Raw genomic sequence first — 144,179 nt, forward strand, 5'->3', positions numbered from 1 at the left:
TGTTTTAGTACTGATGTTTTAGTGGTGGTGTTTTAGTGGTGGTGTTTTAGTGGTGATGTTTTAGTGGTGGTGTTTTAGTGGTGGTATTTTAGTACTGGTATTTTACTGGTGACGTTTTAGTGGTGGTGTTTTAGTGGTGATGTTTTAGTGGTGGTGTTTTTTTTGCTGGTGTTTTAGTGCTGGTGTTTTAGTGCCTGTGTTTTAGTGGTGGTATTTTAGTACTGGTATTTTACTGGTGATGTTTTAGTGGTGGTGTTTTAGTGGTGATGTTTTAGTGGTGGTGGTTTTTTTGCTGGTGTTTTAGTGCTGGTGATTTAGTGCTGGTGTTTTAGTGGTGGTCTTTTAGTACTGGTGTTTTAGTGGTGATGTTTTAGTGGTGGTGTTTTAGGTGTGTTGTTTTAGTGTTGGTTTTTTAGTACTGGTGTTTTAGTGGTGGTGTTTTAGTACTGATGTTTTAGTGGCGGTGTTATAGTGGTGGTGTTATAGTGGTTGTGTTTTAGTGGTGGTTTTTTAGTACTGGTGTTTTAGTGGTGGTGTTTTAGTACTGATGTTTTAGTGGTGGTGTTTTAGTGGTGGTGTTTTAGAACTGATGTTTTAGTGGTGGTGCTTTAGTGGTGGTGTTTTAGTGGTGATGTTTTAGTGGTGATGTTTTAGTGGTGGTATTTTAGTACTGGTATTTTAGTGGTGATGTTTGAGTGGTGGTGTTTTAGTGGTGATGTTTTAGTGGTGGTTTTTTAGTACTGGTGTTTTAGTGGTGGTGTTTTAGTACTGATGTTTTAGTGGTGGTGTTTTAGTGGTGGTGTTTTAGTACTGATGTTTTAGTGGTGGTGTTTTAGTGGTGATGTTTTAGTGGTAATGTTTTAGTGGTGGTATTTTAGTACTGGTATTTTAGTGGTGATGTTTTAGTGGTGGTGTTTTAGTGGTGATGTTTTAGTGGTGGTGTTTTATTGCTGGTGTTTTAGTGATGGTGTTTTAGTGCTGGTGTTTTAGTGCTGGTGTTTTAGTGGTGGTGTTTTAGTGATGGTGTTTTAGTGCTGGTCTTTTAGTGCTGGTGTTTTAGTGCTGGTGTTTTAGTGCTGGTATTCTAGTTGTCGTGTTTTACTACTGGTGTTTTAGTGGGGTGTTTTAGTGGTGGTTTTTGGTGATTGTGTTTAGGTGGTGAGGTTTTTAGTGGTGGTGTTTTTGTTCTGTTTTTAGTGGTGGTGTTTTTAGTGGTGGTGTTTTAGTGCTGGTGTTTTAGTACTGGTGTTTTAGTGGTGTGGTTTTAGTGGTAGTGTTTTAGTGCTGGTGTTTTAGTGCTGGTGTTTTAGTGCTGGTGTTTTAGTGGTGGTGTTTTAGTGGTGGTGTTTTAGTGCTGGTGTTTTAGTGGTGGTGTTTTTAGTGGTGGTGTTTTAGTGCTGGTGTTTTAGTGGTGGTGTTTTTAGTGGTGGTGTTTTTAGTGGTGGTGTTTTAGTGCTGGTGTTTTAGTGGTGGTGTTTTTAGTGGTGGTGTTTTAGTGGTGGTGTTTTTAGTGGTGGTCTTTTAGTACTGGTGTTTTAGTGGTGATGTTTTAGTGGTGGTGTTTTAGTGCTGGTGTTTTAGTGTTGGTGTTTTAGTACTGGTGTTTTTAGTGGTGGTGTTTTAGTGCTGGTGTTTTTAGTGCTGGTGTTTTAGTGGTGTTGTTTAGTGGTGGTGTTTTTAGTGGTGGTTTTTTTAGTGCTGGTGTTTTAGTGGTGGTGTTTTAGTGGTGGTGTTTTAGTGGTGATGTTTTAGTGGTGGTGTTTTAGTGGTGGTGTTTTAGTGCTGGTGTTTTAGTGGTGGTGTTTTAGTGGTGGTGTTTTAGTGCTGGTGTTTTAGTGCTGGTGTTTTAGTGCTGGTGTTTTAGTGGTGGTGTTTTAGTGGTGGTGTTTTAGTGCTGGTGTTTTAGTGCTGGTGTTTTAGTGCTGGTGTTTTAGTGCTGGTGTTTTAGTGGTGGTGTTTTAGTGATGGTGTTTTAGTGCTGGTCTTTTAGTGCTGGTGTTTTAGTGCTGGTGTTTTAGTGCTGGTATTCTAGTTGTCGTGTTTTACTACTGGTGTTTTAGTGGGGGTGTTTTAGTGGTGGTTTTTTGGTGATTGTGTTTTGGTGGTGAGGTTTTAGTGGTGGGGTTTTAGTTCTGTTTTTTTAGTGGTGGTGTTTTAGTGGTGGTGTTTTAGTACTGGTGTTTTAGTACTGGTGTTTTAGTGGTGTGGTTTTAGTGGTAGTGTTTTATTGCTGGTGTTTTAGTGCTGGTGTTTTAGTGCTGTTTTTTTAGTGCTGGTGTTTTAGTGGTGGTGTTTTAGTGGTGGTGTTTTAGTGGTGGTGTTTTAGTGCTGGTGTTTTAGTGCTGGTGTTTTAGTGGGGGTGTTTTAGTGGTGGTGTTTTAGTGGTTGTGTTTTATTGCTGGTGTTTTAGTGGTAGGGTTTTAGTGGTGGTGTTTTAGTGGTGGTGTTTAAGTGGTGGTGTTTTAGTGCTGTTTTTTGAATGGTCGTGTTTTAGTGATGGTGTTTTAGTGGTGGGGTTTTAGTGGTGGGGTTTTATTGTAGGTGTTTTAGTGGTTGTGTTTTAGTGCTGGTATTTTAGTGCTCGTGTTTTAGTGCTGGTGTTTTAGTGGTGGGGTTTTAGTGGTGGGGTTTTAGTGGAGGTGTTTTAGTGGTGGTGTTTTAGTGGTGGTGTTTTAGTGGTGGTGTTTCAGTGGTGGTGTTTCAGTGGTGGTGTTTTAGTGGTGGTGTTTTAGTGGTGGTGTTTTAGTACTGATGTTTTAGTGCTGATTTTTAGTGCTGGTGTTTTAGTGGTGGGGTTTCAGTGGGGGTGTTTTAGTACTGGTGTTTTAGTGGTGGTTTTTTAGTGCTGGTGTTTTAGTGGGGGTGTTTTAGTGGTGGTGTTTTAGTGGTGTTTTATTGCTGGTGTTTTAGTGGTAGGGTTTTAGTGGTACGGTTTTAGTGGTGGTGTTTTAGTGGTGGTGTTTAAGTGGTGGTGTTTTAGTGCTGTTTTTTGAATGGTCGTGTTTTAGTGATGGTGTTTTAGTGGTGGGGTTTTAGTGGTGGGGTTTTAGTGTTGGTGTTTTAGTGGTTGTGTTTTAGTGCTGGTATTTTAGTGCTCGTGTTTTAGTGCTGGTGTTTTTAGTGGTGGGGTTTTAGTGGTGGTGTTTTAGTGGTGGTGTTTTAGTGGTGGTGTTTTAGTGGTGGTGTTTTAGTGGTGGTGTTTTAGTGGTGGGGTTTCAGTGGTGGTGTTTCAGTGGTGGTGTTTTAGTGGTGGTGTTTTAGTGGTGGTGTTTTAGTGGTGGGTTTTTAGTGGTGGTGTTTTAGTGGTGGGTTTTAGTGGTAGTATTTTAGTGGGGGTGTTTTAGTACTGGTGTTTTAGTGGTGGGGTTTTAGTGGTGGTATTTTAGTGGTGGTGTTTTAGTACTGTTGTTTTAGTGTCGGTGTTTTAGTGCTGGTGTTTTAGTGGTGGTGTTTTAGTGCTGGTGTTTTAGTGCTGGTGTTTTAGTGGTGGGTTTTCAGTGCTGGTGTTTTAGTGGTGTGGTTTTAGTGGTGGGGTTTTAGTGGTGGTGTTTTGTGGTGTTAGTGGTGGTGTTTTAGTGGTGGTGTTTTAGTGGTGGTTGTCGGTGTTTTAGTGGTGATGTTTTAGTGGTGGTGTTTTAGTGGTGGTGTTTTAGTGGTGTTTTAGTGGTGGTTTTTTAGTACTGATGTTTTAGTGGTGGTGTTTTTTTTAGTGGTGGTGTTTTAGTGGTTATGTTTTAGTGGTGGTGTTTTATTGCTGGTGTTTTAGTGGTGGTATTTTAGTCGAGGTGTTTTAGTACTGTTGTTTTAGTGCTTGTGTTTTAGTGCTTGTGTTTTAGTGGTGGTGTTTTAGTGGTGGTGTTTTAGTGCTGGTGTTTTAGTGGTGGTGTTTTAGTGGTGGTTTTTTAGTGGTGGTGTTTTAGTGGTGATGTTTTAGTGGTGGTGTTTTTAGTGGTGTTGTTTTTAGTACTGATGTTTTAGTGGTGGTGTTTTAGTGGTGGTCTTTTGTACTGTTGTTTTAGTGCTGGTGTTTTAGTGGTGGGTTTTTAGTGCTGGTGTTTTAGTGGTGTGGTTTTAGTGGTGGTGTTTTAGTGGTGGTGTTTTAGTGGTGTTGTTTTAGTGGTGGTGTTTTAGTGGTGGTGTTTTAGTGGTGGTCTTTTAGTGCTGGTGTTTTAGTGGTGATGTTTTAGTGGTGGTGTTTTAGTGGTGGTGTTTTAGTGGTGGTGTTTTAGTGGTGGTTTTTTAGTACTGGTGTTTTATTGGTGGTGTTTTAGTACTGATGTTTTAGTGGTGGTGTTTTAGTGGTGTGTTTTAGTGGTGGTATTTTAGTACTGGTGTTTTAGTGGTGGTGTTTTAGTACTGATGTTTTAGTGGTGGTGTTTTGTGGTGGTGTTTTAGTGGTTTGTTTTAGTGGTGGTGTTTTATTGCTGGTGTTTTAGTGGTGGTTGCGGTGTTTTAGTACTGTTGTTTTGTGCTGTGTTTTAGTGCTTGTGTTTTAGTGGTGGTGTTTTAGTGGTGGTGTTTTAGTGGTGGTTTTTTAGTGGTGGTGTTTTAGTGGTGGTGTTTTAGTGGTGGTGTTTTAGTGGTGGTTTAGTGCTGGTGTTTTAGTGGTGATGTTTTAGTGGTGGTGTTTTAGTGGTGGTGTTTTAGTGGTGGTTTTTAGTACTGGTGTTTTAGTAGTGGTGTTTTAGTACTGATGTTTTAGTGGTGATGTCTTAGTGGTGTTGTTTTAGTACTGGTGTTTTAGTGCTGGTGTTTTAGTGCTGGTGTTTTAGTGGTGGTGTTTTAGTGATGGTGTTTTAGTGCTGGTCTTTTAGTGCTGGTGTTTTAGTGCTGGTGTTTTAGTGCTGGTATTCTAGTTGTCGTGTTTTACTACTGGTGTTTTAGTGGGGGTGTTTTAGTGGTGGTTTTTTGGTGATTGTGTTTAGGTGGTGAGGTTTTAGTGGTGGGGTTTTAGTTCTGTTTTTTTAGTGGTGGTGTTTTAGTGGTGGTGTTTTAGTACTGGTGTTTTAGTACTGGTGTTTTAGTGGTGTGGTTTTAGTGGTAGTGTTTTATTGCTGGTGTTTTAGTGCTGGTGTTTTAGTGCTGTTTTTTTAGTGCTGGTGTTTTAGTAGTGGTGTTTTAGTGGTGGTGTTTTAGTGGTGGTGTTTTAGTGCTGGTGTTTTAGTGCTGGTGTTTTAGTGGGGGTGTTTTAGTGGGGGTGTTTTAGTGGTTGTGTTTTATTGCTGGTGTTTTAGTGGTAGGGTTTTAGTGGTAGGGTTTTAGTGGTGGTGTTTTAGTGCTGTTTTTTGAATGGTCGTGTTTTAGTGATGGTGTTTTAGTGGTGGGGTTTTAGTGGTGGGGTTTTATTGTAGGTGTTTTAGTGGTTGTGTTTTAGTGCTGGTATTTTAGTGCTCGTGTTTTAGTGCTGGTGTTTTAGTGGTGGGGTTTTAGTGGAGGGGTTTTAGTGGAGGTGTTTTAGTGGTGGTGTTTTAGTGGTGGTGTTTTTTTGTGGTGGTGTTTTAGTGGTGGGGTTTCAGTGGTGGTGTTTTAGTGGTGGTGTTTTAGTGGTGTTGTTTTAGTACTGATGTTTTAGTGCTGATTTTTAGTGCTGGTGTTTTAGTGGTGGGGTTTTAGTGGGGGTGTTTTAGTACTGGTGTTTTAGTGGTGGTTTTTTAGTGCTGGTGTTTTAGTGGGGGTGTTTTAGTGGTGGTGTTTTAGTGGTGTTTTATTGCTGGTGTTTTAGTGGTAGGGTTTTAGTGGAACGGTTTTAGTGGTGGTGTTTTAGTGGTGGTGTTTAAGTGGTGGTGTTTTAGTGCTGTTTTTTGAATGGTCGTGTTTTAGTGATGGTGTTTTAGTGGTGGGGTTTTAGTGGTGGGGTTTTAGTGTAGGTGTTTTAGTGGTTGTGTTTTAGTGCTGGTATTTTAGTGCTCGTGTTTTAGTGCTGGGGTTTTAGTGGTGGGGTTTTAGTGGTGGGGTTTTAGTGGTGGGGTTTTAGTGGAGGTGTTTTAGTGGGGGTGTTTTAGTGGTGGTGTTTTAGTGGTGGGGTTTCAGTGGTGGGGTTTCAGTGGTGGTGTTTTAGTGGTGGTGTTTTAGTGGTGGTGTTTTAGTACTGATGTTTTAGTGCTGATTTTTAGTGCTGGTGTTTTAGTGGTGGGTTTTAGTGGTAGTATTTTAGTGGGGGTGTTTTAGTACTGGTGTTTTAGTGGTGGGGTTTTAGTGGTGGTATTTTAGTGGTGGTGTTTTAGTACTGTTGTTTTAGTGTCGGTGTTTTAGTGCTGGTGTTTTAGTGGTGGTGTTTTAGTGCTGTTGTTTTAGTGCTGGTGTTTTAGTGGTGGGTTTTCAGTGCTGGTGTTTTAGTGGTGTGGTTTTAGTGGTGGGGTTTTAGTGGTGGGGTTTTAGTGGTGTTTTTTTAGTGGTGGTGTTTTAGTGGTGGTGTTTTAGTGGTGGTCTTTTAGTACTGGTGTTTTAGTGGTGATGTTTTAGTGGTGATGTTTTAGTGGTGGTGTTTTAGTGGAGTGTTTTAGTGGTGGTATTTTAGTACTGGTGTTTTAGTGGTGGTGTTTTAGTACTGATGTTTTAGTGGTGGTGTTTTAGTGGTTATGTTTTAGTGGTGGTGTTTTATTGCTGGTGTTTTAGTGGTGGTATTTTAGTCGAGTTGTTTTAGTACTGTTGTTTTAGTGCATGTGTTTTAGTGCTTGTGTTTTAGTGGTGGTGTTTTAGTGGTGGGGTTTTAGTGGTGGGGTTTTAGTGGTGGGGTTTTAGTGGTGGTTTTTTAGTGGTGGTGTTTTAGTGGTGATGTCTTAGTGGTGATGTCTTAGTGGTGTTGTTTTAGTACTGATGTTTTAGTGGTGGTGTTTTAGTGGTGGTCTTTTAGTACTGTTGTTTTAGTGCTGGTGTTTTAGTGGTGGGTTTTCAGTGCTGGTGTTTTAGTGGTGTGGTTTTAGTGGTGGGGTTTTAGTGGTGGGGTTTTAGTGGTATTTTTTTAGTGGTGGTGTTTTAGTGGTGGTGTTTTAGTGGTGGTCTTTTAGTACTGGTGTTTTAGTGGTGATGTTTTAGTGGTGATGTTTTAGTGGTGGTGTTTTAGTGGAGTGTTTTAGTGGTGGTATTTTAGTACTGGTGTTTTAGTGGTGGTGTTTTAGTACTGATGTTTTAGTGGTGGTGTTTTAGTGGAGTGTTTTAGTGGTGGTATTTTAGTACTGGTGTTTTAGTGGTGGTGTTTTAGTGCTGATGTTTTAGTGGTGGTGTTTTAGTGGTGGTGTTTTAGTGGTTATGTTTTAGTGGTGGTGTTTTATTGCTGGTGTTTTAGTGGTGGTATTTTAGTCGAGGTGTTTTAGTACTGTTGTTTTAGTGCATGTGTTTTAGTGCTTGTGTTTTAGTGGTGGTGTTTTAGTGGTGGGGTTTTAGTGCTGGTGATTTAGTGGTGGGGTTTTAGTGGTGGGGTTTTAGTGGTGGGGTTTTAGTGCTGGTGTTTTAGTGCTGGTGTTTTAGTGGTGGCGTTTTAGTGGTGGGGTTTTAGTGGTGGGGTTTTAGTGGTGGTTTTTTAGTGGTGGTGTTTTAGTGGGGGTGTTTTAGTGGTGGTGTTTTAGTGGTGGTCTTTAGTACTGGTGTTTTAGTGGTGATGTTTTAGTGGTGGTGTTTTAGTGGTGGTGTTTTAGTGGTGGTGTTTTAGTGGTGGTTTTTAGTACTGGTGTTTTAGTAGTGGTGTTTTAGTACTGATGTTTTAGTGGTGATGTCTTAGTGGTGTTGTTTTAGTACTGATGTTTTAGTGGTTGCGTTTTAGTGGTGGGGTTTTAGTGGTGGGGTTTTAGTGGTGGTGTTTTAGTGGTGGTGTTTTAGTGGTGGTTTTTAGTAGTGGTGTTTTTAGTACTGATGTTTTTAGTGGTGATGTCTTAGTGGTGTTGTTTTAGTACTGATGTTTTAGTGGTGGCGTTTTAGTGGTGGGGTTTTAGTGGTGGGGTTTTAGTGGTGGTGTTTTAGTGGTGGTGTTTTAGTGGTGGTTTTTAGTACTGGTGTTTTAGTAGTGGTGTTTTAGTACTGATGTTTTAGTGGTGATGTCTTAGTGGTGTTGTTTTTGTACTGATGTTTTAGTGGTGGTGTTTTAGTGGTGGTCTTTTAGTACTGTTGTTTTAGTGGTGGTGTTTTAGTGGTGGTGTTTTCGTGGTGGTTTTTTAGTACAGGTGTTTTAGTGGTGGTGATTTAGTACTGATGTTTTAGTGGTGGTGTTTTAGTGGTGGTCTTTTAGTGGTGGTGTTTTAGTACTGATGTTTTACTGGTGTTTTTTTAGTGGTGATGTTTTAGTGGTGATGTTTTAGTGGTGATGTTTTAGTGGTGATGTTTTAGTGGTGGTGTTTTAGTGGAGTGTTTTAGTGGTGGTATTTTATTGGTGGTATTTTAGTCGAGGTGTTTTAGTACTGTTGTTTTAGTGCATGTGTTTTAGTGCTTGTGTTTTAGTGGTGGTGTTTTAGTGGTGGGGTTTTAGTGCTGGTGATTTAGTGGTGGGGTTTTAGTGGTGGGGTTTTAGTGGTGGGGTTTTAGTGCTGGTATTTTAGTGCTGGTGTTTTAGTGGTGGCGTTTTAGTGGTGGGGTTTTAGTGGTGGGGTTTTAGTGGTGGTTTTTTAGTGGTGGTGTTTTAGTACTGATGTTTTAGTGGTGATGTCTTAGTGGTGTTGTTTTAGTACTGATGTTTTAGTGGTGGTGTTTTAGTGGTGGTCTTTTAGTACTGTTGTTTTAGTGCTGGTGTTTTAGTGGTGGGTTTTCAGTGCTGGTGTTTTAGTGGTGTGGTTTTAGTGGTGGGGTTTTAGTGGTGGGGTTTTAGTGGTGTTTTTTTAGTGGTGGTGTTTTAGTGGTGGTGTTTTAGTGGTGGTCTTTTAGTACTGGTGTTTTAGTGGTGACGTTTTAGTGGTGATGTTTTAGTGGTGGTGTTTTAGTGGAGTGTTTTAGTGGTGGTATTTTAGTACTGGTGTTTTAGTGGTGGTGTTTTAGTACTGATGTTTTAGTGGTGGTGTTTTAGTGGAGTGTTTTAGTGGTGGTATTTTAGTACTGGTGTTTTAGTGGTGGTGTTTTAGTACTGATGTTTTAGTGGTGGTGTTTTAGTGGTGGTGTTTTAGTGGTTATGTTTTAGTGGTGGTGTTTTATTGCTGGTGTTTTAGTGGTGGTATTTTAGTCGAGGTGTTTTAGTACTGTTGTTTTAGTGCATGTGTTTTAGTGCTTGTGTTTTAGTGGTGGTGTTTTAGTGGTGGGGTTTTAGTGCTGGTGATTTAGTGGTGGGGTTTTAGTGGTGGGGTTTTAGTGGTGGGGTTTTAGTGCTGGTATTTTAGTGCTGGTGTTTTAGTGGTGGCGTTTTAGTGGTGGGGTTTTAGTGGTGGGGTTTTAGTGGTGGTTTTTTAGTGGTGGTGTTTTAGTGGGGGTGTTTTAGTGGTGGTGTTTTAGTGGTGGTCTTTAGTACTGGTGTTTTAGTGGTGATGTTTTAGTGGTGGTGTTTTAGTGGTGGTGTTTTAGTGGTGGTTTTTAGTACTGGTGTTTTAGTAGTGGTGTTTTAGTACTGATGTTTTAGTGGTGATGTCTTAGTGGTGTTGTTTTAGTACTGATGTTTTAGTGGTTGCGTTTTAGTGGTGGGGTTTTAGTGGTGGGGTTTTAGTGGTGGTGTTTTAGTGGTGGTTTTTAGTACTGGTGTTTTAGTAGTGGTGTTTTAGTACTGATGTTTTAGTGGTGATGTCTTAGTGGTGTTGTTTTAGTACTGATGTTTTAGTGGTGGTGTTTTAGTGGTGGTCTTTTAGTACTGTTGTTTTAGTGGTGGTGTTTTAGTGGTGGTGTTTTCGTGGTGGTTTTTTAGTACAGGTGTTTTAGTGGTGGTGATTTAGTACTGATGTTTTAGTGGTGGTGTTTTAGTGGTGGTCTTTTAGTGGTGGTGTTTTAGTACTGATGTTTTACTGGTGTTTTTTTAGTGGTGATGTTTTAGTGGTGATGTTTTAGTGGTGATGTTTTAGGTGTGATATTTTAGTGGTGGTGTTTTAGTGATGGTGTTTTAGTGGTGGGGTTTTAGTGGTGGGGTTTTATTGTAGGTGTTTTAGTGGTTGTGTTTTAGTGCTGGTATTTTAGTGCTCGTGTTTTAGTGCTGGTGTTTTAGTGGTGGTGTTTTAGTGGAGGGGTTTTAGTGGAGGTGTTTTAGTGGGGGTGTTTTAGTGGTGGTGTTTTAGTGGTGGTGTTTTAGTGGTGGTGTTTCAGTGGTGGGGTTTCAGTGGTGATGTTTTAGTGGTGGTGTTTTAGTGGTGGTGTTTTAGTACTGATGTTTTAGTGCTGATTTTTAGTGCTGGTGTTTTAGTGGTGGGGTTTTAGTGGGGGTGTTTTAGTACTGGTGTTTTAGTGGTTGTGTTTTAGTGCTGGTGTTTTAGTGGGGGTGTTTTAGTGGTGGTGTTTTAGTGCTGTTTTTGAATGGTTGTGTTTTAGTGATGGTGTTTTAGTGGTGTTTTATTGCTGGTGTTTTAGTGGTAGGGTTTTAGTGGTAGGGTTTTAGTGGTGTTTTTTTAGTGGTGGTGTTTTAGTGGTGGTGTTTTAGTGGTGGTCTTTTAGTACTGGTGTTTTAGTGGTGATGTTTTAGTGGTGATGTTTTAGTGGTGGTGTTTTAGTGGAGTGTTTTAGTGGTGGTATTTTAGTACTGGTGTTTTAGTGGTGGTGTTTTAGTACTGATGTTTTAGTGGTGGTGTTTTAGTGGAGTGTTTTAGTGGTGGTATTTTAGTACTGGTGTTTTAGTGGTGGTGTTTTAGTACTGATGTTTTTTAGTGGTGGTGTTTTAGTGGTGGTGTTTTAGTGGTTATGTTTTAGTGGTGGTGTTTTATTGCTGGTGTTTTAGTGGTGGTGTTTTAGTGGTGGTATTTTAGTCGAGGTGTTTTAGTACTGTTGTTTTAGTGCATGTGTTTTAGTGCTTGTGTTTTAGTGGTGGTGTTTTAGTGGTGGGGTTTTAGTGGTGGGGTTTTAGTGGTGGGGTTTTAGTGGTGGGGTTTTAGTGCTGGTATTTTAGTGCTGGTGTTTTAGTGGTGGCGTTTTAGTGGTGGGGTTTTAGTGGTGGGGTTTTAGTGGTGTTTTTTTAGTGGTGGTGTTTTAGTGGGGGTGTTTTAGTGGTGGTGTTTTAGTGGTGGTCTTTAGTACTGGTGTTTTAGTGGTGATGTTTTATTGGTGGTGTTTTAGTGGTGGTGTTTTAGTGGTGGCGTTTTAGTGGTGGGGTTTTAGTGGTGGGGTTTTAGTGGTGTTTTTTTAGTGGTGGTGTTTTAGTGGGGGTGTTTTAGTGGTGGTGTTTTAGTGGTGGTCTTTAGTACTGGTGTTTTAGTGGTGATGTTTTATTGGTGGTGTTTTAGTGGTGGTGTTTTAGTGGTGGTGTTTTAGTGGTGGTTTTTAGTACTGGTGTTTTAGTAGTGGTGTTTTAGTTCTGATGTTTTAGTGGTGATGTCTTAGTGGTGTTGTTTTAGTACTGATGTTTTAGTGGTGGTGTTTTAGTGGTGGTCTTTTAGTGGTGGTCTTTTAGTACTGTTGTTTTAGTGGTGGTGTTTTAGTGGTGGTGTTTTCGTGGTGGTTGTTTAGTACAGGTGTTTTAGTGGTGGTGATTTAGTACTGATGTTTTAGTGGTGGTGTTTTAGTGGTGGTGTTTTAGTGGTGGTGTTTTAGTACTGATGATTTACTGGTGTTTTTTTAGTGGTGATGTTTTAGTGGTGATGTTTTAGTGGTGATGTTTTAGGTGTGATATTTTAGTGGTGGTGTTTTAGTGGTGGTATTTTAGTACTGGTGTTTTAGTGGTGGTGTTTTAGTGGTGGTGTTTTAGTGGTGATGTTTTAGTGCTGGTGTTTTAGTGCTGGTGTTTTAGTGCTGGTGTTTTAGTGCTGGTGTTTTAGTGCTGGTGTTTTAGTTCTGGTGTTTTAGTGATGGTGTTTTTGTGGTGGTGTTTTAGTGGTGGTGTTTTAGTGGTTGGGTTTTAGTGGTTTTGTTTTAGTGCTATTTTTTACTGGTAGTGTGATGGACTGCATTTCACTGGGATTCTTTGCTGTGCTATCTCTGTTCATGGTAATATTTTTCCATCGATCAGCTGTGACTGAGTGATTATAATGTTATAGAGACATGCCACGAGACCTTTTCATTCAGCACCATGTACCCCAAACTGTGTCCCACACAAGGGTTTCCCATACTCCGTCCACATTTTTTGTTTTGACACTAATCACTACATAGATGCTTCAAATAATCAAAGCTTGATGATGAGTTCCTTATTTGAATCAGCTTTGTAGTGCTTGGGTGACAACCCAAACGTGTACCCAAGGGTTTCATGCAACGCTCCATTCAGCTGAATTGTTTGTGTTGTGTGCATGCCCAAAGAATGTTGTTGTCTGAGACTCTGAGTTTATGTCTGATAGGAAGAATGAGAGAGAGAGAGAGAAGTGCCAGGCAGGGCCGAGGGTAAAGTTTGTGTTTATAAACCCCAGCTCAGGGTAACCTTCATGTTTATAAACCCGAGCTCAGGGTAACCTTTGTGTTTATAAACCCCAGCTCAGGGTAACCTTTGTGTTTATAAACCCCAGCTCAGTGTACCGCTCGTGTTTATAAACCCAAGCTCTCAGGTCGTGGGCGGGGACACCATTTGGAGAGAGTCAGAGGGAGTGAGAAGACCAGACAGAAATAGGGAAAGAGAGAGAGAGAGAGAAACAGAAAGAGAAGACCAGGAGAGAGAGAGAGAGGACAAAGAGAGAGAGAGAGAGAGAGCGAGAGAGAGATAGAGGAGGAGGTTGAGAAGACTAGACAAAGAGAGAGAGAGAGAGAGAGAGAGAGAGAGAGAGAGAGAAGGATGAGAATCCATGGTGGTGTCAGGTTAACTAGGGCTCGCAGAGGGGGTGCAGCTGGTGCCCTTGCACACATCTCCATCTCAATATGTCCATGGACGACCACCTCAGCCTCCTTCAATCCCCACCTCATTCTATTACCAAGACCCACTGGGACCATCCCGACCTGCGGAACTGCGACACGGAGACAGACATCGATGTGAAGATGGTCGTGGCGTGCGGCGGAGACAACATGCTGGAGGAGTCGGCAGCTTTACCAGGTCACCACTCTCTGGACCGCTATCAACAAAACCAACCGGACCACGAGTGCTGCGAGCGCGTAGTCGTCAACATCTCCGGGCTGCGCTTCGAGACGCAGCTGAAAACCCTCTCCCAGTTCCCTGAGACACTGCTGGGGGACCCCAAGAAGAGGATGAGGTAACTATACCACTTATATAGGTTGCTATCCTGTATTGATGATAACCCTAACTCTAACCCCAACAAGAGGATAAGGTAACTATACCACTTATATAGGTTATTATCCTGTATTGATGATAACCCTAACTCTAACCCCAACAAGAGGATAAGGTAACTATACCCCTTATATAGGTTATTATCCTGTATTGATGATAACCCTAACTCTAACCCCAACAAGAGGATAAGGTAACTATACCACTTATATAGGTTATTATCCTGTATTGATGATAACCCTAACTCTAACCCCAACAAGAGGATAAGGTAACTATACCACTTATATAGGTTGTTATCCTGTATCGATGATAACCCTAACTCTAACCCCAACAAGAGGTTAAAAGGTAGGGAAGGACTTAGTATTTACTCTACTAGTTACTGGTTACGGTTTACTATGTTTTGTGTTGTCTTAACGTGTGTCGAGTTTACTGCTGACAATTAATCAATTATGTAGTAATATATAAATGTATTTATGTCTATTTATGTGTGTGCCTCTCTCTCTATGTCTCTCTTTCTTTGTCTCTTTTGTTGCCTCTGCCTGTCTGTTTGTCAATAAAGTATTACTTCATTTGTATGTCTCTCTCCCTCTCTCCCTCTGTTCCCCTCTCTCTTTCTCTATCCCCCCTCTCTCTTTCTCTATCCCCCCTCTCTCTTTCTCTATCCCCCTCTCTCTTTCTCTGTCCCCCCTCTCTCTTTCTCTATCCCCCCTCTCTCTTTCTCTGTCCTCCCTCTCTCCAGGTACTTTGACCCACTGAGGAACGAGTATTTCTTTGACAGGAACCGCCCCAGTTTCGATGCCATCTTGTATTACTACCAGTCAGGCGGGCGTATCAGGAGACCCGTCAACGTGCCCATAGACATCTTCTCTGAGGAGATCCGTTTCTACGAGCTGGGAGAAGAGGCCATGGAGAAGTTCAGAGAAGATGAGGGTTTTATTAAGGAAGAGGAGAGACCACTACCTGACAATGAGCTGCAGAGAAAGGTGTGTGTTGTACGTATTTTGTATCTTGAATGTCGTTTTTTTCTTTTCCCAAGCTTTCTCTTTAGTTCATCAATTACATATGGTAATTGATTGAGTCACTTCCTGTGAGAGTTGTGAATAACCTGTCTATCCACCATTCTCTGTCACCCTCACAAAGGTCTTTGAAGCCACAACAAGTCAGGACGTTTTTTATGCTCATTTTTTAAGCTGTAAAAAAAAATAAAGGCTTTTTAATTTTTCCATGCATGACTGCCTTGATAACTACTTGAGGTTTTTTTGCACAAAGGCTTTTGTTGTTTGTTTGCTATCCAGCATGAACTTTTGTTTGTGCTCCATCTTGTGTAAACTAATACAGTATATCTCCTCTTATCTTCAAGGTGTGGTTAACACAGTATGTCTTCTCTTATCTTAATTTTATTTATTTTATTTTTATTTCACCTTTATTTAACCAGGTAGGCCAGTTGAGAACAAGTTCTCATTTACAACTGCGACCTGGCCAAGATAAAGCAACGCAGTGCGACAAAAACAACAACACAAAGTTACACATAAACAAACGTACAGTCAATAACACAGAAGAAAAATTGAAAAATCTTTGTACAGTGTGTGCAAATGTAGAAGAGTAGGGAAGTAGGCAATAAATTGGCCCTAGAGGCAAAAATAATTCAAATTTAGCATTAATACTGGAGTGATAGATGTGCAGATGATGAATGTGCAAGTAGAGATACTGGGGTGCAAAAGAGCAAGAGGGTAAGTAATAATATGGGGATGAGGTAGTTGGATGGGCTATTTACAGATTGGCTGTGTACAGCTGCAGCGATCAGTAAGCTGCTCTGACAGCTGATGCTTAAAGTTAGAGAGGGAGATATAAGTCTTCAGCTTCAGTGATTTTTGCAATTCGTTCCAGTCATTGGCAGCAGAGAACTGGAAGGAAAGGTGGCCGAAGGAAGTGTTGGCTTTGGGGATGACCCGTGAGATATACCGGCTGGAGCGAGTGCTACGGGTGGATGTTGCTATGGTGACCAGTGAGCTGAGATAAGGCGGGGCTTTACCTAGCACAGACTTGTAGATGAAAACCACACCTTAAAGGTGTAGTTAATACAGTATGTCTTCTCTTATCTTCAAGGTGTGGTTAATACAGTATATCTCATCTTAAAGGTGTGGTTAATACAGTATGTCTTCTCTTAAAGGTGTGGTTAATACAGTATATCTCATCTTAAAGGTGTAGTTAAAACAGTATGTCTTCTCTTATGTTCAATGTGTGGTTAATACAGTATGTCTTATCTTCAAGGAGTGGTTAATATGGTATTTCTTATCTTAAAGGTGTGGTTAATACAGTATATATTATCTTAAAGGTGTGGTTGATACAGTATTTCTTATCTTATCTTAAAGGTGTGGTTAATACAGTATGTCTTATCTTCAAGGTGTGGTTAACCTCTTACATCTAGATGTTCCGCTAGCGGAACACCTGCTCCAATATCCAATGATGAGCGTGGCGCGAAATACAAATTCCTCTAAAATCCGAAAACTTAAATTTTTCAAACATATGACTATTTTACAGCATTTTAAAGACAAGACTCTCGTTAATCTAACCACACTGTCCGATTTCAAAAAGGCTTTACAGCGAAAGCAAAACATTGGATTATGTCAGCAGAGTACCCAGCCAGAAATAATCAGACTACCCATTTTTCAAGCTAGCATATAATGTCACAAAAAACAAAACCACAGCTAAATGCAGCACTAACCATTGATGATCTTCATCAGATGACAACCCTAGGACATTATGTTATACAATACATGCATGTTTTGTTCAATGAAGTTCATATTTATATCAAAAACTAGCTTTTTTACATTAGCATGTGACGTTCAGAACTAGCATACCCCCCGCAAACCTCCGGTGAATTTACTAAATTACTCACGATAAACGTTCACAAAAAACATAACAATTATTTTAAGAATTATAGATACAGAACTCCTCTATGCACTCGATATGTCCGATTTTAAAATAGTTTTTCGGTGAAAGCATTTTACAATATTCTCAGTAGATAGCCCGGCATCACAGGGCTAGCTATTTAGACACCCACCAAGTTTAGCACTCACCAATATCAGATTTACTATTAGAAAAGTTTGATTACCTTTCCTGTTCTTAGTCAGAATGCACTCCCAGGACTTCTACTTCAATAACAAATGTTGATTTGGTCCAAAATAATCCATCGTTATATCCAAATAGCGGTGTTTTGTTCGTGCGTTCTAGACACTATCCGAATGGTAAATAAGGGTCGTGCGCATGGCGCATTTCGTGACAAAAGATTTCTAAATATTTCATTACCGTACTTCGAAGCATGTCAACCGCTGTTTAAAATCAATATTTATGCCATTTTTCTCGTAAAAAAGCGATAATATTCCGACCGGGAATCTGTGTTTCGGCAAATAGATGGAAAAACACAAAGACGGGGGCGGCCAGTGCACGAGCCTAAGCCCTTTGTCCTCTGATAGACCACTTAGCAAAAGCGCTCGTGTGTTTCAGCCAGGGCTTTGAATTACGTCATTCAGCTTTTTCCCAAACGTTCACAAAAAACATAACAATTATTTTAAGAATTATAGATACAGAACTCCTTTGTGCAATCGAGGTGTCCGATTTTAAAATAGCTTTTCGGTGAAAGCACATTTTGCAATATTCTCAGTAGATAGCCCAGCCATCACGGCTAGCCATTTAGACACCGACCAAGTTTAGCCATGACCAAAGACAGATTTACTATTACAAAAGTTTGATTACCTTTGTTGTCTTGTCAGAATGCACTCCCAGGACTGCTACTTCAATAAGAAATGTTGGTTTGGTCCAAAATAATCCATCGTTATATCCAAATAGCGGCGTTTTGTTCGTGCGTTCCAGACACTATCCGAAATAGTAAATCAGGGTTACGAGCATGGCGCAATTCGTGACAAAAAAATTCAAAATATTCCATTACCGTACTTCGAAGCATGTCAAGCGCTGTTTAAAAGCAATTTTTATGCCATTTTTCTCGTAAAAAAGCGATAATATTCAGACCGGGAATCTCCGTTTAGGTAAACAGAGGAAAGAAAACAAAGCTTTCGGTCGACGCGGGCACGAGCCTGAGTCTCACAGTACTGTAACCAGCCACTACCCAAACGCGCTACTTTTTTTCAGCCAGAGCCTGCAAAGCCACGATTCAGCTTTTTGCCGCCTTCTGAGAGCCTATGGCAGCCGTAGGAAGTGTCACATAACAGCAGAGATCCTTTGTAATGGATAGAGATGGCAAAGAAGGCCAAGAAATGGTCAGACAGGGTACTTCGTGTACAGAATCTTCTCAGGTTTTGACCTGCCATTTGAGTTCTGTTATACTCACAGACACCATTCAAACAGTTTTAGCAACTTTGGAGTGTTTTCTATCCAAAGCCAATAATTATATGCATATTCTAGTTACTGGGCAGGAGTAGTAACCAGATGAAATCGGGTACGTTTTTTATCCAGCCGTGTCAATACTGCCCCCTAGCCCTAACAGGTTAAAGGTGTGGTTAATACAGTATATCTTATCTTAAAGGTGTGGTTTGTACAGTATTTCTTATCTTAACCTCTATGGGCTAGGTGGGACGCTAGCGTGCCACCCGTGGTGCACTCCATCAACAGCAGGTGCATTTCAAGAGCGGCAAATTTGAATCCAAATAAATGTCAAAATTCAAATTTTTCAAACATACAACTATTTTACACCCTTTGAAAGATAAACATCTCCTTAATCTAACCACGTTTTACGATTTCAAAAAGGTTTTACGGCGAAAGCATAAATTTAGAGTATGTTAGGACAGTACATTTACAAGAGTTGTGTGTAATGTTTTGTCAATTCAAAGACAGGGTAACCAAAACCATAAAACCAGCTAAAATGATGCACTAACCTTTTACAATCTCCATCAGATGACACTCCTAGGACATTATGTTAGACAATGCATGCATTTTTAGTTCTATCAAGTTCATATTTATATCCAAAAACAGCGTTTTACTATGGCATTGATGTTGAGGAAATCGTTTCCCTCCAATAACCGGCAGTCAAGTCAGCGTCACAAATTAAATAATTAAAATTAGAAAACATTGGTAAAATATTATATTGTCATTTAAAGAATTATAGATTTACATCTCTTGAACGCAATCAACTTGCCAGATTTAAAAATAACCTTACTGGGAAATCACACTTTGCAATAATCTGAGCATTGCGCCCAGAAAAATACGCGTTGCGATACAGACTAGACGTCATGTTGGGGAGATCTAAAATCGAAAATACTATGTAAATAATCCATTACCTTTGATTCTCTTCATCAGATGTCACTTCCAGGTATCACAGGTCCATAACGAATGTAGTTTTGTTCAAAAAAGCTCATCATTTATGTCCAAAAATCTCCGTCTTGTTAGCACATGATCTAAGCCAGCCGGAGTTCTCGTCATGAACGAGGGGAAAAAATATATTTCCGTTCGTTCAAACATGTCAAACGTTGTATAGCATAAATCATTAGGGCCTTTTTTAACCAGAACATGAATAATATTCAAGGTGGACGAATGCATACTCTTTTATAACGTATTGGAACGAGGGTACCCAACATGAACTCGCGCACCAGGTGTCTAATGGGCCATCATCGTTCCATGGCTCTTGTTCGGTCAGATCTCCCTCCAGAAGACTCAAAGCACTTTGTAAAGGCTGGTGACATCTAGTGGAAGCAATAGGAAGTGCCAAAATATTCCTCAGCCCCTGTGTTTTTCAATGGGATAGGTTTAAAGGTAATACAACACATCAGGTATCCACTTCCTGTCAGAAAATGTCTCAGGGTTTTGCCTGCCAAATGAGTTCTGTTATACTCACAGACACCATTCAAACAGTTTTAGAAACTTTAGAGTGTTTTCTATCCATATATAATAAGTATATGCATATTCTAGTTACTGGGTAGGATTAGTAACCAGATTAAATCGGGTACATTTTTTTTATCCAGACGTGCAAATGCTGCCCCCTAGCCCTAACAGGTTAATGCAGAGAAACTTAAATCAGTTTTAACAAATTTTCTAACAGCATGATAAATGTGCAACCAGAGGGAAAAAAATCTCTAGACCACCTTTACTCCACACACAGAGATGCGTACAAAGCTCTCCCTCGCCCTCCACTTGGCAAATCTGACCATAATTCCATCCTCCTGATTCCTGCTTACAAGCAACAATTATAGCAGGAAGCACCAAAGACTCAGTCAATAAAAAAGGGGTCAGATGAAGCAGATGCTAAACTACAGGACTGTTTTGCTCAGACTGGAATAATTTCCGGGATTCTTCCGATGGCACTGAAGGAGTACACCACATCAGTCACTGGTTTCATCAATAAGTGCATCAATGATGTCATCCCTACAGTGACTGTACGTACATACCCCAACCAGAAGCCATGGATTAAAGGCAGCATTCGCACTGAGCTAAAGGGTAGAGCTGCCGCTTATAAGAAATCCCGCTATGCCCTCTGCCGAACCATCGGACATGCAAAGTGTCAATACAGGACTAAGATCAAATCGTATTACACCGACTCCAATGCTCGTCGGATGTGGCAGGGCTTCCAAACCATTACAGACCACAAAGGGAAGCAAAGCTGTGAGCTGCCCAGTGACACAAGCCTACCAGATGAGCTAAATAACTTCTGTTCTCGCTTCAAGGAAAGCAACACTGAAACATGCATGAGAGCATCAGCTGTTCCGGATGACTGTGTGATCAGCTCTCGGCAGCCAATGTGAGCAAGATCTTTAATATACAGGTTAATTAATAACCTCTTGAGGATACCCTAGGATAGGGGGCGCCACAGCGCATTTTGAAAAAAAATCGTTCCCATTTTCAACGGCCTACTAATCAAACTCAGAAGATAGGGCATGCATATACTTATTATATATGGATAGAAAACACTCTAAAGTTTCTAAAACTGTTTGAATGGTGTCTGTGAGTATAACAGAACTCAAATGGCAGTCAAAACCCCGAGACCGATTGAAACAAGAAGTGGAATTCTGAATTGTGGACTTGACTTCTCATCTTTCCTTATTAATCACACCGTTAACCATGGTTCAGTGAGCACTTCCTATTGCTTCCACTAGATGTCGCCAGTCCTTTCACAGTGGTTTGAGCCTTATAGAGTCAAAACTCAGTGAATGACACGAGTTTGAAATTGGTCACAGGGGATGGGCCATCACCATTATGACGCCGGCGGCCATGTCTGCCCCCACCTTTGGAAACGGTTTTAAAGGCCATGACATCATCCCCCTCGAATCTTATTGGCTCTCTTGGTGTTAGAGGCCCTGAAGATTTATTTTATACAACGTTTGACATGTTTGAACGAACCTACATGCGCGAGGATTGCTTTTATTCTGAACTTCAGAGCTGCGCTTGGAGAGAGCCATAGGACGCGCTACCAACATCAGGCTAATGGAACGTGAAGTATGGACTTTTTGACCGAAAATACATCTGTTGTGGACCTGGGATGCTTTCTGATGAAGACAACTAAAGGTAGGCGATTATTGACAATATTATACAAGATGAGATGGTTCATACTGTTGCGTCCAAGATGGCGCCGAGCTCTGTATATTAGCTCATTTTCTGAGTATCGCATCTCCTTTTATCGCAAAGTGTGATTACCCAGTAAAGTTAATTTAAAATCTGGTATGACGGGTGTTCTCAAGAGATATTCATCTATAAATGTTAGATTGACAATATACATTTAAAAAATCGTTATAGTATAGCAATTTATTGAAATGTAGCATTGTTTACCGGGACGCTTTTGAGGGGAAATTAGGTAGTCAACGTCAGACAGAGATGTAAAATGCTGTTTTTATATATAAATATGACCTTTATTGAACAAAAGAATGCATGCATTGTATAACATGATGTCCTAGGGGTGCCATCTGATGAAGTTTGTAAAAGGTTAGTGCTGCATTTAGCTGTTTATTGATTATATGTGATGCAAGTGGTTGGTCGGAAAATGGCTATGAAGCTGCTTTTTACGATGGACTGATCTAATATAATCTAATGATTTGCTTTTCCTGTAAAACCTTTTTGAAATCGGACGACGTGGGTCGATTCAGGAGAGGTGTATCTATAAAAAAAAAAAAAAAAAGTATTTTTTTTTTTTTTAAATTATGATATTTTTTTAATGCTAATTGGCGATATGATTTTTCGCTGGATTTTGATCCCGCTAACGGGATCAGATGCTGAATTAACATTCACAAGGCCGCAGGGCAAGATGGATTACCAGGACGTGTATTGCGAGCATGCGCTGAACAACTGGCTAATGTCTTCACTGACATTTTCAACCTCTCCCTGTCCGAGTCCGTAAAACCAACATGTTTCAAGCAGACCACCATAGTCCCTGTGCCCAAGAACACTAAGGTAACCTGCCTAAATGACTACCGACCCATAGCACTCACGTCTGTAGCCATGAAGTGCTTTGAACGGCTGGTCATAGCTCACATCAACACCATTTTCCCAGAAACCCCTAGACCCACTCCAATTTGCATAGCGACCCAACAGATCCACAGATGATGCAATCTCTATTGCACTCCACACTGCCCTTACCCACCTGGACAAAGCAACACCTATGTTAGAATGACGCAGGGTACCGTACTAAACCACAAATTACATCTAAGCTATGCGGCGTAAGCTCAAAACTTTTAAAGGAGGAACCACTGTATATATAGCCTCGCAGTTGTTGTTTTACTGCTACACTTTAATTATTTCTTACTTTTATTTTATTTTTATTTTTTAAATGTCTTAAAACTGCATTGTTGGTTAAGGGCTTGTAATTAAGCATTTCACTGTAAGGTCTACACATGTTGTATTCGGCACATGTGACAAATAAAATGTGATTTGATTTCATTAAAAATGTTCTGTCACCTGTTCTATTCGGCGCATGAAACAAATACAGTTTGGTTTGATTTGATCATTAAAGGTGTGGTTAATACAGTATATCTCATCTTAAAGGTGTGGTTAATACAGTGTATCTTATATTTAAGGTGTGGTTAATACAGTATAGCTTATCTTTAAGGTGTGGTTAATACAGTATATTGTGGGAGATGTCTGGAAGAGGTGAGGGAATTGGTTATTGAGGAGCGATACATTGCAGCCCGCTGGCTCCACCCCCGAGCCTTATATGAACTTCCTGCCCCAACGAGGCGAGGTTGTGGGTCTTTAAGCCAGGGAGTGCTTGGGGATAAAGGAGGAAGCAGCCTTCACAAAGGGGTAGAGTATCGATAGAGAGTCCATCGTTATGAAGAGTGGGAGAAGAGAGAACAATATCTGTGAGATTACCCGTTGTGACCTGCACTGTCGGATTACCCCCCTTGTGTACCGAACCAAATTTGCTGAGGACCAGAGATTTAGGACTACCCCTGGAGAATGGAACAGACAACGAGAACGGCTTGTGGACTGTGAAGTAACTGGTGAATTCCCCCCTCTTCCCCAGTGTACCAGATTCCCTAATAAACTCCCAATTTGCATTCTAGTTGTGCTACTAGTGCATGTTTTGTTATTGAACTTGGTGACGTGGAAACCTCACACCCTTGAGCCTGCTACAATATACTACCTTAAAGGTGTGGTTAATACAGTATATCTCATCTCATCTTAAAGGTGTGTTTAATACAGTATATTTCATCTTATTTAAAGGTTTGGTTAATACAGTATATCTCCTCTCATCTTAAAGGTGTGGTTAATACAGTATATCTCATCTTAAAGGTGTGGTTAATACAGTATATGTCATCTTAAAGGTGTGGTTAATACAGTATATCTCCTCTCCTCTTAAAGGTGTGGTTAATACAGTATATCTCATCTCATCTTAAAGGTGTGGTTAATACAGTATATTTCATCTTATTTAAAGGTTTGGTTAATACAGTATATCTCCTCTCATCTTAAAGGTGTGGTTAATACAGTATATCTCATCTTAAAGGTGTGGTTAATACAGTATATTTAATCTTAAAGGTGTGGTTAATACAGTATATCTTATCTTAAAGGCGTGGTTAATACAGTATATCTCATCTTAAAGGTGTGGTTAATACAGTATATATTATCTTAAAGGCGTGGTTAATACAGTATATCTCATCTTAAAAGTGTGGTTAATACAGTATATCTCCTCTTAAAGGTGTGGTTAATACCGTATATCTCCTCTCATCTTAAAGGTGTGGTTAATACAGTATATCTGCTCTTAAAGGTGTGGTTAATACAGTATATCTCATCTTATCTTAAAGGTGTGGTTAATACAGTATTTCTCATCTTAAAGGTGTGGTTAAGACAGTATATCTCATCTTAAAGGTGTGGTTAATACAGTATATCTCCTCTCATCTTAAAGGTGTGGTTAATACAGTATATCTCATCTTAAAGGTGTGGTTAATACAGTATATCTCATCTTAAAGGTGTGGTTAATACAGTATATCTCCTCTTAAAGGTGTGGTTAATACAGTATATCTCATCTTAAAGGTGTAATTAATACAGTATTTATCATCTTAAAGGTGTGGTTAATACAGTATATCTCTTCTTAAAGTTGTGGTTAATACAGTATATCTCCTCTTAAAGTTGTGGTTAATACAGTATATCTCCTCTTAAAGGTGTTGTTAATACAGTATATCTAATCTTAAGGTGTCATTACAACGGTATATCTCCTCTCATCTTAAAGGTGTGGTTAATACAGTATATCTCATCTTAAAGGTGTAATTAATACAGTATTTATCATCTTAAAGGTGTGGTTAATACAGTATATCTCCTCTTAAAGGTGTGGTTAATACAGTATATCTCATCTTAAAGGTGTGGTTAATTCAGTATATATCCTCTCATCTTAAAGGTGTGGTTAATACAGTATATCTCATCTTAAAAGTGTGGTTAATACAGTATATCTCCTCTTAAAGGTGTGGTTAATACAGTATTTCTCATCTTAAAGGTGTGGTTAATTCAGTATATATCCTCTCATCTTAAAGGTGTGGTTAATACAGTATATCTCATCTTAAAGGTGTGGTTAATACAGTATATCTCCTCTCATCTTAAAGGTGTGGTTAATACAGTATATCTCCTCTCATCTAAAAGGTGTGGTTAATATAGTATATCTCATCTCATTTTAAAAGTGTGGTTAATACAGTATTTCTCATCTTAAAGGTGTGGCTAATACAGTATATCTAATCTCATCTTAAAGGTGTGGTTAATACAGTATATCTCCTCTTAAAGGTGTGGTTAATACAGTATATCTCTTCTTAAAGGTGTGGTTAATACAGTATATCTCCTCTCCTCTTAAAGGTGTGGTTAATACAGTATATCTCATCTCATCTTAATGGTGTGGTTAATACAGTATATCTCCTCTCATCTTAAAGGTGTGGTTAATACAGTATATATCATCTTGAAGGTGTGGTTAATACAGTATTTCTTATTTTAAAGGTGTGGTTAATACAGTATATCTCATCTTAAAGGTGTGGTTAATACAGTATTTGTCCTCTCATCTTAAAGGTGTGGTTAATATAGTATATCTCATCTTAAAGGTGTGGTTAATATAGTATATCTCCTCTTAAAGGTGTGATTAATACAGTATATCTCATCTCATCTTAAAGGTGTGGTTAAGACAGTATATCTCATCTCATCTTAAAGGTGTGGTTAATACAGTATATCTCATCTCATCTTAAAGGTGTGGTTAATACAGTATATCTCCTCTCATCTTAAAGGTGTGGTTAATACAGTATATCTCATCTCATCTTAAAGGTGTGGTTAATTCAGTATATATCCTCTTAAGGGTGTGGTTAATACAGTATATATCCTCTTAAAGGTGTGGTTAATACAGTATATTTCTTCTTAAAGGTGTGGTTAATACAGTATATCTCATCTTAAAGGTGTGGTTAATACAGTATATCTCATCTTAAAGGTGTGGTTAATACAGTATTGCTCATCTTAAAGGTGTGGTTAATACAGTATTTCTCCTCTCATCTTAAAGGTGTGGTTGATATAGTATATCTCATCTTAAAGGTGTGGTTAATACAGTATATATCATCTTAAAGGTGTGGTTAATACAGTATTGCTCATCTTAAAGGTGTGGTTAATACAGTATATCTCCTCTCATCTTAAAGGTGTGGTTAATACAGTATATCTCATCTTAAAGGTGTGGTTAATACAGTATATCTCATCTTAAAGGTGTGGTTAATACAGTATATCTCCTCTTAAAGGTGTGGTTAATACAGTATATCTCATCTTAAAGGTGTAATTAATACAGTATTTATCATCTTAAAGGTGTGGTTAATACAGTATATCTCTTCTTAAAGTTGTGGTTAATACAGTATATCTCCTCTTAAAGTTGTGGTTAATACAGTATATCTCCTCTTAAAGGTGTTGTTAATACAGTATATCTAATCTTAAGGTGTCATTACAACGGTATATCTCCTCTCATCTTAAAGGTGTGGTTAATACAGTATATCTCATCTTAAAGGTGTAATTAATACAGTATTTATCATCTTAAAGGTGTGGTTAATACAGTATATCTCCTCTTAAAGGTGTGGTTAATACAGTATATCTCATCTTAAAGGTGTGGTTAATTCAGTATATATCCTCTCATCTTAAAGGTGTGGTTAATACAGTATATCTCATCTTAAAAGTGTGGTTAATACAGTATATCTCCTCTTAAAGGTGTGGTTAATACAGTATTTCTCATCTTAAAGGTGTGGTTAATTCAGTATATATCCTCTCATCTTAAAGGTGTGGTTAATACAGTATATCTCATCTTAAAGGTGTGGTTAATACAGTATATCTCCTCTCATCTTAAAGGTGTGGTTAATACAGTATATCTCCTCTCATCTAAAAGGTGTGGTTAATATAGTATATCTCATCTCATTTTAAAAGTGTGGTTAATACAGTATTTCTCATCTTAAAGGTGTGGCTAATACAGTATATCTAATCTCATCTTAAAGGTGTGGTTAATACAGTATATCTCCTCTTAAAGGTGTGGTTAATACAGTATATCTCTTCTTAAAGGTGTGGTTAATACAGTATATCTCCTCTCCTCTTAAAGGTGTGGTTAATACAGTATATCTCATCTCATCTTAATGGTGTGGTTAATACAGTATATCTCCTCTCATCTTAAAGGTGTGGTTAATACAGTATATATCATCTTGAAGGTGTGGTTAATACAGTATTTCTTATTTTAAAGGTGTGGTTAATACAGTATATCTCATCTTAAAGGTGTGGTTAATACAGTATTTGTCCTCTCATCTTAAAGGTGTGGTTAATATAGTATATCTCATCTTAAAGGTGTGGTTAATATAGTATATCTCCTCTTAAAGGTGTGATTAATACAGTATATCTCATCTCATCTTAAAGGTGTGGTTAAGACAGTATATCTCATCTCATCTTAAAGGTGTGGTTAATACAGTATATCTCATCTCATCTTAAAGGTGTGGTTAATACAGTATATCTCCTCTCATCTTAAAGGTGTGGTTAATACAGTATATCTCATCTCATCTTAAAGGTGTGGTTAATTCAGTATATATCCTCTTAAGGGTGTGGTTAATACAGTATATATCCTCTTAAAGGTGTGGTTAATACAGTATATATCTTCTTAAAGGTGTGGTTAATACAGTATATCTCATCTTAAAGGTGTGGTTAATACAGTATATCTCATCTTAAAGGTGTGGTTAATACAGTATTGCTCATCTTAAAGGTGTGGTTAATACAGTATTTCTCCTCTCATCTTAAAGGTGTGGTTAATACAGTATATCTCATCTTAAAGGTGTGGTTAATACAGTATTGCTCATCTTAAAGGTGTGGTTAATACAGTATATCTCCTCTCATCTTAAAGGTGTGGTTAATACAGTATATCTCATCTTAAAGGTGTGGTTAATACAGTATATCTCATCTTAAAGGTGTGGTTAATACAGTATATCTCCTCTTAAAGGTGTGGTTAATACAGTATATCTCATCTTAAAGGTGTAATTAATACAGTATTTATCATCTTAAAGGTGTGGTTAATACAGTATATCTCTTCTTAAAGTTGTGGTTAATACAGTATATCTCCTCTTAAAGTTGTGGTTAATACAGTATATCTCCTCTTAAAGGTGTTGTTAATACAGTATAACTCATCTTAAGGTGTCATTAAAACGGTATATCTCCTCTCATCGTGAAGGTGTGGTTAATACAGTATATCTCATCTTAAAGGTGTAATTAATACAGTATTTATCATCTTAAAGGTGTGGTTAATAGAGTATATCTCCTCTTAAAGGTGTGGTTAATACAGTATATCTCATCTTAAAGGTGTGGTTAATTCAGTATATATCCTCTCATCTTAAAGGTGTGGTTAATACAGTATATCTCCTCTCATCTAAAAGGTGTGTTTAATATAGTATATCTCATCTCATTTTAAAGGTGTGGTTAATACAGTATTTCTCATCTTAAAGGTGTGGTTAATACAGTATATCTCATCTTAAAGGTGTGGTTAATACAGTATATCTCATCTCATCTTAAAGGTGTGGTTAATACAGTATATCTCATCTTAAAGGTGTGGTTAATACAGTATATCTCCTCTCATCTTAAAGGTGTGGTTAATACAGTATATCTCCTCTCATCTAAAAGGTGTGGTTAATATAGTATATCTCATCTCATTTTAAAGGTGTGGTTAATACAGTATTTCTCATCTTAAAGGTGTGGTTAATACAGTATATCTCATCTCATCTTAAAGGTGTGGTTAATACAGTATATCTCCTCTTAAAGGTGTGGATAATACAGTATATCTCTTCTTAAAGGTGTGGTTAATACAGTATATCTCCTCTCCTCTTAAAGGTGTGGTTAATACAGTATATCTCATCTGATCTTAAAGGTGTGGTTAATACAGTATATCTCCTCTCATCTTAAAGGTGTGGTTAATACAGTATATATCATCTTGAAGGTGTGGTTAATACAATATTTCTTATTTTAAAGGTGTCGTTAATACAGTATATCTCATCTTAAAGGTGTGGTTAATACAGTATATCTCCTCTCATCTAAAAGGTGTGGTTAATATAGTATATCTCATCTCATTTTAAAGGTGTGGTTAATACAGTATTTCTCATCTTAAAGGTGTGGTTAATACAGTATATCTCATCTTAAAGGTGTGGTTAATACAGTATATCTCATCTCATCTTAAAGGTGTGGTTAATACAGTATATCTCATCTTAAAGGTGTGGTTAATACAGTATATCTCCTCTCATCTTAAAGGTGTGGTTAATACAGTATTTCTTATTTTAAAGGTGTCGTTAATACAGTATATCTCATCTTAAAGGTGTGGTTAATACAGTATTTCTCCTCTCATCTTAAAGGTGTGGTTAATATAGTATATCTCATCTTAAAGGTGTGGTTAATATAGTATATCTCCTCTTAAATGTGTGGTTAATACAATATATCTCATCTCATCTTAAAGGTGTGGTTAAGACAGTATATCTCATCTCATCTTAAAGGTGTGGTTAATACAGTATATCTCATCTCATCTTAAAGGTGTGGTTAATACAGTATATCTCCTCTCATCTTAAAGGTGTGGTTAATACAGTATATCTCATCTCATCTTAAAGGTGTGGTTAATTCAGTATATATCCTCTTAAGGGTGTGGTTAATACAGTATATATCCTCTTAAAGGTGTGGTTAATACAGTATATATCTTCTTAAAGGTGTGGTTAATACAGTATATCTCATCTTAAAGGTGTGGTTAATACAGTATATCTCATCTTAAAGGTGTGGTTAATACAGTATTGCTCATCTTAAAGGTGTGGTTAATACAGTATTTCTCCTCTCATCTTAAAGGTGTGGTTAATATAGTATATCTCATCTTAAAGGTGTGGTTAATACAGTATATCTCATCTTAAAGGTGTGGTTAATACAGTATATCTCATCTCATCTTAAAGGTGTGGTTAATATAGTATATCTCCTCTTAAAGGTGTGGTTAATACAGTATATCTCATCGTAAAGGTGTGGTTAATACAGTATATCTCATCAAAAAGGTGTGGTTAATACAGTTTATCTCCTCTCATCTTAAAGGTGTGGTTAATACAGTATATCTCATCTTAAAGGTGTGGTTAATACAGTATATATTATCTTAAAGGTGTGGTTAATACAGTATTGCTCTTCTTAAAGTTGTGGTTAATACAGTATTTCTCCTCTCATCTTAAAGTTGTGGTTAATACAGTATATCTCATCTTAAAGGTGTGGTTAATATAGTATATCTCCTCTTAAAGGTGTGGTTAAAACAGTATATCTCATCTTAAAGGTGTGGTTAATACAGTATATCTCATCTTATAGGTGTGGTTAATACAGTATTTCTCCTCTCATCTTAAAGGTGTGGTTAATATAGTATATCTCATCTTAAAGGTGTGGTTAATATAGTAAATCTCCTTCTAAAGGTGTGGTTAATACAGTATATCTCATCTCATCTTAAAGGTGTGGTTAATACAGTATATCTCATCTTAAAGGTGTGGTTAAGACAGTATATCTCATCTCATCTTAAAGGTGTGGTTAATATAGTATATCTCCTCTTAAAGGTGTGGTTAATACAGTATATCTCATCTCCTCTTAAAGGTGTGGTTAATACAGTATTTCTCCTCTCATCTTAAAGGTGTGGTTAAGACAGTATATCTCATCTCATCTTAAAGGTGTGGTTAATATAGTATATCTCCTCTTAAAGGTGTGGTTAATACAGTATATCTCATCTCATCTTAAAGGTGTGGTTAATACAGTATATCTCCTCTCATCTAAAAGGTGTGGTTAATATAGTATATCTCATCTCATTTTAAAGGTGTGGTTAATACAGTATTTCTCATCTTAAAGATGTGGTTAATACAGTATATCTCATCTCATCTTAAAGGTGTGGTTAATACAGTATATCACATCTTAAAGGTGTGGTTAATACAGTATTTCTCCTCTCATCTTAAAGGTGTGGTTAATATAGTATATCTCATCTTAAAGGTGTGGTTAATACAGTATATCTCATCTCATCTTAAAGGTGTGGTTAATACAGGATATCTCATCTTAAAGGTGTGGTTAAGACAGTATATCTCATCTCATCTTAAAGGTGTGGTTAATATAGTATATCTCCTCTTAAAGGTGTGGTTAATACAGTATATCTCATCTCATCTTAAAGGTGTGGTTAATACAGTATATCTCATCTTAAAGGTGTGGTTAATACAGTATATCTCCTCTCATCTTAAAGGTGTGGTTAATACAGTATATCTCCTCTCATCTAAAAGGTGTGGTTAATATAGTATAACTCATCTCATTTTAAAGGTGTGGTTAATACAGTATTTTTCATCTTAAAGGTGTGGTTAATACAGTATATCTCATCTCATCTTAAAGGTGTGGTTAATACAGTATATCTCCTCTTAAATGTGTGGTTAATACAGTATATCTCTTCTTAAAGGTGTGGTTAATACAGTATATCTCCTCTCCTATTAAAGGTGTGGTTAATACAGTATATCTCATCTCATCTTAAAGGTGTGGTTAATACAGTATATCTCCTCTCATCTTAAAGGTGTGGTTAATACAGAATATATCATCTTGAAGGTGTGGTTAATACAATATTTCTTATTTTAAAGGTGTGGTTAATACAGTATATCTCATCTTAAAGGTGTGGTTAATACAGTATTTCTCCTCTCATCTTAAAGGTGTGGTTAATATAGTATATCTCATCTTAAAGGTGTGGTTAATATAGTATATCTCCTCTTAAAGGTGTGGTTAATACAGTATATATCATCTCATCTTAAAGGTGTGGTTAAGACAATATATCTCATCTCATCTTAAAGGTGTGGTTAATACAGTATATCTCATCTCATCTTAAAGGTGTGGTTAATACAGTATATCTCATCTCATCTTAAAGGTGTGGTTAATACAGTATATCTCATCTCATCTTAAAGGTGTGGTTAATTCAGTATATATCCTCTTAAGGGTGTGGTTAATACAGTATATATCCTCTTAAAGGTTTGGTTAATACAGTATATCTCATCTCATCTTAAAGGTGTGGTTAATTCAGTATATATCCTCTTAAGGGTGTGGTTAATACAGTATATATCCTCTTAAAGGTGTGGTTAATACAGTATATCTCTTCTTAAAGGTGTGGTTAATACAGTATACCTCATCTTAAAGGTGTGGTTAATACAGTATATATCATCTTAAAGGTGTGGTTAATACAGTATTGCTCATCTTAAAGGTGTGGTTAATACAGTATTTCTCCTCTCATCTTAAAGGTGTGGTTAAGACAGTATATCTCATCTCATCTTAAAGGTGTGGTTAATATAGTATATCTCCTCTTAAAGGTGTGGTTAATACAGTATATCTCATCTCATCTTAAAGGTGTGGTTAATACAGTATATCTCCTCTCATCTAAAAGGTGTGGTTAATATAGTATATCTCATCTCATTTTAAAGGTGTGGTTAATACAGTATTTCTCATCTTAAAGGTGTGGTTAATACAGTATATCTCATCTCATCTTAAAGGTGTGGTTAATACAGTATATCTTCTCTTAAAGGTGTGGTTAATACAGTATATCTCTTCTTAAAGGTGTGGTTAATACAGTATATCTCATCTTAAAGGTGTGGTTAATACAGTATTTCTCATCTTAAAGGTGTGGTTAATATATTATTTCTCATCTTAAAGTTGTTGTTAATACAGTATATCTCCTCTTAAAGGTGTGGTTAATACAGTATATCTCATCTTAAAGGTGTGGTTAGTACAGTATTTCTCCTCTCATCTTAAAGGTGTGGTTAATTCAGTATATCTCCTCTCAACTTAAAGGTGTTGTTAACACAGTATATATCATCTTAAAGGTGTGGTTAATACAGTATATCTCCTCTCCTCTTAAAGGTGTGATTAATACAGTATATCTCATCGTAAAGGTGAGGTTAATACAGTATATCTCATCAAAAAGGTGTGGTTAATACAGTATATCTCATCTTAAAGGTGTGGTTAATACAGTATATATCATCTTAAAGGTGTGGTTAATACAGTATTGCTCATCTTAAAGGTGTAGTTAATACAGTATTTCTCATCTCATCTTAAAGGTGTGGTTAATATAGTATATCTCATCTTAAAGGTGTGGTTAATACAGTATATATCATCTTAAAGGTGTGGTTAATACAGTATTGCTCATCTTAAAGGTGTGGTTAATACAGTATTTCTCTTCTCATCTTAAAGGTGTGGTTAATATAGTATATCTCATCTTAAAGGGGTGGTTAATATAGTATATCTCCTCTTAACGGTGTGGTTAATACAGTATTGCTCATCTTAAAGGTGTGGTTAATACAGTATATCTCCTCTCATCTTAAAGGTGTGGTTAATACAGTATATCTCCTCTCATCTAAAAGGTGTGGTTAATATAGTATATCTCATCTCATTTTAAAGGTGTGGTTAATACAGTATTTCTCATCTTAAAGGTGTGGTTAATACAGTATATCTCATCTCATCTTAAAGGTGTGGTTAATACCGTATATCTCCTCTTAAAGGTGTGGTTAATACAGTATATCTCTTCTTAAAGGTGTGGTTAATACAGTATATCTCCTCTCCTCTTAAAGGTGTGGTTAATACAGTATATCTCCTCTCATCTTAAAGGTGTGGTTAATAAAGTATATCTCATCTCATCTTAAAGGTGTGGTTAATTCAGTATATATCCTCTTAAGGGTGTGGTTAATACAGTATATATCCTCTTAAAGGTGTGGTTAATACAGTATATCTCTTCTTAAAGGTGTGGTTAATACAGTATATCTCATCTTAAAGGTGTGGTTAATACAGTATATATCATCTTAAAGGTGTGGTTAATACAGTATTGCTCAACTTAAAGGTGTGGTTAATACAGTATTTCTCCTCTCATCTTAAAGGTGTGGTTAAGACAGTATATCTCATCTCATCTTAAAGGTGTGGTTAATATAGTATATCTCCTCTTAAAGGTGTGGTTAATACAGTATATCTCATCTCATCTTAAAGGTGTGGTTAAGACAGTATATCTCATCTCATCTTAAAGGTGTGGTTAATACAGTATATCTCATCTCATCTTAAAGGTGTGGTTAATACAGTATATCTCCTCTCATCTTAAAGTTGTGGTTAATACAGTATATCTCATCTCATCTTAAAGGTGTGGTTAATTCAGTATATATCCTCTTAAGGGTATGGTTAATACAGTATATATCTTCTTAAAGGTGTGGTTAATACAATATATCTCATCTTAAAGGTGTGGTTAATACAGTATATCTCATCTTAAAGGTGTGGTTAATACAGTATATCTCATCTTAAAGGTGTGGTTAATACAGTATTTCTCATCTTAAAGGTGTGGTTAATATATTATTTCTCATCTTAAAGTTGTTGTTAATACAGTATATCTCCTCTTAAAGGTGTGGTTAATACAGTATATCTCATCTTAAAGGTGTGGTTAGTACAGTATTTCTCCTCTCATCTTAAAGGTGTGGTTAATTCAGTATATCTCCTCTCATCTTAAAGGTGTTGTTAACACAGTATATATCATCTTAAAGGTGTGGTTAATACAGTATATCTCCTCTCCTCTTAAAGGTGTGATTAATACAGTATATCTCATCGTAAAGGTGAGGTTAATACAGTATATCTCATCAAAAAGGTGTGGTTAATACAGTTTATCTCCTCTCATCTTAAAGGTGTGGTTAATACAGTATATCTCATCTTAAAGGTGTGGTTAATACAGTATATATCATCTTAAAGGTGTGGTTAATACAGTATTGCTCATCTTAAAGGTGTAGTTAATACAGTATTTCTCCTCTCATCTTAAAGGTGTGGTTAATATAGTATATCTCATCTTAAAGGTGTGGTTAATATACTATATCTCCTCTTAAAGGTGTGGTTAATACAGTATATATCATCTTAAAGGTGTGGTTAATACACTATATATCATCTTAAAGGTGTGGTTAATACAGTATTGCTCATCTTAAAGGTGTGGTTAATACAGTATTTCTCCTCTCATCTTAAAGGTGTGGTTAATATAGTATATCTCATCTTAAAGGTGTGGTTAATATAGTATATCTCCTCTTAAAGGTGTGGTTAATACATTATATCTCATCTTAAAGGTGTGGTTAATACAGTATATCTCATCTCATCTTAAAGGTGTGGTTAATATAGTATATATCCTCTTAAAGGTGTGGTTAATATAGTATATCTCTTCTTAAAGGTGTGGTTAATACAGTATATCTCATCTTAAAGGTGTGGTTAATACAGTATATATCATCTTAAAGGTGTGGTTAATACAGTATTGCTCATCTTAAAGGTGTGGTTAATACAGTATTTCTCCTCTCATCTTAAAGGTGTGGTTAAGACAGTAAATCTCATCTCATCTTAAAGGTGTGGTAAATATAGTATATCTCCTCTTAAAGGTGTGGTTAATACAGTATATCTCATCTCATCTTAAAGGTGTGGTTAATACAGTATATCTCATCTTAAAGGTGTGATTAATACAGTATATCTCCTCTCATCTTAAAGGTGTGGTTAATACAGTATATCTCCTCTCATCTAAAAGGTGTGGTTAATATAGTATATCTCATCTCATTTTAAAGGTGTGGTTAATACAGTATTTCTCATCTTAAAGGTGTGGTTAATACAGTATATCTCATCTCATCTTAAAGGTGTGGTTAATACAGTATATCTCCTCTTAAAGGTGTGGTTAATACAGTATATCTCCTCTCCTCTTAAAGGTGTGGTTAATACAGTATATCTCATCTCATCTTAAAGGTGTGGTTAATACAGTATATCTCCTCTCATCTTAAAGGTGTGGTTAATACAATATATCTCATCTCATCTTAAAGGTGTGGTTAATTCAGTATATATCCTCTTAAGGGTGTGGTTAATACAGTATATATCCTCTTAAAGGTGTGGTTAATACAGTATATCTCTTCTTAAAGGTGTGGTTAATACAGTATATCTCATCTTAAAGGTGTGGTTAATACAGTATATATCATCTTAAAGGTGTGGTTAATACAGTATATCTCATCTTAAAGGTGTGGTTAATACAGTATATCTCCTCTCATCTTAAAGGTGTGGTTAATACAGTATATCTCATCTCATCTTAAAGGTGTGGTTAATACAGTATATCTCCTCTTAAAGGTGTGGTTAATACAGTATATCTCTTCTTAAAGGTGTGGTTAATACAGTATATCTCCTCTCCTCTTAAAGGTGTGGTTAATACAGTATATCTCATCTCATTTTAAAGGTGTGGTTAATACAGTATATCTCCTCTCATCTTAAAGGTGTGGTTAATACAGTATATATCATCTTGAAGGTGTGGTTAATACAGTATTTCTTATTTTAAAGGTGTGGTTAATACAGTATATCTCATCTTAAAGGTGTGGTTAATACAGTATTTCTACTCTCATCTTAAAGGTGTGGTTAATATAGTATATCTCATCTTAAAGGTGTGGTTAATACAGTATATCTCCTCTCCTCTTAAAGGTGTGGTTAATACAGTATATCTCATCTCATCTTAAAGGTGTGGTTAATACAGTATATCTCCTCTCATCTTAAAGGTGTGGTTAATACAATATATCTCATCTCATCTTAAAGGTGTGGTTAATTCAGTATATATCCTCTTAAGGGTGTGGTTAATACAGTATATATCCTCTTAAAGGTGTGGTTAATACAGTATATCTCTTCTTAAAGGTGTGGTTAATACAGTATATCTCATCTTAAAGGTGTGGTTAATACAGTATATATCATCTTAAAGGTGTGGTTAATACAGTATTGCTCATCTTAAAGGTGTGGTTAATACAGTATTTCTCCTCTCATCTTAAAGGTGTGGTTAAGACAGTATTTCTCATCTCATCTTAAAGGTGTGGTTAATATAGTATATCTCCTCTTAAAGGTGTGGTTAATACAGTATATCTCATCTCATCTTAAAGGTGTGGTTAATACAGTATATCTCATCTTAAAGGTGTGGTTAATACAGTATATCTCCTCTCATCTTAAAGGTGTGGTTAATACAGTATATCTCATCTCATCTTAAAGGTGTGGTTAATACAGTATATCTCCTCTTAAAGGTGTGGTTAATACAGTATATCTCTTCTTAAAGGTGTGGTTAATACAGTATATCTCCTCTCCTCTTAAAGGTGTGGTTAATACAGTATATCTCATCTCATTTTAAAGGTGTGGTTAATACAGTATATCTCCTCTCATCTTAAAGGTGTGGTTAATACAGTATATATCATCTTGAAGGTGTGGTTAATACAGTATTTCTTATTTTAAAGGTGTGGTTAATACAGTATATCTCATCTTAAAGGTGTGGTTAATACAGTATTTCTCCTCTCATCTTAAAGGTGTGGTTAATATAGTATATCTCATCTTAAAGGTGTGGTTAATATAGTATATCTCCTCTTAAAGGTGTGGTTAATACAGTATATCTCATCTCATCTTAAAGGTGTGGTTAAGACAGTATATCTCATCTCATTTTAAAGGTGTGGTTAATACAGTATATCTCATCTCATCTTAAAGGTGTGGTTAATACAGTATATCTCCTCTCATCTTAAAGTTGTGGTTAATACAGTATATCTCATCTCATCTTAAAGGTGTGGTTAATTCAGTATATATCCTCTTAAGGGTGTGGTTAATACAGTATATATCCTCTTAAAGGTGTGGTTAATACAATATATCTCATCTTAAAGGTGTGGTTAATACAGTATATCTCATCTTAAAGGTGTGGTTAATACAGTATATCTCATCTTAAAGGTGTGGTTAATACAGTATTTCTCATCTTAAAGGTGTGGTTAATATATTATTTCTCATCTTAAAGTTGTTGTTAATACAGTATATCTCCTCTTAAAGGTGTGGTTAATACAGTATATCTCATCTTAAAGGTGTGGTTAGTACAGTATTTCTCCTCTCATCTTAAAGGTGTGGTTAATTCAGTATATCTCCTCTCATCTTAAAGGTGTTGTTAACACAGTATATATCATCTTAAAGGTGTGGTTAATACAGTATATCTCCTCTCCTCTTAAAGGTGTGATTAATACAGTATATCTCATCGTAAAGGTGAGGTTAATACAGTATATCTCACCAAAAAGGTGTGGTTAATACAGTTTATCTCCTCTCATCTTAAAGGTGTGGTTAATACAGTATATCTCATCTTAAAGGTGTGGTTAATACAGTATATATCATCTTAAAGGTGTGGTTAATACAGTATTGCTCATCTTAAAGGTGTAGTTAATACAGTATTTCTCCTCTCATCTTAAAGGTGTGGTTAATATAGTATATCTCATCTTAAAGGTGTGGTTAATATAGTATATCTCCTCTTAAAGGTGTGGTTAATACAGTATATCTCATCTTAAAGGTGTGGTTAATACAGTATATCTCATCTCATCTTAAAGGTGTGGTTAATGTAGTATATCTCATCTTAAAGGTGTGGTTAATACAGTATATATCATCTTAACGGTGTGGTTAATACAGTATTGCTCATCTTAAAGGTGTGGTTAATACAGTATTTCTCCTCTCATCTTAAAGGTGTGGTTAATACAGTATATCTCATCTCATCTTAAAGGTGTGGTTAATTCAGTATATATCCTCTTAAGGGTGTGGTTAATACAGTATATATCCTCTTAAAGGTGTGGTTAATACAGTATATCTCTTCTTAAAGGTGTGGTTAATACAGTATATCTCATCTTAAAGGTGTGGTTAATACAGTATATATCATCTTAAAGGTGTGGTTAATACAGTATTTCTCCTCTCATCTTAAAGGTGTGGTTAATATAGTATATCTCATCTTAAAGGTGTGGTTAATATAGTATATCTCCTCTTAAAGGTGTGGTTAATACAGTATATCTCATCTTAAAGGTGTGGTTAATACAGTATATCTCATCTCATCTTAAAGGTGTGGTTAATATAGTATATATCCTCTTAAAGGTGTGGTTAATACAATATATCTCATCTTAAAGGTGTGGTTAATACAGTATATCTCATCTTAAAGGTGTGGTTAATACAGTATATCTCATCTTAAAGGTGTGGTTAATACAGTATTTATCGTCTTAAAGGTGTGGTTAGTACAGTATTTCTCCTCTCATCTTAAAGGTGTGGTTAATTCAGTATATCTCCTCTCATCTTAAAGGTGTTGTTAACACATTATATATCATCTTAAAGGTGCGGTTAATACAGTATATCTCCTCTCCTCTTAAAGGTGTGATTAATACAGTATATCTCATCGTAACGGTGTGGTTAATACAGTATATCTCCTCAAAAAGGTGTGGTTAATACCGTTTATCTCCTCTCATCTTAAAGGTGTGGTTAATACAGTATATATCATCTTAAAGGTGTGGTTAATACAGTATATATCATCTTAAAGGTGTGGTTAATACAGTATTGCTCATCTTAAAGGTGTGGTTAATACAGTATTTCTCCTCTCATCTTAAAGGTGTGGTTAATATAGTATATCTCATCTTAAAGGTGTGGTTAATATACTATATCTCCTCTTAAAGGTGTGGTTAATACAGTATATATCATCTTAAAGGTGTGGTTAATACAGTATATATCATCTTAAAGGTGTGGTTAATACAGTATTGCTCATCTTAAAGGTGTGGTTAATACAGTATTTCTCCTCTCATCTTAAAGGTGTGGTTAATATAGTATTTATCATCTTAAAGGTGTGGTTAATACAGTATATCTCATCTCATCTTAAAGGTGTTGTTAATTCAGTATATATCCTCTTAAGGGTGTGGTTAATACAGTATATATCCTCTTAAAGGTGTGGTTAATACAATATATCTCATCTTAAAGGTGTGGTTAATACAGTATATCTCATCTTAAAGGTGTGGTTAATACAGTATATCTCATCTTAAAGGTGTGGTTAATACAGTATTTCTCATCTTAAAGGTGTGGTTAATACAGTATATCTCATCTTAAAGGTGTGGTTAATACAGTATATCTCATCTTAAAGGTGTGGTTAATACAGTATTTCTCATCTTAAAGGTGTGGTTAATATATTATTTCTCATCTTAAAGTTGTTGTTAATACAGTTTATGTACTCTTAAAGGTGTGGTTAATACAGTATATCTCATCTTAAAGGTGTGGTTAGTACAGTATTTCTCCTCTCATCTTAATGGTGTGGTTAATTCAGTATATCTCCTCTCATCTTAAAGGTGTTGTTAACACAGTATATATCATCTTAAAGGTGTGGTTAATACAGTATATCTCCTCTCCTCTTAAAGGTGTGATTAATACAGTATATCTCATCGTAAAGGTGTGGTTAATACAGTATATCTCATCAAAAAGGTGTGGTTAATACAGTTTATCTCCTCTCATCTTAAAGGTGTGGTTAATACAGTAGATTTCATCTTAAAGGTGTGGTTAATACAGTATATATCATCTTAAAGGTGTGGTTAATACAGTATTTCTCCTCTCATCTTAAAGGTGTGGTTAATATAGTATATCTCATCTTAAAGGTGTGGTTAATATAGTATATCTCCTCTTAAAGGTGTGGTTAATACAGTATATCTCATCTTAAAGGTGTGGTTAATACAGTATATCTCATCTCATCTTAAAGGTGTGGTTAATACAATATATCTCATCTTAAAGGTGTGGTTAATACAGTATATCTCCTCTCATCTTAAAGGTGTGGTTAATACAGTATTTGTCCTCTCATCTTAAAGGTGTGGTTAATATAGTATATCTCATCTCATTTTAAAGGTGTGGTTAATACAGTATTTCTCGTCTTAAATGTGTGGTTAATACAGTATATCTCATCTCATCTTAAAGGTGTGGTTAATTCAGTATATATCCTCTTAAGGGTGTGGTTAATACAGTATATGTCCTCTTAAAGGTGTGGTTAATACAATATATCTCATCTTAAAGGTGTGGTTAATACAGTATATCTCCTCTTAACGGTGTGGTTAATACAGTATTGCTCATCTTAAAGGTGTGGTTAATACAGTATTTCTCCTCTCATCTTAAAGGTGTGGTTAATATAGTATAACTCATCTTAAAGGTGTGGTTAATGCAGTATATCTAATCTCATCTTAAAGGTGTGGTTAATTCAGTATATATCCTCTTAAGGGTGTGGTTAATACAGTATATACCCTCTTAAAGGTGTGGTTAATACAGTATATCTCTTCTTAAAGGTGTGGTTAATACAGTATATCTCATTTTAAAGGTGTGGTTAATACAGTATATATCATCTTAAAGGTGTGGTTAATACAGTATTGCTCATCTTAAAGGCGTGGTTAATACAGTATTTCTCCTCTCATCTTAAAGGTGTGGTTAATATAGTATATATCATCTTAAAGGTGTGGTTAATATAGTATATCTCCTCTTAAAGGTGTGGTTAATACAGTATATCTCATCTTAAAGGTGTGGTTAATACAGTATATCTCATCTCATCTTAAAGGTGTGGTTAATACAGTATATCTCCTCTCATCTTAAAGGTGTGGTTAATACAGTATATATCATCTTGAAGGTGTGGTTAATACAGTATTTCTTATTTTAAAGGTGTGGTTAATACAGTATATCTCATCTTAAAGGTGTGGTTAATACAGTATTTCTCCTCTCATCTTAAAGGTGTGGTTAATATAGTATATCTCATCTTAAAGGTGTGGTTAATATAGTATATCTCCTCTTAAAGGTGTGGTTAATACAGTATATCTCATCTTAAAGGTGTGGTTAAGACAGTATATCTCATCTCATCTTAAAGGTGTGGTTAATACAGTATATCTCATCTCATCTTAAAGGTGTGGTTAATACAGTATATCTCCTCTCATCTTAAAGGTGTGGTTAATACAGTATATCTCATCTCATCTTAAAGGTGTGATTAATTCAGTATATATCCTCTTAAGGGTGTGGTTAATAAAGTATATATCCTCTTAAAGGTGTGGTTAATACAGTATATCTCTTCTTAAAGGTGTGGTTAATACAGTATATCTCTTCTTAAAGGTGTGGTTAATACAGTATATCTCATCTTACAGGTGTGGTTAATACAGTATTGCTCATCTTACAGGTGTGGTTAATACAGTATTTCTCCTCTCATCTTAAAGGTGTGGTTAATATAGTATATATCATCTTAAAGGTATGGTTAATATAGTATATATCCTCTTAAAGGTGTGGTTAATACAGTATATCTCATCTTAAAGGTGTGGTTAATACAGTATATCTCATCTCATCTTAAAGGTGTTGTTAATATAGTATATCTCATCTCATTTTAAAGGTGTGGTTAATACAGTATTTCTCGTCTTAAAGGTGTGGTTAATACAGTATATCTCATCTTAAAGGTGGTGTTAATACAGTATATATCATCTTAAAGGTGTGGTTAATACAGTATATCTCCTCTCATCTTAAAGGTGTGGTTAATATAGTATATCTCATCTCATTTTAAAGGTGTGGTTAATATTGTATTTCTCGTCTTAAAGGTGTGGTTAATACAGTATATCTCATCTCATCTTAAAGGTGTGGTTAATTCAGTATATATCCTCTTAAGGGTGTGGTTAATACAGTATATATCCTCTTAAAGGTGTGGTTAATACAATATATCTCATCTTAAAGGTGTGGTTAATACAGTATATCTCATCTTAAAGGTGTGGTTAATACAGTATATCTCATCTTAAAGGTGTGGTTAATACAGTATTTCTCATCTTAAAGTTGTTGTTAATACAGTATATCTCATCTTAAAGGTGTGGTTAATACAGTATATCTCATCTCATCTTAAAGGTGTGGTTAATACAGTATATCTCCTCTCATCTTAAAGGTGTGGTTAATACAGTATATATCATCTTGAAGGTGTGGTTAATACAGTATTTCTTATTTTAAAGGTGTGGTTAATACAGTATATCTCATCTTAAAGGTGTGGTTAATACAGTATTTCTCCTTTCATCTTAAAGGTGTGGTTAATATAGTATATCTCATCTTAAAGGTGTGGTTAATATAGTATATCTCCTCTTAAAGGTGTGGTTAATACAGTATATCTCATCTTAAAGGTGTGGTTAAGACAGTATATCTCATCTCATCTTAAAGGTGTGGTTAATACAGTATATCTCATCTCATCTTAAAGGTGTGGTTAATACAGTATATCTCCTCTCATCTTAAAGGTGTGGTTAATACAGTATATCTCATCTCATCTTAAAGGTGTGATTAATTCAGTATATATCCTCTTAAGGGTGTGGTTAATACAGTATATATCCTCTTAAAGGTGTGGTTAATACAGTATATCTCTTCTTAAAGGTGTGGTTAATACAGTATATCTCATCTTAAAGGTGTGGTTAATACAGTATATATCATCTTACAGGTGTGGTTAATACAGTATTGCTCATCTTAAAGGTGTGGTTAATACAGTATTTCTCCTCTCATCTTAAAGGTGTGGTTAATATAGTATATATCATCTTAAAGGTGTGGTTAATATAGTATATATCCTCTTAAAGGTGTGGTTAATACAGTATATCTCATCTTAAAGGTGTGGTTAATACAGTATATCTCATCTCATCTTAAAGGTGTTGTTAATATAGTATATCTCATCTCATTTTAAAGGTGTGGTTAATACAGTATTTCTCGTCTTAAAGGTGTGGTTAATACAGTATCTCATCTTAAAGGTGTGGTTAATACAGTATATATCATCTTAAAGGTGTGGTTAATACAGTATATCTCCTCTCATCTTAAAGGTGTGGTTAATATAGTATATCTCATCTCATTTTAAAGGTGTGGTTAATATAGTATTTCTCGTCTTAAAGGTGTGGTTAATACAGTATATCTCATCTCATCTTAAAGGTGTGGTTAATTCAGTATATATCCTCTTAAGGGTGTGGTTAATACAGTATATATCCTCTTAAAGGTGTGGTTAATACAATATATCTCATCTTAAAGGTGTGGTTAATACAGTATATCTCATCTTAAAGGTGTGGTTAATACAGTATATCTCATCTTAAAGGTGTGGTTAATACAGTATTTCTCATCTTAAAGTTGTTGTTAATACAGTATATCTCCTCTAAAAAGGTGTGGTTAATACAGTATATCTCATCTTAAAGGTGTGGTTAGTACAGTATTTCTCCTCTCATCTTAAAGGTGTGGTTAATTCAGTATATCTCCTCTCATCTTAAAGGTGTTGTTAACACAGTATATATCATCTTAAAGGTGTGGTTAATACAGTATATATCATCTTACAGGTGTGGTTAATACAGTATTGCTCATCTTAAAGGTGTGGTTAATACAGTATTTCTCCTCTCATCTTAAAGGTGTGGTTAATATAGTATATATCATCTTAAAGGTGTGGTTAATATAGTATATATCCTCTTAAAGGTGTGGTTAATACAGTATATCTCATCTTAAAGGTGTGGTTAATACAGCATATCTCATCTCATCTTAAAGGTGTTGTTAATATAGTATATCTCATCTCATTTTAAAGGTGTGGTTAATACAGTATTTCTCGTCTTAAAGGTGTGGTTAATACAGTATCTCATCTTAAAGGTGTGGTTAATACAGTATATATCATCTTAAAGGTGTGGTTAATACAGTATATCTCCTCTCATCTTAAAGGTGTGGTTAATATAGTATATCTCATCTCATTTTAAAGGTGTGGTTAATATAGTATTTCTCGTCTTAAAGGTGTGGTTAATACAGTATATCTCATCTCATCTTAAAGGTGTGGTTAATTCACTATATCCTCTTAAGGGTGTGGTTAATACAGTATATATCCTCTTAAAGGTGTGGTTAATACAATATATCTCATCTTAAAGGTGTGGTTAATACAGTATATCTCATCTTAAAGGTGTGGTTAATACAGTATTTCTCATCTTAAAGTTGTTGTTAATACAGTATATCTCATCTTAAAGGTGTGGTTAGTACAGTATTTCTCCTCTCATCTTAAAGGTGTGGTTAATTCAGTATATCTCCTCTCATCTTAAAGGTGTTGTTAACACAGTATATATCATCTTAAAGGTGTGGTTAATACAGTATATCTCCTCTCCTCTTAAAGGTGTGATTAATACAGTATATCTCATCGTAAAGGTGAGGTTAATACAGTATATCTCATCAAAAAGGTGTGGTTAATACAGTTTATCTCCTCTCATCTTAAAGGTGTGGTTAATACAGTATATCTCATCTTAAAGGTGTGGTTAATACAGTATATATCATCTTAAAGGTGTGGTTAATACAGTATTGCTCATCTTAAAGGTGTGGTTAATACAGTATTTCTCCTCTCACCTTAAAGGTGTGGTTAATATAGTATATCTCGTCTTAAAGGTGTGGTTAATATAGTATATCTCCTCTTAAAGGTGTGGTTAATACAGTATATCTCATCTTAAAGGTGTGGTTAATACAGTATATCTCATCTCATCTTAAAGGTGTGGTTAATATAGTATATCTCATCTTAAAGGTGTGGTTAATACAGTATATATCATCTTAAAGCTGTGGTTAATACAGTATTGCTCATCTTAAAGGTGTGGTTAATAAAGTATTTCTCTTCTCATCTTAAAGGTGTGGTTAATATAGTATATCTCATCTTAAAGGTGTGGTTAATATAGTATATCTCCTCTTAACGGTGTGGTTAATACAGTATTGCTCATCTTAAAGGTGTGGTTAATACAGTATTTCTCCTCTCATCTTAAAGGTGTGGTTAATATAGTATATCTCATCTTAAAGGTGTGGTTAATACAGTATATCTCATCTCATCATAAAGGTGTGGTTAATTCAGTATATATCCTCTTAAGGGTGTGGTTAATACAGTATATATCCTCTTAAAGGTGTGGTTAATACAGTATATCTCTTCTTAAAGGTGTGGTTAATACAGTATATCTCATCTTAAAGGTGTGGTTAATACAGTATATATCATCTTAAAGGTGTGGTTAATACAGTATTGCTCATCTTAAAGGTGTGGTTAATACAGTATTTCTCCTCTCATCTTAAAGGTGTGGTTAATATAATATATCTCATCTTAAAGGTGTGGTTAATATAGTATATCTCCTCTTAAAGGTGTGGTTAATACAGTATATCTCATCTTAAAGGTGTGGTTAATACAGTATATATCATCTCATCTTAAAGGTGTGGTTAATATAGTATATATCCTCTTAAAGGTGTGGTTAATACAATATATCTCATCTTAAAGGTGTGGTTAATACAGTATATCTCATCTTAAAGGTGTGGTTAATACAGTATATCTCATTTAAAGGTGTGGTTAATACAGTATTTCTCGTCTTAAAGGTGTGGTTAGTACAGTATTTCTCCTCTCATCTTAAAGGTGTGGTTAATTCAGTATATCTCCTCTCCTCTTAAAGGTGTGGTTAATACAGTATATCTCATCTCATCTTAAAGGTGTGGTTAATACAGTATATCTCCTCTCATTTTAAAGGTGTGGTTAATACAGTATTTCTCATCTTAAAGGTGTGGTTAATACAGTATATCTCATCTCATCTTAAAGGTGTTGTTAATTCAGTATATATCCTCTTAAGGGTGTGGTTAATACAGTATATATCCTCTTAAAGGTGTGGTTAATACAATATATCTCATCTTAAAGGTGTGGTTAATACAGTATATCTCATCTTAAAGGTGTGGTTAATACAGTATATCTCATCTTAAACGGTGTGGTTAATACAGTATTTCTCATCTTAAAGGTGTGGTTAATACAGTATATATCATCTTAAAGGTGTGGTTAATACAGTATATCTCATCTTAAAGGTGTGGTTAATACAGTATTTCTCATCTTAAAGGTGTGGTTAATATATTATTTCTCATCTTAAAGTTGTTGTTAATACAGTATATCTACTCTTAAAGGTGTGGTTAATACAGTATATCTCATCTTAAAGGTGTGGTTAGTACAGTATTTCTCCTCTCATCTTAAAGGTGTGGTTAATTCAGTATATCTCCTCTCATCTTAAAGGTGTTGTTAACACAGTATATATCATCTTAAAGGTGTGGTTAATACAGTATATCTCCTCTCCTCTTAAAGGTGTGATTAATACAGTATATCTCATCGTAAAGGTGTGGTTAATACAGTATATCTCATCAAAAAGGTGTGGTTAATACAGTTTATCTCCTCTCATCTTAAAGGTGTGGTTAACACAGTAGGTTTCATCTTAAAGGTGTGGTTAATACAGTTTATATCATCTTAAAGGTGTGGTTAATACAGTATTGCTCATCTTAAAGGTGTGGTTAATACAGTATTTCTCCTCTCATCTTAAAGGTGTGGTTAATATAGTATATCTCATCTTAAAGGTGTGGTTAATATAGTATATCTCCTCTTAAAGGTGTGGTTAATACAGTATATCTCATCTTAAAGGTGTGGTTAATACAGTATTTCTCGTCTTAAAGGTGTGGTTAGTACAGTATTTCTCCTCTCATCTTAAAGGTGTGGTTAATTCAGTATATCTCCTCTCCTCTTAAAGGTGTGGTTAATACAGTATATCTCATCTCATCTTAAAGGTGTGGTTAATACAGTATATCTCCTCTCATCTTAAAGGTGTGGTTAATACAGTATATATCATCTTTAAGGTGTGGTTAATACAGTATTTCTTATTTTAAAGGTGTGGTTAATAAAGTATATCTCATCTTAAAGGTGTGGTTAATACAGTATTTCTCCTCTCATCTTAAAGGTGTTGTTAATATAGTATATCTCATCTTAAAGGTGTGGTTAAGACAGTATATCTCATCTCATCTTAAAGGTGTGGTTAATACAGTATATCTCATCTCATCTTAAAGGTGTGGTTAATACAGTATATCTCCTCTCATCTTAAAGGTGTGGTTAATACAGTATATCTCATCTCATCTTAAAGGTGTGGTTAATTCAGTATATATCCTCTTAAGGGTGTGGTTAATAAAGTATATATCCTCTTAAAGGTGTGGTTAATACAATATATCTCATCTTAAAGGTGTGGTTAATACAGTATATCTCATCTTAAAGGTGTGGTTAATACAGTATATCTCATCTTAAAGGTGTGGTTAATACAGTATTTCTCATCTTAAAGGTGTGGTTAATATATTATTTCTCATCTTAAAGTTGTTGTTAATACAGTATATCTCCTCTTAAAGGTGTGGTTAATACAGTATATCTCATCTTAAAGGTGTGGTTAGTACAGTATTTCTCCTCTCATCTTAAAGGTGTGGTTAATTCAGTATATCTCCTCTCATCTTAAAGGTGTTGTTAACACAGTATATATCATCTTAAAGGTGTGGTTAATACAGTATATCTCCTCTCCTCTTAAAGGTGTGATTAATACAGTATATCTCATCGTAAAGGTGAGGTTAATACAGTATATCTCATCGTAAAGGTGTGGTTAATACAGTATATCTCATCAAAAAGGTGTGGTTAATACAGTTTATCTCCTCTCATCTTAAAGGTGTGGTTAACACAGTAGGTTTCATCTTAAAGGTGTGGTTAATACAGTTTATATCATCTTAAAGGTGTGGTTAATACAGTATTGCTCATCTTAAAGGTGTGGTTAATACAGTATTTCTCCTCTCATCTTAAAGGTGTGGTTAATATAGTATATCTCATCTTAAAGGTGTGGTTAATATAGTATATCTCCTCTTAAAGGTGTGGTTAATACAGTATATCTCATCTTAAAGGTGTGGTTAATACAGTATTTCTCGTCTTAAAGGTGTGGTTAGTACAGTATTTCTCCTCTCATCTTAAAGGTGTGGTTAATTCAGTATATCTCCTCTCCTCTTAAAGGTGTGGTTAATACAGTATATCTCATCTCATCTTAAAGGTGTGGTTAATACAGTATATCTCCTCTCATCTTAAAGGTGTGGTTAATACAGTATATATCATCTTTAAGGTGTGGTTAATACAGTATTTCTTATTTTAAAGGTGTGGTTAATAAAGTATATCTCATCTTAAAGGTGTGGTTAATACAGTATTTCTCCTCTCATCTTAAAGGTGTTGTTAATATAGTATATCTCATCTTAAAGGTGTGGTTAAGACAGTATATCTCATCTCATCTTAAAGGTGTGGTTAATACAGTATATCTCATCTCATCTTAAAGGTGTGGTTAATACAGTATATCTCCTCTCATCTTAAAGGTGTGGTTAATACAGTATATCTCATCTCATCTTAAAGGTGTGGTTAATTCAGTATATATCCTCTTAAGGGTGTGGTTAATAAAGTATATATCCTCTTAAAGGTGTGGTTAATACAATATATCTCATCTTAAAGGTGTGGTTAATACAGTATATCTCATCTTAAAGGTGTGGTTAATACAGTATATCTCATCTTAAAGGTGTGGTTAATACAGTATTTCTCATCTTAAAGGTGTGGTTAATATATTATTTCTCATCTTAAAGTTGTTGTTAATACAGTATATCTCCTCTTAAAGGTGTGGTTAATACAGTATATCTCATCTTAAAGGTGTGGTTAGTACAGTATTTCTCCTCTCATCTTAAAGGTGTGGTTAATTCAGTATATCTCCTCTCATCTTAAAGGTGTTGTTAACACAGTATATATCATCTTAAAGGTGTGGTTAATACAGTATATCTCCTCTCCTCTTAAAGGTGTGATTAATACAGTATATCTCATCGTAAAGGTGAGGTTAATACAGTATATCTCATCAAAAAGGTGTGGTTAATACAGTTTATCTCCTCTCATCTTAAAGGTGTGGTTAATACAGTATACTCATCTTAAAGGTGTGGTTAATACAGTATATATCATCTTAAACGTGTGGTTAATACAGTATTGCTCATCTTAAAGGTGTGGTTAATACAGTATTTCTCCTCTCATCTTAAAGGTGTGGTTAATATAGTATATCTCATCTTAAAGGTGTGGTTAATATAGTATATCTCCTCTTAAAGGTGTGGTTAATACAGTATATCTCATCTTAAAGGTGTGGTTAATACAGTATATCTCATCTCATCTTAAAGGTGTGGTTAATATAGTATATCTCATCTTAAAGGTGTGGTTAATACAGTATATATCATCTTAAAGGTGTGGTTAATACAGTATTGCTCATCTTAAAGGTGTGGTTAATACAGTATTTCTCCTCTCATCTTAAAGGTGTGGTTAATATAGTATATCTCATCTTAAAGGTGTGGTTAATATAGTATATCTCCTCTTAAAGGTGTGGTTAATACAGTATATCTCATCTTAAAGGTGTGGTTAATACAGTATATCTCATCTCATCTTAAAGGTGTGGTTAATATAGTATATATCCTCTTAAAGGTGTGGTTAATACAATATATCTCATCTTAAAGGTGTGGTTAATACAGTATATCTCATCTTAAAGGTGTGGTTAATACAGTATATCTCATCTTAAAGGTGTGGTTAATACAGTATTTCTCGTCTTAAAGGTGTGGTTAGTACAGTATTTCTCCTCTCATCTTAAAGGTGTGGTTAATTCAGTATATCTCCTCTCATCTTAAAGGTGTTGTTAACACAGTATATATCATCTTAAAGGTGCGGTTAATACAGTATATCTCCTCTCCTCTTAAAGGTGTGATTAATACAGTATATCTCATCTTAAAGGTGTGGTTAATACAGTATATATCATCTTAAAGGTGTGGTTAATACAGTATATATCATCTTAAAGGTGTGGTTAATTCAGTATTGCTCATCTTAAAGGTGTGGTTAATACAGTATTTCTCCTCTCATCTTAAAGGTGTGGTTAATATAGTATATCTCATCTTAAAGCTGTGGTTAATATACTATATATCCTCTTAAAGGTGTGGTTAATACAGTATATCTCATCTTAAAGGTGTGGTTAATACAGTATATCTCATCTCATCTTAAAGGTGTGGTTAATACAGTATATCTCATCTCATCTTAAAGGTGTGGTTAATACAGTATATCTCCTCTCATCTTAAAGGTGTGGTTAATATAGTATATCTCATCTCATTTTAAAGGTGTGGTTAATACAGTATTTCTCATCTTAAAGGTGTGGTTAATACAGTATATCTCATCTCATCTTAAAGGTGTTGTTAATTCAGTATATATCCTCTTAAGGGTGTGGTTAATACAGTATATATCCTCTTAAAGGTGTGGTTAATACAATATATCTCATCTTAAAGGTGTGGTTAATACAGTATATCTCATCTTAAAGGTGTGGTTAATACAGTATATCTCATCTTAAAGGTGTGGTTAATACAGTATTTCTCATCTTAAAGGTGTGGTTAATACAGTATATCTCCTCTCCTCTTAAAGGTGTGATTAATACAGTATATCTCATCGTAACGGTGTGGTTAATACAGTATATCTCCTCAAAAAGGTGTGGTTAATACCGTTTATCTCCTCTCATCTTAAAGGTGTGGTTAATACAGTATTTCTCCTCTCATCTTAAAGGTGTGGTTAATATAGTATATCTCATCTTAAAGGTGTGGTTAATATACTATATCTCCTCTTAAAGGTGTGGTTAATACAGTATATCTCATCTTAAAGGTGTGGTTAATACAGTATATCTCATATCATCTTAAAGGTATGGTTAATACAGTATATCTCATCTCATCTTAAAGGTGTGGTTAATACAGTATATCTCCTCTCATCTTAAAGGTGTGGTTAATATAGTATATCTCATCACATTTTAAAGGTGTGGTTAATACAGTATTTCTCATCTTAAAGGTGTGGTTAATACAGTATATCTCATCTCATCTTAAAGGTGTTGTTAATTCAGTATATATCCTCTTAAGGGTGTGGTTAATACAATATGTATCCTCTTAAAGGTGTGGTTAATACAATATATCTCATCTTAAAGGTGTGGTTAATACAGTATATCTCATCTTAAAGGTGTGGTTAATACAGTATATCTCATCTTAAAGGTGTGGTTAATACAGTATTTCTCATCTTAAAGGTGTGGTTAATACACTATATCTCATCTTAAAGGTGTGGTTAATACAGTATATCTCATCTTAAAGGTGTGGTTAATACAGTATTTCTCATCTTAAAGGTGTGGTTAATATATTATTTCTCATCTTAAAGTTGTTGTTAATACAGTATATCTACTCTTAAAGGTGTGGTTAATACAATATATCTCATCTTAAAGGTGCGGTTAGTACAGTATTTCTCCTCTCATCTTAAAGGTGTGGTTAATTCAGTATATCTCCTCTCATCTTAAAGGTGTTGTTAACACAGTATATATCATCTTAAAGGTGTGGTTAATACAGTATATCTCCTCACCTCTTAAAGGTGTGAATAATACAGTATATCTCATCGTAAAGGTGTGGTTAATACAGTATATCTCATCAAAAAGGTGTGGTTAATACAGTTTATCTCCTCTCATCTTAAAGGTGTGGTTAATACAGTAGATTTCATCTTAAAGGTGTGGTTAATACAGTATATATCATCTTAAAGGTGTGGTTAATACAGTATTGCTCATCTTAAAGGTGTGGTTAATACAGTATTTCTCCTCTCATCTTAAAGGTGTGGTTAATATAGTATATCTCATCTTAAAGGTGTGGTTAATATAGTATATCTCCTCTTAAAGGTGTGGTTAATACAGTATATCTCATCTTAAAGGTGTGGTTAATACAGTATATCTCATCTCATCTTAAAGGTGTGGTTAATATAGTATATCTCCTCTTAAAGGTGTGGTTAATACAGTATATCTCATCTCATCTTAAAGGTGTGGTTAATACAATATATCTCATCTTAAAGGTGTCGTTAATACAGTATTTCTCATCTTAAAGGTGTGGTTAATATATTATTTCTCATCTTAAAGTTGTTGTTAATACAGTATATCTCCTCTTAAAGGTGTGGTTAATACAGTATATCTCATCTTAAAGGTGTGGTTAGTACAGTATTTCTCCTCTCATCTTAAAGGTGTGGTTAATTCAGTATATCTCCTCTCCTCTTAAAGGTGTGATTAATACAGTATATCTCATCTTAAAGGTGTGGTTAGTACAGTATTTCTCCTCTCATCTTAAAGGTGTTGTTAACACAGTATATATCATCTTAAAGGTGTGGTTAATACAGTATATCTCCTCTCCTCTTAAAGGTGTGATTAATACAGTATATCTCATCGTAAAGGTGAGGTTAATACAGTATATCTCATCAAAAAGGTGTGGTTAATACAGTATATCTCATCTCATCTTAAAGGTGTCGTTAATATAGTATATCTCATCTTAAAGGTGTGGTTAATACAGTATATATCATCTTAAAGGTGTGGTTAATACAGCATTGCTCATATTAAAGGTGTGGTTAATACAGTATTTCTCTTCTCATCTTAAAGGTGTGGTTAATATAGTATATCTCATCTTAAAGGTGTGGTTAATATAGTATATCTCCTCTTAACGGTGTGGTTAATACAGTATTGCTCATCTTAAAGGTGTGGTTAATACAGTATTTCTCCTCTCATCTTAAAGGTGTGGTTAATATAGTATATCTCATCTTAAAGGTGTGGTTAATACAGTATATCTCATCTCATCTTAAAGGTGTGGTTAATTCAGTATATATCCTCTTAAGGGTGTGGTTAATACAGTATATATCCTCTTAAAGGTGTGGTTAATACAGTATATCTCTTCTTAAAGGTGTGGTTAATACAGTATATCTCATCCTTAAAGGTGTGGTTAATACAGTATATCTCATCTTAAAGGTGTGGTTACTACAGTATATATCATCTTAAAGGTGTGGTTAATACAGTATTTCTCATCTTAAAGGTGTGGTTAATATATTATTTCTCATCTTAAAGTTGTTGTTAATACAGTATATCTCCTCTTAAAGGTGTGGTTAATACAGTATATCTCATCTTAAGGTGTGGTTTACAGTATTTCTCCTCTCATCTTAAAGGTGTGGTTAATTCAGTATATCTCCTCTCATCTTAAAGGTGTTGTTAACACAGTATATATCATCTTAAAGGTGTGGTTAATACAGTATATCTCCTCTCCTCTTAAAGGTGTGATTAATACAGTATATCTCATCGTAAAGGTGAGGTTAATACAGTATATCTCATCAAAAAGGTGTGGTTAATACAGTTTATCTCCTCTCATCTTAAAGGTGTGGTTAATACAGTATACTCATCTTAAAGGTGTGGTTAATACAGTATATATCATCTTAAACGTGTGGTTAATACAGTATTGCTCATCTTAAAGGTGTGGTTAATACAGTATTTCTCCTCTCATCTTAAAGGTGTGGTTAATATAGTATATCTCATCTTAAAGGTGTGGTTAATATAGTATATCTCCTCTTAAAGGTGTGGTTAATACAGTATATCTCATCTTAAAGGTGTGGTTAATACAGTATATCTCATCTCATCTTAAAGGTGTGGTTAATATAGTATATCTCATCTTAAAGGTGTGGTTAATACAGTATATATCATCTTAAAGGTGTGGTTAATACAGTATTGCTCATCTTAAAGGTGTGGTTAATACAGTATTTCTCCTCTCATCTTAAAGGTGTGGTTAATATAGTATATCTCATCTTAAAGGTGTGGTTAATATAGTATATCTCCTCTTAAAGGTGTGGTTAATACAGTATATCTCATCTTAAAGGTGTGGTTAATACAGTATATCTCATCTCATCTTAAAGGTGTGGTTAATATAGTATATATCCTCTTAAAGGTGTGGTTAATACAATATATCTCATCTTAAAGGTGTGGTTAATACAGTATATCTCATCTTAAAGGTGTGGTTAATACAGTATATCTCATCTTAAAGGTGTGGTTAATACAGTATTTCTCATCTTAAAGGTGTGGTTAATACAGTATATCTCATCTCATCTTAAAGGTGTTGTTAATATAGTATATCTCATCTCATTTTAAAGGTGTGGTTAATACAGTATTTCTCGTCTTAAAGGTGTGGTTAATACAGTATCTCATCTTAAAGGTGTGGTTAATACAGTATATATCATCTTAAAGGTGTGGTTAATACAGTATATCTCCTCTCATCTTAAAGGTGTGGTTAATATAGTATATCTCATCTCATTTTAAAGGTGTGGTTAATATAGTATTTCTCGTCTTAAAGGTGTGGTTAATACAGTATATCTCATCTCATCTTAAAGGTGTGGTTAATTCAGTATATATCCTCTTAAGGGTGTGGTTAATACAGTATATATCCTCTTAAAGGTGTGGTTAATACAATATATCTCATCTTAAAGGTGTGGTTAATACAGTATATCTCATCTTAAAGGTGTGGTTAATACAGTATTTCTCATCTTAAAGTTGTTGTTAATACAGTATATCTCATCTTAAAGGTGTGGTTAGTACAGTATTTCTCCTCTCATCTTAAAGGTGTGGTTAATTCAGTATATCTCCTCTCATCTTAAAGGTGTTGTTAACACAGTATATATCATCTTAAAGGTGTGGTTAATACAGTATATCTCCTCTCCTCTTAAAGGTGTGATTAATACAGTATATCTCATCGTAAAGGTGAGGTTAATACAGTATATCTCATCAAAAAGGTGTGGTTAATACAGTTTATCTCCTCTCATCTTAAAGGTGTGGTTAATACAGTATATCTCATCTTAAAGGTGTGGTTAATACAGTATATATCATCTTAAAGGTGTGGTTAATACAGTATTGCTCATCTTAAAGGTGTGGTTAATACAGTATTTCTCCTCTCACCTTAAAGGTGTGGTTAATATAGTATATCTCGTCTTAAAGGTGTGGTTAATATAGTATATCTCCTCTTAAAGGTGTGGTTAATACAGTATATCTCATCTTAAAGGTGTGGTTAATACAGTATATCTCATCTCATCTTAAAGGTGTGGTTAATATAGTATATCTCATCTTAAAGGTGTGGTTAATACAGTATATATCATCTTAAAGCTGTGGTTAATACAGTATTGCTCATCTTAAAGGTGTGGTTAATAAAGTATTTCTCTTCTCATCTTAAAGGTGTGGTTAATATAGTATATCTCATCTTAAAGGTGTGGTTAATATAGTATATCTCCTCTTAACGGTGTGGTTAATACAGTATTGCTCATCTTAAAGGTGTGGTTAATACAGTATTTCTCCTCTCATCTTAAAGGTGTGGTTAATATAGTATATCTCATCTTAAAGGTGTGGTTAATACAGTATATCTCATCTCATCATAAAGGTGTGGTTAATTCAGTATATATCCTCTTAAGGGTGTGGTTAATACAGTATATATCCTCTTAAAGGTGTGGTTAATACAGTATATCTCTTCTTAAAGGTGTGGTTAATACAGTATATCTCATCTTAAAGGTGTGGTTAATACAGTATATATCATCTTAAAGGTGTGGTTAATACAGTATTGCTCATCTTAAAGGTGTGGTTAATACAGTATTTCTCCTCTCATCTTAAAGGTGTGGTTAATATAATATATCTCATCTTAAAGGTGTGGTTAATATAGTATATCTCCTCTTAAAGGTGTGGTTAATACAGTATATCTCATCTTAAAGGTGTGGTTAATACAGTATATATCATCTCATCTTAAAGGTGTGGTTAATATAGTATATATCCTCTTAAAGGTGTGGTTAATACAATATATCTCATCTTAAAGGTGTGGTTAATACAGTATATCTCATCTTAAAGGTGTGGTTAATACAGTATATCTCATTTAAAGGTGTGGTTAATACAGTATTTCTCGTCTTAAAGGTGTGGTTAGTACAGTATTTCTCCTCTCATCTTAAAGGTGTGGTTAATTCAGTATATCTCCTCTCCTCTTAAAGGTGTGGTTAATACAGTATATCTCATCTCATCTTAAAGGTGTGGTTAATACAGTATATCTCCTCTCATTTTAAAGGTGTGGTTAATACAGTATTTCTCATCTTAAAGGTGTGGTTAATACAGTATATCTCATCTCATCTTAAAGGTGTTGTTAATTCAGTATATATCCTCTTAAAGGTGTGGTTAATACAATATATCTCATCTTAAAGGTGTGGTTAATACAGTATATCTCATCTTAAAGGTGTGGTTAATACAGTATATCTCATCTTAAACGGTGTGGTTAATACAGTATTTCTCATCTTAAAGGTGTGGTTAATACAGTATATATCATCTTAAAGGTGTGGTTAATACAGTATATCTCATCTTAAAGGTGTGGTTAATACAGTATTTCTCATCTTAAAGGTGTGGTTAATATATTATTTCTCATCTTAAAGTTGTTGTTAATACAGTATATCTACTCTTAAAGGTGTGGTTAATACAGTATATCTCATCTTAAAGGTGTGGTTAGTACAGTATTTCTCCTCTCATCTTAAAGGTGTGGTTAATTCAGTATATCTCCTCTCATCTTAAAGGTGTTGTTAACACAGTATATATCATCTTAAAGGTGTGGTTAATACAGTATATCTCCTCTCCTCTTAAAGGTGTGATTAATACAGTATATCTCATCGTAAAGGTGTGGTTAATACAGTATATCTCATCAAAAAGGTGTGGTTAATACAGTTTATCTCCTCTCATCTTAAAGGTGTGGTTAACACAGTAGGTTTCATCTTAAAGGTGTGGTTAATACAGTTTATATCATCTTAAAGGTGTGGTTAATACAGTATTGCTCATCTTAAAGGTGTGGTTAATACAGTATTTCTCCTCTCATCTTAAAGGTGTGGTTAATATAGTATATCTCATCTTAAAGGTGTGGTTAATATAGTATATCTCCTCTTAAAGGTGTGGTTAATACAGTATATCTCATCTTAAAGGTGTGGTTAATACAGTATTTCTCGTCTTAAAGGTGTGGTTAGTACAGTATTTCTCCTCTCATCTTAAAGGTGTGGTTAATTCAGTATATCTCCTCTCCTCTTAAAGGTGTGGTTAATACAGTATATCTCATCTCATCTTAAAGGTGTGGTTAATACAGTATATCTCCTCTCATCTTAAAGGTGTGGTTAATACAGTATATATCATCTTTAAGGTGTGGTTAATACAGTATTTCTTATTTTAAAGGTGTGGTTAATAAAGTATATCTCATCTTAAAGGTGTGGTTAATACAGTATTTCTCCTCTCATCTTAAAGGTGTTGTTAATATAGTATATCTCATCTTAAAGGTGTGGTTAAGACAGTATATCTCATCTCATCTTAAAGGTGTGGTTAATACAGTATATCTCATCTCATCTTAAAGGTGTGGTTAATACAGTATATCTCCTCTCATCTTAAAGGTGTGGTTAATACAGTATATCTCATCTCATCTTAAAGGTGTGGTTAATTCAGTATATATCCTCTTAAGGGTGTGGTTAATAAAGTATATATCCTGTTAAAGGTGTGGTTAATACAATATATCTCATCTTAAAGGTGTGGTTAATACAGTATATCTCATCTTAAAGGTGTGGTTAATACAGTATATCTCATCTTAAAGGTGTGGTTAATACAGTATTTCTCATCTTAAAGGTGTGGTTAATATATTATTTCTCATCTTAAAGTTGTTGTTAATACAGTATATCTCCTCTTAAAGGTGTGGTTAATACAGTATATCTCATCTTAAAGGTGTGGTTAGTACAGTATTTCTCCTCTCATCTTAAAGGTGTGGTTAATTCAGTATATCTCCTCTCATCTTAAAGGTGTTGTTAACACAGTATATATCATCTTAAAGGTGTGGTTAATACAGTATATCTCCTCTCCTCTTAAAGGTGTGATTAATACAGTATATCTCATCGTAAAGGTGAGGTTAATACAGTATATCTCATCGTAAAGGTGTGGTTAATACAGTATATCTCATCAAAAAGGTGTGGTTAATACAGTTTATCTCCTCTCATCTTAAAGGTGTGGTTAACACAGTAGGTTTCATCTTAAAGGTGTGGTTAATACAGTTTATATCATCTTAAAGGTGTGGTTAATACAGTATTGCTCATCTTAAAGGTGTGGTTAATACAGTATTTCTCCTCTCATCTTAAAGGTGTGGTTAATATAGTATATCTCATCTTAAAGGTGTGGTTAATATAGTATATCTCCTCTTAAAGGTGTGGTTAATACAGTATATCTCATCTTAAAGGTGTGGTTAATACAGTATTTCTCGTCTTAAAGGTGTGGTTAGTACAGTATTTCTCCTCTCATCTTAAAGGTGTGGTTAATTCAGTATATCTCCTCTCCTCTTAAAGGTGTGGTTAATACAGTATATCTCATCTCATCTTAAAGGTGTGGTTAATACAGTATATCTCCTCTCATCTTAAAGGTGTGGTTAATACAGTATATATCATCTTTAAGGTGTGGTTAATACAGTATTTCTTATTTTAAAGGTGTGGTTAATAAAGTATATCTCATCTTAAAGGTGTGGTTAATACAGTATTTCTCCTCTCATCTTAAAGGTGTTGTTAATATAGTATATCTCATCTTAAAGGTGTGGTTAAGACAGTATATCTCATCTCATCTTAAAGGTGTGGTTAATACAGTATATCTCATCTCATCTTAAAGGTGTGGTTAATACAGTATATCTCCTCTCATCTTAAAGGTGTGGTTAATACAGTATATCTCATCTCATCTTAAAGGTGTGGTTAATTCAGTATATATCCTCTTAAGGGTGTGGTTAATAAAGTATATATCCTCTTAAAGGTGTGGTTAATACAATATATCTCATCTTAAAGGTGTGGTTAATACAGTATATCTCATCTTAAAGGTGTGGTTAATACAGTATATCTCATCTTAAAGGTGTGGTTAATACAGTATTTCTCATCTTAAAGGTGTGGTTAATATATTATTTCTCATCTTAAAGTTGTTGTTAATACAGTATATCTCCTCTTAAAGGTGTGGTTAATACAGTATATCTCATCTTAAAGGTGTGGTTAGTACAGTATTTCTCCTCTCATCTTAAAGGTGTGGTTAATTCAGTATATCTCCTCTCATCTTAAAGGTGTTGTTAACACAGTATATATCATCTTAAAGGTGTGGTTAATACAGTATATCTCCTCTCCTCTTAAAGGTGTGATTAATACAGTATATCTCATCGTAAAGGTGAGGTTAATACAGTATATCTCATCAAAAAGGTGTGGTTAATACAGTTTATCTCCTCTCATCTTAAAGGTGTGGTTAATACAGTATACTCATCTTAAAGGTGTGGTTAATACAGTATATATCATCTTAAACGTGTGGTTAATACAGTATTGCTCATCTTAAAGGTGTGGTTAATACAGTATTTCTCCTCTCATCTTAAAGGTGTGGTTAATATAGTATATCTCATCTTAAAGGTGTGGTTAATATAGTATATCTCCTCTTAAAGGTGTGGTTAATACAGTATATCTCATCTTAAAGGTGTGGTTAATACAGTATATCTCATCTCATCTTAAAGGTGTGGTTAATATAGTATATCTCATCTTAAAGGTGTGGTTAATACAGTATATATCATCTTAAAGGTGTGGTTAATACAGTATTGCTCATCTTAAAGGTGTGGTTAATACAGTATTTCTCCTCTCATCTTAAAGGTGTGGTTAATATAGTATATCTCATCTTAAAGGTGTGGTTAATATAGTATATCTCCTCTTAAAGGTGTGGTTAATACAGTATATCTCATCTTAAAGGTGTGGTTAATACAGTATATCTCATCTCATCTTAAAGGTGTGGTTAATATAGTATATATCCTCTTAAAGGTGTGGTTAATACAATATATCTCATCTTAAAGGTGTGGTTAATACAGTATATCTCATCTTAAAGGTGTGGTTAATACAGTATATCTCATCTTAAAGGTGTGGTTAATACAGTATTTCTCGTCTTAAAGGTGTGGTTAGTACAGTATTTCTCCTCTCATCTTAAAGGTGTGGTTAATTCAGTATATCTCCTCTCATCTTAAAGGTGTTGTTAACACAGTATATATCATCTTAAAGGTGCGGTTAATACAGTATATCTCCTCTCCTCTTAAAGGTGTGATTAATACAGTATATCTCATCTTAAAGGTGTGGTTAATACAGTATATATCATCTTAAAGGTGTGGTTAATACAGTATATATCATCTTAAAGGTGTGGTTAATTCAGTATTGCTCATCTTAAAGGTGTGGTTAATACAGTATTTCTCCTCTCATCTTAAAGGTGTGGTTAATATAGTATATCTCATCTTAAAGCTGTGGTTATTATACTATATATCCTCTTAAAGGTGTGGTTAATACAGTATATCTCATCTTAAAGGTGTGGTTAATACAGTATATCTCATCTCATCTTAAAGGTGTGGTTAATACAGTATATCTCATCTCATCTTAAAGGTGTGGTTAATACAGTATATCTCCTCTCATCTTAAAGGTGTGGTTAATATAGTATATCTCATCTCATTTTAAAGGTGTGGTTAATACAGTATTTCTCATCTTAAAGGTGTGGTTAATACAGTATATCTCATCTCATCTTAAAGGTGTTGTTAATTCAGTATATATCCTCTTAAGGGTGTGGTTAATACAGTATATATCCTCTTAAAGGTGTGGTTAATACAATATATCTCATCTTAAAGGTGTGGTTAATACAGTATATCTCATCTTAAAGGTGTGGTTAATACAGTATATCTCATCTTAAAGGTGTGGTTAATACAGTATTTCTCATCTTAAAGGTGTGGTTAATACAGTATATCTCCTCTCCTCTTAAAGGTGTGATTAATACAGTATATCTCATCGTAACGGTGTGGTTAATACAGTATATCTCCTCAAAAAGGTGTGGTTAATACCGTTTATCTCCTCTCATCTTAAAGGTGTGGTTAATACAGTATTTCTCCTCTCATCTTAAAGGTGTGGTTAATATAGTATATCTCATCTTAAAGGTGTGGTTAATATACTATATCTCCTCTTAAAGGTGTGGTTAATACAGTATATCTCATCTTAAAGGTGTGGTTAATACAGTATATCTCATATCATCTTAAAGGTATGGTTAATACAGTATATCTCATCTCATCTTAAAGGTGTGGTTAATACAGTATATCTCCTCTCATCTTAAAGGTGTGGTTAATATAGTATATCTCATCACATTTTAAAGGTGTGGTTAATACAGTATTTCTCATCTTAAAGGTGTGGTTAATACAGTATATCTCATCTCATCTTAAAGGTGTTGTTAATTCAGTATATATCCTCTTAAGGGTGTGGTTAATACAATATGTATCCTCTTAAAGGTGTGGTTAATACAATATATCTCATCTTAAAGGTGTGGTTAATACAGTATATCTCATCTTAAAGGTGTGGTTAATACAGTATATCTCATCTTAAAGGTGTGGTTAATACAGTATTTCTCATCTTAAAGGTGTGGTTAATACACTATATCTCATCTTAAAGGTGTGGTTAATACAGTATATCTCATCTTAAAGGTGTGGTTAATACAGTATTTCTCATCTTAAAGGTGTGGTTAATATATTATTTCTCATCTTAAAGTTGTTGTTAATACAGTATATCTACTCTTAAAGGTGTGGTTAATACAATATATCTCATCTTAAAGGTGCGGTTAGTACAGTATTTCTCCTCTCATCTTAAAGGTGTGGTTAATTCAGTATATCTCCTCTCATCTTAAAGGTGTTGTTAACACAGTATATATCATCTTAAAGGTGTGGTTAATACAGTATATCTCCTCACCTCTTAAAGGTGTGAATAATACAGTATATCTCATCGTAAAGGTGTGGTTAATACAGTATATCTCATCAAAAAGGTGTGGTTAATACAGTTTATCTCCTCTCATCTTAAAGGTGTGGTTAATACAGTAGATTTCATCTTAAAGGTGTGGTTAATACAGTATATATCATCTTAAAGGTGTGGTTAATACAGTATTGCTCATCTTAAAGGTGTGGTTAATACAGTATTTCTCCTCTCATCTTAAAGGTGTGGTTAATATAGTATATCTCATCTTAAAGGTGTGGTTAATATAGTATATCTCCTCTTAAAGGTGTGGTTAATACAGTATATCTCATCTTAAAGGTGTGGTTAATACAGTATATCTCATCTCATCTTAAAGGTGTGGTTAATATAGTATATCTCCTCTTAAAGGTGTGGTTAATACAGTATATCTCATCTCATCTTAAAGGTGTGGTTAATACAATATATCTCATCTTAAAGGTGTCGTTAATACAGTATTTCTCATCTTAAAGGTGTGGTTAATATATTATTTCTCATCTTAAAGTTGTTGTTAATACAGTATATCTCCTCTTAAAGGTGTGGTTAATACAGTATATCTCATCTTAAAGGTGTGGTTAGTACAGTATTTCTCCTCTCATCTTAAAGGTGTGGTTAATTCAGTATATCTCCTCTCCTCTTAAAGGTGTGATTAATACAGTATATCTCATCTTAAAGGTGTGGTTAGTACAGTATTTCTCCTCTCATCTTAAAGGTGTTGTTAACACAGTATATATCATCTTAAAGGTGTGGTTAATACAGTATATCTCCTCTCCTCTTAAAGGTGTGATTAATACAGTATATCTCATCGTAAAGGTGAGGTTAATACAGTATATCTCATCAAAAAGGTGTGGTTAATACAGTATATCTCATCTCATCTTAAAGGTGTCGTTAATATAGTATATCTCATCTTAAAGGTGTGGTTAATACAGTATATATCATCTTAAAGGTGTGGTTAATACAGCATTGCTCATATTAAAGGTGTGGTTAATACAGTATTTCTCTTCTCATCTTAAAGGTGTGGTTAATATAGTATATCTCATCTTAAAGGTGTGGTTAATATAGTATATCTCCTCTTAACGGTGTGGTTAATACAGTATTGCTCATCTTAAAGGTGTGGTTAATACAGTATTTCTCCTCTCATCTTAAAGGTGTGGTTAATATAGTATATCTCATCTTAAAGGTGTGGTTAATACAGTATATCTCATCTCATCTTAAAGGTGTGGTTAATTCAGTATATATCCTCTTAAGGGTGTGGTTAATACAGTATATATCCTCTTAAAGGTGTGGTTAATACAGTATATCTCTTCTTAAAGGTGTGGTTAATACAGTATATCTCATCCTTAAAGGTGTGGTTAATACAGTATATCTCATCTTAAAGGTGTGGTTACTACAGTATATATCATCTTAAAGGTGTGGTTAATACAGTATTTCTCATCTTAAAGGTGTGGTTAATATATTATTTCTCATCTTAAAGTTGTTGTTAATACAGTATATCTCCTCTTAAAGGTGTGGTTAATACAGTATATCTCATCTTAAAGGTGTGGTTAATACAGTATTTCTCCTCTCATCTTAAAGGTGTGGTTAATTCAGTATATCTCCTCTCATCTTAAAGGTGTTGTTAACACAGTATATATCATCTTAAAGGTGTGGTTAATACAGTATATCTCCTCTCCTCTTAAAGGTGTGATTAATACAGTATATCTCATCGTAAAGGTGAGGTTAATACAGTATATCTCATCAAAAAGGTGTGGTTAATACAGTTTATCTCCTCTCATCTTAAAGGTGTGGTTAATACAGTATACTCATCTTAAAGGTGTGGTTAATACAGTATATATCATCTTAAACGTGTGGTTAATACAGTATTGCTCATCTTAAAGGTGTGGTTAATACAGTATTTCTCCTCTCATCTTAAAGGTGTGGTTAATATAGTATATCTCATCTTAAAGGTGTGGTTAATATAGTATATCTCCTCTTAAAGGTGTGGTTAATACAGTATATCTCATCTTAAAGGTGTGGTTAATACAGTATATCTCATCTCATCTTAAAGGTGTGGTTAATATAGTATATCTCATCTTAAAGGTGTGGTTAATACAGTATATATCATCTTAAAGGTGTGGTTAATACAGTATTGCTCATCTTAAAGGTGTGGTTAATACAGTATTTCTCCTCTCATCTTAAAGGTGTGGTTAATATAGTATATCTCATCTTAAAGGTGTGGTTAATATAGTATATCTCCTCTTAAAGGTGTGGTTAATACAGTATATCTCATCTTAAAGGTGTGGTTAATACAGTATATCTCATCTCATCTTAAAGGTGTGGTTAATATAGTATATATCCTCTTAAAGGTGTGGTTAATACAATATATCTCATCTTAAAGGTGTGGTTAATACAGTATATCTCATCTTAAAGGTGTGGTTAATACAGTATATCTCATCTTAAAGGTGTGGTTAATACAGTATTTCTCGTCTTAAAGGTGTGGTTAGTACAGTATTTCTCCTCTCATCTTAAAGGTGTGGTTAATTCAGTATATCTCCTCTCATCTTAAAGGTGTTGTTAACACAGTATATATCATCTTAAAGGTGCGGTTAATACAGTATATCTCCTCTCCTCTTAAAGGTGTGATTAATACAGTATATCTCATCTTAAAGGTGTGGTTAATACAGTATATATCATCTTAAAGGTGTGGTTAATACAGTATATATCATCTTAAAGGTGTGGTTAATTCAGTATTGCTCATCTTAAAGGTGTGGTTAATACAGTATTTCTCCTCTCATCTTAAAGGTGTGGTTAATATAGTATATCTCATCTTAAAGCTGTGGTTAATATACTATATATCCTCTTAAAGGTGTGGTTAATACAGTATATCTCATCTTAAAGGTGTGGTTAATACAGTATATCTCATCTCATCTTAAAGGTGTGGTTATTACAGTATATCTCATCTCATCTTAAAGGTGTGGTTAATACAGTATATCTCCTCTCATCTTAAAGGTGTGGTTAATATAGTATATCTCATCTCATTTTAAAGGTGTGGTTAATACAGTATTTCTCATCTTAAAGGTGTGGTTAATACAGTATATCTCATCTCATCTTAAAGGTGTTGTTAATTCAGTATATATCCTCTTAAGGGTGTGGTTAATACAGTATATATCCTCTTAAAGGTGTGGTTAATACAATATATCTCATCTTAAAGGTGTGGTTAATACAGTATATCTCATCTTAAAGGTGTGGTTAATACAGTATATCTCATCTTAAAGGTGTGGTTAATACAGTATTTCTCATCTTAAAGGTGTGGTTAATACAGTATATCTCCTCTCCTCTTAAAGGTGTGATTAATACAGTATATCTCATCGTAACGGTGTGGTTAATACAGTATATCTCCTCAAAAAGGTGTGGTTAATACCGTTTATCTCCTCTCATCTTAAAGGTGTGGTTAATACAGTATTTCTCCTCTCATCTTAAAGGTGTGGTTAATATAGTATATCTCATCTTAAAGGTGTGGTTAATATACTATATCTCCTCTTAAAGGTGTGGTTAATACAGTATATCTCATCTTAAAGGTGTGGTTAATACAGTATATCTCATCTCATCTTAAAAGGTATGGTTAATACAGTATATCTCATCTCATCTTAAAGGTGTGGTTAATACAGTATATCTCCTCTCATCTTAAAGGTGTGGTTAATATAGTATATCTCATCTCATTTTAAAGGTGTGGTTAATACAGTATTTCTCATCTTAAAGGTGTGGTTAATACAGTATATCTCATCTCATCTTAAAGGTGTTGTTAATTCAGTATATATCCTCTTAAGGGTGTGGTTAATACAGTATATATCCTCTTAAAGGCGTGGTTAATACAATATATCTCATCTTAAAGGTGTGGTTAATACAGTATATCTCATCTTAAAGGTGTGGTTAATACAGTATATCTCATCTTAAAGGTGTGGTTAATACAGTATTTCTCATCTTAAAGGTGTGGTTAATACAGTATATCTCATCTTAAAGGTGTGGTTAATACAGTATATCTCATCTTAAAGGTGTGGTTAATACAGTATATCTCCTCTCCTCTTAAAGGTGTGATTAATACAGTATATCTCATCGTAACGGTGTGGTTAATACAGTATATCTCCTCAAAAAGGTGTGGTTAATACCGTTTATCTCCTCTCATCTTAAAGGTGTGGTTAATACAGTATTTCTCCTCTCATCTTAAAGGTGTGGTTAATATAGTATATCTCATCTTAAAGGTGTGGTTAATATACTATATCTCCTCTTAAAGGTGTGGTTAATACAGTATATCTCATCTTAAAGGTGTGGTTAATACAGTATATCTCATCTCATCTTAAAGGTATGGTTAATACAGTATATCTCATCTCATCTTAAAGGTGTGGTTAATACAGTATATCTCCTCTCATCTTAAAGGTGTGGTTAATATAGTATATCTCATCTCATTTTAAAGGTGTGGTTAATACAGTATTTCTCATCTTAAAGGTGTGGTTAATACAGTATATCTCATCTCATCTTAAAGGTGTTGTTAATTCAGTATATATCCTCTTAAGGGTGTGGTTAATACAGTATATATCCTCTTAAAGGCGTGGTTAATACAATATATCTCATCTTAAAGGTGTGGTTAATACAGTATATCTCATCTTAAAGGTGTGGTTAATACAGTATATCTCATCTTAAAGGTGTGGTTAATACAGTATTTCTCATCTTAAAGGTGTGGTTAATACAGTATATCTCATCTTAAAGGTGTGGTTAATACAGTATATATCATCTTAAAGGTGTGGTTAATACAGTATTTCTCATCTTAAAGGTGTGGTTAATATATTATTTCTCATCTTAAAGTTGTTGTTAATACAGTATATCTACTCTTAAAGGTGTGGTTAATACAGTATATCTCATCTTAAAGGTGTGGTTAGTACAGTATTTCTCTTCTCATCTTAAAGGTGTGGTTAATTCAGTATATCTCCTCTCATCTTAAAGGTGTTGTTAACACAGTATATATCATCTTAAAGGTGTGGTTAATACAGTATATCTCCTCTCCTCTTAAAGGTGTGATTAATACAGTATATCTCATCGTAAAGGTGTGGTTAATACAGTATATCTCATCAAAAAGGTGTGGTTAATACAGTTTATCTCCTCTCATCTTAAAGGTGTTGTTAATACAGTAGATTTCTCCTTAAAGGTGTGGTTAATACAGTATATATCATCTTAAAGGTGTGGTTAATACAGTATTGCTCATCTTAAAGGTGTGGTTAATACAGTATTTCTCCTCTCATCTTAATGGTGTGGTTAATTCAGTATATCTCCTCTCCTCTTAAAGGTGTGGTTAATACAGTATATCTCATCTCATCTTGAAGGTGTGGTTAATAAAGTATATTTCCTCTCATCTTAAAGGTGTGGCTAATACAGTATATATCATCTTGAAGGTGTGGTTAATACAGTATTTCTTATTTTAAAGGTGTGGTTAATAAAGTATATCTCATCTTAAAGGTGTGGTTAATACAGTATTTCTCCTCTCATCTTAAAGGTGTGGTTAATATAGTATATCTCATCTTAAAGGTGTGGTTAATATAGTATATCTCCTCTTAAAGGTGTGGTTAATACAGTATATCTCATCTCATCTTAAAGGTGTGGTTAAGACAGTATATCTCATCTCATCTTAAAGGTGTGGTTAATACAGTATATCTCATCTCATCTTAAAGGTGTGGTTAATACAGTATATCTCCTCTCATCTTAAAGGTGTGGTTAATACAGTATATCTCATCTCATCTTAAAGGTGTGGTTAATTCAGTATATATCCTCTTAAGGGTGTGGTTAATAAAGTATATATCCTCTTAAAGGTGTGGTTAATACAATATATCTCATCTTAAAGGTGTGGTTAATACAGTATATCTCATCTTAAAGGTGTGGTTAATACAGTATATCTCATCTTAAAGGTGTGGTTAATACAGTATTTCTCATCTTAAAGGTGTGGTTAATATATTATTTCTCATCTTAAAGTTGTTGTTAATACAGTATATCTCCTCTTAAAGGTGTGGTTAATACAGTATATCTCATCTTAAAGGTGTGGTTAGTACAGTATTTCTACTCTCATCTTAAAGGTGTGGTTAATTCAGTATATCTCCTCTCATCTTAAAGGTGTTGTTAACACAGTATATATCATCTTAAAGGTGTGGTTAATACAGTATATCTCCTCTCCTCTTAAAGGTGTGATTAATACAGTATATCTCATCGTAAAGGTGAGGTTAATACAGTATATCTCATCAAAAAGGTGTGGTTAATACAGTTTATCTCCTCTCATCTTAAAGGTGTGGTTAATACAGTATATCTCATCTTAAAGGTGTGGTTAATACAGTATATATCATCTTAAAGGTGTGGTTAATACAGTATTGCTCATCTTAAAGGTGTGGTTAATACAGTATTTCTCCTCTCATCTTAAAGGTGTGGTTAATATAGTATATCTCATCTTAAAGGTGTGGTTAATATAGTATATCTCCTCTTAAAGGTGTGGTTAATACAGTATATCTCATCTTAAAGGTGTGGTTAATACAGTACATCTCATCTCATCTTAAAGGTGTGGTTAATATAGTATATATCATCTTAAAGGTGTGGTTAATACAGTATTGCTCATCTTAAAGGTGTGGTTAATACAGTATTGCTCATCTTAAAGGTGTGGTTAATACAGTATTTCTCCTCTCATCTTAAAGGTGTGGTTAATATAGTATATCTCATCTTAAAGGTGTGGTTAATATACTATATCTCCTCTTAAAGGTGTGGTTAATACAGTATATCTCATCTTAAAGGTGTGGTTAATACAGTATATCTCATCTCATCTTAAAGGTATGGTTAATACAGTATATCTCATCTCATCTTAAAGGTGTGGTTAATACAGTATATCTCCTCTCATCTTAAAGGTGTGGCTAATACAGTATATATCATCTTGAAGGTGTGGTTAATACAGTATTTCTTATTTTAAAGGTGTGGTTAATAAAGTATATCTCATCTTAAAGGTGTGGTTAATACAGTATATATCATCTTAAAGGTGTGATTAATACAGTATTGCTCATCTTAAAGGTGTGGTTAATACAGTATTTCTCCTCTCATCTTAAAGGTGTGGTTAATATAGTATATCTCATCTTAAAGGTGTGGTTAATATAGTATATCTCCTCTTAAAGGTGTGGTTAATACAGTATATCTCATCTTAAAGGTGTGGTTAATACAGTACATCTCATCACATCTTAAAGGTGTGGTTAATATAGTATATATCATCTTAAAGGTGTGGTTAATACAGTATTGCTCATCTTAAAGGTGTGGTTAATACAGTATTGCTCATCTTAAAGGTGTGGTTAATACAGTATTTCTCCTCTCATCTTAAAGGTGTGGTTAATATAGTATATCTCATCTTAAAGGTGTGGTTAATATACTATATCTCCTCTTAAAGGTGTGGTTAATACAGTATATCTCATCTTAAAGGTGTGGTTAATACAGTATATCTCATCTCATCTTAAAGGTATGGTTAATACAGTATATCTCATCTCATCTTAAAGGTGTGGTTAATACAGTATATCTCCTCTCATCTTAAAGGTGTGGCTAATACAGTATATATCATCTTGAAGGTGTGGTTAATACAGTATTTCTTATTTTAAAGGTGTGGTTAATAAAGTATATCTCATCTTAAAGGTGTGGTTAATATACTATATCTCATCTTAAAGGTGTGGTTAATAAAGTATATCTCATCTTAAAGGTGTGGTTAATACAGTATTTCTCCTCTCATCTTAAAGGTGTGGTTAATATAGTATATCTCATCTTAAAGGTGTGGTTAATATAGTATATCTCCTCTTAAAGGTGTGGTTAATACAGTATGTCTCATCTCATCTTAAAGGTGTGGTTAAGACAGTATATCTCATCTCATCTTAAAGGTGTGGTTAATACAGTATATCTCATCTCATCTTAAAGGTGTTGTTAATTCAGTATATATCCTCTTAAAGGTGTGGTTAATACAGTATATATCCTCTTAAAGGCGTGGTTAATACAATATATCTCATCTTAAAGGTGTGGTTAATACAGTATATCTCATCTTAAAGGTGTGGTTAATACAGTATATCTCATCTTAAAGGTGTGGTTAATACAGTATTTCTCATCTTAAAGGTGTGGTTAATACAGTATATCTCATCTTAAAGGTGTGGTTAATACAGTATATATCATCTTAAAGGTGTGGTTAATACAGTATTTCTCATCTTAAAGGTGTGGTTAATATATTATTTCTCATCTTAAAGTTGTTGTTAATACAGTATATCTACTCTTAAAGGTGTGGTTAGTACAGTATTTCTCTTCTCATCTTAAAGGTGTGGTTAATTCAGTATTTCTCTTCTCATCTTAAAGGTGTGGTTAATTCAGTATATCTCCTCTCATCTTAAAGGTGTTGTTAACACAGTATATATCATCTTAAAGGTGTGGTTAATACAGTATATCTCCTCTCCTCTTAAAGGTGTGATTAATACAGTATATCTCATCGTAAAGGTGTGGTTAATACAGTATATCTCATCAAAAAGGTGTGGTTAATACAGTTTATCTCCTCTCATCTTAAAGGTGTTGTTAATACAGTAGATTTCTCCTTAAAGGTGTGGTTAATACAGTATATATCATCTTAAAGGTGTGGTTAATACAGTATTGCTCATCTTAAAGGTGTGGTTAATACAGTATTTCTCCTCTCATCTTAAAGGTGTGGTTAATATAGTATATCTCATCTTAAAGGTGTGGTTAATATAGTATATCTCCTCTTAAAGGTGTGGTTAATACATTATATCTCATCTTACAGGTGTGGTTAATACAGTATTTCTCGTCTTAAAGGTGTGGTTAGTACAGTATTTCTCCTCTCATCTTAAAGGTGTGGTTAATTCAGTATATCTCCTCTCCTCTTAAAGGTGTGGTTAATACAGTATATCTCATCTCATCTTGAAGGTGTGGTTAATACAGTATATTTCCTCTCATCTTAAAGGTGTGGCTAATACAGTATATATCATCTTGAAGGTGTGGTTAATACAGTATTTCTTATTTTAAAGGTGTGGTTAATAAAGTATATCTCATCTTAAAGGTGTGGTTAATACAGTATTTCTCCTCTCATCTTAAAGGTGTGGTTAATATAGTATATCTCATCTTAAAGGTGTGGTTAATATAGTATATCTCCTCTTAAAGGTGTGGTTAATACAGTATATCTCATCTCATCTTAAAGGTGTGGTTAAGACAGTATATCTCATCTCATCTTAAAGGTGTGGTTAATACAGTATATCTCATCTCATCTTAAAGGTGTGGTTAATACAGTATATCTCCTCTCATCTTAAAGGTGTGGTTAATACAGTATATCTCATCTCATCTTAAAGGTGTGGTTAATTCAGTATATATCCTCTTAAGGGTGTGGTTAATAAAGTATATATCCTCTTAAAGGTGTGGTTAATACAATATATCTCATCTTAAAGGTGTGGTTAATACAGTATATCTCCTCTCCTTTAAAGGTGTGGTTAATACAGTATATCTCATCTTAAAGGTGTGGTTAATACAGTATTTCTCATCTTAAAGGTGTGGTTAATATATTATTTCTCATCTTAAAGTTGTTGTTAATACAGTATATCTCCTCTTAAAGGTGTGGTTAATACAGTATATCTCATCTTAAAGCTGTGGTTAGTACAGTATTTCTCCTCTCATCTTAAAGGTGTGGTTAATTCAGTATATCTCCTCTCATCTTAAAGGTGTTGTTAACACAGTATATATCATCTTAAAGGTGTGGTTAATACAGTATATCTCCTCTCCTCTTAAAGGTGTGATTAATACAGTATATCTCATCGTAAAGGTGAGGTTAATACAGTATATCTCATCAAAAAGGTGTGGTTAATACAGTTTATCTCCTCTCATCTTAAAGGTGTGGTTAATACAGTATATCTCATCTTAAAGGTGTGGTTAATACAGTATATATCATCTTAAAGGTGTGGTTAATACAGTATTGCTCATCTTAAAGGTGTGGTTAATACAGTATTTCTCCTCTCATCTTAAAGGTGTGGTTAATATAGTATATCTCATCTTAAAGGTGTGGTTAATATAGTATATCTCCTCTTAAAGGTGTGGTTAATACAGTATATCTCATCTTAAAGGTGTGGTTAATACAGTACATCTCATCTCATCTTAAAGGTGTGGTTAATATAGTATATATCATCTTAAAGGTGTGGTTAATACAGTATTGCTCATCTTAAAGGTGTGGTTAATACAATATTGCTCATCTTAAAGGTGTGGTTAATACAGTATTTCTCCTCTCATCTTAAAGGTGTGGTTAATATAGTATATCTCATCTTAAAGGTGTGGTTAATATACTATATCTCCTCTTAAAGGTGTGGTTAATACAGTATATCTCATCTTAAAGGTGTGGTTAATACAGTATATCTCATCTCATCTTAAAGGTATGGTTAATACAGTATATCTCATCTCATCTTAAAGGTGTGGTTAATACAGTATATCTCCTCTCATCTTAAAGTTGTGGTTAATATAGCATATCTCATCTCATTTTAAAGGTGTGGTTAATACAGTATTTCTCATCTTAAAGGTGTGGTTAATACAGTATATCTCATCTCATCTTAAAGGTGTTGTTAATTCAGTATATATCCTCTTAAGGGTGTGGTTAATACAGTATATATCCTCTTAAAGGTGTGGTTAATACAATATATCTCATCTTAAAGGTGTGGTTAATACAGTATATCTCATCTTAAAGGTGTGGTTAATACAGTATATCTCATCTTAAAGGTGTGGTTAATACAGTATTTCTCATCTTAAAGGTGTGGTTAATACAGTATATCTCATCTTAAAGGTGTGGTTAATACAGTATATCTCATCTTAAAGGTGTGGTTAATACAGTATTTCTCATCTTAAAGGTGTGGTTAATATATTATTTCTCATCTTAAAGTTGTTGTTAATACAGTATATCTACTCTTAAAGGTGTGGTTAATACAGTATATCTCATCTTAAAGGTGTGGTTAGTACAGTATTTATCTTCTCATCATAAAGGTGTGGTTAATTCAGTATATCTCCTCTCATCTTAAAGGTGTTGTTAACACAGTATATATCATCTTAAAGGTGTGGTTAATACAGTATATCTCCTCTCCTCTTAAAGGTGTGATTAATACAGTATATCTCATCGTAAAGGTGTGGTTAATACAGTATATCTCATCAAAAAGGTGTGGTTAATACAGTTTATCTCCTCTCATCTTAAAGGTGTCGTTAATACAGTAGATTTCTCCTTAAAGGTGTGGTTAATACAGTATATATCATCTTAAAGGTGTGGTTAATACAGTATTGCTCATCTTAAAGGTGTGGTTAATACAGTATTTCTCCTCTCATCTTAAAGGTGTGGTTAATATAGTATATCTCATCTTAAAGGTGTGGTTAATATAGTATATCTCCTCTTAAAGGTGTGGTTAATACAGTATATCTCATCTTACAGGTGTGGTTAATACAGTATTTCTCGTCTTAAAGGTGTGGTTAGTACAGTATTTCTCCTCTCATCTTAAAGGTGTGGTTAATTCAGTATATCGCCTCTCCTCTTAAAGGTGTGCTTAATACAGTATATCTCATCTCATCTTGAAGGTGTGGTTAATACAGTATATTTCCTCTCATCTTAAATGTGTGGCTAATACAGTATATATCATCTTGAAGGTGTGGTTAATACAGTATTTCTTATTTTAAAGGTGTGGTTAATAAAGTATATCTCATCTTAAAGGTGTGGTTAATACAGTATTTCTCCTCTCATCTTAAAGGTGTGGTTAATATAGTATATCTCATCTTAAAGGTGTGGTTAATATAGTATATCTCCTCTTAAAGGTGTGGTTAATACAGTATATCTCATCTCATCTCAAAGGTGTGGTTAAGACAGTATATCTCATCTCATCTTAAAGGTGTGGTTAATACAGTATATCTCATCTCATCTTAAAGGTGTGGTTAATACAGTATATCTCCTCTCATCTTAAAGGTGTGGTTAATACAGTATATCTCATCTCATCTTAAAGGTGTGGTTAATTCAGTATATATCCTCTTAAGGGTGTGGTTAATAAAGTATATATCCTCTTAAAGGTGTGGTTAATACAATATATCTCATCTTAAAGGTGTGGTTAATACAGTATATCTCATCTTAAAGGTGTGGTTAATACAGTATATCTCATCTTAAAGGTGTGGTTAATACAGTATTTCTCATCTTAAAGGTGTGGTTAATATATTATTTCTCATCTTAAAGTTGTTGTTAATACAGTATATCTCCTCTTAAAGGTGTGGTTAATACAGTATATCTCATCTTAAAGGTGTGGTTAGTACAGTATTTCTCCTCTCATCTTAAAGGTGTGGTTAATTCAGTATATCTCCTCTCATCTTAAAGGTGTTGTTAACACAGTATATATCATCTTAAAGGTGCGGTTAATACAGTATATCTCCTCTCCTCTTAAAGGTGTGATTAATACAGTATATCTCATCGTAACGGTGTGGTTAATACAGTATATCTCCTCAAAAAGGTGTGGTTAATACCGTTTATCTCCTCTCATCTTAAAGGTGTGGTTAATACAGTATATATCATCTTAAAGGTGTGGTTAATACAGTATATATCATCTTAAAGGTGTGGTTAATACAGTATTGCTCATCTTAAAGGTGTGGTTAATACAGTATTTCTCCTCTCATCTTAAAGGTGTGGTTAATATAGTATATCTCATCTTAAAGGTGTGGTTAATATACTATATCTCCTCTTAAAGGTGTGGTTAATACAGTATATCTCATCTTAAAGGTGTGGTTAATACAGTATATCTCATCTCATCTTAAAGGTGTGGTTAATATAGTATATCTCCTCTTAAAGGTGTGGTTAATACAGTATATCTCATCTCATCTTAAAGGTGTGGTTAATACAGTATATCTCCTCTCATCTTAAAGGTGTGGTTAATATAGTATATCTCATCTCATTTTAAAGGTGTGGTTAATACAGTATTTCTCATCTTAAAGGTGTGGTTAATACAGTATATCTCATCTCATCTTAAAGGTGTTGTTAATTCAGTATATATCCTCTTAAGGGTGTGGTTAATACAATATATATCCTCTTAAAGGTGTGGTTAATACAATATATCTCATCTTAAAGGTGTGGTTAATACAGTATATCTCATCTTAAAGGTGTGGTTAATACAGTATATCTCATCTTAAAGGTGTGGTTAATACAGTATTTCTCATCTTAAAGGTGTGGTTAATACAGTATATCTCATCTTAAAGGTGTGGTTAATACAGTATATCTCATCTTAAAGGTGTGGTTAATACAGTATTTCTCATCTTAAAGGTGTGGTTAATATATTATTTCTCATCTTAAAGTTGTTGTTAATACAGTATATCTACTCTTAAAGGTGTGGTTAATACAATATATCTCATCTTAAAGGTGTGGTTAGTACAGTATTTCTCCTCTCATCTTAAAGGTGTGGTTAATTCAGTATATCTCCTCTCATCTTAAAGGTGTTGTTAACACAGTATATATCATCTTAAAGGTGTGGTTAATACAGTATATCTCCTCACCTCTTAAAGGTGTGAATAATACAGTATATCTCATCGTAAAGGTGTGGTTAATACAGTATATCTCATCAAAAAGGTGTGGTTAATACAGTTTATCTCCTCTCATCTTAAAGGTGTGGTTAATACAGTAGATTTCATCTTAAAGGTGTGGTTAATACAGTATATATCATCTTAAAGGTGTGGTTAATACAGTATTGCTCATCTTAAAGGTGTGGTTAATACAGTATTTCTCCTCTCATCTTAAAGGTGTGGTTAATATAGTATATCTCATCTTAAAGGTGTGGTTAATATAGTATATCTCCTCTTAAAGGTGTGGTTAATACAGTATATCTCATCTTAAAGGTGTGGTTAATACAGTATATCTCATCTCATCTTAAAGGTGTGGTTAATATAGTATATCTCCTCTTAAAGGTGTGGTTAATACAGTATATCTCATCTCATCTTAAAGGTGTGGTTAATACAATATATCTCATCTTAAAGGTGTCGTTAATACAGTATTTCTCATCTTAAAGGTGTGGTTAATATATTATTTCTCATCTTAAAGTTGTTGTTAATACAGTATATCTCCTCTTAAAGGTGTGGTTAATACAGTATATCTCATCTTAAAGGTGTGGTTAGTACAGTATTTCTCCTCTCATCTTAAAGGTGTGGTTAATTCAGTATATCTCCTCTCATCTTAAAGGTGTTGTTAACACAGTATATATCATCTTAAAGGTGTGGTTAATACAGTATATCTCCTCTCCTCTTAAAGGTGTGATTAATACAGTATATCTCATCGTAAAGGTGAGGTTAATACAGTATATCTCATCAAAAAGGTGTGGTTAATACAGTATATCTCATCTCATCTTAAAGGTGTCGTTAATATAGTATATCTCATCTTAAAGGTGTGGTTAATACAGTATATATCATCTTAAAGGTGTGGTTAATACAGCATTGCTCATATTAAAGGTGTGGTTAATACAGTATTTCTCTTCTCATCTTAAAGGTGTGGTTAATATAGTATATCTCATCTTAAAGGTGTGGTTAATATAGTATATCTCCTCTTAACGGTGTGGTTAATACAGTATTGCTCATCTTAAAGGTGTGGTTAATACAGTATTTCTCCTCTCATCTTAAAGGTGTGGTTAATATAGTATATCTCATCTTAAAGGTGTGGTTAATACAGTATATCTCATCTCATCTTAAAGGTGTGGTTAATTCAGTATATATCCTCTTAAGGGTGTGGTTAATACAGTATATATCCTCTTAAAGGTGTGGTTAATACAGTATATCTCTTCTTAAAGGTGTGGTTAATACAGTATATCTCATCCTTAAAGGTGTGGTTAATACAGTATATCTCATCTTAAAGGTGTGGTTAATACAGTATTGCTCATCTTAAAGGTGTGGTTAATACAGTATTTCTCCTCTCATCTTAAAGGTGTGGTTAATATAGTATATCTCATCTTAAAGGTGTGGTTAATATAGTATATCTCCTCTTAAAGGTGTGGTTAATACAGTATATCTCATCTTAAAGGTGTGGTTAATACAGTATATCTCATCTCATCTTAAAGGTGTGGTTAATATAGTATATATCCTCTTAAAGGTGTGGTTAATACAATATATCTCATCTTAAAGGTGTGGTTAATACAGTATATCTCATCTTAAAGGTGTGGTTAATACAGTATATCTCATCTTAAAGGTGTGGTTAATACAGTATTTCTCGTCTTAAAGGTGTGGTTAGTACAGTATTTCTCCTCTCATCTTAAAGGTGTGGTTAATTCAGTATATCTCATCTTAAAGGTGTGGTTAATACAGTATATCTCATCTCATCTTAAAGGTGTGGTTAATATAGTATATCTCATCTTAAAGGTGTGGTTAATACAGTATATATCATCTTAAAGGTGTGGTTAATACAGCATTGCTCATATTAAAGGTGTGGTTAATACAGTATTTCTCTTCTCATCTTAAAGGTGTGGTTAATATAGTATATCTCATCTTAAAGGTGTGGTTAATATAGTATATCTACTCTTAACGGTGTGGTTAATACAGTATTGCTCATCTTAAAGGTGTGGTTAATACAGTATTTCTCCTCTCATCTTAAAGGTGTGGTTAATATAGTATATCTCATCTTAAAGGTGTGGTTAATACAGTATATCTCATCTCATCTTAAATGTGTGGTTAATTCAGTATATATCCTCTTAAGGGTCTGGTTAATACAGTATATATCCTCTTAAAGGTGTGGTTAATACACTATATCTCATCTTAAAGGTGTGGTTAATACAGTATATCTCATCTTAAAGGTGTGGTTAATACAGTATTGCTCATCTTAAAGGTGTGGTTAATACAGTATTTCTCCTCTCATCTTAAAGGTGTGGTTAATATAGTATATCTCATCTTAAAGGTGTGGTTAATATAGTATATCTCCTCTTAAAGGTGTGGTTAATACAGTATATCTCATCTTAAAGGTGTGGTTAATACAGTATATCTCATCTCATCTTAAAGGTGTGGTTAATATAGTATATATCCTCTTAAAGGTGTGGTTAATACAATATATCTCATCTTAAAGGTGTGGTTAATACAGTATATCTCATCTTAAAGGTGTGGTTAATACAGTATATCTCATCTTAAAGGTGTGGTTAATACAGTATTTCTCGTCTTAAAGGTGTGGTTAGTACAGTATTTCTCCTCTCATCTTAAAGGTGTGGTTAATTCAGTATATCTCCTCTCATCTTAAAGGTGTTGTTAACACAGTATATATCATCTTAAAGGTGCGGTTAATACATTATATCTCCTCTCCTCTTAAAGGTGTGATTAATACAGTATATCTCATCGTAACGGTGTGGTTAATACAGTATATCTCCTCAAAAAGGTGTGGTTAATACCGTTTATCTCCTCTCATCTTAAAGGTGTGGTTAATACAGTATATATCATCTTAAAGGTGTGGTTAATACAGTATATATCATCTTAAAGGTGTGGTTAATACAGTATTGCTCATCTTAAAGGTGTGGTTAATACAGTATTTCTCCTCTCATCTTAAAGGTGTGGTTAATATAGTATATCTCATCTTAAAGGTGTGGTTAATATACCATATCTCCTCTTAAAGGTGTGGTTAATACAGTATATCTCATCTTAAAGTTGTGGTTAATACAGTATATCTCATCTCATCTTAAAGGTGTGGTTAATATAGTATATCTCATCTCATTTTAAAGGTGTGGTTAATACAGTATTTCTCATCTTAAAGGTGTGGTTAATACAGTATATCTCATCTCATCTTAAAGGTGTTGTTAATTCAGTATATCTCCTCTCATCTTAAAGGTGTGGTTAATATAGTATATCTCATCTCATTTTAAAGGTGTGGTTAATACAGTATTTCTCATCTTAAAGGTGTGGTTAATACAGTATATCTCATCTCATCTTAAAGGTGTTGTTAATTCAGTATATATCCTCTTAAGGGTGTGGTTAATACAGTATATATCCTCTTAAAGGTGTGGTTAATACAATATATCTCATCTTAAAGGTGTGGTTAATACAGTATTTCTCATCTTAAAGGTGTGGTTAATACAGTATATATCCTCTTAAAGGTGTGGTTAATACAATATATCTCATCTTAAAGGTGTGGTTAATACAGTATATCTCATCTTAAAGGTGTGGTTAATACAGTATATCTCATCTTAAAGGTGTGGTTAATACAGTATTTCTCATCTTAAAGGTGTGGTTAATACAGTATATCTCATCTTAAAGGTGTGGTTAATACAGTATATCTCATCTTAAAGGTGTGGTTAATACAGTATTGCTCATCTTAAAGGTGTGGTTAATACAGTATTTCTCCTCTCATCTTAAAGGTGTGGTTAATATAGTATATCTCATCTTAAAGGTGTGGTTAATATAGTATATCTCCTCTTAAAGGTGTGGTTAATACAGTATATCTCATCTTAAAGGTGTGGTTAATACAGTATATCTCATCTCATCTTAAAGGTGTGGTTAATATAGTATATCTCCTCTTAAAGGTGTGGTTAATACAGTATATCTCATCTCATCTTAAAGGTGTGGTTAATACAATATATCTCATCTTAAAGGTGTCGTTAATACAGTATTTCTCATCTTAAAGGTGTGGTTAATATATTATTTCTCATCTTAAAGTTGTTGTTAATACAGTATATCTCCTCTTAAAGGTGTGGTTAATACAGTATATCTCATCTTAAAGGTGTGGTTAGTACAGTATTTCTCCTCTCATCTTAAAGGTGTGGTTAATTCAGTATATCTCCTCTCATCTTAAAGGTGTGGTTAATACAGTATATCTTTTCTTAAAGGTGTGGTTAATAAAGTATATATCATCTTAAAGGTGTGGTTAATACAGTATTGCTCATCTTAAAGGTGTGGTTAATACAGTATTTCTCCTCTCATCTTAAAGGTGTTGTTAACACAGTATATATCATCTTAAAGGTGTGGTTAGTACAGTATTTCTCCTCTCATCTTAAAGGTGTGGTTAATTCAGTATATCTCCTCTCATCTTAAAGGTGTGGTTAATACAGTATATCTCATCTTAAAGGTGTGGTTAATAAAGTATATATCATCTTAAAGGTGTGGTTAATACAGTATTGCTCATCTTAAAGGTGTGGTTAATACAGTATTTCTCCTCTCATCTTAAAGGTGTTGTTAACACAGTATATATCATCTTAAAGGTGTGGTTAATACAGTATATCTCCTCTCCTCTTAAAGGTGTGATTAATACAGTATATCTCATCGTAACGGTGTGGTTAATACAGTATATCTCCTCAAAAAGGTGTGGTTAATACCGTTTATCTCCTCTCATCTTAAAGGTGTGGTTAATACAGTATATATCATCTTAAAGGTGTGGTTAATACAGTATATATCATCTTAAAGGTGTGGTTAATACAGTATTGCTCATCTTAAAGGTGTGGTTAATACAGTATTTCTCCTCTCATCTTAAAGGTGTGGTTAATATACTATATCTCCTCTTAAAGGTGTGGTTAATACAGTATATCTCATCTTAAAGGTGTGGTTAATACAGTATATCTCATCTCATCTTAAAGGTGTCGTTAATATAGTATATCTCCTCTTAAAGGTGTGGTTAATACACTATATCTCATCTCATCTTAAAGGTGTGGTTAATACAGTATATCTCCTCTCATCTTAAAGGTGTGGTTAATATAGTATATCTCATCTCATTTTAAAGGTGTGGTTAATACAGTATTTCTCATCTTAAAGGTGTGGTTAATACAGTATATCTCATCTCATCTTAAAGGTGTGGTTAATTCAGTATATATCCTCTTAAGGGTGTGGTTAATACAGTATATATCCTCTTAAAGGTGTGGTTAATACAATATATCTCATCTTAAAGGTGTGGTTAATACAGTATATATCATCTTAAAGGTGTGGTTAATACAGTATATATCATCTTAAAGGTGTGGTTAATACATTATATCTCATCTTAAAGGTGTGGTTAATACAGTATTTCTCATCTTAAAGGTGTGGTTAATATATTATTTCTCATCTTAAAGTTGTTGTTAATACAGTATATCTACTCTTAAAGGTGTGGTTAATACAGTATATCTCATCTTAAAGGTGTGGTTAGTACAGTATTTCTCCTCTCATCTTAAAGGTGTGGTTAATTCAGTATATCTCCTCTCATCTTAAAGGTGTTGTTAACACAGTATATATCATCTTAAAGGTGTGGTTAATACAGTATATCTCCTCTCCTCTTAAAGGTGTGATTAATACAGTATATATCATCTTAAAGGTGTGGTTAATACAGTATATCTCCTCTCATCTAGAAGGTGTGGTTAATACAGTAGATTTCATCTTAAAGGTGTGGTTAATACAGTATATATCATCTTAAAGGTGTGGTTAATACAGTATTTCTCCTCTCATCTTAAAGGTGTGGTTAATATAGTATATCTCATCTTAAAGGTGTGGTTAATATAGTATATCTCCTCTTAAAGGTGTGGTTAATACAGTATATCTCATCTTAAAGGTGTGGTTAATACAGTATATCTCATCTCATCTTAAAGGTGTGGTTAATATAGTATATCTCCTCTTAAAGGTGTGGTTAATACAGTATATCTCATCTCATCTTAAAGGTGTGGTTAATACAATATATATCATCTTAAAGGTGTGGTTAATACAGTATATCTCCTCTCATCTTAAAGGTGTGGTTAATACAGTATTTGTCCTCTCATCTTAAAGGTGTGGTTAATATAGTATATCTCATCTCATTTTAAAGGTGTGGTTAATACAGTATTTCTCGTCTTAAAGGTGTGGTTAATACAGTATATCTCATCTCATCTTAAAGGTGTGGTTAATTCAGTATATATCCTCTTAAGGGTGTGGTTAATACAGTATATATCCTCTTAAAGGTGTGGTTAATACAATATATCTCATCTTAAAGGTGTGGTTAATACAGTATATCTCATCTTAAAGGTGTGGTTAAGACAGTATTTCTCGTCTTAAAGGTGTGGTTAATATATTATTTCTCATCTTAAAGGTGTTGCTAATACAGTATATCTCCTCTTAAAGGTGTGGTTAATTCAGTATTTCTCATCTTAATGGTGTTGTTAACACAGTATACATCATCTTAAAGGTGTGGTTAATACAGTATTTCTCCTCTCCTCTTAAAGGTGTGGTTAATTCAGTATTTCTCATCTTAAAGGTGTGGTTAATACAGTATATCTCCTCTTAAAGGTGTCGTTAATACAGTATATCTCATCTTAAAGGTGTGGTTAATACTGTATATCTCCTCTTAAAGGTGTGGTTAATACAGTATATATCCTCTCATCTTAAAGGTGTGGTTAATTCAGTATTTCTCATCTTAAAGGTGTGGTTAATACAGTATATCTCCACTTAAAGGTGTGGTTAATACAGTATATCTCATCTCTTCTTAAAGGTGTGGTTAATACAGTATATATCCTCTCATCTTAAAGGTGTGGATAATACAGTATATCTCCTCTTAAAGGTGTGGTTAATACAGTATATCTCATCTTAAAGGTGTGGTTAATACAGTATATCTGTTCTCCTTTTCAAGGTGTGGTTGCTGTTTGAGTACCCTGAGAGCAGTGGTCCTGCGCGGGGGATAGCCATCGTCTCCGTCCTCGTCATCCTCATCTCCATCGTCATCTTCTGCCTGGAGACGTTACCGGAGTTCAGGGAGGACCACAAGGAGCCAGTCCCGGTGGCTTCCGTTAACGGCACCGAGCCGTACTTCTCCTCTCCGTTCTCCGACCCGTTCTTCGTGGTGGAGACGCTGTGCATCATCTGGTTCTCCTTTGAGCTGCTGGTCCGGTTCTTCGCTTGTCCCTCCAAGGCCATCTTCTCTAGGAACATCATGAACATTATAGATATCGTGGCCATAATACCGTATTTTATAACGCTGGGCACGGAGCTGGCAGAGCAGCAGGGGAACGGGCAGCAGGCCATGTCCCTCGCCATCCTCAGGGTCATCCGTCTTGTCAGGGTGTTCAGAATCTTCAAGCTGTCCAGACACTCCAAGGGGCTCCAGATCCTTGGCCAGACACTAAAGGCCAGCATGCGGGAGCTGGGTCTGCTCATCTTCTTCCTCTTTATTGGAGTCATCCTCTTCTCCAGTGCTGTTTACTTTGCAGAGGCCGATGACCCAGATTCCGGCTTCAGCTCCATCCCAGACGCCTTCTGGTGGGCCGTGGTCACCATGACTACCGTTGGCTACGGCGACATGCACCCAATTAGCATAGGTGGGAAGATTGTTGGTTCTCTCTGCGCCATCGCTGGCGTGCTGACCATCGCCCTGCCCGTCCCCGTCATCGTGTCCAACTTCAACTACTTCTACCACCGGGAGACGGAGGGTGAGGAGCAGACGCAGTACCTCCACGTGGGCAGCTGTCAGCCACTGGCGGCCGAGATGGACGATGGGCGGGGGGTGAGGAAGAGAAGCAGCTCTTCATTGCTCAGTAAGAGTGAGTACACGGTAATAGAGGAACACAGAGCACTGAACAGCAGTACCTTCAAACAGCAGCAGAACTTCTCAACGACAACCGCTGCTACCATGACAACCGTGACACACAACATCACAGCGAACAGCATCAGCATTAGCAAGAAGATTTTTACGGATGTCTAGTCTACGGTGTCGTAACAGACTCTTGGATTAATGGACAGTCTGTAGTGCTTTAACAGCTGCATGAAGCGCTTTAGGTTATATGGGGATAAACTCAGCTCATCCACCACCACTGCCTCCAGCACCCTAGTACCTAATGGGGAAAATATATGAGATACATGTACATGATATAGACATACCACTGGGCTGTACTCTGAATCTTACAATAAAACAGCCAGTATGCATTTCTGTCTGGAGACCGACATATGCAGCTACAAAGTTTTATATAGCCATGTCTAGACACAGAGAGAGACAGCTACAGAGCTATATAACCATATATGGAGACAGAGAGACAGCTACAGAGCTATATAACCATGTATGGAGACAGAGATACCCAGCTACAGAGGTATGTAACCATGTCTGGAGACAGAGATACCCAGCTACAGAGCTATATAACCATATCTGGAGACAGAGAGACAGCTACAGAGCTATATAACCATATCTGGAGACAGAGAGACAGCTACAGAGCTATATAACCATGTATGGAGACAGAGAGAGACAGATACAGAGCTATATAACCATATATGGAGACAGAGAGACAGCTACAGAGCTATATAACCATATCTGGAGACAGAGAGACAGCTACAGAGCTATATAACCATGTATGGAGACAGAGAGAGACAGATACAGAGCTATATAACCATATCTGGAGACAGAGGGACAGCTACAGAGCTATATAACCATGTATGGAGACACAGAGAGAGACAGCTACAGAGCTTTATAACCATATCTGGAGACAGAGATACCCAGCTACAGAGCTATATAATCATGCCTGGAGACAGAGAGAGACAGATACAGAGCTATATAACCATATCTGGAGACAGAGAGACAGCTACAGAGCTATATAACCATGCCTGGAGACGGAGAGAGACAGCTACAGAGCTATATAACCATATCTGGAGACAGAGATACCCAGCTACAGAGCTATATAATCATGCCTGGAGACAGAGAGAGACAGCTACAGAGCTATATAAGCATGTCTGGAGATAGAGACAGCTACAGAGCTTTATAACCATGCCTGGAGAGAGAGAGAGACAGCTACAGAGCTTTATAACCATGTATGGAGACAGAGAGAGAGACAGCTACAGAGCTTTATAACCATGTACGGAGACAGAGAGAGACAGCTACAGAGCTATATAACCATGTATGGAGACAGAGAGAGACAGCTAATGGGCTATGTAACCATGTCTTTAGACAGAGAGAGACAGCTACAGAGCTATATAACCATCTCTGGAGAGAGACAGCTACAGAGCTGTATAACCATGTGTGGAGACAGAGACAGCTACAGAGTTATATAACGATGTCTGGAGACAGAGAGAGACAGCTACAGAGCTATATAACCATGTCTGGAGACAGAGATAGACACCTAAATAACTATGTATACTCAGAGCAGAAACAAGCAGCTTTCCATGTGTTCCATTCACAGAAAAAGAATGCCTCATTCAAATGATTAGATTCTACGGTTTCATCTCTGTTTAGGGGCTGGAGAGACAGAGGTGGACTGTGCTTATTCCACCTCTGGGCACTAAATCGTCTGTTGGTCAGTCAGTCCTGATATTGATCTATTGGTTTATTGATTAATCCATCACTACACAGGCAAAATAAAACACCATCTTAGATGGAATATAACACACCAGAGATTTAGGTTCAACATAAAACACTAGAGATTAAAAATAATATAAAACACTAGAGATTTAGATGGAAAATAAAACACCAAATATTTAGAAGGAATATAAAACACCAGAGATTTTTACAGAATATAAAACACCAGAGAATTTTACAGAGTATAAAACATCAGAGATTTTTACAGAATATAAAACACCAGAGAATTTTACAGAGTATAAAACATCAGAGATTTTTACAGAATATAAAACACCAGAGATTCATTTCAACATAAAACACTAGAGATTTAGATGGAATTTAAAACACCAGATATTTCAATGGAATATAAATCACCAGATATTTAGATGGAACATAAAACACCAGATATTTAAATGGAATATAAAACACCGGCGATTTAGATGGAATATGAAACTCCAGGGATTTAGATGGAATATAAAACAACAGAGATTTAGATGGAATATAAAACAACAGAGATTTAGATGGAATATAAAACACCAGAGGTTTAGATGGAATATAAAACACCAGAGATTGAGATTCAATGTAAAACAATAGAGATTTAGTTTCAACATAAAACGCTAGAGATTTAGACTCAACAATAAACACCAGAGATTTAGATGGAATATAAAACACATGAGATTTAGATGGAATATTAAACACCAGAGATATAGATGGAATATAAAACACCAGAGATTTAGAAGGAATATTGTCACATTCGTTAGATGAAGGATCGGACCAAGGCGCAGCGTGAGTAGGGTTCCACAAAATGTATTATAAAGTGAAACGAAATACAATTACAAAACAAATAAAGAATAGGCGAACCGTGACTACAATGCAACTATACATAAACAATATCCCATAACCCCCAAGTGAAAAACAAGCTACTTAAGTATGATCCCCAATTAGAGACAACGATTACCAGCTGCCTCTAATTGGGAATCATACCAATCACCAAATATAGAAAAACTAAACTAGAACCCCACATAGAAAATAACAACTAGAAAACCCCCTGTCACACCCTGACCTACTCTACCATAGCAAATAAAAGCTTTCTATGGTCAGGGCGTGACAAATATAAATATCATTGCATTAGATTCAATGTAAAACACCAGAGATTTAGATGGAATATTAAAACACCAGAGATTAGTTTCAACATAAAACACTAGAGATTAAAAGGAAAATAAAACACCAGATATTTAGATGGAAAATGTAACACCAGAGATTTAGATGGAATTTAAAAAGCCAGAGATTTAGATTCAACATAAAACACTAGAGATTTGGATGGAATATAAAACACCAGAGATTTATATGGAATATAAAACACCAGAGATTTATATGGAATATAAAACACCAGAGATTTATATGGAATATAAAACACCAGAGACTTAGATGGAATATAAAACACCAGAGATTTAGATGGAATATGAAACACTAGAGATTTAGATGGAATATGAAACCAGAGATTTAGATGGAATATAAAACACCAGAGATTTAGATGGAAAATAAAACACCAGAGATTTTGTTGTAATATATAACACCAGAGATTTATTTGTAATGTAAAACACCAGAGATTTAGATGGAATATAAAACACCAGAGATTTAGATGGAATATAACACTAGAGAATTAGTTTCAACAAAAAACACTAGAGATTTGGATGGAAAATAAAACACCTGAGATTTAGATTGAATATAAATCTCTAGTGTTTAATATTCCATGTAAAACACTAGAGATTTAGATGGAATATAAAACACCTGAGTTTTAGATGGATTTTGAAACACCAGAGATTTAGATGGAATGTAAAACACTAGAGATTTAGATGGAATATAAAACACCAGAGATTTAGATGGTGTCACGTTCGTCGTATGAAGGAGACCAAGGTGCAGCGTGGTTGGCAATTTTTTTATTATTTTATTAAAATGAACACCGTCAAAATAACAAAATGCAAAAACACGAACGAAAAGTATTGCACGCTTCTAAGCAGCTATACAAAAACAACATCCCCCAATCAGATGATCCCCAATCAGAGACAACGATAGACAGCTGCCTCTGATTGGGAATTCTACCCGGCCAACAAAGAAATAGAAAATCTAGAATATTCCCACCCGAGTCACACCCTGGCCTAACCAAACATAGAGAATAATAAAGATATCTACGGTCCGGGCGTGACAGTACCCCCCCCCCAAAGGTGCGGACTCCGGCCGCAAACCTGAACCTATAGGGGAGGGTCCGGGTGGGCATCTCCTCTCGGTGGAGGCTCTGGTGTGGGACGCAGATCCCCCTCCGTTTGGGGCTCCCGCCACTTTCGTGGAACCAGACCGTGGATCCTCGCCGGGGGCTCCGGACCCCAGAGGAACCGGACTGGGAACCCCCACTGGAGGCTCCGAACCGTCGCTGGAGGCTCCGGACTGGCGACCGTCGCTGGAGGCTCCGGACTGGAGACCGTCACTGCAGGCTCCGTGCCATGGATCGTCACTACAGGCTCCGTGCCATGGATCATCACTACAGGCTCCGGGCCATGGATCATCACTACAGGCTCCGGGCCATGGATCATCACTGGAGGCTTCATGCCATGGATCATCACTGGAGGCTTCCGACCATGGATCATCACTGGAGGCTTCGTACGTGGAGCCGGAACAGGTCTCACCGGACTGGGGAGATGCACTGCAGGCCGGGTGCGCAGAGCAGGCATAGGATATACTGGGCCGTGGAGGCGCACTGGAGGTCTGGAGCATAGGGCTGGCACAACCCATCCTGGCTGGATGCTCACTTTAGCCCAGCAAGTGTGGGGCGCTAGCACAGGATGAACTGGGCTGTGAAGGCGCACTGGTGACACAGTGCGTAGAGCTGGCGCAGGATATCCTGGACCGAGGACACGCACTGGAGACCAGGAGCACTGCGCCGGCACAACCCGTCTTGGCTGAATGCTCATTTTAGCCCGGCAAATGCGGGACGCAGGCAACGTGCGCATCGGGCTGTGAATGCACGGCATAACACGGTGCCTAACTGGTCACATGCTCCCCACGGTAAGCGCGGGGAGTTGGCTCAGGTCTCAACCCTGACTCCGCCAATCTCCCCATGTGCCCCCCAAAAAATATTTTTGGGACTGCCTCTCGGGCTTCCGTTGTTGCCGTGCTAGTTCCTCGTAGTGTCGCCGTTCCTCCTTTGCTGCCTCTATCTCCTCCCTTGGACGTCGATATTCCCCAATCTGCGTCCAGGGCCCTTTGCCGTCCAGGATCTCCTCCCATGTCCAACTCTCCTGGCCACGCTGCTTGGTCCGTTTTTGGTGGGATGTTCTGTCACGTTCGTCGTATGAAGGAGACCAAGGTGCAGCGTGGTTGGCGAACATTTTTTCCTTTCATTAAAATGAACACCGTCAACATTACAAAATACAAAAACAAGAACGTAAAGTCTTGCAGGCTTCTAAGCAGCTATACAAAAACAACATCCCACAATCACAGGTGGGAAAATGGCTGCCTAAGTATGATCCCCAATCAGAGGCAACGATACACAGCTGCCTCTGATTGGGAATCATACCCGGCCAACAAAGAAATAGAAATCTAGAATGTTCCCACCCGAGTCACACCCTGACCTAACCAAACATAGAGAATAATAAGGATCTCTACGGTCCGGGCATGACAGACGGAGTATAAAACACCATAGATTAGTTTCAACAAAAAACATTAGTGATTTAGATGGAACATAAAACACCTGAGATTAAGATGGAATTTAAAACTCCAAAGATGTTGATGGAATTTAAAACACCAGATATTTAGATGGAATATCATATAAAACGCCTGATATTTAGATATTTTTACATTTTTTACATTTTAGTCATTTAGCAGACGCTCTTATCCTGCGCGACTTACAGCAGTGAATGCATATATTTCAGACATTTGTTCTCCGTAGATAGAATATAAAACACCAGAGATTAGTTTCAACATAAAACACTAGAGATTTATCTGGAATATAAAACGGCTGATATTTATTTGGAATATAACACACCAGAGATTTTGATGGAATTTAAAACACCAGAGATTTAGATGGAATATAAAATGTCTGATATTTAGTTGGAATATAAAACACCAGAGATTTAGATGGAATTTAAAACTCCAGAGAGTTTTATGGAATTTAAAACACCAGAGATTTAGATGGAATATAAAATGCCTGATATTCAGTTGGAATTTAAAACACCAGAGATTTTGATGGAATTTAAAACACCAGAGATGTAGATGGAATATAAAGTACAAGTGTCACGGCTGTTCAAAGGATCGGACCAAAATGCAGTGTGTTCGTAGTTCCACATATTTATTTATTCTGTGAAACTAAATGCAATACACTAAATACTTGAAACACAAAAAAAAAAAACGTGACGCAGAGGAAAACACACTACTCAAAAGATAATCACCCACAAAAACAGGTGGGACAACCATCAACATAAATATGACCTCCAATTAGAGGTAACGAGGATCAGCTGCCTCCAATTGGAGATCAACCCAAACAACCCCAACATAGAAATAGACAAACTAGAACTTAAACATAGAAATAGACAACATAGAAAAATCACCCAAAACACCCCGTCATGCCCTGACCACTCTACTATAGAAAATGACCGCGTACAAGGGTCAGGGCGTGAAAACAAGAGATTTAGATTCAACTTAAAACACTAGATATTTAGATGGGATATAAAACACCAGATATTTAGATGGAATATTAAACACCAGAGATTTAGATGGAATATATATTAACAGAGATTCAGACAGAATCTAAAACACCAGAGATTAGTTTCAACAACAAACATTAGTGATTAAGATGAAATATAAAACACCAGATATTTATATTCAACATAAAACACCAGAAATTTAGATGGAATATAAAACACCAGAGAATAAGATTCAACATAAAACAATAGAGATTTAGATTAAACATAAAATACTAAAGATTTATATGGGATATAAAACACCAGAGATTTAGGTTCAACATAAAACACCAGAGATTTAGATGGAATATAAAACACCAGATATTTAGATGGAATATAAAACACCAGATATTTAGATGGAATATAAAATAACAGAGATTTAGATAGAATATAAAACACTAGATATTTAGATGGAATCTAAAACACCAGAGATTAGTTTTAACAAAAAACATTAGTGATTAAGATGGAATATTAAACACCAGATATTTAGATTTTATATAAAACACCAGAGATGTAGCTGTAATATAAAACTCCAGAGAATTAGATGGAATTTAAAACACCAGAGATATAGATGGAATATAAAAAAACAGAGATTTAGATGGAATATATAACAACAGAGATTAGTTTCAACATAACACACTAGAGATTTATATTCAACATAAAACACTCGATATATAGATGGATGTCACGTCCTGACCATAGTAAGATGTTATTTTCTATGGTAGAGTAGGTCAGGGCGTGACAGGGGGGTTTATTCTATGTGTTCTATTTCTATGTCGTTAGGTTCTAGTTTTTGTATTTCTATGTTGGTTTGTTTGGGATGATCTCCAATTAGAGGCAGCTGGTCCTCATTGTCTCTAATTGGAGATCATACTTAAGTAGGGGTTTTTCTACCTGGGTTTTGTGGGTGATTATTTTTGAGTAGTGTTTGTTTCACCTCTGCGTCACGGTTTGTTGTTTTGTGTATTCAGTTTATTTATGTATTGCATAGTTCACAGAGTAAATAAAATGTGGAACGACACACACGCTGCACTCTGGTCCGCTTCTCCTTTTGACAGCCGTGACAATGGAATATAAAACACCAGAGATTTAGATGGAATTTCAAACAACAGATATTTGAACTCTCCATTAGTCTCCAATACTACAGCACTCTAGTGTGTATTAAGGGTTTATAGGAATGTGTTTATTATTAGGTACCTGGGATAGGATATAGTAATCCTTCTAACCCCCCCCAAAAAAAAAAAAGATATAGATGTACTATTGTAAAGTGGTTGTTCCACTGGATATCATAAGGTGAATGCACCAATTTGTAAGTCGCTCTGGATAAGAGCGTCTGCTAAATGACGTAAATGTAATTAGGAAATGTCTTAGTTCCTCACATGGCAGAAGGTTCATTGTAGAGACACACAGATCACACACATACACATACAAGCACACACACACACACACACAGCGGAACATACCTTCGTTGTGATGTGGTCTTCATAGCAACGGTCTGTTGTATCCAGGCACGGTTTCCATGGCACCACTGTTTTCCTGGTTAACCTTCCAGATGGCCTAGGACTCTGAGGGAGCCAGCCTGAAGATTCCCAAACACCGCTCTCATCTAGTCTCACAGAGAAGAGAGATCTCCACACCTCTGTGCACCTTGGAGCAGGAGACATACACAAGTAACCTTTAACAAAACGTTTAGTGATGCGTATCAAAACAAAGTTACGTCAGATATCTCCTCAGCCTTTAATAAGGACTGTGTTACCAACACACTGTTTGTTGTTACGTCAATCAATCAAATGTTTTTATGAAGCCCTTCTTACATCAGCTGATTTCACAAAGTGCTGTACAGAAACCCAGCCTAAAACCCCCAAACAGCAAGCAATGCAGATGTAGAAGCAGGGTGGCTAGGAAAAACTCCCTGGAAAGGAAGGAACCTAGGAAGAAAGCTTGAGAGGAACCAGGCTCTGAGGGGTGGCAAGTTCTCTTCTGGCTGTACTGGGTGGACATGGCCATTAAGGCCAGATTGTTCTTCAAGATGTTCAAACGTTCATAGATGACCAGCAGGGTCAGATAATCATCATAGTGGTTGTAGAGGGTGCAACAGTTCAGCACCTCAGGAATAAATGTCAGTTGGCTTTTCATAGCTGATCATTCAGAGGTCGAGACAGCAGGTGCAGTAGAGAGGGAGAGGGAGAGAGGGAGAGAGAGAGAGAGTGTGAGAGAGAGAGAGAGAGAGAGAGAGAGAGAGAGAGAGAGTGAGAAAGAAAGAGAGGGAGAGAGAGAGAGAGAGAGATGGTCGAAAACAGCAGGTCCGGGACAAGGTAGCAGGTCCAGTGAACAGGTCAGGGTTCCATAGCCGCAGGCAGAACAGTTGAAACTGGAGCAGCAGCACGACCAGGTGGACTGGGGATGGGAACAGCCAGGAGTCATCAGGCCCGGTAGTCCTGAGGCATGGTCAAAGGGGTGAGAGAGAGAAAGAGAGAGAGAGAAGAGAGAATTAGAGTGAGCATACTTAAGTTCACACAGGACACACAGGACACCACACAGGACACACAGGACACCAGATAAGACAGAGAATTACACCAGATAACAGACTGACCCTAGTACCCCGGCACACAGACTACTGCAGCACAGATACTGGAGACTGAGACAGGGGGAGGGGGTGTTCGACAATACCCCCAGACAGGGTCAACCAGGCAGGATATAACCCCAATCAGTTTGCCAAAGCAGAGCCATCACACCACTAGAGGGATCACGGATGTGATCCAAGCTGTATCACATCCGGATGTGATTGGGAGTCCCATAGGGCGGCGCACAATTGGCCCAGTGTCGTCTGGCTTTGGCCTGGGTAGGCCATCATTGTAAATAAGAATTTGTTCTTAACTGACTAATCTAGAAGTGACAAAAGCGTGGAATAGTTTTTCTACCTAATTCTGGGGCAAAGAAATTCAGATTTTTTTCAATGTTATGAAAATGGAAAATAGCTTCCCTTGAAATATTGTATTCTTGATACGTATGTTCGTCAAAAGATAGAGCAGGGTCCAGAGTAAAGCCTAGGTCAGACAGCAGATCTCTGTTTCTTGGGACCTAGAACTAGCATCTCTGTTTTGTCCGAGTTTAAAGGTAAAACATTTGCCGCTATCCACTTCCTTATGTTTGAAACGCAGGCTTCCAGGGAGGGAAATTTTGGTGCTTCACCATGTAAATGTTCAGTTGTGAGTGGTCCGCATAGCAGTGAAAACTGATATTGTGTTTTATGAATGACATCACCAAGAGAAAAACAAGAGAGTGGTCGTAAAACATTACCTTGAGGAACCAACTGTTCACAGAGACAAACTAATATATTTCCAACAGATAAGATCAAATCCAGGCAAAATAAAACTTATCCATGTAGACCAATCAGGGTTTCTAATCTCTCCAACTACTTACACATTCATCTTCTGCACATCTACCATTCCAGTGTTTAATTGGGTTTCTAATCTCTCCAACTACTTGTCTCCAGTTCTCTGCTGCCAATGACTGGAACGAACTGCAAAAAATCACTGAAGCTGGAGACTCACATCTCCTTCACTAGCTTTAAGCACCAGCTGTCAGAGCAGCTTACAGATCACTGCACCTGTACATAGCCCATCTGTAAACAGCCCATCCAACTACCTCATCCCCATACTGTATTTATTTATTTTGCTCCTTTGCACCCCAATATTTCTACTTGCACATTCATCTTCTGCACATCTACCATTCCAGTGTTTAATTGCTATATTGTAATTACTTCGCCACCATGGCCTATTTATTGCCTTAACTCCCTTATCTTACCTAATTTGCACTCACTGTATATAGACTTTTTGTTTTCTTTTGATCTACTGTATTATTGACTGTATGTTTTGTTTATTCCATGTGTAACTCTGTTGTTGTTGTATGTGTCGAATTACTATGCTTTATCTTGGCCAGGTCGCAGTTGCAAATAAGAACTTGTTCTCAACTAGCCTAACTGGTTAAATAAAGGTGAAATAAATAAATAGATACAAATAAAAAAGAATATGGTGATCGATGGTGTCAAAAGCAGCACGAAGATCTACTAGCACGAGGACAGATGCAGAGCCTTGGTCTGACGCCATTAAAAGGTAATTTACCCCCTTCACGTTTGCAGTCTCAGTACTATAATGGGGTGTAAAACCAGACTGGAGCATTTGTATGCGTGGTCTTCAGGAAGGCAGTGAGTTGCTGTGCACCAGCTTTTTTCTAACATTTTTGAGAGGAATAGGAGATGCAATATAGGCTGATAGCTTAGAAACATTTCCAGGTCAAGGTTTGGCTTTTTCAGGAGAGGCTTCATTATTGACACTTTTAGTGAATTTGGTACACACATAGGGAGTCATTTATTATGTTCAACATGGGAGGGCCAAGAATTGGAAGTAGATCTTTCAGTAGTTTAGTTGGAATAGGGTCCAGGAGAGAGCTGGAAGGTTTAGAGGCCATGACTATTTCCATGAATGTGTTGAGATATACAGCATTAAAAAACTAGTGTTCATGAATTCATCACTGCTGAAAGTGAAGGCCATCCTCACTTGAGGAATGTTTCTTTTTAGTTAGCTTTGTGACTGAATACATTTAGGATTGTTCTTATTCTCCTCAATTAGGTTGGAAAAATAGGATGATTGAGCAGCAGTGAGGGCTCTTCGATACTGCACGGTACTGTCTTTCCAAGCTAGTCGGAAGACTTCCAATTTGGTGCAGCGCCATTTCCGTTCCAATTTTAAAGAAACTTGCTTCAGGGTCTGGGTATTTTCTGTATACCGGGGAGCTAGTTTCTTATGACATTTTTTGTTGTTGTTTTTAGCGGCATCAAGGGTATTACGTAAGGTGAAGTGAATTATTTGTTCACGATTGTAAATGTAAGAAGATGGCGGTCCAATAGTCCAAGATTTTAAAGAAAAACATTTAGATCCACAAAAATCTATTCCACGGGACAAAACTAGATCCAGGGTATGATTGTACAAAACCCACTGAGTCAGTGATATCTCCAAAAGCCTTTTGGAGTGGGTCTGTGGACTTCTCCACGTCAATATTGAAGTCACCCAAAAATTTCAATCTTATCTGCCATGACTACGAGGTCCGGAACTCTGTATATGGCCCAAGAGGCCTGTAAACAGTAGCTATAAAAAGTGATTGAGTAGGCTGCATAGATTTCATGACTAGAAGCACAAAATTATCGATTGAAATTGGCTGTTTGTCGAAAATGTTAGCAAAACCACTGGGGATCTAGTCACTACTGAAACCAGGAGGAGAGGCATCATTTAACACAGTAAATTCATCAGGCTTAAGCCATGTTTCAGTCAGGCCAATCACATAAAGTTTATGATCAGTGATTAGTTAATTGACTATAACTGCCTTGGAAGTGAGGGATCTAACATTAAGTAGTCCTATTTTGAGATGTGAGGTATCACGATCTCTTTCAGTAATGACAGGAATGGAGGAGGTCTTTATTCCAGTGAGATTAGTAAGGCAAACACCGCCATGTTTAGTTTTGCCCAACCTAGATTGAGGCATAGACATGGTCTCAATGGGGATAGCTGAGCTGACTACACTGACTGTGCTAGTGGCAGACTCCACTAAGCTGGCAGGCTGGCTAACAGCCTGCTGCCTGGCCTGTACCCTATCTCATTGTGGAGCTAGGGGAGTTACAGCCCTGTCTATGTTGGTAGATAAGATGAGAGCACACCTCTAGCTAGGATGGAGTCCGTCACTCCTCAGCAGGCCAGGCTTGGTCCTGTTTGTGGATGAGTTTGTAGAGCTCACCACTCCCCCTAATGGGGAGGGGGCCAGAGACAATTACTCAATACCAACACATCTTTCTAGATAAGTTAAATGCTGAAGTTATGTTTCACATATTGACGACCTCTGGCTGGTTCATCCTAACATTGTTGGTGCCGACATGTACAACAATATCCCTATAGCATCACCACTCACCAGTTTTAATGGAGTCGCCAATGACTAGGGCTTTCAATTTCTCAGAGCTAATGGTGGGAGGCTTCGGCGACTCAGACCCTTTAATCGGTGGAGGAGAGATCTGAGAATGCTCGGGCTGTGACTTCGGCTCATTGCTTAGTGGGGGAAAACTGGTTGAAAGTTTCTCTCGGCCCAAATGAGCGACACCGGTTCAACATGCCGACAGCATTTCAGCAAATGTTTTTTTTTGGGGGGGAGGGGATTTATACTACTATCTGTACTTACCTGTGGCACAGACGCTGTTTCATCCTTTCCTACACTTAAATTGCTGTTACCTAACGATTGCATCTGAAACTGAGCTTGCAACTCGGCTATCCTCACCATAAGGAGATTGTTCTCCTGTATGTGAAGAGTACGTCGACTACCATGACAATACGTTACTTAGCTCTTTTTTTGTCAGACATCTCTTCAGCCTCTAATAAGGACTGTTGCGTCACCACCCAGACCCAGAGACCCTAACTCCCCTCCTCACCCACAGAGGACCACCAGCGGAGGAACAATGACAGGGACATTGAGTTGGACAAGCACTACCAGAGTATTACATCATGACAACAACCCAACCGCAGGACATGAAGAGATGTGAGAAGTCGTTCAGCTGCGTTGACAGGACAGTCACCACCAGGGGAATTATGAAAGAACAGGATGGGACGAGAGATGATGGTTAGTGGTCCTGTCTGGCTCAGTGTCAGTGGTTAGTGGTCCTGTCTGGCTCAGTGTCAGTAATTAGTGGTCCTGTCTGGCTCAGTGTCAGTGGTTAGTGGTCCTGTCTGGCTCAGTGTCAGTGGTCCTGTCTGGCTCATTATAAGTGGTTAGTGGTCCTGTCTGGCTCAGTATATGTGGTTAGTGGTCCTGTCTGGCTCAGTGTCAGTGGTCCTGTCTGGCTCATTATAAGTGGTTAGTGGTCCTGTCTGGCTCAGTGTCAGTGGTTAGTGGTCCTGTCTGGCTCAGTGTCAGTGGTTACTGGTCCTGTCTGGCTCAGTGTCAGTGGTTAGTGGTCCTGTCTGGCTCAGTGTCAGTAATTAGTGGTCCTGTCTGGCTCAGTGTCAGTAATTAGTGGTCCTGTCTGGCTCAGTGTAAGTGGTTAATGGTCCTGTCTGGCTCAATGTAAGTGGTTTGTGGTCCTGTCTTGCTCAATGTCAGTGGTTAATGGTCCTGTCTGGCTCAGGGTTAGTGGTTAATGGTCCTGTCTGGCTCAGTGTAAGTGGTTAATGGTCCTGTCTGGCCCAGTGTAAGTGGTTAGTGGTCCTGTCTTGCTCAATATCAGTAGTTAATTGTCCTGTCTGGCTCAGTGTTTGTGGTATTGGTCCCGTCTGGCTCAGTGTCAGTGGCCCTGTCTGGCTCATTATAAGTTGTTAGTGGTCCTGTCTTACTCAGTGTCAGTGGTTAGTGGTCCTGTCTGGCTCAGTGTCAGTGGCCCTGTCTGGCTCATTATAAGTTGTTAGTGGTCCTGTCTGGCTCAGTGTCAGTGGTTAGTGGTCCTGTCTGGCTCATTATAAGTTAGTGGTCCTGTCTTGCCCAGTGTCAGTGGTTAGTGGTCCTGTCTGGCTCAGTATCAGTGGTCCTGTCTGGCTCATTATAAGTTAGTGGTCCTGTCTTGCCCAGTGTCAGTGGTTAGTGGTTCTGTCTGGCTCATTATAAGTGGTTAGTGGTCCTGTCTGGCTCAGTATATGTGGTTTCTGGTCCTGTCTGTCCCAGTGTCAATGGTTACTGGTCCTGTCTGGCTCAGTGTAAGTGGTTAATGGTCCTGTCTGGCTTAATGTAAGTGGTTAGTGGTCCTGTGTTGCTCAATGTCAGTGGTGAATAGTCCTGTCTGGCTCAGGGTTAGTGGTTAATGGTCCTGTCTGGCTCAGTGTAAGTGGTTAATGGTCCTGTCTGGCCCAGTGTAAGTGGTTAGGGGTCCTGTCTTGCTCAATATCAGTAGTTAATTGTCCTGTCTGGCTGTGTTTGTGGTATTGGTCCTGTCTGGCTCAGTGTCAGTGGCCCTGTCTGGCTCATTATAAGTTGTTAGTGGTCCTGTCTTACTCAGTGTCAGTTGTTAGTGATCCTGTCTTGCTCAGTGTCAGTGGTTAATTATCATGTCTGACTAACTGTCAATTGTTAGTGGTCCTGTCTTGCCCAGTGTCAGTGGTTAGTGGTCCTGTCTGGCTCAGTATCAGTGGTCCTGTCTGGCTCATTATAAGTTAGTGGTCCTGTCTTGCCCAGTGTCAGTGGTTAGTGGTTCTGTCTGGCTCATTATAAGTGGTTAGTGGTCCTGTCTGGCTCAGTATACGTGGTTACTGGTCCTGTCTGTCCCAGTGTCAATTTTTAGTGGTCCTGTCTGGCTCAGTATCAGTGGTCCTGTCTGGCTCATTATAAGTGGTTAGTGGTACTGTCTGGCTCAGTGCAGACTCAGTGCTGCCACTGTGTGGTTTGTGTGTGTTACTGCACCACCAGGTGTTCACCAGACGTATAGTAACATGATGGATGAGTACAGCTTTCTCCTGGTTAAACTTCCTGTCTTCCCAGTCCCTGAGTTTCAAAACCAGACTGGTGTGTGTGTGTGTGTGTTAATCACACTTGTCTTTCAGGAAATGTGCCTTTTGTTGTTGTTTTTAATGATGTTGTGAGTGAGGCCTGGATTAAATCTGATCACAGGTGTGTAGACGTTGTGGCTTTTACATTTAATGTTCCCACGTTTGCAGAGATCACATTCATGGTAAACGCTGCGTACTTCATCTCAAATCAGACATTTCCTATAAAAGCACTGCAGTAAAAAAAACATTTTTTGATTTTTTTCACTCTATGAGGTTGGAATAATACTGTGAAATTGTGAAAAATTATGATAATGCCCTTTTAGTGTAGGAGCTGTTGGAACCGTCAGCTGGTTTGGCTGGAAGGGTTTTTGGACAGTCTGTTAACATCACCAAGTGGTTTACGTTGTCTTTCACAACATTTTCATTTTTATTGTGTTCCTAAATTTAACCTGTATTAAATTGCATTTTCTTGTCACTGGCCTATACACAATAGCCCATAACGTCAAAGTGGAATTATGTTTCTCAAAATGTTTACAAATGAATAAAAAAAATGAGAAGCTGAAATGTCTTGAGTGAATAACTAATCAACCCTTTTGTTTTCGACAAGCCTAAATAAGTTCAGGAGTTAAATACTGTGTAACAAGTCACATAATAAGTTGCATGGACTCACTCTGTGTGCAATAATAATGTTTAACAGGATTTATGAATGACTACCTCATCTCTGTACCCCACATACAATTATCTGGAAGGTCCCTTAGTCGAGCAGTGAATTTGCAACGCAGATTCAACGAGCGAGAGAGCAAGAGATACTGGTCATGGTTTCACCTGAGAGAGAGAGGAGGTAGGTAATATATTTCCTGAGCTTTCTTATACAGTGCATTCAGAAAGTATTCAGACTCCTTGACTTTCTCCTAATTTTGTGACGTTACAGCCTTATTCTAAAATGTATTAAATTGTTTTCCCCCCTCATCAATCTACACACAAAACCCCATTAATGACAAAGCAAAAACAGGTTTTAAATGTTTTTGCAAAAAAATACAAAATAATCTGAAATATTGCATTTACATAAGTACAGTGGCTTGCGAAAGTATTCACCTTATTTTGTTGCCTCACAACCTGAAATTAAAATAGATTTTTAGGGGGTTTGTGTCTCTTTGATTTACATAACATGCCTACCACTTTGAAGAGGAAAAACATGTTTTATTGTGAAACAAACAAGAAATAAGACAAAAATATAGAAAACTTTAGCATGCAAAACTACGTGACATTGTGCCCCCTCAGTCCATCGGTCACATCAAGCACAACCCGCATCCCCTGGTTCTTCTCCGGGCCTCCACTGGTTGGCTTCCCTGTGTAGACTTGCATCTTCCAAACGTAGCTGGATTGTGCGTCACAGGCCGCCCATATCTTGATGCCATACATTGCTGGCTTGCTGGGCATATACTGCCGGAAGGGACAGCAACCTTTTGACAAAAGAGATTACTATTAGTAATTGGTATCAGTGTCACAGAAAACAATCACATAAAATCAATGATATAACAGCAATACAAAGTAAAATTAAGTGAAAATCACTTAGATATATCACAGATAAACACAGATATATATCTCATATCACAGATATGAAATTAAAAATGTACCTCAGAATGGAACCAGTTGCTCATCCACTGTTACTTCAGGCCCAGGGTTGTAGAGGTATGGCAGATGCTCCACCCACTTCTCCCAGACCTCTCTTATGGCCGCCAGTTTGTCTCTCACATGTCTTGCAGGTCTTGATGGTTATCAAATCGTAGCATTCTTGAGAAAGTGTGAAAGACTTTCAGTGGCATCGTGGTACGGAAAATCTCCCTTCCACTCTCTGCATTCCAGAGACTACATGCAGACTCGCCTCGGGACCTATATACACCCGCTAAGATTAGCAGCCCTATGTAGGCACGCAGGTCAATCTCATCCATCCTTTTCCAGTTGTCTCCATATTTACAGAAACCCTCCAAATTTGTCATCTCCAGGATGATTTTTTCCAATGGCTTGTGTGATGAACATGTAGAATGTTAAGGCGATATCCTGGGCAACTGCATGTCTTGTGGGCCCTGGGGTCATCCTTATGACATTTTATGCTGCCATCCTGCCCTGGTTGTCATATGGTGACAAGAACCATGTTATTTTTTGCTGTTCTTTGACAAAAAATGTCTCTCTTTTAGCTTGGGGGATTTCTTCATCTGAAGATGATGCATCGTGCTCTGGGTTGTAATTCTTCTCCATCTTCTTCTTCAGATACCTCCTCTTCTAAATCATGGTACCTTGGTGGTGAACAGGTTTCATGGAAATATGAACAAAGGTGATGTTTCCCTTTTTCTAATGTTGGGGTCACTCTTGGAAACAGTCATCAAATTTCAAGTTGAAAAAAATGTAATTTAGGGGCGGGTTCTCTGCTGTTAAGTGGCAAGTCATTTTTTTTACCCTTAAGACAACACAAGGGTTGAATAATGCCCTCCTTGCCTGGTCCGTGAGTTTTGGTGGGCGGCCCTCTCTTGGCAGAGCTTCATTTTTTAATAATGGATTTAATGGTGCTCTGTGGGATGTTCAAACTTTCTGATGCTTTTTTATAACCCAACCATGATCTGTACTTCACCACAACTTTGTCCCTGACCTGTTTGGAGAGCTCCTTGATCTTCATGGTGCCGCTTGCTTGGTGGTGCCCCTTGCTTAGTGGTGTTGCAGACTCTGGGGCCTTTCAGAACAGGTGTATATATATATATACTGAGATCATGTGACAGATCATGTGACACTTAGAATTTGGACTATTTTGTGTATGTCCATTACATGAAATCCAAATAAAAATCAATTTAAATTACAGGTTGTAATGCAACAAAATTGGAAAAACTGAGAGCCATGTGAGTGAGAGGTAACCCACGCAGCAGGGAGAAGGGAATTATAATTATTATATTCAGCCAAAGGGAACAGAGACCACTGGCCGCAAAAGGCATAGATTTTCTTAGGGGGACTATGGACACACAAAGGGGATACTGCCGGGAAATGTGAGACCTTATTATTATCATCATTATTATTATCAAGTGCTTGTCAAAATTGTGAATGAGAGACTGATAAAGTGTGTACAACCTGCGCAAAAAAACTAAGCAGAGCTCATGCCATTTATGCAACTTTTTTCAAATCGTCATTAGAGTGTCATTATGCAGCCTTGGAATATATTAAACATCAAAACATATAGCCCAACTCATGTTCACAGGGCTCTCCTGTAAATGACACCCTGGTCTCAATTTAACTCCCTACACACACGTGCTGCTTTCCTAAAGTAAGCTGTTTCTCCACTCTGACTGTGGTCTCTAAAAAAAGCCTTGGTGTGTTCACACTGCACCTTACCCTGGGCTAAAAACCTCCTTAGGGACATTTTGGCCCTGGGCTTAGGGACATTTTGGCCCTGGGGACATTTTGGCCCTGGGGACATTTTGGCCATGGGCTTAGGGACATTTTGGCCATGGGCTTAGGGAGATTGTAGACCTGGGCTAAGGGAGATTGTAGACCTGGGCTAAGGGAGATTTTAGACTTGGGCTAAGGGAGATTTAAGCACTGGGCTAAGGGAGATTTAGACTTGGTCTTAGAGAGATTTCAGCACTGGGATAATCTTTGTATAAAAGACAGAACATACAGAGCTCCATGTGTGTGTATATATAAATATATATAAAATATGAATGTGATGAAATATTAGGTACCTTTATGATTTATATTTAATTGATTGAGATACATTATTTTGTTATTTGTGTACCTTAGTTTTTGGCTCCCCCTCTTGCTCATTCATTGTACTGTAGTAAGTGTGTTAGTGATAGGATAAAGGCAGGAAGTTGGGCCTTCGGGGGGAGGGGGAGTCCTAGCTAGACGTGGGAGCGGTATAGTCTTTTGACCATACATAAATACAAGGCAGGCCATATTGTGTGTATTTTCATTTCAACTAATCTATGATTTAATTTGATTGGAGAGTCATATCCCTGGATTTCGTTGAATATGTTTGCCGTTTGGCTTTCGGGAACTTCGAATGTGGACTGTACGTGTCAGAAACAACCCCACTTCAGGCTGGGACAGTGGCTATGTATCATGGCAATGAAGTCGCTTCAGGCTGGGACAGTGGCTATGTATCATGGTAATGAAGTCGCTTCAGGCTGGGACAGTGGCTATGTATCATGGTAATGAAGTCGCTTCAGGCTGGGACAGTGGCTATGTATCATGGTAATGAAGTCGCTTCAGGCTGGGACAGTTGTTACGCATGCCTCTCGGAAGAGGGAATGCAACACCCTGCTACAACTCAACTCTCCATGGTGTGAAAGAGGTGTAGGTGTGAGTATAGAGGTATGGGAGTGTAGGTGTGAGTATAGACATATGGGAGTGTAGGTGTGAGTATAGACATATGGGAGTGTAGGTGTGAGTATAGACATATGGGAGTGTAGGTGTGAGTATAGACATATGGGAGTGGAGGTGTGAGTATAGACATATGGGAGTGGAGGTGTGAGTATAGACATATGGGAGTGGAGGTGTGAGTATAGAGATATGGGAGTGTAGGTGTGAGTAAGGATGACAAAACGCAGAGAATACCGTTTACAGGGAATTTATTCCTTCGCACGGTACGTTTGGGGAAAAGGGGCTGGACGGAACCAAAGCAAAGACAGTAAATATCAAAGCCCCCTCTCCTACCTTACCTGTCTACCCACTACTGACCTAACTAGCATCGCCTGGTGCACTAACCAAAATACAGGGGGTGGTCCACCCAGGTCTTACCTGCCTTCCCACTACTGACCTAACCAGCACCACCTGGTGCACTAACCAAAATACAGGGGATGGTCTACCCAGGTCTTACCTGCCTACCCACTACTGACCTATCCACCACCACCTGGTGCACTAACCAAAATACAGGGGATGGTCCGCCCAGGTCTTTCCTAGTGTGCATAGACTGTAAACTACTACGGGTATATGTATGCCCGCAGGCCTCTGGCCTAAACACTCCCTAGGTGCCTTCCCCTTCCCCCTGGAAACAAATGAAACAAAATAATACAAACTTCACAACAAAACCTGAGAAAACACTAAGCCAGGACATGAAAGAAACTCTGAGCACCAAACACAGAACATAACAATAGCTTTCGCAGCAACAATTAACATAGTAAATACCAAATCTCTTAGCTATAACCCTCAGCCATCAGCCTCCTCTCTCAGCAAATATCTCTCTGCAATCATCTCTCCTTCTGAGCAACAGAACACTGGCTTATATAGCTTTAGGTGGGGCTGGTAATTGGAGACAGCTGCGTCCTGACGAGGGGGGGGGGGCGGGATCAGCTCGCCAATCAGCAATGGGGCCGACCAATCAGCTGCTTGGAGAACTTCAGGAATCCATTACCTGAAACATACTCACAAATACACAAACCACAACACAGAAACTGGGGAACGTAACAACAGTGGCTTTGTATCATGGTAATGAAGTCACTGCACACTTCAGGCTGGGACAGTGACTATGTATCATGGTAATGAAGTCACTTCAGGCTGGTACAGTGGCTACGTATCATGGTAATGAAGTCACTACACGCTTCAGGCTGGGACAGTGACTATGTATCATGGTAATGAAGTCACTACATGCTTCAGGCTGGGACAGTGGCTATGTATCATGGTAATGAAGTCACAACACACTTGCTAAAGTGGGCTAGCACCAGCCTTATCCCAGGGCTAGTTGGCCCTGCTCTGGAGTACAGCTAGCACCAGCATTATCCCAGGGTTAGTTGGCCCTGCTCTGGAGTACAGCTAGCACCAGCCTTATCCCAGGGTTAGTTGGCCCTGCTCTGGAGTACAGCTAGCACCAGCCTTATCCCAGGGCTAGTTGGCCCTGCTCTGGAGTACAGATGTATTGGAGTTGTAAGTCATTGTGATGAGGTATAGGAGTTGTAAGTCATTGTGAGAAGGTATAGGAGTTGTAAGTCATTGTGATGAGGTATAGGAGTTGTAAGTCATTGTGATGAGGTATAGGAGCTGTAAGTTATTGTGAGAAGGTACAGGAGTTGTAAGTCATTGTGAGAAGGTATAGGAGCTGTAAGTCATTGTGAGAAGGTATAGGAGTTGTAAATCATTGTGATGAGGTATAGGAGCTGTAAGTCATTGTGAGAAGGTATAGGAGTTGTAAGTCATTGTGAGAAGGTATAGGAGCTGTAAGTCATTGTGAGAAGGTATAGGAGTTGTAAGTCATTGTGAGAAGGTATAGGAGTTGTAAGTCATTGTGAGAAGGTATAGGAGTTGTAAGTCATTGTGATGAGGAATAGGAGTTGTAAATCATTGTGATGAGGTATAGGAGTTGTAAGTCATTGTGATGAGGTATAGGAGTTGTAAGTCATTGTGATGAGGTATAGGAGTTGTAAGTCATTGTGATGAGGTATAGGAGCTGTAAGTCATTGTGATGAGGTATAGGAGTTGTAAGTCATTGTGATGAGATATAGGAGTTGTAAATCCTTGTGATGAGGTATTGGAGTTGTAAATCATTGTGATGAGGTATAGGAGTTCTAAATCATTGTGATGAGGTATAGGAGCTGTAAGTCATTGTGAGAAGGTATAGGAGTTGTAAGTCGTTGTGAGAAGGTATAGGAGCTGTAAGTCGTTGTGAGAATGTATAAGAGCTGTAAGTCATTGTGAGAAGGTATAGGAGTTGAAAGTCATTGTGATGAGGGATAGGAGTTGTAAGTCATTGTGAGAAGGTATAGGAGCTGTAAATCATTGTGATGAGGTTGTCGTGTCTTTGGCTATGCCGGATTAAGTGATATGACATGCTAAATTATAAAATGATTTCTCTGTAATTAATATTACCTGATTAAGCTAATCATGTAAATGTAATTAACTAGAAAGTCGGGGCACCACGGAAGAACGTTTATAGAGCTGTTATCTTCCGAATAAACTCTTAAAATACTTTGTAATATTTTACATCGATAGCAGTCAATATTAACCCTTGTCTTATTTTCAGTCTCATAATGAAAGTTGTAAATTCTTGGTTATCTTCACGAACCCTGGCTAACAAGTTGAATCAGCAATACAAAGAATACAATGATGTCATACAGAAAACGTCCTGGTGGACGGAACCTGTATGAAAGCTGGTTCCACAAAGGAAAGGGGGTTGGGCTTGAATGAAAGAGCGGGAAGATTTAGGAACAGAGAAACAGCAGCTATGCTATTGTAAATACATTATCTTATGCATTCTAAATTACCGCCCATTTGGAAAAGGAAAATGCAATAAATATTTACTCTGAGCTGCGCTTTGGTAGATTGGTCATAGATGCTGGCCGGGTTGGCCAACAGACCTTCCTGTCCTCGCAAGAATGTCTCTGGTGGTAAATTGGATACGTGGTGGTATCTTCGTCCGTCTGTTAGACTGGATCCGTCGTCCGTCCTTTCCTAGCCCACGTTACAGCGGCCGCTGCTAACTCAACGGCTAGGAAGTAGCACTTCTGTAGTGAATAAGCTCAAAGTTCATACCATTCGCCACCAAAGCTCACGCCGAGGTTGGCTTAGTTCTGTCCTTGACATGTGTGTCCTTCTAACGTAGAGGCTGCAGACCTCCCGTACAGGAACAACGTGGTTATCTTTTCGTCAAAGGATTATATAGTGGAGAGGGGGAGGGAGGTGTTTCATCGTTTATAACCCCTGTCTCTTCACAGGGTTGGGTTACTGATCGAGCAGGGCACTTTCCTTATGAAAACCCAAATCTCTCATTCGGAAGCTAAAATTACATTTCATCTCCTAACAAACATTTTCAATATCAAACATTTCAATTGCATAACAATTCCATGTGACTCTGATAACCTGTTAGGGCTAGGGGGCAGCATTGACACGGCTGGATAAAAAACATACCCGATTTAATCTGGTTACCACTCCTACCCAGTAACTAGAATATGCATATACTTATTACATATGGATAGAAAACACCCTAAATTTTCTAAAACTGTTTGAATGGTGTCTGTGAGTATAACAGAACTCAAATGGCAGGTCAAAACCTGAGAGATTCCTTTACAGGAAGTGGCCTGTCTGACCATTTGTTGAACTTCTTTTCCATCTCTATCATTTACTAAGGATCTCTGCTCTAACGTGACACTTCCCACGTCTTCCATAGGCTCTCAGAGCCCGGGAAAAAACAGAATGTCGTCATTCCAGCCCCAGGCTGAAACACATTATCGCCTTTCTCAAGTGGCCGATCAAGAGACACTGGCTTATGCGCGTGACCCCGACCGCCCCCGCCTTTGGGATTTTTTCCTCTGTTTGCAGAAAAGGAGATTCCCTGTCGGAATATTATCGCTTTTCTACGAGAAAAATGTCGTAAAAATTGATTTTAAACAGCGGTTGACATGCTTCGAAGTACGGTAATGGAATACTTAGAATTTTATTGTCACGAATTGCGCCATGCGCGTGACCCTTCTTTACTATTTCGGATAGTGTCTGGAACGCATCGAACAAAACGCCGCTTATTCGGATATAACGATGGATTATTTTGGACCAAACCAACATTTGTTATTGAAGTAGCAGTCCTGGGTGTGTATTCTGACGAAGACAACAAAAGGTAATCAAACTTTTATAATAGTAAATATGATTATGGTGAGTGCTAAACTTGCCGGGTGTCTAAATAGCGAGCCCGTGATGCCTGGGCTATGTACTTAGATTATTGCAAAATGTGCTTTCACCAAAAAGCTATTTTAAAATCGGACATATCGAGTGCATAGAGGAGGTCTGTATCTATAATTCTTAAAATAATTGTTATGCTTTTTGTGAACGTTTATCGTGAGTAATTTAGTAAAATGTTAGCGAATTCCCCGGAAGTTTGCGGGGGTATGCTAGTTCTGAACGTCACATGCTAATGTAAAAAGCTGGTTTTTGATATAAATATGAACTTGATTGAACAAAACATGCATGTATTGTATAACATAATGTCCTAGGGTTGTCATCTGATGAAGATCATCAAAGGTGAGTGCTGCATTTAGCTGTCTTCTGGGTTTTGGTGACATTATATGCTGGCTTGAAAAATGGGTGTCTGATTATTTCTGGCTTGGTACTCTGCTGACATAATCTAATGTTTTGCTTTCGTTGTAAAGCCTTTTTGAAATCGGACAGTGTGGTTAGATTAACGAGAGTCTTGTCTTTAAATGGCTGTAAAATAGTCATATGTTTGAGAAATTGAAGTAATAGGATTTTTAAGGTTTTGAAAATCGCGCCACAGGATAGCAGTGGCTGTTACGTAGGTGGGACGAATTCGTCCCGCCTAGCCTAGAGAGGATAACTAGAAGGTGTATACTTTCTCAGATACAGTTTATGTCGTCCTGTCATCAGTCATAATGTCTCAGATGACAACCGAACTGACATACATACTCATTACGTTCCCAAGCATATTTCCAACTGGTTTTATTAACAAAATATGTGGTACCTTTCCCCATTTGTTTGATGTTCCCAGACTCTCTATATTTAACACAGGCTATTCAGTTCCTTCAGTAGATTCAGAGAGGGGAAGAGAGAAAGGTATTTATGGGGGGGGGTCATAAACCTTACCCACAGGCCAACGTCATGACAGTCCCCCCATGTTGGGTTCAATCTTGCGATTAACCTGCATGTTATAACCCAACATAAAAATGAACGTGGGTTGTCCTAGTTGTGGATCATCGTTGTGGTCCCCATCTGGCGGTCGACCCGGGTAGGGTGTCTGCAAATGAAGAAATCCGCTCCAAGGCTGGGCAGTAGATGTCCAGTTGGTGGTTGCTATTGCAGTCCCCCCTCTGGTGGTCGACCCGGGTAGGGTCTCTGCAAATGAAGATGTCCGTTCCAGGACTCGGCAGCGGATGTCCGGATTGGGATCGCCGTTCCGGACCCGTCGTCTGGTCGTCCAGACTAGAATATCTGGGCAGTAACTTAGGCAGATGTTAACCTCTCTAGGCTAGGCGGGACGAATTCGTCCCACCTACGTAACAGCCACTGCTATCCTGTGGCGCGATTTTCAAAACCTTAAAAATCCTATTACTTCAATTTCTCAAACATATGACTATTTTACAGCCATTTAAAGACAAGACTCTCGTTAATCTAACCACACTGTCCGATTTCAAAAAGGCTTTATAACGCATGGCGCAATTCGTGACAATAAAATTCTAAGTATTCCATTACCGTACTTCGAAGCATGTCAACCGCTGTTTAAAATCAATTTTTACGACATTTTTCTCGTAGAAAAGCGATAATATTCCGACAGGGAATCTCCTTTTCGGCAAACAGAGGAAAAAATCCCAAAGGCGGGGGCGGTCGGGGTCACGCGCATAAGCCAGTGTCCCTTGATCGGCCACTTGAGAAAGGCGATAATGTGTTTCAGCCTGGGGCTGGAATGACGACATTCTGTTTTTTCCCGGGCTCTGAGCGCCTATGGACGACGTGGGAAGTGTCACGTTAGAGCAGAGATCCTTAGTAAATGATAGAGATGGAAAACAAGTTCAAGAAATGGTCAGACAGGCCACTTCCTGTAAAGGAATCTCTCAGGTTTTGACCTGCCATTTGAGTTCTGTTATACTCACAGACACCATTCAAACAGTTTTAGAAAATTTAGGGTGTTTTCTATCCATATGTAATAAGTATATGCATATTCTAGTTACTGGGTAGGAGTGGTAACCAGATTAAATCGGGTATGTTTTTTATCCAGCCGTGTCAATACTGCCCCCTATCCTAAACAGGTTAACAACGCACGCACACACACTCATGAAATATATCATTACATTCCCCCCCAAATGAGCGGCGTTGTGGCTCTAACTGATGGATGTATGGGGGAGTTGTTTATGGCTCTATCACTTTCTATGTGCCGAAGAAAATGAAACAAAATGAATGAAAGCATAAACAAAACAAAATATAGTTATGCCACCTTAATCATCTAATTGGACTGTATTCTATCTACGTCCATGGTCTTGGCAAAATAATGACCCTATCATGGCATTGTCTAATGACATATTTAGGGCTTTCCTAATTTGCGGGGTGGCGCTTAGGGTACTATCCTAAGTTGACAACTATATGATAAGTCTACAGCTGTAAGGCACTAGTTTTGGGCAGTCTAAAGGATGACCTATGGACTTCTGGTTAGAAAACTGGTGAGTGCTGTAGAGTCACAGGCCTAGAAGTAAACGTTCAACTTTACTAAGGCTGGTATTTTGCTTGGACCCTTAAGTGATCCTAGCATAAATCCTAATTGGATGTTCCGTTGTGCATGTGCGTTTATGCTTACACAATCGCGCATGTCAAGGGAAGAAAACCAAGTATCCTGGCAGATTACAACTTGTTCAGAATGAGTCTGACGTAGTCAGGCAATTTTCAGGTCAATGCCTGGAGGTCAGTCAGAATTGGTGTCAAGGGAGTCTGTAGTAGTTTTCTACAAGTCACGGTGTCTTACACTATTGTAGTGGCGGTAGGTATGAAGTCTATTTCATAGCTATGTTATCCACGGAGGAGCTAACCTCACGACGGAAGTACTCTAAGTATTAGACCAGTCGTACGTGGTGTGATCATGGTTCATGACTTCTAATAACTTTTCTCCTGAACGGAGGGTTCTATTTATTAGTGGCATGTGTTAACCATTGGAAGAGTGCAATGGAGATTCCCTTCCCCGTGTTGCACTCTGAGTGACTCCTATGTCGCTATTATCAATAGCAATTTAACTTGTGAGGTTACTAATCCTCTTACTGAGTGTTGCTGGACTGACTGTGGTATTGGTACTGGTATTCAAGGGGTCCAGTTGTCCTACCGATTTATTCTGAAATATTATCTACCGGAACACATGATTGGAGCATATTACTAGTTGTATTGTAGTTGAACCTACACATGGCAAGGAATGATTATTGTTGCCATTTGTTTTGGAGGTGGACAAGTCCATTGGACTTCCTTTACGACCAGTGTGGTACACCTCAGTACTATCTTAGACGTGTTCTAAGATAATCCCCGTCTAGGGGCCTGTCTGCTCCTCACTGTTCTCATAGGGGAGTTTACAACTAGATTTGATTTATGCTCTGGCGGCCTCGTACGGTGTTGTCCGTAGCCTCGACCCCCCCACCGGCCTCGATGAGGCTCATCATGGGTCTGGGCTACTATTCCCCCCTTTGTGTCTCGGGACCCCCCCACCAGCAGGTTGTGTTGGTGTCCGAGGCGCAAACGAAAAGGTTTGACCCTATGTACGAGTTGTCCGTGGCCGCGTTATTATGAGAATGGCTGTAACCTTTCAACCAAATCTCCTGGTGTTTGTGCTTCAACACCCTCAGTGGCTGTTGAGGTCTGTCAGTCACCACCGCGTCCGCGTGTGGCAACCTCTTCAGTACCTGCAAACTGAGACGAGGATATCGGTCTGTGATATCGCAAAGTGTTTCACCAGTGGGAGTCATCGGGTCAGTTGCTGGACTGACACCATTAGTGTCATTGTAAGGGGTGACAGTCCCCAACAAAGCAGAAGGTGTATCATCGGAAGCAGAGTGTACTCTGCGCATCAATGTTTTTCTTGCTGAGACGGCCGCAGTGCTTGCGGAAGTGTCCGAAGAGCAAGAGAAGTTCATCTCAACTACCGTATTGCACAACTGCAAGGAGGAGGGAAGTTGCTCATTCACAGAGACAGCTGGCTCGAAATCATGAAAAGAATGGTCAATCAGATTGGCTGATGGAATGTGTCGAGATATCGTAATATCTCCTTGGATCGGATTCTGCACCAAGAGGTTTCTAAACGTCTTTTCCCAAAGGGGTGCTTTCGACAGATACCCCTCGTGAATGACTGCATTGCAACTAGCGTTAGGGGAAGACAGTGTGGTCAGTGGAGAAGGCACTGTGGCCTGTGACCATACCTGGTTGGTTTTCCAATCCATCAATGGGAGTAACCGATCCATCAAGTCTGCTCCAAGTAGCAGGGTTACAGTTTCGAGGCTGGTAACATACACAGGGTGAACGAGCGATACGTCCTGGAAGTGTAGTTTCAGCATGACTCTCAATGTGAGAGGCGAGGTAGTCTGAGTGACCCCTCGAAGTTTAGTGTCGCATCGTTCCACTTTTAACCAACGTTTAGTTGGCTCCAAAGCCCTTTTGAGATCATCAAACAATGTTTGAGAGATGAGTGATATTGTCGCACCCGAATCAATTAGCGCATGACAAGTTAACCTCTATGGGCTAGGTGGGACGCTAGCGTCCCACCACTCAGCAGCCAGTGGAATCCTGTGGCGGGCTATTCAAAATCCTTCGAAATACTATTTCTTCCATTTTTCAAACATATGACTATTTTGCAGCTATTTAAAGACAAGACTCTCATTAATCTAACCACACTGTCCGATTTCAAAAAGGCTTTGCGGTGAAAACATAGATTATAATAATCTGAGGACAACGTCCCGCAAACAAGCATTAGAGTAGCATTTCCCAACCAAACATTAGCGTCACTAAAGTCAGAAATAGCAATAAAATAATCAATTACCTTTGAAGATCTTCTTCTTTTGGTGATATAAAAGGCCCAATCTTCACAATAAATGGTCGTTTGTTCTATCAAATCCATTTTTATAGCATAACACGAAACATTTCCGAACCGGCTAGTGTCATGAATTCTGATTCCTTCAACTTTGTCCGAAGCATTCGATGTAATTACTCCCGCTAAACTGACGTTTATCCAGTCATGGTTGGCTTTGTTGCAATCTCCTGTTTGCCAGTAACACAACCATACTTGATTGTTCTTTTGCGGGACGTATTGACCGAAAAAACCTGATTCGAACACACCTAACAATGACATCCTTGCGCGCCAATGATATGACCAGTGCTTCGTTGATTGACTGTATTTCGGACCAATCACCACTGATCGTCTTGAAATCTACCTTGGCAGATAGCCAATGAGCTAAGGTAAACGCCAGTATGAAATGGTAATACCCTGAATGACCAGCTCTTGAACGAAAGCCGTGCGTAACGCAGCCATTCGCCATTGAAACTTCCAGCCGCCGGAGCCACATCTGTTTGCGCGCAGCAGTTTTGAGTAGAGATATTTTCCAGCTATTTTATCGTTATAATTATGGCTAGTAAATCTGTAAAATCTAAGGCTAAGTCCGGGTATACAGATGTACAAGACATAATAGATGAAATAGATAGAGATAGTGAAACGGAGCTTCTTGAAGAAGAATCTGATTTTGAGTCCAGTGTGGACTCGGAATTTGAGGACATGTTTCTGCATGGAAAGGACGCGATTTTGGACGGGTGAGTAATATCAAATGTTGATAATATCAAATGTTATTCTTTTGAGTTGTTTGGAGATATATATATATTATTTTGTATGTATTTATTTGACATATATATGTAATGAACCGTGTGAAACACATGGCTAAACATTATGAGTGCGTGTCTGTGTCTGTATATATTAGATACATGTACAAAAATATGTATTTTATCTAGACATGGCCTTTCCAACTCTGTATATAATCTCTGTATATCTAAAATATTTTTTCCATGTATTTTATCTAGACATTGGTTTCACAACTCTATATATAATCTGTCTGTATATATAAAATATGTTTTCCATGTATTTTATCTAGACATTGGTTTCACAACTCTATATATAATCTGTCTGTATATCTAAAATATTTTTTCCATGTATTTTATCTAGACATTGGTTTCACAACTCTATATATAATTTGTGTGTCTGTGTCTTCACAGTCCTTCTGATTCTGATTGGGAGCCCCCACTGCCAAGGTGCCCATCCCCCACAGGAGCTGGTTCATCTAGCCGGACCCCTGCTGTCTCCGGCTCCACACCTACCCCCACCCGGCCAGGTGTGAAGTCTGTGACAAAGAAGAGGAGATGGGGCAAAGCTAAGCCAGCAATCAGAGAGGAGGAGGGTCGTTGGCACTCTGTGACGGTGGAGGATGTGGGCCCACCACCTCCAGTATTCAGACCTAAAAGGCAACCAGGACCTCAGCTGGACATGACCTCCAACTACAGCCCCATGCAACTTTTTCAACTGTTTTTTACGTCTGCAGTGATTGATTCCCTTGTCTTGAACACTAATAAATATGGTGCAAAGAAGCAGGCAGGCAAAAAAGATGCATGGAAGCCTATTTCCATGACAGATATTTTCTGTTATTTATCTATGGTCATGTACATGGGTCTAGTCAAGCTGAAAACCCTGAAACAGTATTGGAAAACTGCACCCCTCTATCAACTGCCTTTCCCCTCCACTGTCATGTCGTGTAAAAGGTTTCTGACAATCTCACGGGCGCTTCATATTAGTGACCCAGAAGTTGACGGGGACAATGACAAGAAGCGAGGCACAGCAGGGTATGACAGGCTATGCAAAATTAAACCTCTCTACCACAGTATGGTTGAGGCCTGCAAGACCTATTTCCAGCCCGCCCAGAACTTGTCCATAGATGAGAGAATGGTAGCCTCAAAGGCCAGAATCAGCCTCAAACAATACATGCGTAACAAACCAACTAAATGGGGTTACAAACTGTTTGTTTTGGCTGATTCTGCGTGTGCATACACGTGCAATTTTTTTGTTTATGAGGGGAAGAGCAGTTGTGCGACCGGTAAGGGACTCAGCTATGACTCTGTCATGGCATTATTCGATTTTCAACTGCTGGGGAAGGGCTACAAACTGTTTGTGGACAATTTCTACACAAGCCCTACCCTGTTCACAGACCTGAGGAGGTTGGATATGTGGGCTTGTGGCACCATTCGGCCCAACAGAGTGGGCTTTCCTAAAACCAAGGTGAACGACATGCCTAAGCGGGCTGAGCGGGGTACCATGCGGTGGATCCGTGAAGATGGCCTTCTCTTTGTCAAGTGGATGGATACCAGGGAGGTGGTCATGTGCTCCACTATCCACAAGTCCTTCAGTGGAGATCAGGTCATCAGGCGTGTGAAGGACGCTACTGGGGCATGGACAGCCAAAACTGTCCCCATTCCTGCAGCCATCAAAGACTATAACAAGAGCATGGGGGGTGTAGACCTGTCGGATGCACTTATAGGCTACTATAATGTGCTACACAAGACAATGAAATGGTACAAGACTTTTTTTATCATTTTATCGACATTGCTGTTGTCAATTCATTTATCATGCAGAAGGAAATGGCCAACAGCTGTGGAAAGCCCCCATCTCACAGCTAGCCTTCCGAGAGCTGCTAATCCAGGAGCTTGCTGCCTACAGCAAGACCACTGCAGCACCTTCTGTCCCCTCTAGTTCTTCTGCTCCTTCAACCAGTGGTGTTCACCTGCCTAAATTCATCTCTGCAGGCATGAATGTGCCTCAGGGCAAAAAGGGCACAGTGGGGAGGCGACGCTGTGCCCTTTGTCACAGGAAATGCCCCATCACCTGCACTAACTGTTCAGTAACCCTCTGCTTTACAGCAGAAAGAGACTGCTATGGGCCATGGCACAAGCAGCACAATTTTGTGTAGTGGACTGAGGGTCCTCACAATACTGTACATTTAATGTATGTAAATGGTTACCCTTGTAATTAAAATTTTTCAACATTTTATATTTGTATTTTTTTGGTACTTTATTTGAGTGGTGTGTTAGAATATAATTTTTGTATTTTGTATATAGTTTTTACATCAAAATGTATCACTGTACCAATTTGGCCACTTGGGTACATTTGGGTACATTTGTGTGGGACACCTGGATGACTTCATGCTCAATGTCATGTAGCTCGCTCATTCCTGAAGATATGTTTATGAAACTTTTCTCAGATACTGTTGCCCTCTTACATTCTGCATAGAAATTATCCCCAGCATCCTATCTGAATGTTTGGCTGTTCCTTTTCAGTTGAAAGATGGTGCAACAACAATAGAAACCAGAAAACGTATGTTTGTTTCCTTGTATTTTCTTCTACCAGATCTATTGTGTTATATTCTCCTACATTCAATTCACATTTCCACAAACTTCAGAGTGTTTCCTTTCAAATGAAACCAAGAAAATGCATATCCTTGCTACTGGGCCTGAGCTACAGACAGTTAGATTTGGGTATGTCTTTAGGCGGAAATTAAGAGAAGTGGGGGGGTAGCCCTAACAGGTTTTAAGCAGTCCTCCAGGACTGTTTCCAAGTATGGCCGTTTAGATTCGTGGTTAGTGGACATATTCCCCACAAAGTGGAGTGGTCGTTCGCAACGACGTGATGTGCCATGTCTGTTCAAGATGGAAGCAGATTGACTTTTCCGATTTTGAGTGAGCTTGGCTTTAACGAAGCGTTTGACCTTTTTCTTCGCAACTTTTGTATCAGAGTCTATAGACAGAGCCCGGGGGCTTGTTTCTTGATCAAGCGGGCCCTGGATAGGGTCTTGAATGAGAGCGGGAGAAATTTGAACTTTAACGTCCTTGCTATGGGTGTTAATTCCTGCGGACCTGGTGTCCCTTAATTCCCCGTCTAGTCCTTGTGACTTATCTTTTACCCTTTTCTCAAATTGTTCTCGCTTAAGTTCTTCCCGTAGTGGGACTTCTGGAGAACATTGGTCTACGTTTTGATCGTCCTTCAACCGTTTGTTACCCTTGTGCTCTGACACTTTTTGTGGGTTGGGTGCAGGAACGTAGCGAACGGGTCGTTTGTAGCGGTAGTCATGTTGATGGCTAAGTACTTTACAGTTATTTCGATCACGGAGGTTATTGGAATCATGGTTTCGTGGTAGAAACTGTTGTTGTGCGTCATCTCTCGACGCTCCAATACCTGATAATGCACCCTCTAACTGGAGTGAGTGCTCCTGGTCAAACTTCAAAACCGAGTGGTCAGGGCTCTTAGAGTTGCGAGCTTTTGATGCCTCAAAAGCTGTGCTTGCAAGCTCTCTGAGTTGTAAGATAGGCAAGCCAACGTGGGCTGCAGGGCCCAAGTAGGTAATGAAGGTGGGATACATGTTCGACAGAAACATTTGTTTGAATGGTAACAGCTCTTCCATTCCTGTTTCCGTGAGTAGGCCAAAGTAAGCTGAACAAAGCCTATGATAGAAAGCTTGTGGGTGTTCGTTCCGAGCTTGTTTGACCGTGGTAGCCTGTGAGCTATCGTGTTTGCGAGTCGCAGAACCACTGAATTCTAATTTCAAAGCTGTGGCAAGTTTAGCGTAGTCATTTAGCACGTGTTGCTGTTAGGCGAATGAACCTCGTCACGTGTCTATTCGACGTTCGCTTCAACAGGTAAACCCTGTCAGAACCCGTAGCATTCGGGTAGCCACCCAACGCGTCCTCTATGTCAGCTAGGAACGTCTCAGTATCGTTTGGCTGACCTGGAACGGGGTCAAAGGTGGGGAAATTCTTGACGAGTTTGTCAAGGTATTCCACGCCAAGCGGGCGGAGAGGGTTGGCTTCATCCTGTGGAGAAATTGGGGCCGACAGGCCAAGAGGAGAGGCCAAGCTTTGGCTTTGTTGGCCAAGAGGCTCCATATTACTCAGTGCCGAATGGCCAAGAGGAGAAGACTGAGGGACACATGATGGAGGCAATGTCTGAAACCTATCGTCTTCACTCCTTTGAGTACCGGACTCCGGTTGCTTGGATGGGTAGTCATGCTGTAGAGCGTGACCATTCTGGACTTCCTCCAGATGGTACCTAAGGGTGGTCTTCTGCTGCATTGCAGAGTCCACTTGAGCGCTTAGAGTACCAATTTTGGACACGTGAGTGTCACACCTGCTCCTTTCGGTCTCAAACTTATCTGTCATGGTTTGCAGATAGAGGTCTCGAGTACGGAGCGAGAGATTCAGTGATGAGATTTCCTTTGCTTGCTTAGAAATCAATATTTCCGTCCTCATCACCTGAGTTCTCTCATCATTCATTGGGTCAGTGACTTCAATAAGTTCTGCTGATTTGTCATCCAACTTTGTCATTGTGTTCATCAACTGATCGTCTTTGGTCTGCAGAATTTGGAGTAGAACATAGTTACCTTGAGTAACGTTCAACAAAACTGCCTGCATGTTATCAAATTGCGCGTTCCTGTTTGTAGATAACTCGACAGATTTATCTAGTTTGGCGTGGACTACATCGCATTTAGTTTTGGCTAAATCGAGTTGTTCCTGCAGATGACGATTTTGATGGAGAGTTTGTGCTCGTTCATCGTCATAAGTATTTGCAATTACTTTTAATTGTTCCGATTTCAAACGCAGTTCCTCGACTAGCAGAATGTTTTCATTTCCTGCTTTTGTCAATAGATGCTCAGTTCTCTCCACCTGTGCCCTCATGTTAGCCATGACTTGCACGTGCTTCAGCTGTGCACTGTGGTATTGGACCGATGCCAACCTTTGATGGCGATACACAAGTGCTAAAGTGGAGAGAACAGTCACAAAGCCTGTATTGGTTGATTTTGGAGAGCGTTCGCAATTTCGGCTGTTGTTTTTCTAATGGCATAATTAGGGTTGGTATCACTGCTGAGGTCAGAGATCAATCCTTTTATGGGTGGAGGTTCACTAATTAGCGGAGGAGTGGTGACCACCTCCTTTGGTTGCTTGCACATTATTAGAAAAATTTAGAGGAAATATTTTCCTATTTTTTTTCAATGTTTGGGTTTGGAATTCATTGGAAGCTGCAAAGACAAGTTTAATCTATTTATAGATGTTGACGAACCATCAGTACTGTACCAGTAATGTGGAAGTTGGACGTGAATGAATTTGCAAAAGCAAATTTAATTAATTAATCAATGCCAATGATTAATCCTACCTGGGTAGGCTATCTGGGTATTAAACTTGAATTAACCTGAGGTGTTGCTTCATCCAGGTTAATATGGGAAGTTTAAAAGTGTCTCATTTGATTGCAAGAACATTAAGGTATGTTCAACAATTTAACTTATTAAATTGAATGAGATGATAATCCATACAATCTCCATTGATTGGATATCATAAGTGTAAACAGTAGATTAAATGTTGGGAACACTCCCCACTATGGTACACTTCTTCCTTGGGCCGAAGCCACATGGGATTCCCGCTGGGGCGGGACTTCTGTCAGTACTGGATTACTGAATGGGTTTTGCAAAAACCAAATTTTACAGATTGATCATATTTAATGATAAATCAAACCTGTATAGGCTATATGGGATTTAAACTTTAATTAACCTGAGAGGTTTATTCATCTAGGTTAATGTGGAAAAAAGATTACAATGTCTCATTTAGAAAACTCATCAATTTGGATATTATTTAAACTTGAGAATGTAAATCTGGCAATTTCACTTATTAGTTCAATTGAAAAAGACATCGATATCCGTCTGGATATCACGAGTAACGACTTGAGTGTCACCTGACTAATTATTTGAAGGAAAGTATTGGTGACTTCTTCAGAGGGCACACACTGAAATCAAACGGAAGTACCCAGGGCGGGACTTTCGGTCCGCAAGTCGGATGACTTACAATGTGGCACAAAACACAATGGCTGTTTTCCCTTTGTTAGCTTAGCATCTCAAGCAAGCTAATGCTACTTTATGCCTGAAAAATGCTCAACATAGGATTCCCTTGGCAAGGGAAAGGTTTTACTTATAACGTATTATGTTCAACCCTTTTCGGCGATATTTGACGATGTTTTAACCGGAACTCGCGGGAAACAACGAATTGCACCGTGGTCTACTCGCATCGAAACGCGAGAGACACAGAGATACTTATCGCTGGTCAAGCTAATCTCTCCTAAATTTCAATCGGCTGGCTCTTTGTCCTCGCTCAAGAAATTAATAATGACCTAGCCAACACGCGTCTGAAACGCGAGAGGCAGAAATACTTAGCGTTTGGCCAAACGCGCTATTTCTCAGATAGCTTTATCAGCCATCATACATACATGTATAGTTTATGCTACCCACTGACTACGTCAGAGCACAACACGGAGGCTATTCTCCGGAACACACACGCACCAATAATTCCAGTCTACAATTCCCATAATGTATATAATCAACTTGGTATATTATGTAATCTGCTTTTCAATTTTATATATGCTGAATCAAAATGAAAGCTTCATCCTATTTTAGATTCCTCGCACGGGGGCTCCATTATGTCGTGTCTTTGGCTATGCCGGATTAAGTGATATGACATGCTAACTTATAAAATGATTTCTCTGTCATTAATATTACCTGATTAAGCTAATCATGTAAATGTAATTAACTAGAAAGTCGGGGCACCACGGAAGAACGTTTATAGAGCTGTTATCTTCCGAATAAACTCTTAAAATACTTTGTAATATTTTACATCGATAGCAGTCAATATTAACCCTTGTCTTATTTTCAGTCTCATAATGAAAGTTGTAAATTCTTGGTTATCTTCACGAACCCTGGCTAACAAGTTGAATCAGCAATACAAAATTGGGTTTAATTATTTATTTACTAAATACCTAACTAATCACACAGAATTACAAATACACAGAATACAATGATGTCATACAGAAAACGTCCTGGTGGACGGAACCTGTATGAAAGCTGGTTCCACAAAGGAAAGGGGGTTGGGCTTGAATGAAAGAGCGGGAAGATTTAGGAACAGAGAAACAGCAGCTATGCTATCATAAATACATTATCTTGTGCATTCTAAATTACCGCCCATTTGGAAAAGGAAAATGCAATAAATATTTACTCTGAGCTGCGCTTCGTTAGATTGGTCGTAGATGCTGGCTGGGTTGGCCATCAGACCTTCCTGTCCTCGCAAGAATGTCTCTGGTGGTAAATTGTATACGTGGTGGTATCTTCGTCCGTCTGTTAGATTGGATCCGTCGTCCGTCCTTTCCTTGCCCACGTTACAGCGGCCGCTGCTAACTCAACGGCTAGGAAGTAGCACTTCTGTAGTGAATAAGCTCAAAGTTCATACCATTCGCCACCAAAGCTCACGCCGAGGTTGGCTTAGTTCTGTCCTTGACATGTGTGTCCTTCTAACGTAGAGGCTGCAGACCTCCCGTACAGGAACAACGTGGTTATCTTTTCGTCAAAGGATTATATAGTGGAGAGGGGGAGGGAGGTGTTTCATCGTTTATAACCCCTGTCTCTTCACAGGGTTGGGTTACTGATCGAGCAGGGCACTTTCCTTATGAAAACCCAAGTCTCTCATTCGGAAGCTAAAATTACATTTAATCTCTTAACAAACGTTTTCAATATCAAACATTTCAATTGCATAACAATTCCATGTGACTCTGATAACTAGAGGGTGTATACTTTCTCAGATACAGTTTATGTCGTCCTGTCATCAGTCATAATGTCTCAGATGACAACCGAACTGACATACATACTTATTACGTTCCCAAGCATATTTCCAACTGGTTTTATTAACAAAATATGTGGTACCTTTCCCCATTTGTTTGATGTTCCCAGACTCTCTATATTTAACACAGGCTATTCAGGTCCTTCAGTAGATTCAGAGAGGGGAAGAGAGAAAGGTATTTATGGGGGGGGGGTCATAAACCTTACCCACAGGCCAACGTCATGACAAGGTATAGGAGTTGTAAGTCATTGTGATGAGATATAGGAGTTGTAAGTCAGTGTGAGGATGTACAGTATATAGTCTTAATTCATTCTTACTTTAGATTTGTGTGTATTGGATATATGTTGTATAATTTGTTAGATATTACTTATTAGATATTACTGCACTGTCGGAGCTAGAAGCACAAGCATTTCACTACACCCGCAATAACAACTGCTAATCATGTGTATGTGACCAATTTTTGTTGTCGATTTGATTTGATTTGAATACCTCCTCACAATGACTTATAATTCCTGTACCTCACAATGACATACAACTCCTATACCTCCTCACAGTGACATACAACTCCTATGGTTAATAGCCCTGTGTCACGACTTCTGCCGAAGTCGATGACCCTCCTTGTTCGGGCGGTGCTCGGCGGTCGACGTCACCGGTCTTCTAGCCATCATTGAACAGTTTTTCATTTTCCATTGGTTTTGTCTTGTCTTCCTACACACCTGTTTCCAATCCCATTCATTACATGTTGTGTATTTAACCCTCTGTTTCCCCTCATTACCTTGTCGGTGATTGTTTGTTATGTTATGTACGTGTGGATTATGTATCGGTGTGCGACGGATAATTTTTTACCCGGGTTATTTTGTACGTTGGTTTTGGAGTTTGTTTTTTGTAATAAATACTCCAGTTTAACCATTTTGGTTTCTCCTGTGCCTGACTTCCCTGCCACCTACATACACGGATATGGCTGGCTGGCTGGCTGGCTGGCCCACTTCCATTCATATATTACAAACACTCGGCTCACGCCTCAGACATGTTCACTGCCACACACACACCCACACTGATGTCATGTACGCTCAGAGTAAATGTAGTGTCATAGGTGTCACGTCCTGACCAGTAAAGAGGTTATTTGTTATTGTAGTTTGGTCAGGACATGGCAGGGGGTGTTTGTTTAATGTGTTTCGGGGTTTGTTGGGCAACGTTCTATGTTAGTCTATTTCTATGTCTGTGTCTAGTTTATCTATTTCTATGCTTAGTTTATTGGTTTGACCTTCAATTGGAGGCAGCTGTTTCTTGTTGCCTCTAATTGAAGGTCCTATTTAGTAGGGGTGTTTTTTCATGTTTTTTGTGGGTAGTTGTTCCGTGTGTAGCTGTGTGTCTCACAGGACTGTTTCTCGTCGTTGTTTTGGTTAAGTGTTTTTTTTATTTTTTTATCTCAATAAAGAAGATGAGTATTCACATTCCCGCTCCGCCTTGGTCCCATCTTTACGCCGAATGTGACAGTAGGTGAGTAAAGGTATACCATTTATCCTCCTATAGCCTAATTAAACCTCTACCTCTGTCAAGTATAATTCATCCTTGCATGTTAACATTATATTTAAAACAACCTACATAAATAGGTGTCTTTCTTGGCTCAACTAATGTAGTCGCTGATGATGCAGGATAATATTTTCACTTTCTATGTGAACAGTTTTTTTTGCCCATTCACATGACACCTCCCCTTTTAATGAGGATCTCGAAGAGATGAGAGAGGAACGGATCCGGGTGAGGCGATGCTAGTTGATAGTTGTACGAACTTGGACGAACAGGTGTGTCTCATCATCACAGCCTCAGCTGCTGTTTTGATCGATTAGTAAACAAACATGTCTTCAGAGCAATGTATTATTCCACACAAAGGGTTATGAAAATCAGAGTGAAATGTATCCTATTATTATTATTATCATCAGTGTGGCTCTAATTTTGAAGAAAAAGCCAAAGCAATTTCTTGTAATGAAATAACAACCATCCATATATAAAATGTACCTGTTTGAGAGAGACCCAATCAGGTGCCGCGTCTTTCTGTCTTTCCGCCGTCATGGATTTACGCCGATATAAAAGGATAAACACCAGCTGCTCTCCCAGCCACCTCCATCCCTTGTGTCTTTGCACATTCCCAAAGTAAAGCTAACGAGCTACCTTACCGCTGTTCCAGGTAGCGTCATAATGTTGTGAAGGTCTAGCTACCTAGGAGGGAGGTGGCGAGGGCTCCAAGGCACTCAGCCTCATTCCCAGGCAACCCCCCTCTCCCTCGCCCTCCGTCGGGTTGCGATAGACGTAGCACAGGGATGAATGTGATATATGGCCGGTGACAGCAGCCACTCTCAATGGTGACCGTCGTGGGCTGTTACTCATAGCCCCCCCCCCCCGCCACACCGGAGGGGGTTCCCTGTTCTCTCCACCAAGACCTGTGAGCTGTGTTTATATCCCCGAGCAGAGACCTGTGAGCTGTGTTTTTATCCCCCCGAGCAGAGACCTGTGAGCTGTGTTTTTATCCCCCCGAGCAGAGACCTGTGAGCTGTGTTTTTCTCCCCGAGCAGATCAAATGAAAAAAAAAAAATTAAATCGTATTTGTAACATAAGCCAAAAACAGGTGTAGACTTTAGTGATGCTTACTTACAAGCCCTTAACCAACAACGCTTTAAGAAGATTAGAAAAAAATGTAAATAAGTGTTAAGTAATTTTTTTTAAATAAAAGTAACAAATAATTAAACCGCAGCAGTAAAATAACGAGCAAGGTTATATACAGGGGGTACCGGTACAGAGTCAATGTGGAGGCTATATACAGGGGGTACCGGTACAGAGTCAATGTGGAGGCTATATACAGGGGGTACCGGTACAGAGTCAATGTGGAGGCAATATACAGGGGGTACCGGTACAGAGTCAATGTGGAGGCTATATACAGGGGGTACCGGTACAGAGTCAATGTGCGGGAGCACCAGTTAGTGGAGGTAACTGAGGTAATATTTATATGTAGGTAGGGGTAAAGTGAGAGTAGCAGCAGCGTAAAAGAGGGTTTCTGGGTACCTGTGAGCCTTCCCCAGAGCTGTAAGAAAGAGGTCCTGCCCTGCACTCGGCGGTGCACTTAGAAACAGGTTGGCTTCCACTATTCTATCCTGACATTACCTGTATGATAGCCTGATGCAGAGTTATAGGGGTCAACATTATCATAGAGCTATAACAGACAGTCTTATAGGGGTCAACATTATCATAGTGCTGTAACAGACAGCCTACAGCGTTATAAGCGACAGGTTTGTATTTGTATATATTACGGATCCCCATTAGTTCCTGCCAAGGCAGCAGCTTCTCTTCCTGGGGTTTAATATGGATCCCCATTAGTTCCTGCCAAGGCAGCAGCTACTCTTCCTGGGGTTTATTATGGATCCCCATTAGTTCCTGTCAAGGCAGCAGCTACTCTTCCTGGGGTTTATTATGGATCCCCATTAGCTCCTGCCAAGGCAGCAGCTACTCTTCCTGCGGTTCAAACACATTAAACCACTTACGTTACATATAACACAAAAGATAAAACAGTACATCATATAACATTATTACACCACTACATATCTACAATACTAAATGTATAATACCACCACACAACATTATTACAATGTCCGTGTGTGTAGAATCTTTGTGCTAGCATGTGTCTGTGCCTATGTTTGTGATGCTTCACAGTCCCCACTGTTCCATAAGGTGTATTTTTACCTGTTTTTTAAAATCTGATTCTACTGCTGCATCAGTTACCTGATGTGGAATTGAGTTCCATGTAGTCATGGCTCTATGTAGTACTGTGCACCTCCCATAGTCTGTTCTGGATTTGGGGACTGTGAAGAGACCTCTGGTGGCATGTCTTGTGGGGTATGCATGGGTGTCTGAGCTGTGTGCCAGTAGTTTAAACAGACCTCTGGTGGCATGTCTTGTGGGATATGGATGGGTGTTTGAGCTGTGTGCTAGTAGTTTAAACAGACACCTCAGTTCATTCAGGTTGTCAACACTTCTTACAAAAACAAATAGTGATGAAGTCAATATCTTCTCCACATTGAGCCATGAGAGATTGACAACCATATTGTTAATGCCATATCTCTGTGTACATTTAAGGGCCGTGCTGCCTTGTTCTGAACCAAGTCCCTCTTTGTGGCACCTGACTACACGACTGAACAGTAGTCCAGGTGTGACAAAACCAGGGCCTGTAGGACCTGCCTTGTTGTTAAGAAGGTAGAGCAGTGCTTTATTGTAGACAGACTTCTCCCCATCTTAGCTACTATTGTATCAATATGTTTTGACCATGACAGTTTACAATCCAGGGTTACTCCAAGCAGTTTACTCACCTCAACTTGCTCAATTTCCACATTATAATTCTCTTTACATTTATTTAACTAGGCAAGTCAGTTATTAGAACAAATTGTTATTTACAATGACAGCCTACCGGGAAACAGTGGGTTAATTGCCTTGTTCAGGGGCAGAACGACAGATTTTTACCTTGTCAGTTCAGGGATTCAATCTAGCAATCTTTCGGTTACTGACCGAACACTCTAACCACTAGGCTACCTGTTACCCCAACAGATTTAGATGAGGTTTAGTGAATGATTTGTCCCAAATACAATGCTTTTAGTTTTTGAAATATTTAGGACTAACTTATTCCTTACCACCCACTATGAAACAAATTGCAGCTCTTTGTTAAGTGTTGCTGTCATTTCAGTCGCTGTGGTAGCTGACGTGTGTAGTGTTTTCACTCAAAGCCAGTGGCATTTCATTAAAGATTTTTAAAAAGTAAGGACAGCTGCCCTGGGGAATTCCTGATTCTACCTGGATTATATTGAAGGGGCTTCCATCAAAGAACATCTTCTGTGTTCTGTTAGACAGGTAACTCTCATTCCACAATATATCAAGGGGTGTAAAACATAGATGTACGTTTTTCCAGCAGCAGACTATGATCGATAATGTCAACAGCCGCACTGAAGTATAACAAAAACTGACCCCACAATCTCATCATCAATTTCACTCAGCCAATCATCAAGTCATTTTTGTAAGTGCTGTGCTTGTTGCATGTCTTTCCCTATAAGTGTGCTGAAAGAGTCAATGTGGAGGCTATATACAGGGGGGTTCCGGTACAGAGTCAATGTGGAGGCTATATACAGGGGGGTTCCGGTACAAAGTCAATGTGGAGGCTATATACAGGTGGGTTCCGGTACAATGTGGAGGCTATATACAGGGGGGTTCCGGTACAGAGTCAATGTGGAGGCTATATACAGGGGGGTTCTGGTACAGAGTCAATGTGGAGGCTATATACAGGGGGGTACCGGTACAGAGTCAATGTCCGGGGACACCAGTGTCGAGGTAACTGGTGGGGGGGGTAATGCAAATAGTCTGGGTAGGCATTTGATTAGCTGTTCAGGAGTCTTACGTCTTGGGGGTAGAAGATATTTAGGAGCCTCTTCGACCTACACGTCGCGCTCCAGAACCGCTTGCCATGTGGTAGCAGAGAGAACAGTTTATGACTAGGGTGGCTGAAGTCTTTGACAATTTTTAGGGTGTTCCTCTGACACCGCCTGGCATAGAGGTCCTGGATGGCAGGAAGCTTAGGCCGTACGCGTTACCCTCTGTAGTGCCGTTCTGAGGCTGAGCAGTTGCCATATCAGGCAGTGATGCAACCCGTCAGGATGCTCTCGATGGTGCAGCTGTTAAACCTTTTGACGATCTGAGGACCCATACCAAATCTTTTCAGTCTCCTGAGGGGGAATAGGTTTTGTCGTGCCCCTTGAACCATGTTAGTTTGTTGGTGATGTGGACGCCAAGGAACTTGAAGCTCTCAACCTGCTCCACTACAGCCCCGTTGATGAGAATGGGGGCGTGCTAGGTCCTCCATTTCCTGTAGTCCACAATCATCTCATTTGTCTTGGTCACGTTGAGGTTGAAGTTGTTGTCCTTGCACCACACGGTCAGGTCTCTGACCTCCTCCCTATAGGCTGTCTCATCGTTGTCGGTGATCAGGCCTACCACTGTTGTCATCTGCAAACTTAATGATAGCGTTGGAGTTGTGCCTGGCCATGCAGTCATGAGTGAACAGGGAGTACAGGAGGGGACTCCTGTATGCACCCCTGAGGGGCCCCTGTGTTGAGGATCAGCGTGGCGGATGTGTTGTTACCTAACCATACCACCTGGGGGCGGCCCGTCAGGAAGTCCAGGATCCAGTTGCAGAGGGAGGTGTTTAGTCCCAGGGTTCTTAGCTTAGTGATGCACAATGGTGTTGAACGCTGAGCTGTAGTCAATCAATAGCATTCTCACATAGGTCTTCCTTTTGACCAGGTGGGAAAGGGCAGTGTGGAGTGCAATAGAGATTGTATCATCTGTGGATCTGTTGGTGCGGTATGCAAATTGGAGTGGGTCTAGGGTTTCTGGGATAATGGTGTTGCTGTGAGCCATGACCAGCCTTTCAAAGCATTTCATGGCTACTGACGTGAGTGCTACAGGGCGGTAATCATTTAGGCAGGTCACCTTAGTGTTCTTGGGCACAGGGACTATGGTGGTCTGCTTGAAACATGTTGGTATTACAGACTCAGACAAGGAGAGGTTGAAAATGTCAGAGAAGACACTTGCCAATTGATCAGCGTGTACTCGGAGTACACGTCCTGGTAATCTGTCTGGCCCTGTGGCCTTGTGGATGTTGACCTGTTTAAAGGTCTTACTCATATCGGCTGCGGAAAGCGTGATCACACAGTCGTCCGGAACAGCTGGTGCTCTCATGCATGTTTCAGTGTTACTTGCCTCGAAGCGAGCATAGAAGTTATTTAGCTCATCTGGTAGGCTCGTGTCACTGGGCAGCTCTCGGCTGTGCTTCCCTTTGTAGTCTGTAATAGTTTGCAAGCCCTGCCACTTCCAATGAGCGTCCGAGCCGGTGCAGTACGATAGTATGTGTATTAATTGTGATACCAGTGTTTATTTAAGCTGTTAATTTCATGGTAATGTCATGCTGGTGTGTGTGTCAGCCTGTGATTCATAACTGTTGAAGATAATTCCAGCCTATTTGTCTCTGGTTTAATATTTCATTCAGACCTCTTCTATAATGCATACCTAGTTCCGCTCGGCTGATACAGTCCTTTACCAGATCAAATATTACCAATCTGCTCCGCATTATGTAAAAATAGACACAGCCTGTGTCCCAAATCGCACCCTATTCCCTATATAGTGCACTACTTTTGACCATGCACCCTATTTCCTATATAGTGCTCTGCTTTTATCCAGAGACCCATGCACCCTATTCCCTATATAGTGCACTACGTTTGACCAGGACCCTATGAACAATGTCCACATGGCTCTGGTCAGATGTTGTGCAGTATATAGGGAAGAGAGAGACATTTGGGACACAGCCATCAACAACCTACATCTCTCCACCATTTAGAGAACCATCTCAGAGCTTGAATTTCATCCCTTGGTCAAATTAGAGACTGATATATGTGTGAGATCGACATTAAGGGATACAGATATCATCATGGCTGGCTGGGAGAAAGAGATTGTGTATGGCCCGCATCCCAAATGGCACCCTATTCCCTAAATAGTGCACTACTTTAGACTAGAGTCCTATGTCAAAAGTAGGGCTTAGAGAACCATATTAGTGTACCATAGAGATTTATGGAATGGATGGAGCTCTCGGCAGCCAATCAGATTATCCTGGTAGTCTAACTGGCCTATAGAAGAGTTCATTCAGTATGACTGGGGATACTATTGATCGTATGAAAGAACTCATAACCATCAATCAATCAAATGTATTTTATAAAGCCATTTTTACATCAGCCGATGTCACAAAGTGCTATACAGAAACCTTGCCTAAAAACCCCAAACAGCAAGCAATGCAGATGTAGAAGCGAGGTGGCTAGGAAAAACTCCCTAGAAAGGCTGGAACCTAGGAAGAAACCTAGAGAGGAACCAGGCTATGAGGAGTGGCCATTATAACAGTGCATGGCCAAGATGTTCAAATGTACATAGACGACCAGCAGGGTCAAATAATAATGATCACAGTGGTTGTAGAGGTCAGCAGGTCAGCACCTCAGGAGAAAAGGTCAGTTGGCTTTTCATAGCCGATCATTCAGAGGTTCAAGACAGCAGGTGCGGGAGACACTGTGGCCGACAATACCCCCGGACAGGGCCAATCAGGCAGGATATAACCCAATCCACTTTGCCAAAGCACAGCCCCCACACCACTAGAGTGATATTTAGGGCTAGGCGTTCCGCTAGCGAGAAACTTCCGGTGAAACTGGAGGGCACACAATTCAAATAAATAATCATAACAATTATGGATATTAAACATTTCGGTGGATACAAGTGTCTTATGTCAGTTGAAAGCTTAAACTCTTGTTAATCTAACTGAACTGTCCGATTTACAGTAGCCATTACAACGATAGCATGCCATGCGATTGTTTTGAGGACGGCACCCCAGATCAAAATATTTTTCCACCGGCACAGGTTTCATAAATTCACAAATAGCGATTAACCTTTTGGGCTCACCCTAGGATGGGGGGCGCCACAGCGCATTTTGAAAAAAAATTGTGCCCATTTTCAACGGCCTACTAATCAAACTCAGAAGCTAGGATATGCATATAATTAATACCTGTGGATAGAAAACACCCTAAAGTTTCTAAAACTGTTTGAATGGTGTCTGTGAGTATAACAGAACTCATATGGCAGTCAAAACCCCGAGACCGATTGAAACAGGAAGTGGAATTCTGAATTGTGGACTCAACTTCACATCTTTCCCTATTAATCACACTGTGAGCTATCGTTCATTGAGCACTTTCTATTGCTTCCACTAGATGTCCCCAGTCTTTAAAGTGTTTTGAGCCTTCTACTGTCGAAACTGAATGAATGAGACGCTGTGGAAATTGGTCACAGGGGGAGGGCCATCACCATTATGACGCCGGCGGCCCTGTCTACCCCCTCCTTTCGAAACGTTTTGAAACACAATACAATCGTCCCCATCGAATCTTATTGGCTCTCTTGTTGAAACAGGCCCTGAAGATTTATGTTATACAACGTTTGACATGTTTGAACGAACCTAAATGGGGGAAAAATTTTATTTTTCGAAACCGCTGTCCCGCGCCCGACGGAGCATTTGGATATAGCCTTCAGACGCGCTAACAACAGCAAGCTAATGGAACATAAAGGATGGACTTTTTCGACCGAAAATACATTTGTTGTGGACTTGGGATTCCTGGAAGTGCTTTCTGATGAAGACAACTAAAGGTAAGGGATTATTGACAATAGTATACAAGATTAGATGTGATATGCGATTGTTCCAAGATGGCGCCGAGCTGGAATTACTAGCTAATTTTCTGAGTATCGCATCCCCTTTTATCGCAAAGTGTGATTACCCAGTAAAGTAATTTTTAAATCTGGTATGACAGGTGCTTTCAAGAGATATTCATCTATAAATCTTAGAATGACAATATTACATTTTAAAAATGATTTTGAATAGTAATTCAGTAAATTGTAGCACTGTTTCCCGGGATGCATTTGAGGGAAAATAGTTAGTCAACGTCAGACGCCGATGTAAAATGCTGTTTTTATGTATAAATATGAACTTTATTGAACAAAAGAATGCATGCATTGTGTAACATGATGTCCTAGGTGTGTCATCTGATGAAGTTTGTAAAAGGTTAGTGCTGCATTTAGCTGTTTTATGGTTATTTGTGATGCATGTGGTTGGTCGGAAAATGGCTATGTTGCTACTTTTACCATGTACTCCTCTAACATAATCTAATGTTTTGCTTTTCCTGTAAAACCTTTTTGAAATCGGACGACGTGGGTCGATTCAGGAGAGGTGTATCTATAAAACGATATGAGACAGTCCTATATTTGAAAAAAAAAAAAAATCGTTATGCTAATGTCGCTAGGAGTTTTTCGCTGGATGTTGATCCCGCTTACGGGACGAGACGCTCAAGAGTTAAATATTCACTTCCTTTTTGAAAATCTTCCTCTGATTTGTCATCCAAAGGGTCCCAGCTATAACATGTAGTGTCGTTTTGTTAGATAAAATCCTTCTTTATATCCTAAGAAGTCTGTTTAGTTGGCGCCATCAATTTGAGTAATCCACCTGTTCAACATGCAGAGAAAGGAATCCCAAAATCTATCGCTAAACTTTGTTAAAACAAGTCAAAATATGTTTCTATTGACTCCTCAGATAACCTAAAATGTAATCAAACTATAATATTTCATATGGAAAGAAGTATGTTCAATAGGAAACTGATATTTGCATGTGCGCTTGTCTTCATCGCGCGCCCAAACACGAATTTCTAAGACTGTGTCCCTGTACTAAAACAGTTCTTTCTCATTCATTTTGGAAGTTACAAGCCTGAAACCTTGAACATAGTGTTGACACCCTGTGGAAGCCATAGGAATTGTATAGGGGAATTCAGAATGCCCCTATACTTTCCATTGTAAGGGCATGGGTTCTCAAAAAAAAAATTCTGGTTGGTTTTTATTTGGATTTTCTCCTACCATATCTATTGTGTTATAGTCTCCTACATTATTTTAACATTTCTACAAACTTCAAAGTGTTTTCTTTCCAATGATACCAATTATATGCACATTCTGACTTCAGGGCCTGAGCAACGGGCAGTTTACTTTGGGCACGTCAGTCAGGCGGAAATTGAGAAAAAAGTACCCAAGTCCTAAGAAGATATCTTCAAACCACCAACTTACTACCTGAGTATAGCCCACGAAGATCTCTCCCACGGCACAAACCAGAGAGGGTGACTCAACCCACTCAAGTGACGCACTAGTAAACCAGTGGCTCAGCCCCTGTAATAGGGTTAGAGGCTGAGAATCCCAGGGGAGAGAGGGGAACCGGCCAGGCAGAGACAGCAAGGGCAGTTCATCGCTCAAGTGCCTTTCTGTTCACCTTCACACCCCTGGGCCACACTACACTCAATCATAGGACCTACTGAAGAGATGAGTCTTCAATAAAGACTTAAAGGTCGAGACCGAGTCTGCGTCTCTCGCATGGATAGGCAAATCATTCCATAAAAATGGAGCTCTATAGGAGAAAGCCCTGCCTCCAGCTGTTCGCTTAGAATATCTAGGGACAATTAGGAGGCCTGCATCTTGTGACGGTAGTGTACATGTAGGTATATATGGCAGGACCAAATTGGAAAGATGGGTAGGAGCAAGCCCATGTAATGCTTTGTAGGTTAGCAGTAAAACCTTTAAATCAGCCCTTTCCTTAACTTCTTGGGGCTATGTGGGACGCTAGCGTGCCACCCGTGGTGCACCCTATCAACAACAGGTGCATTTCAAGAGCGGCAAATTTGAAACCAAATAAATGTCAAAATTCAAATTTTTCAAACATACAACTATCTTACACCCTTTGAAAGATAAACATCTCCTTAATCTAACCACGTTGTCCGATTTCAAAAAGGTTTTACGGCGAAAGCATAAAGTTAGATTATGTTAGGAGAGTACATTGACAATAGCTGTGTGTAATGTTTTGTCAATTCAAAGACAGGGTCACCAAAACCATAAAACCAGCTAAAATGATGCACTAACCTTTTACAATCTCCATCAGATGACACTCCTAGGACATTATGTTAGACAATGCATGCATTTTTAGTTCTATCAAGTTCATATTTATATCCAAAAACAGCGTTTTACTATGGCATTGATGTTGAGGAAATCGTTTCCCTCCAATAACCGGCAGTCAAGTCAGCACCACAAATTAAATAATTAAAATTAGAAAACATTGGTAAAATATTATATTGTCATTTAAAGAATTATAGATTTACATCTCTTGAACGCAATCAACTTGCCAGATTTAAAAATAACCTTACTGGGAAATCACACTTTGCAATAATCTGAGCACTGCGCCCAGAAAAATATGCTTTGCTATACAGACAAACGGCCATGTTGGAGAGATCTAAAATCGAAAATACTATGTAAATAATCCATTACCTTTGATTCTCTTCATCAGATGTCACTTCCCGGGATCCCAGGTCCATAACGAATGTAGTTTTGTTCAAAAAAGCTCATCATTTATATCCAAAAAGATCCGTGTTGTTAGCACATGATCTAAGCCAGCCGGACTTCTCATCATGAACGAGGGGAAAAAATATATTTACGTTCGTTCAAACATGTCAAACGTTGTATAGCATAAATCATTAGGGCCTTTTTAACCAGAACATGAATAATATTCAAGGTGGACGAATGCATTCTCTTTTAAAACGTTTTGGAACGAGGGTACCCAACATGACCTCGCGCCAGAGTCTAATCGGCCATCACCGTTCCAAGGCTCTTGTTCGGTCAGATCTCATAGTAGAAGATTCAAAACACTTTGTAAAGGCTGGTGACATCTAGTGGAAGCAATAGGAAGTGCCAAAACATTAATCAGCCCCTGTGTGTTTCAATGGCATAGGCTTAAACGTAATTCAACACATCAGGTATCCACTTCCTGTCAGAAAATGTCTCAGGGTTTTGCCTGCCAAATGAGTTCTGTTATACTCACAGACACCATTCAAACAGTTTTAGAAACTTTAGGGTGTTTTCTATCCATATATAATAAGTATATGCATATTCTAGTTACTGGGTAGGATTAGTAACCAGATTAAATCGGGTACGTTTTTTTATCCAGCCGTGAAAATACTGCCCCCTAGCCCCAACAGGTTAACAGGAAGCGAGTGTAGAGAGGCTAGCACTGGAGTAATATGATCACATTTTTTGGTTATAGTCAAGATTCTAGCAGCCGTGTTTATCACTAACTGAAGTTTATTTAGTGCTTTATCTGGGTAGCAGGAGAGTAGAGCATTGCAGTAGTCTAATCTAGAAGTGACAAAAGCATGGAATTTTTGGACAGAAAGTCTCTAATTTTTGCAATGTTATATAGATGTAAACAAGGTGTCCTTGAAACAGTCTTGATATGTTCTTCAAAAGAGAGATCAGGGTCCAGAGTAACGCCAAGGTCCTATTTGAGACGACTGTACAACCATCAAGATTAATTGTCAGATCCAACAGAAGATCTCTTTGTTTCTTGGGACCTAGAACTAGCATCTCTGTTTTGTCCGAGTTTAAAAGTAAAAAAATTGCCTTCTTTATGTCTGAAACACAGGCTTCCAGGGAGAGCAATTTTGGGGCGTCACCATGTTTCATCGACATGTACAGCTGTGTATCGTCCGCATAGCAGTCAAAGTTAACATTATGTTTCCGAATGACATGTAAAATATATAATGAAAACATTAGTGGTCCTAAAACGGAACCTTGAACACTGAAACTTACAGTTGATTTGTCAGAGGACAAACCATTCACAGAGACAAACGGATATCTTCCCGACAGATGAGATCTAAACCAGGCCAGAACTTGTCCCTGTAGACCAATTTGGGTTTCCAATCTCTCCAAAAGAATGTGGTGATCGATGGTATCAAAAGCAGCACTAAGCTCTAGGAGCACGAGGACAGATGCAGAGACTTGGTCTGACACCATTAAAAGGTAATTTACCACCTTCACAAGTGCAGTCTCAGTGCTATGATGGGGTCTAAAACCAGACTGAAGTGTTTCGTATACATTGTTTGTCTTTAGGAAGGCAGTGAGTTGCTATGCAACAGCTTTTTCAAAAACTTTTGAGAGGAATGGGAGATTCGATATAAGCCGATAGTTTTTAAACTTTTCTGGGTCAAGGTTGGGCTTTTTCAAAAGAGGCTTTATTACTGCCACTTTTAGTGAGTTTAGTACACATAGGGAGCCGTTTATTATGTTCAACATAGGAGGGCCAAGCACAGGAAGCAGCTCTTTCAGTAGTTTAGTTGGAATAGGGTCCAGTATACAGCTGGAAGGTTTAGAGGCCATGACAATTTTCATTAATCTGTCAAGAGATATAGTATTAAAAACCCTAACCCTTGATCCTAGGTCCTGGCAGTGTTGTGCAGACTCGGGACAACTGAGCTTTGGAGGAATACGCAGATTTAAAGAGGAGTCTGTAATTTGCTTTCTAATGATCATGATCTTTTCGTCAAAGAAGTTCATGAATTTATTACTGCTGAAGTGAAAGCCATCCTCTCTTGGGGAATGTTGCTTTTTTTGCTTTGCAACAGTATCAAAAATACATTTTGGAAATGTTGGATTGTTCTTATTCTCCTCAATTGATTTGGAAAAATAGGATGATCGTGCAGCAGTGAGGGCTCTTCGATATTGCACGGTACTGTGTTTCCAAGCTAGTCGGAAGACTTCCAGTTTGGTGTAGCGCCATTTCCGTGCCAATTTTCTGGAAGCTTGCTTCAGGGCTCGGGTATTTTCTGTATACTAGGGAGCTAGTTTCTTATGACAAAGGTTTTTAGGAGTGTGACTGCATCTAGGGTATTATGCAAGGTTACATTTAGTTCCTCAGTTAGGTGGTTAACAGATTTTTGTAATATGACATCCTTGGGTAGGTGGAGGGAGTCTGGAAGGGCATCTAGGAATCTTTGGGTTGTCTGAGAATTTATAGCACGGCTTTTGATGGAGCTTGGTTTCGGTCTGAGCAGAATATTTGTTGCGATTGCAAATGTAATAAAATGCTGGTTCGATTGTCTAGGATTATGAGGAAAAACATTCATTGTTTTCATTGTGCCACCTGGTAAACAGTGTATGATCGCTGGGTGACTCTTTTTAAGTCCAATGCTGCGGGTAATGGAGTCGCCAATGACTAGGGTTTTCAATTTGTCAGAGCTAATGGTGGGAGGCTTTGGCGTCTCAGACCCCGTAACGGGTGGAGGAGAGAACAGAGAAGACTTGACCCCTGACAGCGACCCATTGCTTAATGGGGAGAACTGGCTGAAAGTTTCTGTTGGCTGAATGAGCGACACCGGTTGAGCATTCCTACAGCATTTCCTTCCAGAAGCCATTAGAAAATCATCCGGCTGCAGGGACTCTGCAAGGGGATTTATACTACTATCTGTACTTATTGGTGGCACAGACGCTGTTTCATCCTTTCATACATTTAAACCCTTGCCTAACTATTGCGTCTGAAGCTGGGCTTGCAGCACGGCTATTCTCACAATAAGGCAATCATTCTCCTGTATATTACGAGTACCACGACTGCAATTAGAAGGCATAGTGTTAACCTCTATGGGCTAGGTGGGACGCTTGTCCCACCTACTCAACAGCCAGTTGAATCCTGTGGCGCGTTATTCAAATACCTTAGATATGCTGTTACTTCAATTTTTCAAAAATATCACTTTTACACCATTTTAAAGATAAGACTCTCGTTAATCTAACCACACTGTCCGATTTCAAAAAGGCTTTACAACGAAAGCAAAACATTAGATTATGTCAGCAGAGTACCCAGCCAGAAATAATCAGACACCCATTTTTCAAGCTAGCATATAATGTCACATAAACCCAAACCACAGGTAAATGTAGCACTAACCTTTGATCTTCATCAGATGACAACCCTAGGACATTATGTTATACAATACATGCATGTTTTGTTCAATCAAGTTCATATTTATATCAAAAACAGCTTTTTACATTAGCATGTGACTAGCATTCCCACCCAACACTGCTGGTGAATTTACTAAATTACTCACGATAAACGTTCACAAAAAACAATTATTTTAAGAATTATAGATACAGAACTCCTCTATGCACTCGATATGTCCGATTTTAAAATAGCTTTCGGTGAAAGCACATTTTGCAATATTCTCAGTAGATAGCCCGGCATCACAGGGCTAGCTATTTAGACACCCAGCAAGTTTAGCACTCATCAAAGTCAGATTTACTATAAGAAAAATGTTATTACCTTTGTTGTCTTCGTCAGAATGCACTCCCAGGACTTCTACTTCAATAACAAATGTTGGTTTGGTCCAAAATAATCCATCGTTATATCCAAATAGCGGCGTTTTGTTTGTGCGTTCTAGACACTATCCTAAAGGGTAAATAAGGGTGGCGAGCATGGCGCAATTCGTGACAAAAACATTATAAATATTCCATTACCGTACTTCGAAGCATGTCAACCGCTGTTTAAAATCAACTTTTATGCCATTTTTCTCATAAAAAAGCAATAATATTCCGACCGGGAATCTGCTTTTAGGTAAACAGACAAAGGAAAAGAAAGCATTCGGTCGAAGCGGGCACACGCCTAAGCCCATAGTACTCTGAGTGGCCACTTGCCAAAAGCGATAAAGTGTTTCAGCCAGAGCCTGCCTCTTCAAACCACAAACACACATATCTTCAAACCACAAACTTACTACCCTGAGACAAGGCCGAGTATAGGCCATGAAGATCTCCCCAATGGCACGTACGCAAGGAGGGGCGCCAACCCGGAAAGGAAGATCACGTCAGTGAAGCACCCCTCCTAGGGACGGCATGGAAGAGCACTAGTAAGCCAGTGACTCATCCCCCGTAATAGGGTCAGAGGCAGAGAATTCCAGTGGAGAGAGGGGAACCGGCCAGGCAGAGACATCAAGGGCGGTTCATCACTCCAGTGCCTTTTCGTTCACCTTCGCACCCCTGGGCCACACTACACTCAATCTTATGACCTACTGAAGCGATGAGTCTTCAATAAAGACTTAAATGTCGAGACTGAGTCAGTAATCGGCTAATAGACAAGATTGCACCGCTGCTATAACATTATTCATTATATAGATTATTGTGTTTGAAATGAATGTGAAACAAGCTGATTAATGTGTTTCTGTTTTGTCCTCTCCAGATCCCTACCGGCCAGCCTGTTCTGTCCTCTCCAGATCACGACTGGCCAGCCTGTTCTGTCCTCTCCAGATCCCTACCGGCCAGCTTGTTCTGTCCTCTCCAGATCACGACTGGCCAACCTGTTCTGTCTTCTCCAGGTCACGACTGGCCAGCCTGTGTGTTCCTCTGCCCCCCCCCTCCCCATCCTTCCGCTACTGTGCCCCCCCCTCCCCGCTGCCCATCTGAACGCTGCAGGCCCCGCCTTACTCCTCTACCATGACGGTTGCTACAGGTGACCCAGGGGATGACATGTATGAACCAGAACCGGGCCACGGGTGCTGCGAGCGTGTAGTCGTCAACATCTCCGGGCTGCGCTTTGAGATGCAGCTGAAAACCCTCTCCCAGTTCCCTGAGACCCTGCTGGGGGACCCCAAGAAGAGGATGAGGTAACTTTAACCTCTATGGGCTAGGTGGGACGCTTGCGATAAACGTTCACAAAAAACATAACAATTATTTAAAGAATTATAGATACAGAACTCCTCTATGCACTCGATATGTCCGATTTTTAAAATAGCTTTTCGGTGAAAGCACATTTTGCAATATTCTCAGTAGATAGCCCGGCATCACAGGGCTAGCTATTTAGACACCCAGCAAGTTTAGCCTTCACCAAACTCCGATTTACTATTAGAAAAGTTTGATTACCTTTGGTGTTCTTCGTCAGAATGCACTCCCAGGACTGCTACTTCAATAACAAATGTTGGTTTGGTCCCAAATAATCCATTGTTATATCCAAACAGCGGCGTTTTGTTCGTGCGTTCAAGACACTATCCGAAAGGGTAAATAAGGATGGCGAGCATGGTGCATTTCGTGACAAAAAAATTCTAAATATTCCATTACCGTACTTCGAAGCATGTCAACCGCTGTTTAAAATCTATTTTAATGCCATTTTTCTCGTAAAAAAGCGATAATATTCCGACCGGGAAAGCCTGTATACATACAAAGCGTGAGTCTCAGAGAGCGTGAGTCTCAGAGTACTCTGACCAGCCACTATCCAAACGCGATAATGTGTTTCAGCCAGAGGCTGCCTCGATATCATTCAGCTTTTTCCCGGGTTCTGAGAGCCTATGGGAGCCGTAGGAAATGTCACGTTACGGCAAAGATCCTCAGTCTTCAATAAAAAGAGCCAAGATGAACAACAACTTGTCAGAGAGGGCGCTTCCTGTTTGGAATCTTCTCAGGTTTTTGCCTGCCATATGAGTTCTGTTATACTCACAGACACCATTCAAACAGTTTTAGAAACTTTAGGATGTTTTCTATCCAAAGCCAATAATTATATGCATATTCTAGTTACTGGGCAGGAGTAGTAACCAGATTAAATCGGGTACGTTTTTTATCCGGCCGTGTCAATACTGCCCCCTAGCCCTAACAGGTTAACACTTATATAGGTTATTATCCTATATTGATGACAACCCTAACTCTTACCCCAACAAGAGGATAAGGTAACTATACCACTTATATAGGTTATTATTAGGACTGTCAAACGATAAAAAAAATGGTATCCAGTTGATTGCAGGATTTGCTGTGATTAATCGCAAATTCTGAATTTGCTAAAGTTGAGCTGTAATTTAAGATGTTTTATAGAAAAAGGATTGCACAAATATTGACGTCTTGATTTTGTCCAAAGTAAGAAATGGTTATCAAAAACAGGTAAATTGATGAGTCACACTTTCTTTAGCCTGAGGCCTGATAGACAGAGGTTAAGACCAGATGCAGAGACAGGAGGCAGACAGTACAAGTCTCAAAGTTTATTATAGTTCAAGGGGCAAAAGGTAAATCAAGACAGGCAGAGGGTTATAATCCAAATCAGAGTCATGCAGGTACAGGACGGCAGGCAGGATCAGAGTCAGGACAGGCAGAAACGTCAGAACTGGGAAGAAAAACAAAAACTAGAGTTCAGAACAACATGGAAACAGGAGAAAAATTGCTGTGAGACAGAAGTGTAATTCTAGATGCATGGGAAGTGGGATACGATATACGGAGAGTGCGGGGAAACAGAAGGCGAACAGCAGAAGGGCTAAGGACCTTAGATGGGGAAAGGTCTGATAAAACGGAGGGAAAGCTGGCGGGACTCCACCCACAGGGCACAGGGGCAGGGGTCACCTAGAGGTGGTCTTGAGAGGTCCGGGCTCTCTTCCAGGTACGCCGATAGCGACGGATGAACATCTGGGCAGAAGGAATGCTGACCTCCTCTTGCTCCGAGAAAAGCGGCGGCTGATATCCCAGGGATTCAAAAGGTGAGAGACCCGTAGCAGAACAGGGAAGGGTGTTGCAGGCATATTCCATCCACACGAGTTGCTGGCTCCAGGGGGTGGGATTGGTGGCAACGAAGCAGCGAAGAGTCGTCTCCAGGGCCTGATTGGCTCGCTCCAACTGGCCGTTAGACTGGGGATGAAAACCAGAGGACAGACTGGCCGACGACCCAATGAGGGTGCAGAACTCCTTCCAGAACCGGGTCGAGAACTGAGGACCACGATTGGAGACCATGCCTACCGGCAGTCCATGGATCTAGAAGATGTGCTGCACCATGAGCTGGGCCATCTCCTTAGCTGAGGGAAACTTAGGAAGGGGAATAAAATGGATGGTTTTGGAAAACCTGTCCACCACTGTGAGGATGGTGGTGTTGTCATCTGATGGAGGGAGACCAGTGAAGAAGTCCAGGGATATGAGACCAGTGGCGGTGAGGGACAGGGAGTGTTTGAAGGAGACCAGCCAGAGCTTGCCGCAGAGTCTTGTTCTGCGCACACACTGTACAGGCTGCAACAAATGCAGAGACGTCAGGAACCATGGTGAGCCACCAAAAACATTGTCGAACGAAAGCCAAGATCCAACTGGAGCCAGGATGACAGGTGTGTCTCGAGGAATGTGCCCATTCACAGGCAGAGTCCGGGACAAACATCTGGTTAGCCGGCCCATCTCGCCTGCCTGGAGTTGAGGTGCTTGGTGTTGCGGAGATATTCCAGGTTCTTATGGTCCTTCCACACCAAGAATGGCTGTTCCACCCCTTCTAACCAGTGCCTCCACTCCTCCAACGCCATCTTGACAGCAAGTAATTCTTCATTTCCCACGTCATAATTCCTCTCAGCGGGCTTAAGACGATGGGTAAGGAAGGAACAGGGATGCAGCTTCTGGTCTTGGGCAGAACGCTGGGACAGGACAAGCCCCACTCCGATGTCCGAGGCGTCGACGTCCACCACGAACTGACGGGACGGGTCCAGATGGATTAAGCTGTAGTGAATCGCTGCTTGAAGTCCGAGAACGCCCAGTCAGCTGTTGGAGACCATATGAACGGAACCTTGGGAGAGGTGAGTGCTGAGAGCGGGGAAGCAAGGGTGCTGTAACCCCGGACGAAACAACGGTAGAAATTAGCAAACCCCAGGAAACATTGCAGCTGCACTCTGGATGTGGGTTGAGGCCAATCCACCACCACTCTCACCTTGTCAGGGTTCATCTGAATATTCCCTGCAGAGATGACTTATCCTAGGAAGGAGTTGGTAAGGCAATAAAACTCACATTTCTCCACCTTCACGAAAAGCTGGGTCTCCAGGAGATGGTGGACATGGAGGATGTGCTCTTGACCAGGAATAAATGAGGACAATATCAAGGTAGACAAACAGAAATCAGCTCAACATGTCTGGGAGCACATCATTGACCAGGGCCTGGAACACTGCGGGAACGTTGGTCAGTCCAAACGGCATCACCGTTAGCCGTGTTAAAGGCGGTCTTCCACTCATCTCCTTCCAGATTGTAGGCGTTCCGAAAGTCCCACTTGGAGAAGATGATTGCGTCATGGAGAGGCTGGAAAACATGAGATGAGTGGTAGCGGGTAACGGTTTCTAATCGTAATGTCATTGAGACCCCGGTAGTCGATACACGGACGCAGGGTCTTGTCCTTCTTCTCCACAAAGAAGGACAAAGAATGGAAAGGGGTTGAGTGGCGACTCCCAGCTCCGCAACAAGGGTAGTAAAGCTCTCGTCAGCTCCAGAGTTCAATGAGCACCCGGATGGATTTGGACTGGCCTTCCCACCCTGGGTAGCATAGAGGGGGTTACGAGTAGTAAGGGATTGAAAACTCCCCGTATGTCTCACCAGTGTACTCGTACCTACAGTGTACTCGTACCTACTGATGAGCCTGGTCTTTTTAATGGCCAGGTTGTTAACCTGTTAGGGCTAGGGGGCAGCATTGACACGGCTGGATAAAAAAATACCCGATTTAATCTGGTTACCACTCCTACCCAGTAACTAGAATATGCATATACTTATTACATATGGATAGAAAACACCCTAAATTTTCTAAAACTGTTTGAATGGTGTCTGTGAGTATAACAGAACTCAAATGGCAGGTCAAAACCTGAGAGATTCCTTTACAGGAAGTGGCCTGTCTGACCATTTGTTGAACTTCTTTTCCATCTCTATCATTTACTAAGGATCTCTGCTCTAACGTGACACTTCCCACGTCGTCCATAGGCGCTCAGAGCCCGGGAAAAAAACAGAATGTCGTCATTCCAGCCCCAGGCTGAAACACATTATCGCCTTTCTCAAGTGGCCGATCAAGAGACACTGGCTTATGCGCGTGACCCCGACCGCCCCCGCCTTTGGGATTTTTTCCTCTGTTTGCCGAAAAGGAGATTCCCTGTCGGAATATTATCGCTTTTCTACGAGAAAAATGTCGTAAAAATTGATTTTAAACAGCGGTTGACATGCTTCGAAAGTACGGTAATGGAATACTTAGAATTTTATTGTCACGAATTGCGCCATGCGCGTGACACTTCTTTACTATTTCGGATAGTGTCTGGAACGCATCGAACAAAACGCCGCTATTCGGATATAACGATGGATTATTTTGGACCAAACCAACATTTGTTATTGAAGTAGCAGTCCTGGGTGTGTATTCTGACGAAGACAACAAAAGGTAATGAAACTTTTATAATAGTAAATATGATTATGGTGAGTGCTAAACTTGCCGGGTGTCTAAATAGCGAGCCCGTGATGCCTGGGCTATGTACTTAGAATATTGCAAAATGTGCTTTCACCAAAAAGCTATTTTAAAATCGGACATATCGAGTGCATAGAGGAGGTCTGTATCTATAATTCTTAAAATAATTGTTATGCTTTTTGTGAACGTTTATCGTGAGTAATTTAGTAAAATGTTAGCGAATTCCCCAGAAGTTTGCGGGGGGTATGCTAGTTCTGAACGTCACATGCTAATGTAAAAAGCTGGTTTTTGATATAAATATGAACTTGATTGAACAAAACATGCATGTATTGTATAACATGTCTCTGTTGTCATCTATGCATAGTAACCATAATTAACTCTACCTACATGTACATACTACCTCAACAAACCGGTGCCCCTGCACACTGACTCTGTACCAGCATCCACCTGTATATATTGTTATTTTTTTTCTGCTCTTCTTTAAATACTTGTTACTTTTATCTCTTATTCTTATTAATTTTTGAAACTGCACTGTCGGTTAGGGGCATTTCACTGTATTCGGCGTGACTAATATAATTTGATTTGATTTATACTGTACTCAAAACACATGAGGAGCAAATCATATAGGACATCAATTAATGTAGGATAATTTTTATAACTCATTAGGCAGTTCATCAATGCCAAACGCTTTCCCATTTTTTTTTGCAGCTACAATCACCTTCTTAACTTCTGCCACTGACAGCTCCTCATTTAAATACCGGTCTGATGGACCCAGAACATTATTGGTTTACAGCCATAACAATACAGCCATAACAATACAGCCATAACAATTTACGTAAAATTACTTAATACTTAGATGTTGACTTATATCAATTACAAGCAATATAAAACCGCTATTAGGTTTTGATGATAAAGCGTGATTTTTGTAAACAAATCCATTATAATCAAGACATGAGTGGAATAAATCATGTTTATCATGAACAAATATAAATGAAACAAGGTTTTTATCACTATTGATGTTTATCGCTTTGAACTGAACAAATTGGAAGGACACGTTTTACATACAGTATTTATGGAAATGATAGATAAGCCCCATTGAACACAAATTAACCTCTTTGGGGTGTGGGACGCTACCGTCCCACCTGGCCAACATCCAGTGAAATTGCAGAGCGCCAAATTCAAAAACAGAAATACTCATTATAAAAATTCATAAAACATACAAGTGTTATACATCGGTTTAAAGATTAACTTCTTGTTAATCCAACCACGGTGTCAGATTTCAAAAATACTTTACGTCAAACAAACCATGCGATTATCTGAGAACAGCACCCAGCAGACAAATCATTACAAACAGTAACCAGCCAAGTAGAGGAGTAACAAAAGTCAGAAATAGCGATAAAATGCATCACTTACCTTTGATCTTCATATGGTTGCACTCCCAAGACTCCATGTTACACAATAAATGTTTGTTTTGTTCGATAAAGTCCCTCTTCATATACAAAAATCTCAGTTTTGTTGGTGCGTTTTGTTCAGTAATTCATTGGAACAAGTCGCGGTCACAACAGACAGACGAAAAATCTAAAAAGTACCATAAAAGTTCATAGAAACATGTCAAACGATGTTTATAATCATTCCTCAGGTTGTTTTTGTCATAAATAATCGATCATATTTCAACCAGACAATAGCTTCGTCAATAGAAAAGGAAAAACAAGAAAGGCGCGACCCCGGTCATACGCAGGACTCATGTCTGGAAATTTCCACTGTCCTCTCATTGCAAATGGTGTTCCTCCCTCATTTTTCAGAGTAAAAGCCTGAAACAATGCCTAAACACTGGCCACATGTAGTGGAAGCCATAAGGATCATGAACTGGGTCATAAGTCTTTGTATGGTGGATAGGCCTTCAATGGAAAACAGCAATTTCAAAATAATAGCACTTCCTGGATGGATTTTCCTCAGGTTTTCGCCTGCCATATCAGTTCTGTTATACTCACAGACATTATTATGTTTTGGAAACTTTAGAGTTTTCTATCCAAATGTACCAATTATGTCCATATCCTAGCTTCTGGGCCTGAGTAGCAGACAGTTTACTTTGGGCACGCTTTTCATCCAAAATTCTGAATGCTGCCCCCTACCCTAGTGAAGTTAAGGCCGGTCTACACACCACGTGGAAAAGAGTTTTACTGCAAATGTATTTCTTGCACTTGATGCATGTGTACTGTGTGTTCTGTGTCTACTTACCCTTCTTGGGTCCATACACATCACAGC

General features: G+C 38.0%; 2 protein-coding genes across 2 annotated transcripts in view; both read left to right on the forward strand.

Moving 5' to 3' along the window:
- Nucleotides 1–12,753: 12,753 nt before the first annotated feature.
- On the forward strand, nt 12,754–84,345 carry LOC106594880 (potassium voltage-gated channel subfamily A member 1). Its single transcript, XM_045692798.1, has 3 exons — nt 12,754–13,214; nt 13,986–14,229; nt 82,141–84,345. The coding sequence occupies exons 1-3, from the start codon at nt 12,886–12,888 to the stop codon at nt 83,206–83,208; spliced, it is 1,641 nt and encodes a 546-aa protein (XP_045548754.1). The 5' UTR covers nt 12,754–12,885; the 3' UTR covers nt 83,209–84,345.
- Nucleotides 84,346–137,197: 52,852 nt separating this feature from the next.
- LOC106566321 (potassium voltage-gated channel subfamily A member 2-like) overlaps nt 137,198–144,179 on the forward strand; it is a 14,584-nt gene continuing 7,602 nt past the window's right edge. Inside the window, exon 1 of the mRNA XM_014134231.1 lies at nt 137,198–137,367. Within this exon, the coding sequence (XP_013989706.1) occupies nt 137,198–137,367 (170 nt within the window). The remainder of the gene's footprint in view (nt 137,368–144,179) is intronic.

The sequence above is a fragment of the Salmo salar genome, chromosome ssa13 (genome assembly GCF_905237065.1).
Source record: "Salmo salar chromosome ssa13, Ssal_v3.1, whole genome shotgun sequence".
Taxonomy (NCBI): Eukaryota; Metazoa; Chordata; class Actinopteri; order Salmoniformes; family Salmonidae; genus Salmo; species Salmo salar.

Excerpts from the sequence above, each read along its gene's own strand:
- LOC106594880 (XM_045692798.1), top strand. The coding sequence starts at position 12,886 with ATGTCCATGGACGACCACCTCAGCCTCCTTCAATCCCCACCTCATTCT. Across the intron at positions 13,215-13,985 it reads GACCCCAAGAAGAGGATGAG|GTACTTTGACCCACTGAGGA; the intron begins GTAACTATACCA and ends CCCTCTCTCCAG. Across the intron at positions 14,230-82,140 it reads ACAATGAGCTGCAGAGAAAG|GTGTGGTTGCTGTTTGAGTA; the intron begins GTGTGTGTTGTA and ends CTCCTTTTCAAG.